The sequence below is a fragment of the Ciconia boyciana genome, chromosome 4 (assembly GCF_034638445.1).
Source record: "Ciconia boyciana chromosome 4, ASM3463844v1, whole genome shotgun sequence".
Classification (NCBI taxonomy): Eukaryota; Metazoa; Chordata; class Aves; order Ciconiiformes; family Ciconiidae; genus Ciconia; species Ciconia boyciana.
Genome location: NC_132937.1, coordinates 1,587,543 through 1,731,721, shown reverse-complemented (window position 1 = coordinate 1,731,721; position 144,179 = coordinate 1,587,543). Strand labels below are relative to the sequence as shown.

The 144,179-nt window shown below is 42.6% G+C and overlaps 1 protein-coding gene across 3 annotated transcripts; it reads left to right on the top strand.

Moving 5' to 3' along the window:
• Positions 1-77,223: 77,223 nt before the first annotated feature.
• LOC140650888 (chromodomain-helicase-DNA-binding protein 1-like) lies at positions 77,224-137,939 on the top strand. 3 transcript variants are annotated; one of them, XM_072859716.1, is made up of 37 exons: positions 77,224-77,578; positions 79,130-79,330; positions 93,863-94,070; positions 96,203-96,304; positions 98,296-98,363; positions 100,563-100,712; positions 101,013-101,257; positions 106,548-106,773; positions 107,719-107,819; positions 108,075-108,253; positions 108,568-108,695; positions 108,778-108,994; positions 109,665-109,754; positions 110,605-110,795; positions 111,889-112,077; positions 112,249-112,411; positions 114,108-114,260; positions 114,559-114,630; positions 119,961-120,110; positions 120,776-120,924; positions 121,209-121,305; positions 121,396-121,491; positions 122,534-122,710; positions 122,912-123,072; positions 124,901-124,942; positions 125,688-125,818; positions 126,253-126,391; positions 127,109-127,259; positions 128,264-128,386; positions 128,738-128,872; positions 129,627-129,878; positions 130,310-130,450; positions 132,585-132,763; positions 135,240-135,336; positions 135,543-135,600; positions 136,576-136,786; positions 136,985-137,939. In XM_072859716.1, exons 2-37 carry the CDS (start codon positions 79,278-79,280, stop codon positions 137,346-137,348), a joined length of 5,388 nt encoding a protein of 1,795 aa, XP_072715817.1. In that variant the 5' UTR covers positions 77,224-77,578; positions 79,130-79,277; the 3' UTR covers positions 137,349-137,939. The 3 variants fall into 3 exon arrangements, with proteins under 3 accessions (XP_072715817.1, XP_072715818.1, XP_072715819.1); XM_072859717.1 differs by lacking the exon at positions 96,203-96,304; XM_072859718.1 differs by lacking the exons at positions 77,224-77,578; positions 79,130-79,330; positions 93,863-94,070; positions 96,203-96,304 and adding an exon at positions 96,682-96,939.
• The last annotated feature ends 6,240 nt before the right edge of the window (positions 137,940-144,179 follow it).

Below are 144,179 nucleotides of genomic sequence, written 5' to 3'. Positions count from 1 at the left end.
GGAGATCACTCACCATTACCATCACAGGCAAAACAGACTCGACTTGGGGAATTTAATTTATTGCTAATTAAAAACAGGGTAGGATAGTGAGAAATAAAACAAAACTAAAAACACCTTCCCCGCACCCCCACCTTCTTCCCAGGCTCAACTTCACTCCCGACTCTTCTGCCTCCTCCCTCCTGAGCGGTGCAGGGGCATGGGGAATGGGGGTTGCAGTCCATAATGCTTTGCCTCTGCCACTCCTTCCTCCTCACATTCTTCCCCTGCTCCAGCGTGGGGTCCCTCCTATGGGATGCAGTCTTTCATGAACTTCTCCAACGTGAGTCCTTCCCACAGGCTACAGTTCTTCAAGAACTGCTCCAGCATGGGTCCTTTCCATGGGTTACAGTCCTTCAGGAATGGAATGCTCCAGCGTGGGTCCTCCACGGGGTCACAGGTCCTGCCAGAAAACCTGCTCCAGCATGGGCTCCTCTCCACGAAAACAATTATTTATTTCAATTTAATAATTATTATTTATTTCAATTATTAAACTGTCTTTATCTCAACCCACGAGTTTTCTCACTTTTACTCTTCTGATTCTCTCCCCTATCCTGCTTGGGGGAGTGAGCGAGCGGCTGTGTGGTGCTTAGTTGCCAGCTGGGGTTAAACCACGACACCCAACTTTTGGCACCCAACGTGGGGCATGAAGGATTCGAGATGACGACAGATTTGATTGGAATGTGCTAGATCGAATATATAGCTGCTATTGCTGTTTAGCTATTAATTGGCAGGCTCCTGTGCTTGCCATGGGGCTTGCTTGCATTACTCTATATTAGAGTCTAGTGCTCGTTAGTGGCTGCTTTTTGCTTTTGCTGCTTGCTGTCCTGCTGTACTGCTTATCATCTGGCTCTGCTGTGCCTGGGAACATTTTGATAACAGCAATGGCCATGTGTCTGGGCTGGCAGATGGCCAGGGCATCGCTGCTGTTTCTGTGCTGCTGTACTGGACAGGCTGGAACTCCAGTGTGAACTCGAGTCGAAGGGACTGTGACCTGTGGATGAGTCCACATGGGAGCAGGACACCCTGAAGCCTCTGTGGCCATGGTTATGTCTGTGCCGCAGCAGGTATACCTCTGAAGGGATTGTGGCCCAAGGATAAGTCCATGCTAGAGAAGGTACACCTCGAAGCATCTGTGGCTGTGGATAAGTCCATGCTGCAGCAGGTACACCTTGAAGCATCAGTGGCTGTGCATGAGGTCATGCTGGAGCACCTCAAAGCGTGTGGCCACGGATAAGCCCATGACAGAGCACGTACAGCCCTGGAGGGACTGCAGCCACGGGTAAGGCCATGTTGGAGCAGGTTTACTTCTGAAGGGACTGTGGCTGTGGGTAAGGCCATGCTGGAGCAGGTCTATCTCTGAAGGCATTGAGGCCCATGGAGAAGGCCACACTGGAACAGGTGCACCTCAAAGCAACTGCGGCTGTGGATAAGTCTATGCCGCAGCAGGTATACCCCTGAAGAGACTGTGGCTCATAGATAAGGCTCCACTTGGAGCAGGTACTCCCCAAAGGGACTGTGGTCTGTGGATAAGTCCAAGCCAGAGCAGGGGCAAGGGGAGGAGTTCATTGCAGTGTTAAACCCTATGGTCTGGTCCGAAGGGACCAAGGGTGGAGACTGTAATGGATATACCTTTAAATTGTTGTAACCCGTGATTTGAGTTGCATGTTATAGGAATTACTATAGCTGGAACCACCCAAACCAATGGAGGACGAGCCTTACAAGAAGCAGTGCAAGAGCAGCAGTGACCCGACCTGAGCTGGCTTTGGTGCCCAGTAACTCCATGCAACACACCACCTCTCCTGTCCTGAGTGACCACCATAACAGATGGAGCCCAAAGTCATGGACTAAATGAACTCAGTGGACATTTTGTGGACATTTCTGGACATTTTACGGACATTTCACAGGGGTGGTCCATAGACTAAGGGAATTATATCTGTGTATTATATCAAAGGATGGGAAGGGGCATGGTGGGTAATGAGGATGTATTGGACAGCGTGAGACCTGAGCATGACGTAAATGGTATGAAATAAGGGGTGGAGAATGTGCTGGTTTTGGCTGGGATAGAGTTAACGTTCTTCCTAGTAGCTGGTATAGTGCTGTGTTTTGGATTTAGCATGAGAATAATGTTGATAACACACTGATGTTTTAGTTGTTGCTAAGTAGTGTTTACACTAGTCAAGGACTTCTCAGCTTCCCCTGCTCTGCCAGGTGCACAAGAAGCTGGGAGGGGACACAGCTGGGACAGCTGACCCCAACTGACCAAAGGGATATTCCATACCATATGGTGTCATGCTCAGCATATAAAGCTGGGGGGAAGAAGAAGGAAGGGGGGACGTTCGGAGTGATGGCGCTTGTCCTCCCAAGTAACCGTTATGCGTGACGGAGCCCTGCTTTCCTGGAGATGGCTGAACACCTGCCTGCCAATGGGAAGTAGTGAATGAATTCCTTGTTTTGCTTTGCTTGCGTGCGCAGCTTTTCCTTTACCTATTAAACTGTCTTTATCTCAACCACAACAATCTGGAAAAATCCTCCTGCTATACTGCTGTTTATTGTAGTCATTTTACTTGTACTACTGTTGATTGTTCCATGCAAGCCCCAATTTTGAATATGGTCTGGATGCTGTTCTTAGGGACAGTCCACCAGGGCCTTGCTGGTTGGGATTCCAACTTGTTACTTCGCACATCTCAGGCACTGGTGAATGTCAGAAAGGGAACCGATTGTGGGATTTGTACACAACATCCTGCATCTGGGCACCAAGGGGTTCCCGTGGTGGGAATGCTGGTATTGGTGGAATTATGGGGCCATGCACCTAAAACTTTTGTCAGATATTACTCTATTCAGGCTAATCTCTCAACCACCATCTACCCACTGCCACCTTGGTGAAGAACAGATCAGAATTCTATGTCCTCCAGAACTTTATGGGCTATGATCTGTCCCCTGATCAACTACAAACCATGCGGTGGGGTTCATCCTACACCATGCAAACCTGCCATGTTAATATCGACAATTGCCTGAAAGACACCACTTGCTGCCATGACCTTAGCACAGTAGGTGCCCCCAGCCTATACTGGCTGCGTGGCAACTGTGCCATGAAAACCCTCCCATGGAAGTGAGAGGGGACCTGCACACCTGGAGGAATAGCGCCTGGGATGCATGTTGAAGAAAGCCTCTTCATGACCCATGTCTGCAATTACCCTAACGCCTTGCAACACTGGTGTGGTATTAACTCTTTGGTAAAACAAGGATCCGGATTTCGCCAGTTTTTCCGGATCCTCCTTCCTTGGCTAGGGGTCTCCAAGTTGGAGAAAGCGATCGTCAATCTCTCTGCTATGCTGGAAAATATAGAAAACGCAACAAGTGATGCCATCCAAGCGCTGCAACAAGAAGTCACTCAAGTATCACAGACTATCGTTCAAAACTGTCTAGCCTTAGACTACTTACTGACCACACAAGGTGGCATTTGCGCATTAGACACGGCAGGTAGTATTTACTATGTCAACCAAGATCTACGCATTGAGATCGACCTTAAGAAAACCTGGGAACGACTAAAGCCCTTGCATCAGGTGACAACCAAAAATACCGATTGGGGAACTGGCAAATTGTAGTCATGACTTACCTCTTGGTTCCCAGATCTCAGGGTAGCTGACAAAAGATTTTGGCTGTACCTTTTCTAATTATCTTATTTATTGTCATTGTTTATGTTTTGTTTTGTATCACGGGGTTGTAGATTGTGTTGTAAAGCATTTTCCCAGTTATGGTCAAGCCACTCCCCAACCCAGGTCAGGGGCCACTAGATATAAGCCGATGCTAACCCTGAATTCTAATCTCTTTCTCAGCCTCTCTCATAGTGATTGGGAAGATGCTGTAGTAATCACCTCCCAAATGCCAGCACAACTGATACTTGATAGAGGTGATTCTACAGTACCCATCTCGTGATGCACCAGTTTTTGACTTCTGACTATGTAACTTATACTCTGCAGGTGTCAGAATACCAACCTCACCTAGCTTATTATATAGCTAACAACCTGCCAAATAACACCCTAGCCTATAACTGACACCCTGCCTCCTAAACACCCTGGCCCTTGACTGACATCGTCGGCACAGACAGACTGCCGACACCCTGCCCTTGACCAGTATCGGCAGCGTAGACAGAGTGCTAACACTCTGCCCCATGACCAACATCAGCAGCGTAGGCAGGATGCCACCCACGTTATCCATGTAAGGTATGATTCTCTCAAATCACACTGCCATTGGTAGAGTCAAGGGGCGGCACGACTCTTACGCACATTCAAAAGGCATATGCACGATTGGTTGTTGCAGCCAGATGACCCGGATGCCAAGTGTCCCTGGCAGTCCACCGGAGCTGTGGCATCGCTTATGATCCTGTGCTTGCTATCAGTGATTGGGTGAGTTGCCATACGGGTGTGTTATTGCTCATCTTTCTTACTGCCTCATTAAGGCTTTGTTTTATAACATGTTGCCAGGCTCCATTACTGTTCAGACCACAGCCTCCAACAGAGCAAGCTGATCCCTCTGTAACTCTAGAAATACAGATGGGTCCTGCCCCTTTGTAGAATCATAGAATCATAGAATATCTCAAGTTGGAAGGGATCCATAAGGATCATTGAGTCCAACTCCCTGGTCCTTGCAGGACTACCTAAAACTAAACCATATTACTAAGAGCATCATCCAGACACTCCTTGAACTCTGACAGGCTTGGTGCCGTGACCACTTCCCTGGGGAGCCTGTTCCAGTGACCAACCACCCTCTCAGTGAAGAACCTTTTCCTAATGTCCAATCTGAACTTCCCCTCACGCAGCTTCATTCCATTTCCTCATGTCCTATCACTGGTCACCAGAGAGAGGAGATCAGCACCTCCCCCTCAAAGGAGAGCACATGAGAATGATCAAGAGAGGGCTAGTGTGCAAGGCAAGGCGAGAGTACAAGAGCAAGCACAAGGCAAGGCAAAGTGGGAGAATAAGTGCTTGAGTTCAAGGCAAGGCAAGAGCATGAAAGTGAGCAAGGGAGAGCTAGAGGGCAGGACAAGGTGAGAGTGTGAGAGCAAGCAAGAGAGGGCAAGAGCACAAGGCAAGGAAAGAGCAAGAGAGCAAGTGCAGGGAAAGGCAAGAGCAAGGGTTAGTTAAGGTGAGAGCACGAGAGTGAGCAAGGACAGGCAAGATTCCAACACAATGTGAGAGCATGCATGGGGGGAGAGAGAACTAGAGGACAAAGCAAGAGCAAGACAATGCATGTAAGGCAAGGCGAGAGCAGGAGAGAGAGTGCAAGGCAAAGTGATAACATGAAAGCCGGCAAGAGAGGGCTAGAGACAAAAGAAAGGTGAGAGCACGAGTGAGTGAGAGGACCAGAGTGCACAACAATGCAAGAGTATAAGAGCAAGCACAAGACAAAGTGAGAGCACGATAGCGAGTGAGGGAGAGCTAGAGGGCAAGGCAAGACGTGGGCAAGGCAAGGCAAGCACAAGAGAACAAGTGAGAGAGGGTTTGCTCGCAAGGCAAGGCAAGAGCATGAGAGTGAGTGAGAGAGGTCTAGAGACAAAAAAGCAGAGAGCTTGAGATTGAAAGAGATGGTGCGTGCACAAGCCAAGGCATGAGAGTGAATGATAGAGTACAAGGCAAGGTGAGAGCACAAGAATGAGGGAGGGAGGGTGAGAGGGCAAGGCAAAGCTAGAACATGATAGCAAGCACAAGGAAAGGGAAGAGCAAGGGCAGTGTAAGGCAAGAGCATGACAGTGAACAAGGAAGGGCTAGATTTCAAAGCAAAACAAGAGCACCAGATGGACCACAAGGAAGGGCGAGCGTGCTAGAGCGAGCACCAAGTTTAGAGCAAGGGGGGTGGGGGTGGGGTGGGATTGAGGTCAGGGCAAGTTAAGGGCATGAGAGGGAGCACAAGGAAAGAAGAGCACAAGACCAGGTGAGAAAGGACTTGATTGCAAGTCAAGATGAGAGCACGAGAGGGAGTGAAAGTGGGCTAGAGCACAAGGCAATGTGAGAGCACTAGAGCAAGAGAGAGGTCTAGAGAGCAAATCACGACGACAGCATGAGAGTGAGTGACAGAGGGTTAGAGGGCAAAGCAAGGTGATGACATGGGAGTGAGCAAGATGACTAAATTACAAGGCAAGTCAAGAGCATGAGAGCAAGCACAAGGCAAGGCAAGAGTGTGAGAGTGAGTACAAAGTTTAGAGCATGAAAGTGAGTGAAAGAAAGTGCTAGAGCACAAGGCAAGATCACAAGAGCGAGCAAAATAGGGCTAGAGCACAAGGCAAGGAGAGAGCACAATAGGGAGGTACAAGCCAAGGCAAAAGCACGAGAGAGTGAAAGGCAAGGCAAGAGCACTAGAGGGAGCAAATGAGGGAACAAGTGCAAGGCAAGGCGCGAGCATGAAAGTGAGCAGGAGAGGACTAGAGCACAAAGTAAGGCAAGAGCACAAGAGCAAAGCAAAGTGATAATACAAGAGCAAGCAAGAGAGGGCTAAAGACAATGGAAAGGAGAAATGGGTTAGAGTCCCACTATAGGACGTGGGTTAGAGTCCCACTAAAGCCTGCTCGTAAGGCGCAGCGAAAGCTACGCAGGGTTGGGCTAAAGAGGTACCTCGGTTGGTAAGTCTCTGCTAGGCGAAAGCCTGTGGAGCGGGGCCCAAGGGGGTGTCTTCAACGGGGGGTTGAAGTCTCCAAGGTTGGGATTTCCAGCAGGGGGCTGGAATCCCAGAGGGAGCTCCAACAAGGGTTGGGGTCCCTCTGACTAGTGCCTGTGATAGTGCACAATCACAACCACTAGTCGTTTGGGAGATGGGTACATTTCCGAGTAAGAAACCCATCCCACAAAGAACACCTTTGGGATGTATTTTAAAACATTGGAAAGATCTGGGGGATGATCCTTTGACTCGGAAACAATTAATTGAATATTGCAATCATTGGTGGCCAATGTATACTTTGGAAGGTGGGGAGAAATGGCCAAAGAATAGTCCATCACAATATAATACCATTAATGCTGTTTTGTAGGCGGGAAGGTAAATGGGATGAAATACCTTATGAGGTATTTATTTTTCGCTTTGATAATCATCTGGAGTGGCAAAACCAGTGTGGGATTATCCAGTAAGATTTTATGGTATTGACTTTGGAAAAAACAGGGAAGGAATAAGAGTTTAAGATGATGTTGCTCTGCCTGTAGCATTGGGAAAAGGGGTTTGAAATGTGGAAAGGAGGAGGGGGGAAAGCAGGAATACGTAGGGGAGGGGGAAGAGGAGGACCACCAGGAGGAGCAGCACCTCCGTTTAGACCTCCCCGGCTGGCAGAAGATCTGTCAGATCCGGCAGAAGTGTGCTGTCTGTAAGGATAGGGGACATTGGAAAAGGGAATGTCCCAAAGTGAGAGAACTTCATCCTTCACTACAGGCAATTAAGTTGATGACTCTGAATGATGAGGACTGAAGGAGACCAGGGGAGTCAACCCCAGCTGAACACCTGGGTACATTAAAGCTGGGGAATGATGAAGTAGAATTTTTAGTTGATACAGGGGTAACATATTCGGTATTAAATATATGCAAAGGGGGGTTTAGTCATAAAACTGTAAGTGTTGTTGGGGCAGCAGGGCGGAAGGAAAATCGGCCGTTTTTACAATCTTTGAAATTCAAATTGGGAAAGCAATGGGTAAGTCATCAATTTTTGTATATGCCAGAATGCCCATCATCTTTGTTAGGAAGAGATATATTGAGTAAATTGAATGGACAAAATAATTTTTTAAAAAAATGGGGAGACTCAGCTGTTAATACCTGAATCAAAAGCTGTGGAAGTGAGAATTTTTATGTTACAGAACACACCGAGACCGAAGGAAGAAATTCCTGCAGAAGTAGAGGATGCAGTAACACCCTTGGTGTGGGCTAGTGGAATTACAGGTCAGTCTAAATTGGCGGAACCAGTAAAGGTTGTTCTAAAATCTGGAACTAAACCGGTAAGACAAAACAGTATCCTATCAAGGGGGAAGCTAGAAAGGGGTTGGAAGAATTAATAACAAAATTTTTGAATGATGGATTATTGATAGACTGTGAATCAGAATATAACACCCCGATACTGGCAGTGAAAAAGCAGAATGGCAAGGAATATAGGTTAGTTCAAGATTTAAGAGCCGTGAATCAGATTGTTCAAGACATTCACCCAGTAGTAGCTAACCCATATACCTTGCTGACATCCTTGAAGGAAAAACATAAGTGGTTTACTGTACTTGATCTCAAGGATGCTTTCTTCTGCATGCCTCTAGACAAAGATAGCCAGGCATATTTGCCTTTGAATGGGAAAGCCCCACCACTGGATGCAAGACACAACTCACCTGGACGGTGCTACCTCAAGGGTTCAAAAATAGTCCTACAATGTTTGGTAATCAGCTGGCAAAGGAATTGGAAGTGTGGAAAAAAGAAAATTCAGAAGGAATAATATTGCAGTATGTAGATGACATCCTGATAGCAGCAGAGACTCGAGAGGATTGTTTACCAGTGACCATCAGCTTGTTGAATTTTTGGGACAAGCAGGATACCAAGTATCAAAAAGCAAGGCCCAGATTGGGAAAGAGACTGTGATATATTTAGGCTTTGAAATTTCACAAGGACAAAGAAGATTGGGAGCAGGCAGAAAGGAAGCAATTTGTCAAATTCCAGAACCCAGAACGATATGGGAATTGCGGACATTTTTGGGTATGGTTGGGTGGTGTCGATTGTGGATCCTCAATTATGCAGCTTTGAAAGGATCCCAGGAGAATCACCTGTTGTGGACACCTGAGTGTTGGACAGCTTTTAAAAATCTGAAGGCGGCTTTGATGTCCGCACCTGTGTTAGGACTCTCAGATTTAGCAAAGCCTTTTGAATTGTTTGTACATGAGCAATAACATCTTGCTTTGGGTGTGTTGACTCAAAAATTAGGAACCTGGAAATGGGCCATTGGGTATTTTTCTAAGCAATTGGATAATGTCAGCAAGGGATGGCCTGGATGTTTGTGAGCTGTGGCAGCAACTGTACTCTTAATCCAAGAAGCAAGGAAATTAACCATGGGGCAGAAGATTATGGTTTATGTCCCACATATGGTAATTTCTGTCTTGGAGCAAAAAGGGGGGCAATGGCAGTCCCCGAGCCGCATGCTCAAATACCAGGTCACTCTCTTGGAACAGGATGATGTGGAACTTAAAACTACAACAGCAGGGAACCCAGCAATGTTTTTGAGCTCAGAAATGGGTGAGTCTTTACACCAGGATTGTTTGCAAACTATTGAACAGGTGTATTCTAGCAGACTGGGCCTGAAGGACGAACCGTTGCCTAATCCTGATTTGGAGCTGTTTATGGATGGAAGCAGCTTTGTCCGAGATGGAAAACGGATGGCGGGGTATGCAGTGGTCACCACCACCCAAGTGATGAAAGCTGAAGCTCTCCCTGTGAATACATCAGCACAGAAAGCAGATTCACACACATGGAGCTATCTGGAAGGAAAGAGGACTGTTGTCAGCTCAAGGATCGCCCATTAAATAAAAGGAAGAAATTCTTCAACTCCTCCAGGACATCCAGCAGCCCAAGGAAGTAGTGGTAATGCATTGTAAAGCACATCAATTTGGACAAACCGTGGTAAATGTGGGCAACCGATTGGCTGATAAAACTGCTAGAGAGGCAGCGGAGCAAAGCATCCTTGCCCTGGTACCAGTAAAACAGGTAAAACTTCCAACCCCAAAACCAAATTATGGTAAATTGGATAGATTATTGGCAGAACAGTTGAAAGCAGTAGAAAATGAGGATGGATGGTGGGTAACATCCACCCGACAAGTCATAGTTACCCCACAAATAATGATAAAAATAGTAGAGGAAAAACAGAGAGAAACACATGGGGGAATTGAAGTGATGATTGTGGATTTACAGAAATCAAGATTGCTGTGTGCACATCCCAAATGTTACAGCTGCTTTGAATGAACAAATAGATGATATGAAGAGGGTGGTTCAGCAGACTCAAGGTTTAAGGAGTGAAATGCAAACAAATTGGTTAGGCCAAATTTTGGGACATTTTGGATTTCCTCTTAAAAGATGGATAACTGAGTTGTTACAGACACTAATCATTTTGATTACAGTTGTTTTGGTGATTTGTTTGGTTTATCAATGTTTAAAGAAAATGTTGTCACAGACAATGACTAGGAATTCTGTAGCAATTTTTAAATCAGCGATGAAGCATTGTACACCAATGCCAGGAGAGAAGCCACCTGCTTATGTTGAGATATGAAAGATTAAGAGTGGAAGTATTGAAAAGATGATTATTTCAAAACTTCCAAAGGGGGGAAATGTAACCAGATGTAACCAAAATGATTAGTTCGTTCTTTGTAACTAAGCAACATAGAGATAGGAGCAGGTTAGACAATGCTTTAATATTGTGTTTGTACACCTATGGCTATGGATATGCTACTATGCCCAAAGACAATGGGACGAGGAGTAGTACGGACATGCTGCTATGCTCCCAGTACAGACCCAGCCCATCTTGACAAAGAGTCGAGGGTGGTTAGAATAATTGGTTTGTGTTAAGGGTGCCAAATCATTGTTAGGGACCAGGCACCATGAAGAAGGGAAACAAGTTACATAAGCAAGGTGGGATTGCGCATGGCCAGAAGAAGGGGTCGACTAAAGGACACACCTGTACGACCACCAAGGACCACCAGAGACCCCCACAGAAGCCCCTCGGAGCTCAAGGATGCATGCGTAATGACCACGCGAATATGATAATTAGTTCCAGGAAATAGAATGAATATGCATGATCATTCCAGGAAATTTGATGCATATGTATGTAACTGGACAATATAAGTTTTGGTTGATGCAACCTGCGGTATGCACGCTAGGTGGAACGATCCCCCGTGCATCTGGCGCCGTAATAAAGAATGCCTGCTTCTTAATACTACATTGGTGTTAAGGAGTTTGATTCCCGATTTCGGTGACAACACCAGGAAGCACAAAAGCCTCAGACATCTGGCTGCCATTGGATCCGCTTCAAAAACTTTTTGAAAAAGCTGATGGATTTATACCTTTCGGCTTGGAAATTTGGTCTATATCATTTCCATAAGTTAATGGAGTCTGAAGAAAATGCCAGACAATTAATATGCAAGGATGATGGCTGCAGGAGACAACAAGCTGCAGGTGGTAATGTCTGCATAATGACCTTTATTCTTTCCTGTCCATTGTGTCCTGCCTAGGTGTTGCTCTCCCTCTGACCTAATGGCACTGCTCCCAGCATACATCAGGCTTAAGCATGAGCTGTGTGTTAGCGAGAACCTGAGCAGGAATTGAGTGAACAGTCACACACATGTACAGCATTAATCTGTCCTCATGCCAGCATCTACATCATGTTTTTAAACTGGGATTATTTGTATAAATTTTAAGAAGTCAACTGGAAAGAGTTCCATTACAGACCAAGAGAGAAAGAGAAAGTTTCCTGCAAGCAGTTCAGTGTTGTCACTCAACAGCAGTTCATCTATGTATTGTTAAATAGCAAAGGTCTGTTGAATCATAAGAAGCACCATGAGTTATTTCAGGCACGAAGAAAGTTGTATCTGTATCAGGGAGACAAAGCAATGCACCACTGCCAGTTCTTACACATAAATGTTTTGGAATTCCTGGTGTAGCAGTAAAGACATGCACAGCAAAGATACATGAGATCTGTTCTTTGTTTCTTTCCCATATTATCTCATTTGCGAGACTTTGTTCCTTCTTCAAAGTCACCATCTCTAGAATATGAAAGGAAATTGTAGGAAAATTATGATTTTCCATCAGTTAAAGAAATTCTTCCCCATTAAGATGGTCAAACACTGGAACAAGTACCCAGAGAGGTTATGGACTCCAGCCCTGGACATTTTCACAACTTTATTGGGCAAGGTCCTGAGCAGCATGATCAAACTTTGAAGTTAGACCTGCTTTGAGCAGGTTGCGACCAGATGACTTCCATAGTGTTAGATTATGTGTTAAAAGTTAATTTATGTGATAGAAGCTCATCTGCACACCCACAAAGAAGCACAGAGAAACAATGGCAGGGGAGGAGCTCAAATAATACCCTGCCCCAGCTGCTCCCAGGTCATCACAGGAGAGCGATCAGTCCCATTGGGTGGGAATGACACCCATCAAGATGAGTCAATAGAGAGGCTCTCTGGAGCACCTTACAGACCGAGGGGGATTACTGCCTAGGCGGTATAGGACATATTATAGCACGCAGGGGAAAAACATTTTGAACAAGACTTATTGTGGGATGTTTAGGGGAGGAACCAAAAGCAGAGGAAAGGGAGGAAATCAAGGTTATTGAGGAACAAGTGTGGGAAAATAGAGGCATAAGAGGATAAAAGGGGCTGGTCATGTGTAAACAGTTTGCTTGTCTGTATGCTTGTTTGGTCACGCCCTGCACCTGATCAGCACAGTCTGTCCTGTCTTCTCATTAATCTCCATTTCCAACTATTTTCCTGGATTAGGGATTCTGTGTGCCCATGTGCATATGGAGGTTGTATTTGGTTTGCATGGTAAGGTTTTGGTAGCAGGGGCCTACAGGAGTGGCTTCCGTGAGAAGCTGCTAGAAGCTTCCTCTATGTCTGATAGAGCCAATACCAGCCGGCTCCACTGGCCAAGGCCGAGCCAATCAGCAACAGTGGTAGGGCCTTTGTGATAACACATTTAAGAAGGGAAGAAAAAAACCTGCTGCACAATAACAGCAGCCGGAAGAGAGGAGTGAGAATATGTGAGAGAAACAACCCTGCAGAAAACCAAGGTCAGTGAAGAAGGAGGGGGAGGAGGTGATCCAGGCACCAGAGCAGAGATTCCCCTGCAGCCTGTGGTGAAGACCATGGTGAGGCACTGTCCCCCTGCAGCCCATGGAGGTCCACAGTGGAGCAGATATCCACCTGCAGCCCCTGGAGGGCCCCATGCCGGAGCAGGTGGATGTGTCCTGAAGGAGGCTGGGACCCTGTGGAGATCCCATGCTGGAGCAGGCTCCTGACAGGACCTGTGGCCCCGTGGAGAGAGGAGCCGACGCTGGAGCAGGTTTTCTGGCAGGACTTGTGACCCCATGGGGGACTCACGCTGGAGCACTTCTTGAAGAACTGTAGCCCGTGGGAAGGACTTATGTTGGAGAAGTTCGTGGAGGACTGTCTCTTGTGGGAGGGACCCCACGCTGGAGCAGGGGAAGAGAGTGAGGAGTCTTCCCCCTGAGGAGGAAGGAGTGGCAGAGACAATGTGTAATGAACTAACCGCAACCCCCATTCCTCATCCCCCTGTGCTGCTGGGGGGGAGGACGTAGAGAAAATTGGGAGTGAAGTTGAGCCCGGGAAGAAGGGAGGGGTGGGGGGAAGGTGTTTTAAGATTTAGTTTTTATTTCTCATTATCCTACTCTGATTTTATTGGCAATAAATTAAAGTAATTTCCCCGAGTCGAGTCTGTTTTGCCCGTGACAGTAATTGGTGAATAATCTCTCCCTGTCCTTATCTTGACCCACAAGCCTTTCATTATATTTTCTCTTCCCTGTCCAGCTGAGGAGGGGAGTGATAGAGTGGCTTTGGTGGGCACCTGGCGTCCAGCCAGGGTCAACCCACCACAGAGGTCTAAGTGCCAGCAACTGCAGTCAGACCATGGGTCATGGGGCCTGTGTGTCTGCCAGCAAATGGAGAGAGACTGGAGTGAGTAAAAATCAGGTGTAAGCAAGTAGAGTCAGACAATGGGTAATAGGGGCCCATGGGTCTGTGGTGCCAGCAACCGGAGCATGTGAGGATACATATGTCAGTGTGTGATCGCTAGAGAACATCAGGCTGAACTATGCCAAGAAGTAGGATTAGTGGCTTGGGAGGCAGCAATATGTGTGTGACTCTAAGTGAGACAACTGGAGGAGTTGGCTACTGGAGGGACCAGGAGGTCCAGGCCAACTACTGGCAAGACAGTAGGGTCGGGAGGTTGTCTAAGACTCATTTTTATGTGTGTGTGTGTCTCTGTGCATGAGAAAACTGGAGCCAAGAGGATCCAAGGGCCAGTTACTGGGTAGACTGTGTCTAAGGCCAGTTACTGGAGGAATACATTCTGTGTGTATCTGTGCATGTGTCGGTGTGTGTAAGGGGAGTCTGTACCAGCAGCTGGAGTAGGGCTGCAGCCTTGGGGGCTCACATGCCCAGGCAGCAGCACTTGGGGAGAGCAGGGATCCAGGGCCGGCTACTGGGCAGTCTGAGTCAGTTACTGGAGGATCCACATTGTACATATGTACATTTCCCATTAAGAGACCTTCATCCTGATCTGCCAGAGAGAACAGGATGAGGCAGTTGATGCTGTTTGTGCTTCTACAAGTGCACTTCTGTCTGTGTTGATCTATGTGTCCTGTTGTGTGTATGCGTATATGTAGATTATATACATGTGTTTGCATGTGCCTATTGGGAATACATACTAGCCTCGGTATTGATTGGACCTGTGAGCATGGAGCTGCGGCAGCAGTTGATGGTTAATGCATGAATCTTTTCCATGAGCCCCCTTTCCCTGAGCTTTCATTGCTGAGCATGATGTCGTACGGTATGGAATATCCCTTTGGTCAATTTTGGTCAGCTGTCCCAGCTTTGTCCCCTCTCAATCTCTTGCCTACCCCCAGCCTACTCACACCGGGCAGGGGGGGAGACAAAGCCTTGATACTGCTGTGCAAGCACTGTTCAGCAATAGCCAAAATATTGGAGTGTGTGGTGGGTTGACCTTGGCTGGCTGCCAGGTGCTCACCAAGCTGCTCTCTCACTCCCCCTCCTCAGCAGGACAGGGGGAGAAAACATGATGAAAAAGCTCATGGGTCACGATAAGAACAGGGAGATCTCTCACCGATTACTGTCACAGGCAAAACACACTCGAATCAGGGAAGATTAATTTAATTTATTGCCAATTACAAATAGAGTAGGATAGTGAGAAACGAAGACAAATCTAAAAACACCTTCCCGCCACCCTCTCCCTTCTTCGAGGCTCAGCTTCACTCCTTCATTCCAGACTCTTCTGCCTCCTCCTTTCCCCCCCCGAGTGGTGCAGGGTGGATAGGGAATGGGGATTGCAGTCAGTTCATAACGCTTTGTTTCTGCTGCTCCTTCCTCACGCTTTTACCCTGCTCCATTGTGGGGTCCCTCCCATGGGATACAGTTCTTCACGATCTTCTCCAACATGGTCCTTCCCATGGGCTGCAGTTCTTCAGGAACTGCTCCTTCATGGGTCCGTTCCATGGGGTATAGTCTTTCAGGAACAGACTGCTCCAGCATGGGTCCCCCATGAGCTGCAGTTCCTGACAGAAAACCTGCTCCTGTGTGGGCTCTCCAGGGGCTGCAGGGTGGATAGCTGCTCCACCTTGGACCTCCATGGGCTCCAGGGGGACAGCCTGCCTCACCATGGTCTTCACCATGGTCTTCACCACGGGCTGCAGGGGAATCTCTGCTCTGGCACCTGGATCACCTCCTCCCCCTCCTTCTTCACTGACCTTGGTTTTCTGCAAGGTCGTTTTGTCACCTTGAATAGTATATATATGAGTATGTATTTTAGAATATTTTAGAACAAAATAGAAATAGTATAAGAGTTAGTAGTAGTTAAAAAGGGATCACAGTTAGAAATAGAAACTAGCATATGAGAGTGTGAGAATTGTAGAATCTTCAAGGTAATAGATAATGCCTAAGTTAGATAAGAGGATATGGGCACTGCATATTTTACTAACAAGCATATGTTTGTCCTAAAAGAATGCAAAGCTGTAACCCTTCAAAGACCGATAACGGGAACATCCTCTTACCAGGAGAGCCGTAAAGATAAAGGGACGCCACAACAACCATGAAAACAGGAATCACAGTAACTAGGGGAAAGGTAAAGGCAGCAGGGGGAGATTGCGACCACCGACCCAATTGGGGGACAAAAGGACTACCCCCCACACTCCTTGTGAGCATGCGCAGTGAATTAAAATCACACTGTGGCTTTAAATTGAAGCGGAGAAAATACAGACCAATGGAAGAAGACGATGATTAGTTAGTCTGATGATTATGTATTAGGTAGGCGTGGTGTGTTAACTTTCATGTATAAATACTGAAAAAGAATTGCAATAGGTGTGCTCGATTTGTGGAAATTTTCCACCTTGCACCCTGCGCAGAATAAAGCAATGTCTCCTCTCTAAACATACTCTGTGTGTTTCGGGAGCTATTTTACAGTGAGGCAACAGTTTTTCTCACATTTTTCTCACTCTCCTCTCTCACAGCTGCTGTGTAGCATTTTTTCCCCTTTCTTATATATGTTATCACAGAGGTGCCACCAGCTTTGCTGACTGGCTCAGCTTTGGCCAGCAGTGGGTCCATTTTGGAGCCAGCTGGAACCTGCTCTGTGCAGGTTCAGGCAGGACTTGCCCTTGGTAAAGCCATGCTGGCTGTCTCAAATCACCTCCATGTGCTTTAGCATAGCTTCTAGGAGGATCTGTTCCATGATCTTCCTAGGCACAGAGGTGAGGCTGACAGGTCTGTAGTTCCAAGGTCATCCTTTCTACTCTTTTTAAAAATGGGCACAATGTTTCCCTTCTTCCAGTCACCAGGGACTTCACCTGATGGTGAACTACAATTGGCAACTACATCAGCCAATTCCCTCAGGACTCTGGGATGCATCTCATCAGGCCCCATAGACTTATGTATGCTCAGGTTCCTCAGGTGGTCACGAACCTGATCTTCCCTTACAGCGTGAGGGGCTTTACCCCCCTGGTCCCCAACATGTTTTCCATGAAACCTGCATTTATCCTTGCACTGCTCCCACAATGGCCAGAAGGAAGCCTGCAGTGAAGCCCCAATCGGATGGGGTAGAGGTGCGAGACTGTGTGATACCGCAACTGTCTTATTGTACTGGGTCTGGCTGGGATGGTGTTAATTTTCTTCATAGCAGCCTGTATGGTGTTGTGCTTTGTATTTGTGTCTAAAATGGTGCTGATAACACACTGTATTGGGTTTATATGGCAAGGTTTTGGCAGCGAGGGGCTGCAGCAGTGGCTTCTGTGAGAAGAAATCAGAAGCTGCCCCCACGTCAGGCAGAGCAGGTTCCAGCTGTCCAGAAGGATGCTGTGAGGGACAGTATCAAAAGCCTTACTAAAATCCAGAAAGACTACATTCACCGCCTTCCCTTCATCCACTAGGCAGGTGACCTGATCATAGAAGGAGATCAAATTGGTTAAACAGGACTTTCCCTTTGGGAACCCATGTTGACTGTGCCTGATGATTGCATTGTCCTTTAAATGCCTTTCAATAGCACCCAGTATGATCTTCTCCATAATTTTTCCAGAAACTGAGCTTAGACTCACAGGTCTGTAGTTCCCTGGGTCTTCCCTCACGCCCTTTTTGTAAATTGGAATAACGTTGGCTACCTTCCAGTCAGCAGGCACCTCCCCAGACTCCCAAGACCTTTGGTAGATGATCGAGAGGGATCTTGCCATAACATCCGCTAGCTCCTTCAGTACTCTGGGGTGAATGCCATCAGGCCCCATGGACTTGTGAACATTCAGCTGATACAGCTGGTCCCTTACAATTTCAGTGCCCACAAATGGAAAGGCACTGTTCCCACACTCGTGGTCCTCTGACTCAGGGGACCGGGCAGCCCAAGGTCTGTCAGTATTATTAAAGACTGAGGCAAAAAAAGCATTGAATGCCTCCGCTTTGTCTTCATCCCTATTAGTCAGGTGACCATCTTCAACAAGTATCAGTCCAATATTTTCCTTAGACCTCCTCTTGCTATTAACGTTCTTAAAAAAGCCTTTTTTTGTTGTCTGACACAACACTGGCCAGTTTCAACTCTGAGCTTTGGCCTTTCATGTCTTCTCCCTGCATATATGAACCATGGCTCTGTAATCTTCCTGAGAAGCCTGACCTCGCTTCCAGAGATCATACAATTTCTTTTTCCTCTTGAGCTCCACAAGGAGTTTAGCCAAGCTGGTCTTCTGCCCCGCTTGCTTGACTTTTGACACAGTGGAATTGCCTGCTCCTGTGCTTCTAAAACATGGTTCTTAAAGAGTGACCAGCACTTGTGGACTCCTAAGCCCTCAAAAGCAGAATTTCAGAATTACTGAAACCTGTTTCGATGATAACAAAGCCGTAATTCCATTTCCAAGGGGAAACCAGTTCTTAGATGAAAAATAAACTGCTTTTCTAAGGAAGTTAAAAATTATGTTTGGGCTCAATAGCTCACATAAATATACAAAAATTAGCATGATCTCTACACAAGCCCACATTAAAACAAGACACATCTATAATAAAAGATATTGAAAGCACCTCTGAATTAAAAAAAAAAAAAATTCACAACCTTCAAATATTTCCAAAGAATAAGAATGTGGTAAAAGGAACACCAATTTGAACAACAAACAGTATCACTGTATCGGGTCTGGCTGAGATGGAGTTTATTTTCCCCATAGCAGCCCTCATAGTGCTGTGCTTTGTATTGGTAGCTAGAAAGGTGTTGATAACACACCAATGTTTTGGCTACTGCTGAGCAGTGCTCCCACAGCATGGAGGCTGTCTCTCCAACCCCCCCACCCCCAAAGGCCAGTAGGCTGGGGGTGGGCAAGAGGTTGGGAGGGGACAGAGCCAGGACAGCTGACCCAAAGTGACCAAAGGGATATTCCATACCATATGACATCTGCTCAGCAATAAAAGCTAAGAGAAAGGAGGAGTGGGCGGGGGGCATTCAGTATTACGATGTTTGTCTTCCGGAGCAACTGCTACACGTACTGAAGCCCTGCTTCCTGGGAAGTGGCTGGACATCTCCTGCTGATCGGAAGTAGAGAATAAATCTTTTGTTTTCCTTTGCTTCCATGCACAGTCTTTGCTTTTGCTTTATTAAACTGCCTTTATCTTGACCCATGAGGCTTTTTCCATCTTATTTTCTCCCCCCTGTCCTGCTGAGGAGGGGAGTGATAGAGCAGCTTGGTGGGCACCTGGTGGCCAGCCAAGGTCAACCCACCACAGTGCTTTTTGGCGCCCAATGTGGGGCCTGAGACAACGGCTGTTTTGTATTAAGCGTGCTATAGCTGTAGTAGCTATTAAGTGGCAAGCTCCTGTGCGGGTCACAGAGTTTGCTGGCTGCACTGCTTATCTCTTTCTTTTGCTGAGCTTGGGAACATGTTAATACAATCAATGGCTATGCGCTTTGCCATGGCACTGATGCCCTTACTGTGCTGGGGGAGCTATTTTGGGGGGAGGATGAGGGAACATGGGAACATGCTAGTACAAACAATGACTATGTGCTTTTCCCCTGGCATTGATGGCCTTGCTGTGTTGGGGGAGCTATCTTGTGGAGAGGATGAGGGAATACATCTCCCTCTTCTTACCCGGGACTGATGTGGGTGGTTTTATTATGCAGGCTCCTGAGGCCCTTGTTCACCCTTACGTGAGCTTTTTAATACCACTAATTAACACTGTTAGCATACTAAGGGGTTTGTGGAATCTGGTGTCGTCCTGGCATAAGAGGAGACAACTTTTGGGTGAGACGATACTGAAATGTGCCCTGAGGCGGACGGTCCCTGGGTACCAGGGTGTGTGGAAGGATTTGGGCAGGTGCCTAGGGCGGTCATCACCTCCCATAGCCTGGGATTTTACACCTGAACAGGCAAGTAATTCGGGTAAACCGATGTGCCACCTGATAGAAGGGTGCCTTGCCTACCCCAATGAAAACCAGCAGCTTCTAGCACTGCACTGGGGCCTGGCCTATGCCTATTGAGCCACAGTTCAGTACTCTCAGAGGACTGTGGTTGAGGCAGGGACCCAAACAACAACTACAGTAATTCTCCCAGTAGTGAAAAAGAAACAGTGGACAAGGAAAACAACTGGTTCATATAATTGATTAGTAAGGGAGGAGGAAGAAAAGGAAAGGTTTGATCAAGAAGCTGGTCATTTGACAAAGAAATTGGAGGAAGGAGTGAGAGAAATCAGACAGGAAGCGGAAACTACCCAGTCCCTGACCTCATCATAACTTCGAGACATGTGGAAAGATTACAGACGCCAGCCAGGTGAGCGGACTGCTGCCTGTCTGCTCCGATGCTGGGATAACGGGGCCAACAGTCAGCAAATGGAAGGTAAGGAAGCCCAACAGCTGGGATCCCTTGCTAGGAACCAGGGAATTGAGAGAGGAATTGGAAAAGAGGCAGCAATTTGCAGCATCTGGAGAAGGCTCCTCTCAAGTGTGAGGGCAAGATATCCGTTCAAGGAAGATCTTGCAAATTACCAAGGAAAGTGGACTACCACTGAGGAAGGCATCTAGTACCTGAGAGAATTAGCAGTGCTGGAAGTCATCTGCGGTGACCTAGACAATGATGAGGTCTCCAAAGATCCGGATGATGTCCTTTGTATATAGGCCATGTGGAGGAAGGTGATTCAAAGTGCCCCAGCATCATATTCTAACAGCTTGGCAAAAATGTATTGCCTAGATACGGATACACCAACTGTGGAGAGAGCATCTTCCCGGGTCCAAAATTTTGAAGAAAATCTCTCTCCATCCTCGTCCTCAAGGGCCAGTGCCTTGGCTGTCAGGGGCGCCCCATGAAGTCAGTCCCCTCCCACCCTGGTCAGAGGGAAAGGGAGACCCAGGCACATGCTGCATGGCACTCTGGTTCTTCCTGCACTGTCTACCATGACAGTGCGCCAGCAGCAATATTGCACCACCTGAGACTCTCTGGTTCCCATCCATGAGCTGATTCATCAATTGGAGAGCCAAGGAGTGATCAGTAAGACTCACTCACCCTTTAAGAGTCCCATATGGCCAGTGCAAAAGTCTGATGGAGGGTGGAGGTTATCAGTAGACTATCGTGGCCTGAACGAAGTCACTCCACCACTGAGTGCTGCCGTGCCAGACATGCTAGAACTTCAATACGAACTGGAGTCAAAGGCAGCCAAGTGGTATGCTACAATTGACATTGCCAATGCATTTTTCTCAATCCCTTTGGCAGCAGAGTGCAGGCCACAGTTTGCTTTCACTTGGAGGGGCGTCCAGTACACCTGGAATCGACTGCCCCAGGGGTGGAAACACAGCCCCACCATTTGCCATGGACTGATCCAGACTGCACTGGAACAGGGTGAAGCCCCTGAACATCTGCAATACATTGATGACATCATTGTGTGGGGCAACAAGGCAGAAGTGTTTGGGAAGGGAAAAAGAGTGAGTCAAATTCTTCTGAAAGCTGGTTTCACCATAAAAAAAAGCAAGATCAAGGGACCTGCACAAGACATCCAGTTCTTGGGAATAAAATGGCAGGATGGACATCGTCATGTCCCTATGGATGTGGTCAACAAGATAACAGCTATGTCCCCACCAGCTAACGGGAAGGAAACACAAGCTTTCCTAGGCCTTGTGGGATTCTGGAGAATGCATATTCCAGGTTATAGGCAGCTTGTGAACCCTCTCTATCGAGTAACCTGAAAGAAGAACTATTTTGAGTGGGACCCTGAGCAACAGCAAGCCTTTGAGCAGATCAAACAGGAAATAGCTTGTGCGGTAGCTCTTGGGCCTGTCCAGACAGGACCAGCTGTGCAAAATGTACTCTACATTGTAGCCGGGGAGCATGGCCTCACGTGGAGCCTCTGGCAGAAAACATCAGGAGAAACCTGAGGTCAACCTCTAGGGTTTTGGAGCCTGGGACATTGAGGATCAGAAGCCCACTACACCTCGACTTAAAAAGAGATACTAGCAGCATATGAGGGGGTTCGAGCCGCTTCAGAAGTTGTTGGTACAGAAGCATATCTCCTCTTGGCACCGCAATTGCTTGTGCTACACTGGATGTTCAAAGGAAACAGCCCCTCTACACATCATGCAATCATGGAGTAAGTGGGTAGCGTTGATCATGCAACGAGCTCGACTGGGGAAACCCAACCACCCAGGAATCCTGGAAAAGATCATGGAGTGGCCAGAAGGCAGAGATTTTGGAGCATTGCCTGAGGAGGTGGCTCGTGCCCAAGAGGCACCACCATATAATGAGTTATCAGAAGATGAAAGACATTATGCTCTGTTTACTGATGGATCCTGTCATGTTGTAGGAAACCACCAGAAGTGGAAAGCTGCTGTGTGGAGTCCCGCTCAACAAGTCGTTGAAGCCACTGAAGGAGAAGGAGAGTCAAGTCAGTTTGCAGAAGTGAAAGCCATCCAACTGGCCCTAGAGATTGCTGAACAAGAAAAGTGACCAGTACTCTAGCTCTATACTGACTCCTGGATGGTGGCTAATGCCCTTTGGGGGTGGCTACAGCAGTGGAAGAAGACCAATTGGCAGTGCAGAGGTCAACCCATCTGAGCTGCTGCATTGTGGCAGGACATCGCTGCCCAGGGAGAAAACATGGCTCTAAAGGTACATCATGTAGATGCTCACGTGCCTAAAAGCCGTGCCACTGAAGAACATCAAAACAATGAACAGGTAGGCAAGGCTGTCAAAATTGAAGTAGCTCAGGTGGACCTGGACTGGGAGCATAAGGGTGAGCTATTTGTAGCTCGATGGGCCCACAAAACATCGGGACATCTAGGGAAAGATGCAACATACAGATGGGCTTGTGATCGAGGGGTGGACTTGACCATGGAGGCCATCACACAGGTCACCCATGAATGTGAAACATGTGCTGCAATCAAGCGAGCCACACGAGTAAAGTCTCCCTGGAATAGAGGGCGGTGGCTGGGTTTTCGATATGGCGAGGACTGGCATATTGACTATATTGGACCACTGAATAGATTTTCTCTCAGTTTGCTCTTTGTGAATTTGACATTGCTACATACCACTCTGTTTTACTAGCCAAATACATCTGCCTAGATAATATATATTATTACACCTATACAAATATAAGAAAGACCACAAAATTTTCTTGGGCTTTCTAGATCCAGTACTACTGGAAACTCAGTTGATCTTATATAAAAGATTTATCAGATCCTTTAATAAGCCTGAAGTATTTAAATGAAGATAACAGTTAAGTTCAACAAAAAGGCAACTCGACAAAAAAAAAATCTTTGCCCCCAAATTGTACCAAATACATATTCTTATCCTTCCCCATAAACTCTATGAAACAATCAGCCTTTGCCATATTCTGGAAAGCTCATTAAATCTGACTGATATCAGACTAAGAGCTAGTAAACCCCAGGGACTGCACAGAAAACACCCTTCCTTGAGCACTTCTACAGGCCACCATTGTGCAATGTATCACAGAGAAAAAATATCTCTGAGCATATACAGAGTACCTTTAAGCAGAAGAGACACACATAACACACACCTGCATTACTTCCTTCTGCTTCTTGTCAAGGAAACAACTTTTTTTTCTCACCAATCTTTCTTTGACCGTAGCATCAATGTTATTCTTTAAACAGAATGGTTCTAGATTATAAACACCACTATAAAGAATCACTTAGTCCTCATGAGTATTTCTACAATGTATTAAATGAGATGACAACTACTTGTCTATGCATTTGAAGTTTTGTTCAAATAATGGTCTTCTCCAAACAGGGGTCTCTAGCTTAGATAAGCAATGGCAAGTCTTTCTGTAAAAGCACCACCTGAATTTTGTGACCAAAGTTCTGGTGATTTATTAACATCTGTCTTAGCTGGCCACAGATTCATTACATTACCTACCTTCAGTTCTGTTAATCAGCTAATACCATAACACTCAGGTTCAAGATACCCGACATAATTTTTGAATGGCTGCTTGAATAATACCTGATTTATTATGAATCTGTCTTAAAACTTGTATCCCTCATTCCTGCAATTTGCCTCCACTGCCTCTTAATGATAATTATCTTTAGGTCTGGATTTTTCCAAAGCCTTCAGCACTAACCCATATGCAATAAGAAGATAATTAGAATGTAATTTTCAATTATTTTTCAGTATTTAAACAATGTATACAGCCTTTATCTTTATTGACAAGAAAAAATATCCTTAACCAAGATAATAAAGGGCAAAGTAATACTTTCCTGAAGAGCGACTTGCTCTTAGAAAGAGCATAAGTATTTTCTGGTTGACACTTACTCTTCCTAAGCAGCTGCACATTGTTTTCAGTTGCACAATGGCTTCACCTATATTACTAATAATATCACATCATTATTTAATGAATGCAACTTACTGAACATGCACATCTTTTCTAGCAGTCAATCTCAATCCAAATCATTACTTCTTTTTTCCTTGTGCTTGGCCTATTACAGACAGCATTAACTTCTGAGCAACAACAATAAAACATATAAAATAATGAAAAATCCATGTGGAAATATTCACTTGATGCCATCCTCCTTCCATTTCTTATCTCAGAGAAGTTAAAGTTTGTAAAGAACCTCACAGATGAATAGAGAAAGATACATGCTTTGAGAGCTTGGAATTGTGATGTGTTGCACGAGCTATATAGGAATAAGTCAGAAATTATACAGAAATCTCAATTTTTTAAGATATAATAAAAGATTTTTTTAAAAAATCTGCTTTAGAATTGGTAGAGCTTATCATACTATCATTTTTAAAGGACTGATTAAGCACAGTTTGTAGTTTGATGGAGAATTTAGTGGGAATAAAAATTGCAGGCTTAGGTGAATAAAACATAGGAGATAGTAAATTCCCTTTTCACATATATCGTGATTTTTCTTTAAAATAGCAGCAAAACTAATATCTATGTAATGTATCACACTGATGTATGAAGTATTTGTATAGACAGACACTTTCTTTGAATTCTTACAGTGTGCAAAGCCAATAATAATAAAAGGATTATCTTGGAGACACACTTGCTCAGGATTGATGTTTAAGAACTTAAACACTTGAATTAAATAAAAGCATACCCCATGCAATGTTTTCTTTTTCATAGTTAAGCAGGTACTTCTGAAAAGTAACTCTTGCAGTATGCTAACTATTTTTAAACCTACCATTATGTAGGTAGGTACCACTATGAAGGAGGGCTTTTATCATGAAGTTCTTCAGGTGAATGTTTTGCATCCACATGTGCACTAGAGCAATATGGAAAACTTGTAGTCCTTGGACCTACGTTTCAATAAAATCCATGTGTTGTATTCTTGATTTGTTAAGCAACTAACTTACACATTACAGCAGGCCCTGACAGAATAGCCAGTGAAGTTTCAAACCATGTATTAAGTGGTACCAGGAGATTCTGTTTGTGGTAGAAGGATGGTCTTTTGCTTGTTTATTTAAGAATTTCCACTTTCCCCCCCCTTATACTCACTTCACTTACTCTCTTTTCAAAATGAAAAATAAGGAGAAAAAAAACCAAACTAACCATGGTATCTTAACAGGTTTGAGATTTGTTTTCTGCAGCAGCATGTCTCATCTCCTGGTTTGACTCTATCAACCCTTCCTGACATACCTGAGTATAATTTTTTGGGCATATGTTAATTCCATCATGTTTCTTTGTGAAATAAGAAAGTATCCTCTGCTAGCCAGAGCTGGCTACTTCAATTACAATCAGTTGGTTGAAGGAACTAAACAGACATGGGAGTCTGTACTGGATTACAGCGAACAGTTGGTATGCAGTAACCTGGATAAAGCATGGAACTGAGGACATCTGCTGATGACTGGACAGAATTAGTCTTCTGATGATGGGAAAGCAGAGAGTCAATTCCTTTTCTGTTTGTTAATATTTCAACTTCCTAAAAAGCCTCTTTTAACTCCTGTACTGTAGTTCTTAGGTTTAGGATCTCCAAATCCACCTCTGAGTATGAAGTTATGAAAATGAATTCTCTTTTTCTCAGTGATTTGACTGGGTTTTGGAGAGGGGGCTGTTTCTTCCCCATCCCGACATTGTAAAAGTAGATAATATCTAAACTGGATGGATGGGAATATACTGTCTGAAGGTGTACTTTGTAAGTAGTTTGGACTTTTTTCACAAAGAATAGTTGTAATATAAAACAATCAGTATTGTTCTGTCTGCTTTACAGTTCCAAATTTGCAACATGCTAGTCACACTAAATATCAAAGTCTCAAAGACAAAGTGTGTTCTGAAGAAGACCTCAGTTATAATTCAGGAAAAAAAATCCAGATCCTATTCATTTGGATATAAGATAGTATTCTTGATTTTAATAAAATGCTGTGGTGGGTTGACCTTGGCCAGCTGCCAGCCACCTGCTAAGCTGCTCTGTCATTCCCCCTCCTCAACAGGACAGGGGGAGAAAATAAGATGAAAAGGCTTGTGGGTCAGGATAAAGAAAGGGAGATTCACTTACCAATTACCATCAAGGGCAAAACAGACTTGACTTGGGGAAAATTCATTTATTTTATTGCCATTTAAAATAGATTTGAGTAGTGAGAAACAAAACCAACTATTAGTACAACACCTCCCCCCCTTTCCCTTTTTCCCAGGCTAAACTTCTTCATTCCTGACTCCTCTACCCCCCTGCCCCCGGGGCAGCACGGGGGGGGGGGGAATGGGGGATTGTGGTCAGTACATAACAGTTCCTCTCTGCCACTCCTTCCTCACACTTTTTCCCTGTTCCAGTGTGGGTCCTCTCCATGGGCTGCAATCCATCAGGAAAAAAAATCTGTTTCAGCATGGGTTCTCCACAGTGTCACGTCCCACCTGTGGGGAGGGGGAAGTAAAATTGTGACGCCGAATATGTCACGTTAAGGACGTGAGTCTGGCGTGTGGCTAAGGGAGAAGAGGTGGCCCTTCTGAACCTGTTGAGTCACGAGGTTCAGAAAGGATCCCCTTGCTTTCTAAACTCCTTCTCAGGGAGGAGTCTAGGGGCGGCTGGATTCAGTCTTAGTCTCAGACTCAGTCAACGGTTTATGTCTAAGGGTTATGAGGATGGTAAGGGTAGCCACACAGCAGAGTCAGCATCTGCCTGCCAGATCCCTCTCAACTCCACTTGGGAGTGACTCAGATTCGCAAATCTCCTTGGTATGGATTAAGGTGAAACAACGCTCAAGGTCCATAAACAAACATCAACTCTACTAAGAACGAGAAACTCTTATATGAACACTATTCTATAACTGTTGGTTATCACACGATTATATTGGCCTGAGCTGTGCGGCTTTGCAGAAAATAAGGTAGGCCTTTTGTTAACAAACCCTGAGAGAAAGATAAAGAGGGAAGGAGAGAAAAAGATTTAGGTAGAAATATCACCAGTCCTGGATCCAGCATTGGTCCTGACAATGGGGGTGTTTGGTGTAGAAGAAGCCCCCTGACACCCTGTGCATGCCCCTATTTATTCTTCTCTCTTTCCGACCTCAGGAGTGGTTGAGACACCTCTTTTTAGTAGCGTTGCACCATTGTGACGATTACCACCCAACTGCAGGACAGGAGATGAAGGAGTCTTCTCCCTGTCAGATGCAGCAAGATGAACCAGGCAAGGCTGTCAGCGCAGTCCCGTCTGGGTCACCAAAACTGTTATCCCACAAGCGTGAGGTCATTTATTCGGTGTGCAAGACACCAATATACACACAGGGCAGAGGCATTTCATTTCATGTCTGCGCAGAGGTGGGTGCTAGGTGGTCATTCCACAAAGCTAGCACAAAGTTCGGTACAATGTTTATACAGTCTAGTTATACATATGCATAAGTAACCACACAAAGCAGTTTTCCATTGGTCTACACCTCTCCCATTTCAACTTAAAGCTACAGTGCTACTTTAATATTCTGTGCATACTTGCAGGAAGTGGGGGGGTAGCTTTCTTTGGTCTTTAATTGAGTCGGTGGTTGTGATCTCCCCCCACCGCCTTTACCTTTCCCCTAGTTACTGCATTTTTTTCTGACTTCATATTTCTTCAGTGCTCCCCCAGTATTCAGTGCCTTCTAGGGCAGGATGTTCCACTTTTGTCAGTTACTTGTTGCAGTTTCTTCTTTGAAGGTTAGTGATTAACGAGGCCTGCATGTTCCCCTTTGACTGATTAGCAAGTATGCAAGTTAGTTAAGCCTATACAAGACAACTATTCAACCCATAAATCCATCAGTTCCCCCTTTTTAGACTATCTAAGAATAAGTCTCATTTTCTCCCTAGATTGTTTAGCTAATGCTAAGCAACACTTGCAGGTAATAACACATATAAACATACAAAGATACTTAAAGAAATCAGTATATCTATAAAGATATGTTAGTAATACTATTGTTCCCAATAATGTAAGAAGATACAAGAATAATTCCCCTTGAATACAATCTATATGTGCTCTAGATTCTATTCGAGTCCAAGTACAGTTCATTTAATTCTGAGTCAGCCTGTCAAGCCAAGAGAAGTGACACTGGGCCACTCCTTGTGGCTTCCATTTTGTCTCTCGGGATGTTGTCCATTATGTCTCTCGGGGCTCACAGTACAGCCATTTGGGGCTCGTCCCTTACACACGGTCTACAGTTCCTTCAGGAAATATCCATCTGCTCACACAGCATGGGGTCCTCCATGGGCTGCAGGGTGGCAACCTGCTTCACCATGGTCTTCTCCACGGGCTGCAGGGGAATCTCTGCTCTGGCACCTGGAGCACCTTCTCCCCCTCCTTCACTGACCTTGCACACATGCAGGGTTGTTTCTCTCACATTTTTCTCACTCCCCTCTCTCATAGCTGCTGTGCAACATTTTTTAACCTTTTTTAAATACGTTATCACAGAGGTGCCACCAGCTTCGTTGATTGGCTCAGCTTTGGCCAGTGGTGGGTCTGGTTTAGATCTGGCTGGAACTGGCTCTGTCTGACATGGGGGCAGCTCCTGGCATCTTCTCACAGAAGCCACCCCTGCAGCTGCCCCCCCGCTACAAAAACCTTGCCACATAAACCCAATACACAGGTTCAACTGGTAGTGAAGCTGAGCACATAGCCCAGAAACACACACACTCAGACACACATGGACACACAGAGGACACTGACACGCCTGTGGCCAGTCACACAGACTGCCACAGACTAGGTGCTGCCTTCAACAGAACCTGCATACAGGATTCACATAAAATATAATTAGAGGCAGTCAAGTCCCCTTCCTCCTCTTTGGCTGGTAGAGAGTTCACTAGTGAAAGTACATGCACAACACTGGTTTCATAAGCACACACACACACATTTGCAGATCCCCCTGAGTACTGGCACGGCCCGCTGCTGGTACCACTGCCTGGATCCTGGGTCCTCTTACCCGCTTCGCAGGTCCCCTACGCACCAGCTAGTCCAGCCTGATGCTCGCTAGCAAACACGCATGCACTCACATGCTCATCCCACAGGCACTCCACACTCACAAGTCCCCCTGGGCATACCAGCACGGACCCTTGCCTGCCTGATATCCCCTGCCTGGACCAAGGGCCTCCTACTTGCTAGCTAGTCCAGCTTGAGGTTTGCTAGTGAATTATACATGAACACCCCCATGCACCAGGTCTGGAGATGATAAAGACACTTGGCCTGCCCCCCCGCAGCAGCACCAGGCACACAGGTTCTAACCCATGGTCCTGCTCCAGCCACTGGTGCTGAACCCCTCACTCGCCTCACTCACACCAGTCCCTGCCAGTAGCTGTTTTTTCAGACATGGACCATTTCTACCCCAGTGGCTGGAAACTGAGATGCTCATCTGCCTGCTCCAGTAGCTGGCACTGAGACCCCACTCGCTCCAATTACTGACACCACAGGCAAGGAACACCTCCACCTGCACTTTGACTCCAGGAGCTGGCACCAAATCCACTCACTCTGGTCTCACCAGAAGCTGGCACTTAGTCCTTGCAGCACCCGTGCACACTGTATAGACTAAGATTACACAGAGAGAGTTAAGAAAAGATTTAATAAGAAGATAGGACAGACTACGGTGACCAGGTGCAGGGTTCACTCAGACAAATGGACTGACTGCCCCCATTTTACATGCAACCGGACCCTTTTATACCCTTTTCTGTCTACCCCCCTCTTTGTTCCTCCTTGCTTCCCCTTCCCCTGCACATTCCCTCATCATCTGGCATAGTTCCACTAACAGACTCCCCTCCAACATCCTGGATGCTCAGGTTTGCATCCTTATCAGTTGCAAAGTCCTGGTTTGCCTGCAGTTTCCTGATAGCCCATCAATTACTGTGACTGATCAGGTTTGACAGGGTCCAATTTGACAAGGTCCTTAGTCAGACAGGTAAGAATCGGGGAAGGCCAACAAGGCAGATATCATGGTGGGAGTCTGTTATAGACCACCCAACCAGGATGAAGAGGCAGATGAAATATTCTATAAGCAGCTGGGAGAAGTCTCACGATCGCTAGCCCTTGTTCTCGTGGGGGACTTCAACTTACCAGATGTCTGCTGGAAATACAACACAGCAGAGAGGAAACAGTCTAGGAGGTTCCTGGAGTGTGTGGCAGATAACTTCCTGACACAGCTGGTGAGGGAGCCAACTAGGGAAGGTGCCCCGCTGGACCTCTTGTTCACAAACAGAGAAGGACTTGTGAGCCATGTGATGGTTGGAGGCCGTCTTGGGCACAGCGGTCATAGAGGTTTTGAATCTTGGAGGAGTAAGGAAGATGGCTAGCAGAACTGCTCCCTTGGACTTCCGGAGGGCAGACTTTGGCCTGTTTAGGGGCCTGGTTGACAGAGTCCCTTGGGAAGCAGTCCTGAAAGGCAAAGGAGTACAGGAAGGCTGGACATGATTCTATGATTCTATGACATTCTTCAAGAAGGAAATCTTAAAGGTGCAGGAGCAGGCCGTCCCTATGTGCCGAAAGACGAGATGGTGGGGAAGAAGACCAGCCTGGCTGAAAAGAGGGCTTTGGCTGGAACTCAGGAAAAAAAGGAGAGTTTATGATCTTTGGAAGAAGGGGCAGGCAACTCAGGAGGACTACAAAGATGTCGTGAGGTTATGCAGGGAGAAAATTAGAAGGGCCAAAGCCCAACTAGAACTTAATCTGGCTACTGCCGTAAAAGACAATAAAAAATGTTTCTATAAATACATTAGCAACAAAAGGAGGGCTAAGGAGAATCTCCATCCTTTATTGGATGCAGGGGGAAACATATTGACAAAGGCTGAGGAGAAGGATGAGGTACTTAATGCCTTCTTTGCCTCACTCTTTAACAGTAAGGCCAGTTGTTCTCAGGGTACCCAGCCCCCTGAGCTGGAAGACAGGGACAGGGAGCAGAATGAAGCCCCCATAATGCAAGGGGAAATGGTTAGCGACCTGCTACACCACTTAGACACACACACAAGTCTATGGGGCCGGATGGGATCCACCCAAGGGTACTGAGGGAGCTGGAAGAAGTGCTCACCAAGCCACTTTCACTCCTTTATCAGCAGTCCTGGCTAACCAGGGAGGTCCCAGTTGACTGGAGATTAGCAAATGTGATGCCCATCTACAAGAAGGGACGGAAGGAGGATCTGGAGAACTACAGGCCTGTCAGCCTGACCTCGGTGCCGGGGAAGCTGATGGAGCAGATCATATTGAGTGCCATCACATGGCACGTACAGGACAACCAGGGGATCAGGCCCAGCCAGCATGGGTTTAGGAAAGGCAGGTCCTGCTTGACCAACCTGATCTCCTTCTATGACAAGGTGACCTGCCTAGTGGATGAGGGAAAGGCTGTGGATGTTGTCTATCTAGACTTCAGTAAAGCCTTTGACACCGTTTCCCACAGCATTCTCCTGGAGAAACTGGCTGCTCATGGCTTGGAAGGATGTGCTCTTCGCTGGGTAAAAAACTGGCTGGATGGCCGGGCCCAAAGACTGGTGGTGAACGGAGTTTACTCCAGTTGGCGGCCGGTCACAAGTGGTGTTCCCCAGGGCTCTGTTTTGAGGCCAGTTCTGTTTAATATCTTTATTAATGATCTGGACGAAGGGATCGAGTGCACCCTCAGTAAGTTTGCAGATGACACCAAGTTGTGCGGGAGTGTTGATCTGCTTGAGGGGAGGAAGGCTCTACAGAGGGACCTGGACAGGCTGGATCGATGGGCCGAGGCCAATTGTATGAGGTTCAACAAGGCTCAGTGCCGGGTCCTGCACTAAGGCCACAAAAACCCCATGCAACACTACAGGCTTGGGGAAGAGTGGCTGGAAAGCTGCCTGGCAGAGAAGAACCTGGGCGTGTTGGTTGACAGCTGGCTGAATATGAGCCAGCAGTGTGCCCAGGTGGCCAAGAAAGCCAATGACATCCTGGCTTGTATCAAAAATAGTGTGGCCAGCAGGACTAGGGAAGTGATCATGCTCCTGTGTAACCAGATGTAACCAAAATGATTAGTTCGTTCTTTTGTAACTAAGCAACATAGAGATAGGAGCAGGTTAGACAATGCTTTAATATTGTGTTTGTACACCTATGGCTATGGATATGCTACTATGCCCAAAGACAATTGGACAAGGAGTAGTACGGACATGCTGCTATGCTCCCAGTACAGCCCCAGCCCATCTTGACAAAGAGTCGAGGGTGGTTAGAATAATTGGTTTGTGTTAAGGGTGACAAATCATTGTTAGGGACCAGGCACCATGAAGAAGGAAAACGGGTTAAATAAGCAAGGTGGGATTGCGCATGCCCAGAAGAAGGGGTCAACTAAAGGACACACCTGTACGATCACCAAGGACCACCAGAGACCCCCACAGAAGCCCCTCAGAGCTCAAGGATGCATGCGTAATGACCACGCAAATATGATAATTAGTTCCAGGAAATAGAATGAATATGCATGATCATTCTGGGAAATTTGATGCATATGTAGGTAATTGGACAATATAAGCTTTGGTTGATGCAACCTGCGGTATGCATGCTAGGTGGAATGATCCCCCGTGCATCCGGCGCCATAATAAAGAATGCCTGCTTCTTAATACTACATTGGTGTTAAGGAGTTTGATTCCCGATTTTGGTGACACCTGTACTCGGCACTGGTGAGGCTGCACCTCAAATACTGTGTTCAGTTTTGGGCCCCTCACTACAAGAGAGACATTGAGGTGCTGGAGCGTGTCCAAAGAAGAGCAGTGAAGTTGGTGGAGGGTCTAGGGCACAAGTCTTATGAGGAGCAGCTGAGGGAACTGGGGTTGTTTAGCCTGGAGAAAAGGAGGCTCAGGGGAGACCTTATCGCTCTCTGCAACTACCTGAAAGGAGGTTGTAGTGAGGTGGGGGTCGGTCTCTTCTCCCAAGTAACAAGTGATAGGACAAGAGGAGATGGCCTCAAGTTGCGCCAGGGGAGGTTTAGACTGGATATTAGGAAAAATTTCTTTACTGAAAGGGTTATCAAGCATTGGAACAGGCTGCCCAGGGAAGTGGTTGAGTCGCCATCCCTGGAGGTATTTAAAAGACTGTTAGACGTGGCGCTTAGGGACATGGTTTAGTGGTGGACTTGGCAGTGTTAGGTTAATGGTTGGACTCGATGATCTTAAGGGTCTTTTCCAGCCTAAATGATTCTACGATTCTGTAATCTTACTGGAAGATAAACATTCTCACACTCCACATATCCTTACCAATTATTGCGACTGACCAGGTTTGTTCTTATCACTACTGCCCTTATCATTTGTCTATAAGGTTTGTCTCTGTATGTTCTTGTTTATGGCTTTGAAAGGGTTAAATACCTGACAATCCCTGACTAAGACCTTACTGTGATACATAGACTTGCTTTTTTTTTTTTAGTATCACTTGCATCCTTGTTCTCTTTTGTTCTCTTCCCCTGCAAAGATAGTTTTGGTTACCTGCTGAGCAGAGTTGATGATAGGACATTTCCTGTGACTTCTTACCTGATAAGACTAAACAGGCCTTGAGCAAGCTCTTAGGCTTCCTAATTAATACACTGATAACAGGAACTCAGGACGTTTGTGCCAAAGATAAGCACCAAAGAACTAGTTTAAATCGACCCCCTTGTGACATTCCCAGGCTGAAGGACTGATGAGCTAATTCTATGACTATATATGGACAAAGGAAGCCCAAAGTTCAACTAGCGGACAACATGAGGAAGACTATGGAAGACCACCGGGAGGGTGAAAAGACCCTAACCCTAATTTTACTGCGCATGCTTGGACTATGTAAATGAATTCCGGGAACTCATCACCATAAGACTGCCCTTTTCAGGAAATCTGATGAATATGTATGATTTTTCTGTATATGAACTGATGTGTTGTGCTAACCTGGGGGAGCACTTGTGGTGGAGCAATCCCCAGTGCTGCCCAGTGCTGCAATAAAGAATACCTGCTTAATAGTCATCCCGACTATTGAGTCCTGATTTCGGCTTTTCATGGCAACAGCTTCCTCCTTTACTTCTTATCCCTTTTTGCATTGAAAAGGCCTTTTACAAGATAGCCTTAAAGGAGCAGACACTCTCTTTCCACATACCGTTACATCTTCCAAGGGCTGCAGAGGACTCTCTGCTGTGGCACCTGGAGCACCTCCTCCCCCTCGTTCTTCTCTGTCCTTGGTGTTCACACTGCTGTTTCTCACACTTTTTCCCCTCTCTCCTTTCCTGTCCAGCATTTGTTCCCTTTCTTAAATGTCTTCACAGAGGTACCACCAGCTTCACTGATTGGCTCAGCTTTGGCCTGAGGTTCATCTGTTTCCGTCTGACACAGGGCAGCCCCAACCTCTTCTCACAGATGCCACTCCTGCAGCCCCCCCCACTACCAAAACCTTGCCATATACGCCCATTACAAAATGCCAAGAAAAACTAGGGACAAAATGCATGCTATCATGGATAGGGAAGAAAATCTAATTATGGCTGTCTATACTTAATCTGAGATGGCAGCATTGACAAAGATGACAATTTTGAGTAGATAATAGAACCAAAGCATATATAATAAAGCTCATGACAGTTAAGGATTTATAGGGTCCTGAGTGAGTAGGGGTGCAGCTGCCAGTAGGAGTGTCTCAACCATCAGCAGCAGAGAAGGCAGCTGACAGAATCTATCAAGTTGTAGCACAGCTGTAGAAGCAGATGCAACATCCTCCTGATATCAGCAGGGCAGCACAACCTTTTAAAAGCATGACAGGGAAAACAATATTTTTTGTCACATTTATTTCACTTTGAGACAAAATAAATCTCCACCTGTGGCCCAGAACAGTACCTATTGTCAAAAATCAGGGATGCCCCAAACTAAACTGATACACCAGCAACATGCAATTACAATCAAAGTAAATCAGCAACCCAAAATTCAATGAAACAAACCTCCAGGCTGACCAGAGAAGATCTGCATGGGAGTTTGAGCACAGCCAGGGCAGTGAAATGGGAAACAAATCTCATCAATACAGACAGGATATAGGTTATAAAAACAAATGTGTTTGAATTTGGATATGCCATAAGGGAGTCTAATAGCTAAATATACTAGCATCATCACCAGGGAATCATCCTTGCACTTAGAAAGCTCCATGAATAGAAGTACAGCTAGAAGTAGAGGGAAAGAGAGGTGTAATTGAGAAGATGTGATTAACCCCAACTTTAGATCATGTTTAAGGAAAGATACCCTTATTATTAAAAACAGACAAAAAAGAGTGATATTTGAAAGATCAGGGTTCTAAACTTGTTTCCAACGTGGACTCCATTACTTTTTAGAATCATTTTATCTATATGTTTCAATCTGTCACTTTCCCCTTTGATAGTCTGACACTAATACTTAGCTATAGATCCTGACAAGCAGGATGAAAGGTTAAGCAATGTTATTAAAACACTTGAAGATCTTTCTGACAAAAAAGAAAGGGGGGTTACAGAAAGGGGCAAAACTATGTTTCATTCCAGCTATTTAGCAAGTGTACCACCTAGTTTGTTCATCTCCACAGGTTTCACCTGTCATTTCAATTTCAAAATAAGTAGATATATAGAGAGGTTGACATAAATCAAGTGAAAGGCTGCATAAGACTGTAGAGGGGTTTGAGGGGCTATTTTTTCTTTTCTTTTAAATTAAAATAGTATCTAGCATATCAGCCCAACCTTTAGAAAACACCTGGATACTCAGTGAATAATAATAAATGGGGACCATGCACCTAAGTTAATGTATTTCTTTCAGGTACAGTTTAGAAATACTTTTGAATTATCATTTTAATGTTTTAGAATGCAATTTCCAAACTGAACCACCTGGAAGGACCTTGCAACATCTTATTCATATAATGTTTAAAAGCTTAGGAGCAAATGTTAGACTAAAGTTTTAAAAATATATGTATTTTAGCATACTACAACAGGCTATTAGAGTGAGTACACAATTTCATTTTAAATACCAGTTTTACACAGCTGTGTAGAGTGGTTATTAATCAAATGTATATGAAAAGTTATGGTTTATACTTCTGTTTTATGCATTTCATAGTCCTAAGGAAGTTAAACCTAGAGTTATAAAACTGATGTGTGTAAGTTATAATACCTGCCTCCAAACAGATTATTAGTGTTCTTCAGAAATATGAGCTACACCTGAAAAGTGTAAGTTGGTATGCCCTGTGAGCCTATTAGATTTACTTAATAAATTCTTATGCAACATTAATACAGTTTTTATAACTATACTAACAGGCTCACAGAGTGCAATGGAAATATATTTAAAAGTAGTTTCCCGAAGCTTTATGAGCTCTATATGTGAACTCAAATGCCACCTACTGACCAAATTGACAGAGAGCTATTGGTTTTTTTTTTAAATGAAGGGTATCGCTGTTCTATTGTATCACACACAGTAACTCAGAAAATTTTCACAAATTCTTCAGGCAGTATTCCCCCAGGTGAAAAGTACTAGATTTCACTTTCAGTCATTTCGCCATTAACCAAACTCCAAAGTTGGGGGAGTGTGGTGTGAAGGAGAGCAGGAAACAAACCTATTTCACAGTCTTAATACCAGTTTTGAAGATATAATAAACTAATTGTACTGAACTCTAATGTTTAAGTAAGTACCATTAAATTAAACAACTATAAATGAAAGCACTGAGGAAATGGGCTCACAAGCTTATCCACTCAAATTACATATTCATTTTAGGTAATTCCTACTAATCTGAAGGGTTTCTGTCTTTTTACAGGCTCTTAAGATGCTAATAGCAAGTTCTTGTGAATCTTGCTGCAGTGATTTAAAACATGAGCTATTAAATCCTGAGATATTTAAACTACCTTTCTGCCAGGCCTTACACTTTTGTAATAGAAAAGATAGAAATGTCTGCCTGCACTTCAACCATCCTAATTCACAGTTCAGGAATTTCACTAAAACATGTCAATGCTGTCCTCAAATGAATGTATGCTGACACACATTGGGGAACATTAGCTATATAGTCCTGAAGCTCAGCCCACTGAAGTCAGGTGTCATTTTTATGGAAATAATTGTGTTCATGCCATGTTGCATTCAGAATTGTAAAGGACCACAAAGAGTTAAATGAACACTTCCCACTGAATTTTAACATGCTTTGCCATCCAACTCCTTTTAAATTCTCAGCCTTAACCTATTTTAGTCTCCTGGAAAAAGAAAACACACACATTAAAGGCAAATTATCACACAGTCTAGATAAAGGTGAAGGAATCAAATTTATTTGTGAGGGAAGGGAAATAACTTTCACTAACTGTACATGAAGACATAGCGTTACTCTTTCTGTTACTTGAGAAATTTAAGCTACACAAAATTTACTTAATGAACACATTTTACTCTTGCAACCGAGGAAAAAGAAACTTTAGTAACTGAAGAAGTCCATGACGTTATTGTTTTCTGTCCAGGACTTGAAGAGAAGAATGCAACCCAGTCTCTGAAGAGTTAGAAACAGGCTTGAAGAAGCCTATATTGGTATTCTGGGATTATTTCAGACTTGACTTGCTGCTGGTGTTCATTTCAGATAAAAAGACTATGACTGCTCTGAATAAGAGTGAACAAGAGATGGTTTGTGAAGACCCACAAATAAGAAGATATATTAATAACCAGGCACACTGGATCTGGCTGGGATGGAGTTAACTTTCTTCAGAGCAGCCCATATGGTGCTGTGTTTTGAATTTGTGGCTAAAACAGTTTCTTGACTATCTCTACACAATTGGAACATTCATACTGGTGTGTGCCATGAGCCTGATTTTAATTTTGACTATTGTTCATAAGGGTTACAATAGTGCCCACGTGGCCCTCACCACCATTGCTGCCCCACACCTGCTGCCACCACATCGGACTCTGAATCCAGCAATCCAAGTTCAGGTCACGGTGGAACCTCCAGTAATCAACCAGTTGGGGATGACACACAGAAATGTGCCCTGAGGCATCCAGTTCCTGGGTGGCAAGGTGTGGGAGAGAATTTGGCAGGTGCCTAGAGTGGTTTTCACCTCTGATAGCCCTCTGGGAGTTTATGCTTGAACAGACGTGGAATCCTGTTGAAATGGCAGACCACTTGAAGGAAGTGCCTATACCAAAAAGAGACAGAGACTTCTAGAGTTGTGTTGGGGCCTGGTCTACATCTGCTGGGCCTGTGTCAAGCACCCTCAAAGGAGCAAGAGGGTCTCTGGATCTGAGGATATATAAATGGACATTGTGGCTAAACCTGAGACCCAACCCTTGACTATAACGGTCACTTCTGTAGTCAAGAAGAAACAATGGAAGCAGAGGTCAACCTAGTTAATAAAGGAAGAAGCAGCTCTTCCTGAGAGGGAGCAGAAGGAATAATCAAAAGAGGCAGCCTGTTCTGCAGCAGATCAGCCACAAGAACAGGAGAAGGAAGAGACAGAAATCATAAACAAGTCAAAAACCACCAGGTCCCTATCCCTGAGCAAGCTGTGAGCTATGTGGAAAGATTACAGCCACCAGCCAGGAGACTGGATTGCTGTCTGGTTGCTCCAATGCTGGGATACTGGGGCCCACAGTCAGGAATTAGAGGGCAAGGAAGCCCAGCAGCTGGGATCCCTCACTAGGGACCAGAGAATCAATAAAGGGATCGGAAGAGGAGCAACAGTTCATAGCCTCTGGAGGCAGCTCCTGTCAAGCATGAAGGCAAGGTATCCCCTCAAGAAAGATCTTAAAAACTACCAGGGCAAGTGGACCACCATTGAGGAAGGTATCTAGTATGTGAGGGAATTAGTAATGGTGGAGGTGGTCTACAGTGACCTGGACAAAAAACAGGTCTCCAAAGATCCAGATGCACGTGGTCCATGTAACAGAAGTTTGCACAGAATGCACCCACATCATACGCCAACACCCTGGCAATGATGGACTAGCCAGACATTGAGGCATCAGCTGTGGAGAAAATGTCCCACCACCTCGGGCAATTCAAAGAGAATCTCCATTCCTCCGTGCCCCTACAGGCCTGTGTCTCAGCTATCAACGGTGCCACGCAGAGTCGGCTCAGAGTCTGTTCAAGGGAAAAGGAACCAAGGGCACATGATGCATGACACCCTGTGGTTCCATCTGCACAACCACGGGAAGGACATGAGGAAGTTGTCACTGAAATCGGGAATCAAACTCCTTAACACCAATGTAGTATTAAGAAGCAGGCATTCTTTATTACGGCACCGGATGCATGGGGGATCGTTCCACCTAGCGTGCATACCACAGTTCGCATCAACCAAAGCTTATATTATCCGATTACATACATATGCATCAAATTTCCCAGAATGATCATGCATATTCATTCTATTTCCCGGAACTAATTATCATATTCACGTGGTCATTACGCATGCATCCTTGAGCTCTGAGGGGCTTCTGTGGGGGTCTCTGGTGGTCCTTGGTGGTCGTACAGGTGTGTCCTTTGGTCGACCCCTTCCTATGGGCATGCGCAATCCCACCTTGCTTATGTAACCCGTTTTCCTTCTTCATGGTGCATGGTCTCTAACAATGATTTGGCACCCTTAACACAAACCAATTATTCTAACCACCCTCGACTCTTTGTCAGGATGGGCTGGGGCTGTACTGGGAGCATAGCAGCATGTCCGTACTACTCCTTGTCCAATTGTCTTTGGGCATAGTAGCATATCCATAGCCATAGGTGTACAAACACAATATTAAAGCGTTGCCTACCCCGCTCCTATCTCTATGCTGCTTAGTTACAAAAGAACGAACTAATCATTTTGGTTACATCTGGTTACAAAGTGGGACAGCACACCTTCCTCCAACCTGGAAGCCTGTGGACTAACAGGGAACTTGTGGCAAAGGCATCCTATTGTGACCAGCCCAGAGGCTCTCTGTATCCTTGGCATACCTCAGGAGAAGGTACTTCATGGACCCAAGAGGGTACCAGTGGGCCTTTGGTGTACTAACCATGGATACAGAGAAAATTAAACAGCTGTCTACCTTGCCCGGCCTCTTAGACGATCTACCTGTTGTTTTATCTTGGGAATAAAATGGCAAGGTGGACCTCATCACATCCCTATGGATATGATCATTAAGTTAACAACTATATGCCCACCAACTAACAAAAAAAGGAAAAAGCTTTTCTAGGTGGTGTGGGATTCTAGAGAATGCATATTCTGGGTTGCAGTCAGATTGTAAGCCCTCGCTACCGAGTGACCTGAAAGAAGCACCGTTTTGACTGGGGCCCTAAGCAGCAACAAGCATTTGAACAGATCAAACAGGGGATAGTTTGTGCGGTAGCCCTGGGGCCAGTCTGGTGTGACTGTTCACTCAACCCCGCTTAGATTTTAGCTAACCCAGCTCATGCTCAGGCCTGATGTATGCTGGGAGCAGCACCATTAGGTCAAAGCACCACATAGGCAGGACAGGTGGCCAGAAAGAGTTAAAGGGCCATTATGCAGCCATTATGTCCTGCAAATTGCTGTCTCCTGCAGCCATTATCTTTTGTCTGGCAGTTTCCTCAGAATCTGCTAATTTATGGAAATGATATAGACCAAACCTCCAAGCTGGAAAGTATAAAACATCAGCTTACCCAAAAAGCTTTTGAAGCAGATCCAACAGCAGCTGGACTGCTGAGGCTTTCGTGCTTCCTGGTGTGATACAAGGGACACCCGCACCAGGACAGAGGAGGAGGAGGAGGAGGAGGAGGAGGAAGGAGGAGCACTCTCACTGTCAGCTAGGTAACTAATTCTTTATTTTTCTCATAGATGCACGATACGATAATGAGTTAGGGGTTATACGTTATGAAACCTTATGACTTGAATGGTGAATAAGTGAATTCACGGGATAGACTAGTCTGGACAGAAGAGGTTTGAGCCCCTGTTTGTCCTGTTTGTTTATTGTATTTCTTAATGAGCTCATGAAATAAAGTTTAAATCACAGAGTATGTTGTCCTGTAAATTTGAAAGATCCGAACAGATCGAGACAGTCTGGACAGGACAAGATGTGGGAAACATGCTCTACACTACAGCTGGGGAGCATGGCCTCACCTGGAGCCTCTGGCAGAAAGCACCCAGAAAGACCCGAGGTCAACCTCTGTGCCCAGGTGGCCAAGAAAGCCAATGGCATCCTGGCTTGTATCAAAAATAGCGTGGCCAGCAGGACTAGGGAAGTGATCGTGCCCCTGTACTCGGCACTAGTGAGGCCACACCTCAAATACTGTGTTGAGTTTTGGGCCCCTCACTACAATAGAGACATTGAGGTGCTGGAGCGTGTCCAGAGAAGGGCAATGAAGCTGGTGAAGGGTCTAGAGCAGAAGTGTGATGGGGAGCGGCTGAGGGAACTGGGGTTGTTTAGCCTGGAGAAAGGAGGCTCAGGGAAGACCTTATCGCTCTCTACATCTACCTGAAAGGAGGCTGTAGAGGGCAATAAGGTCCTCTCGTCCTATCACTTGTTACCTGGGAGAAGAGACCGACCCTCACCTCTCTACAACTACCTGAAAGGAGGTTGTAGAGAGGTGGGGGTCGGTCTCTTCTCCCAGGTAACAAGTGATAGGACGAGAGGAAATGGCCTCAAGTTGCACCAGGGGAGGTTGTCCTGGTTTCAGCTGAGATAGAGTTAATTTTCTTTATAGTGGCTGGTATGGGGCTATGTTTTGGATTTGTGCTGAAAACAGTGTTGATAATACAGAGATTATTTAGTTGTTGCTGCACTGGTCAAGGACTTTTCAGCTTCCCCTGCTCTGCCAGGTACAGAAGAAGCTGGGAGGGGACACAGCCAGGATAGTTGATCCAAACTGACCAAAGGGCTATTCCATACCATATGACGTCATGCTCAGTATATAAAGCTGGGGAAGAAGAAGGAAGGGGGAACATTCGGAGTGATGGCGTTTGTCTTCCCAAGTAACCATTACGCGTGATGGAGCCCTGCTTTCCTGGAGATGGCTGAACACCTGCCTGCCCACGGGAAGGAGTGAATGAATTCCTTGCTTTGCTTCGCTTGCGTGCGCGGCTTTTGCTTTCCCTATTATACTGTTTTTATCTCAACCCTCGAGTTTTCTTACTTTTACTCTTCCGATTCTCTCCCCCATCCCACTGTAGGGGGAGTGAGCGAGCGGCTGCGTGGTGCTTAGTTGCCGGCTGGGGCTAAACCACGACAGAGGTTTAGACTGGATATTAGGAAATTTTACTTCACTGAAAGGGTTGTCAAGCATTGGAACAGGCTGCCCAGGGAAGTGGTTGAGTCGCCATCCCTGGAAGTATTTAAAAGACGTTTGGATGAGGTGCTTATGGACATGGTTTAGTGGTGGTCTTGGTAGTGTTAGGTTTACGGTTGGACTCGATGATCTTAAAGGTCTTTTCCAACCTATACGATTCTGTGATTCTGTTTTGGAGTCAGGGGTATTGAGGATCTGAGGACTGCTACACCCTGACTGAAAAGGAGATACTAGCAGTGTACGAAGGAATTTGAGCTGCTTCAGAACTAGTCGGTAAAGAAGCACAGCTCCTCTTGGCACCATGATCTCCTGTGCTGCACTGGATGTCTGTGCTGCATGGGAGTCTGAGAAAGAGATGGGAGTCTGAGAAAGAGGTAGACTGGTGGAACCATGCTCTGCCCTCCCTGAGACAGAAACAGGAACAGCCACCAGAAAAAAAACAAGATCAAGGGGATCCTGTATCCTCCCCCTGCCAGGCTGAAGGCAGTAGTGTTATCCCACAAGCGTGGGGTTGTTTACCCTGTGTGCAAGACGCCAATATACACACAGGGCAGAGGTATTTTATTTCATGTCTGCGCAGAGATGGGTGCTAGGTGGTTATTCCACAAAGCTGGCACAAAGTTCGGTCATGCAGGTACAATATTTATATGGTCTAGTGTGGGATAATGGCTGAGGTGACTTAAAAAATCAGAACTTATATTCACACTTTTAGGTAAGGCACAGCACTGAAGAAGCTCCCTAGGTGGAATCCGGCTGACATGTAAGGAATCCATTCCTTGGGAGTTCCCTAGGCCTGCAACCTTAGATGTTGGTAACGCCAGGGGAACTTGGTGTGCTGACTCTAAGAGGCGCTGCCCGGAGGGTGGAGCGCTGTGGAGATGCCGCGGCCAGGCTCTGCAATAATAGGGGAACTTAAAGGTGTCATGGAACTGATAAGCTGCATATTTACTACCCTGGGCCAACAGCCTGTCACGTTTTTGACAAAATGCTGTCCTTTTGGTGAACTTTGCTTATTATAACATCATTATAATACCAAAACACACCTCCATCCCAAAAGCTACCCGCCTCCAAGGTGCGACCACCCCTCACTGAGCTTGCGCTCTGAATTTTTTCTAGCTTATACCTTTAAAAGCAAAGCGAGAAAACTTTACACCAATCCTAAACAAAGGTATGTATGACTAGAGTCACTCAAGCTCCACCTGAAAGGTGAAAGATAGTATAAAATGGTTTAAGAGAAAGAGAATGTTAGGGAAGACACCATCATGTACCACTCTGACGTTTGGGATCAGTCGATGGGCTGAGCCTCTCTTCCCCCCCATCGGGACGCCTTTGGGTAAGAGTCGAACCCTTGGTTATACCAAGTGCCTCCGCGGAAAACTTAGAAATCTCTATAGAGTCGCTTTCTTGTTCTTTTAATGCGTTTGTGTCCGGCCGTGTTACTTATATTCTTGTCCGGCCGTGTTATATACTTGTTCGTGTCCGGCCATGTTATTCATACTCATATTCTTGGTATTTGCACGTGCTTTGCAGCCAGTGAATTTATCACCGGTAATCCAAAGAATCTGTGTGTCTGTTGCTCCAATAAACTGCACTCTTCACTGCTCTGGCCGTGATAGTTCCTTCAACACGACCAGACTGGGGGGTGTAAAACTGATGCTGTCGCCTTAACGATGCTATACACACAGTCCTTAGAAAATAAACCGTTGACCAAGTCTGAGACTAAGACTGGACCTAGCCACACCTAGACTCCTCTCTGAGAAGGAGTTTAGAAAGCAAGGGGGTCCTGTCTGAACCTCATGACTCAACGGGAGGGTTCCTCCCCCCAGCCACTCCTCAGACTCCTATTTGTACGCGACAGTAACTCTTAACGCAACATCTAGTTATACATATGCATAAGTAATTACACAAAGCAGTTTTCTATTGGTCTACATTTCTCTTGTTTCAACTTAAAGCTACAGTGCTACTTTAATATTCTGTGCATGCTTGCAGGAAGTGGAGGGGTAGCTTGCTTTGGTCCTTAATTCAGTCGGTGGTTGTGATCTCCCCCTGCTGTCTTTACCTTTCCCCTAGTTACCACAGGTTTTTTTTCTGAATTCATGTTTCTTCTGCACTTCCCCAGTCTTCGGTGTCTTCGAGGGCAGGGTGTTCCCCTTTTATCAGTCTTTTAGTTCTTCTTCAAGGGCACAGTCGTTGGCAAGGCATGCGTTGGTTATACAAAAAGTGTCTTGTTTCACAAGTCCTTTATGGCCCTTACATCAGTAGCTTAAAGGAAAGGAGTGAATGGAGGCAAGTCCACGCTCTGGGCGGCAGGCAAACCCCCTCCTTGCCCACCTCGCCTTCCCAGGTGCCTCTGTACAACAGGTATGAGGCTCTGGATGTGGAAGGCCAGTCAATGGATGATGTGGATGACGGTCCATCTACACCAGAGGTGTTGCCAAGGTCAGAAAGGCCTCCCCTCCATATCACAACCACCTTGACGAGGAAGAAAAGACAGGTTATAGTTGTAGGTGACTCCCTTCTGAGGGGAACAGAGGGTCCAATATGTTGGACAGACCCCCCCTCTTTGGGAAGTCTGCTGCCTCCATGGGGCCTGGGTTAGGGACATCACTAGGAAACTTCCTAGCCTGGTACGGCCCTCGGACTATTACCCATTACTGCTCTTCCATGTGGGTGGTGATGAAGCCACAACGCGTAGTCCAAGGGCAATCAAAAGAGACTTCAGGGCCTTGGGACAGTTGGTAAGGGAATCTGGAGCACAGGTTATTTTTTCCTCTGTCCTTCTAGTTGTGGGCAGTGACGTTGGAAGAAACAGACAGAACCAGTCTATTAATACATGGCTCCGTGGCTGGTGTCACTGCCACAATTTTGGATTTTTCAGTAATGGGATGGCCTACACAGCACCAGGCCTGCTGGCATCAGATGGGATTCACCTTCCTCAAAGAGGGAAGAGGGTCTTTGCTCACGAGCTAGCAAGGCTTATTGACAGAGCTTTAAACTAGACTTGAAGGGGGAGGGGGATAATATCAGGCTTGCCCATGACAAACTGTGGGATGACATGCCAAGGTTAGAGGGGCGGGGTGCTAGCGAGGGCCCTCAGCCTGTTGCTCTGAGATGTGCTGGGTACACTGGAGCACACTTGAAGTCTTAAGGAGATGAGCCAGGGCCTCCTGAGGTAATGGGAGCCAACAGGGAAACACCAGGGAAATACCTCAAAGGAATTAAGGTGTGTTCCTCTGAGAAGGTGACATGGCCAACAGCCCAGCTGAAGTGCCTCTACACCAATGCACACAGCATGGGCAACAAACAGGAGGAGTTGGAAGCCACCGTGCTGCTAGAAAGCTATGACCTGGTTGCCATTACTGAAACCTGGTGGGATGAATCCCATGACTGGAGTGCAGCTATCGATGGCTACAGGCTGTTCAGAAGGGACAGGCAGGGAAGGAGGGGCGGAGGTGTTGCCCTCTACATCAAGAAATGGATAGATTGTGAAGAGCTGTCTCTGAAGAATAGCCATGAGCAGGTCAAAAGCTTATGGGTAAGAATTAGAGACCGAGGCAACAAAGGGAACCTTGTGGTTGGTGTCTACTACAGGCCGCCCGATCAAGGGGAGCCTACCGATGAAGCCTTCTTCCTCCAGCTACAGGAGGCTTCACGCTCGCAAGCTCTCGTCCTGCTGGGGGACTTCAACCACCCCGACATCTGCTGGAAAAGTAGCACAGCGAGCTGCAGGCAATCCAGGAGACTCCTGGAGTGCATTGAGGATAACTTCTTAAGCCAGGTGATAGACACCCCTACCCGAGGGGATGCGACACTGGACCTGCTGGTCACCAACGCAAGTGAGCTCATCAGTGACATTAAGATTGGAGGCAGCCTGGGCTGCAGTGATCATGCACTGGTGGAGTTTGCAGTCCTGAGGGATATGGGACAGGTGAAGAGTAGAGTCAGGAGCCTGAATTTTAGGAAAGCAAACTCCCTGCTGTTCAAGGAGCTAGTCAATAGGACCCCCTGGGAAACTGTCCTCAGGGACAGGGGAGCAGAACAGAGCTGGCAGATCTTTAAGGACACTTTCCATAGAGCGCAAGAGCTCTCGAGCCCCAGGTGTAAGAAATCAGGAAAGGAAGGCAAGAGACCAGCATGGATGAGTCAAGACCTGCTGGTCAAACTAAAGGGCAAGAAGGAAATGCACGGGTAGTGGAAGCAGGGACAGGTAACCTGGGAAGAGTATAGGGACGCTGCCTGGTTGTGTAGGGATGGGGTCAGGAAGGCCAAGGCGCAGCTGGAGCTGAACTTGGCAAGGGATGCAAGGAATAATAAGAAGGGCTTCTACAGGTAGGTCAGCCAGAAAAGGAAGGTCAAAGAAAGCGTATCCCCCTGATGAACATGACTGGCAAACTGGTAACAACAGACAAGGAGAAGGCTGAGGTACTCAACAACCTCTTTGCCTCAGTCTTCACTGGCAACCTCTCTTCCCACACCTCTTGAGTGGATGGACCTCAAGGCAGGGACTGGGGGAGCAAAGTCCCTCCCACTGCAAGAGAAGATCAGATTCGTGACCACCTGAGGAACCTGAACATACATAGGTCTATGGGACCTGATGAGATGCATCCCAAAGTCCTGAGGGAATTGGCTGATGTAGCTGCCAAGCCACTCTCCATGATATTTGAAAAGTCATGGCACTCAGGTGACTGTAAAAAGGGAAACATTGTGCCCATTTTTAAAAAGGGTAGAAAGGAGGACCCTGGGAACTACCGACCTGTCAGCCTCACCTCTGCCTGGGAGGATCATGGAACAGATCCTCCTAGAAGCTATGCTAAGGCATATGGAGGATAGGGAGGGGATTTGAGACAGCCAGCATGGCTTTACCAAGGGCAAGTCTTGCCTGACCAACCTAGTGGCCTTCTATGATGGAGTGACTACACCAGTAGACAAGTGAAGAGCTACGGATGTCATCTATCTGGACTTCTGTAAGGCCTTTGACATGGTCCTCCACAACATCCTTCTCTCTAAATTGTAGAGATATGGATTTGATGGATGGACTGTTCAGTGGCTGAGGAATTGCTTGGATGGTCGCATCCAGAGGGTAGCGGTCAACGGCTCAATGTCCAGATGGAGATCGGTGACGAGTGGTGTCCCTCAGGGGTCTGTATTGGGACCAATCCTGTTTAATATCTTCATCAGTGACATAGACAGTGGGATCGAGTGCACCCTCAGCAAGTTTGCAGATGACGCCAAGCTGAGTGGTGCAGTTGACATGCCTGAGGGATGGGATGTCATCCAGAGGGACCTTGACAAGCTGGAGAAGTGGGCCCAGGTGAACCTCATGAGGTTCAACAAGGCCAAGTGCAGGGTCCTACACCTGGGTCAGGGCAATCCTCAGTTTCAATACAGGCTGGGAGATGATGTGATCGAGAGCAGTCCTGCAGAGAAGGACTTGGGGATACTGGTGGACGAAAAGCTGGACATGAGCCAACAATGTGCGCTCGCAGCCCAGAAGGCCAACCATATCCTGGGCTGCATCAAAAGAAGCGTGGCCAGCAGGTCGAGGGAGGTGATTCTGCCCCTCTACTCTGCTCTGGTGAGACCCCACCTGGAGTACTGCATCCATCTCTGGGGTCCTCAGCACAGGAAAGACATGGACCTGTTGGAGCAGGTCCAGAGGAGGGCCACAAAAATGATCAGAGGGCTGGAACACCTCCTGTGAAGAAAGGCTGAGAGAGTTGGGGTTGTTCAGCCTGGAGAAGAGAAGGCTGCGGGGAGACCTTATTGCAGCCTTTCAGTACTTAAAGGCTTATAAGATGGGGACAGACTTTTTAGCAGGGCCTGTTGCGATAGGACAAGGGGTAATGGTTTTAAACTAAAAGAAGGTAGATTCAGACTAGATATAAGGAAGAAATTTTTTACAATGAGGGTGGTGAAACACTGGAATAGGTTGTTGTCTCACAAACGGAGTTCGTTACCTGGTGTGCAACACCCAATACACACACAGAGCTGAGATATCAGTTTATTTCACGTTTTGCGCAAGACCGGGTGCTAGGTGGTAGCTCCACAAAGCTAGCACAAAGTCCGGTCATGCAGGTACAATATTTATACAGTCTAGTTATGCTTATGCATAAGTAATTACACAAAGCGGTTTTCTATTGGTCTACATTTTCTTGTCTCAATCTTAAAGCTACAGTACTACTTTAATATTCTGCGCATGCTCGAAGGTGAGGGGTCTCTGCTTGGGCCGGGGTCTCCAGCTCAAGGGGTGTGACTTTTAGTATTATAATGAGGATAGTTCACGTGAGGGTGCTTCTTATCACACTTCTGCTAGCAGCTTCAGATTGTTCCCAAAACATCTTAATTAGCTTACATATTTCTCCAGGATGTGTTTCACTCCCAAGGACAATAATTTTGATTAGACGTTCCACATCCCGGTCTGAATCCCCCTTATCAACTTTACGTAAGTCCCGGCCTTCCACCAGCTCCCGATTGACTACAATTCCCCCCTTTGAGACTATCTAAGAATATATTTTTTTTAGATAAGTCTCACTTTTTCCTCAGGTTGTTTAGCGAATGCTAAGCAACATCTGCAGGTGCATTGTAGTAACACATATAGACATGGAAAGATGCTTAGTGCAATCAGTATTATGCCCAACAACTTCTTTACCCACCGTCTTAAATCAGGGAACTAAGAGGTCAGCCTTCTCCAGGTCTCTTCAAATCCTAAGGAAGTATCATCCTTTTGAATTCCATGTAAAATTTTAGTTTGTTGCCAAATTTCTTTTTGATTAGTTGAGATTCGTCCACTCTGGTCAACGTAAACACAACAACTAGTGTTTAACATTGTACAGACTCCTCCTTGTGAAGTCAGGAGCACATCTAAGGCCATTCTATTTTGCGTAGAAATATCATTAGGCAGAAGAGGGATATCATTCCCTCTATTTCCTTCACTGTCTACCTTAAGGAATTCAGTATATTTACAAAGATATGTTAATAATATTATTGTTCCCAATATTATAAGAAAATACAGAAGTAATTCCCTTTGAACACAATCTATATGGGCTATGGATTCTATCTGAGTCCAAGTGCAGTTCATTTAATTCCGAGTCAGCTTCAATTTCAACGGTGCTGTTTCTCTCGATGTCTGCTTTTCCAGAGGGGAGGTTTTCACCCACGTGTAGGGAATCCAAGAATCTATTCCTTTTACTTTAATAGCTGTGGGGGTAATTAGTAACACCAAATATGGTCCCTTCCAGCATTCTTTCAATGGTTCATCTTTCCAGGTTCGGATGTAGACTTGGTCTCCCGGTTGAAAGGTATGCACTGGAGTGTCTAGAGGAACAGGTGCTCTCTCATTCAGGTACCCATGAAGGGAAGACAAAGTACACCCCAACGACAGCAGATATTCAGTCAGTATTTGGTCTCCACTGACATGCATTTGATCACTCTTTCCTGTTAATTTATTTACAGGATACGGTTTACCATACAGAATTTCAAAAGGACTAACCCCTTCCCTAGCTCTAGGAGTAATCCTGATTCTTAGCAATGCTATAGGTAGAATTTCTATCCATTTCATTTGAGTTTCCTGGCATAATTTCGAAATTTGTCTCTTTAAAGTTTGGTTCATCTGCTCTACTTTCCCACTGGATTGCGGTCTCCAAGGGGTATGTAAATTCCAAATTGTAAAAACTTAGCAACCTCTTGTACAATTTTAGCAATAAAATGGGGCCCGTTATCTGAAGCTATTCCTTCAGGGATACCGAATCTAGGGATTATTTCTTTCAACAGTACTCTAACTACCTCTCTAGCTTTGTTGGTTCAGCATGGGAAAGCTTCTGGCCATCCAGAAAAGGTATCTACTAATACCAATAAGTATTTAAATTTATTACACCTAGGTAACTCAGAGAAATCTATTTGCCATTACGCCCCTGGCGTTTGTCCCCTTTCAGCCTGTCCCGGGGGAGGTCTTTTCTGTATCTTTGGATTGTTCTTGGAACATATCGAGCACTGCTTTACAATAGCATTAGCTAGTTTTTGCACTCTTGGTCCTATGGCATATCGTCTGATGTCTGCTATTACTGCATCTGCTCCCATATGGGTTTCTTGATGGGTCCTTTTTATTAATTCCCTCATTAGTGGGGCTGTGACTATTATTTGTCCAGTATCAGTCGTCCACCATCCATCCTGGGTTTTGGTACAGTTTAGAAGTTTTGCTAATTGATTGTCCTTGTCCTTTTCCAAATATATTGGAGGATCCAGTAAAATTCTTCCGGTCGGAATTAAAGCCCCCACCTTAGAATCTGTCAAAGCTGCCCTTTTTGCTGTCTCATCAGCTTTTCAATTTCCACTAATAATATCTTTTTGTCCTTTCTGATGGGCTTTACAGTGTATTACTGACACCTCCTTTGGCTTGAGAACAGCCTGTAATAATTTTAAAATTGTCTCTCCATGTTTGATTGGAGTTCCTTGGGAAGATAACAGTCCTCTTTCTTTCCATATGGCTCCATGGGCATGTATCACTCCAAAGGCATATTTTGAGTCTGTATATATGTTTACTGTCATGTTTTCAGACAATTCCAGTGCTCTGGTTAGTGCAGCGATCTCAGCCTTTTGTGCTGATGTATTGACAGGTCTTTTGCCCTGTGAAACTTCAAAACCCAGGTATTCCACAGTTGTTTGCACAATCTGGGCTTTCTTTTGTGATACCCTGTATCCAGCAAGTCCCAAGAAGTTTAATAGATTGATGGTGGCTCTTTTGCATTCTTGTGCTGAAGCGGTCCCTATTAGTATATCATCTACCTACTACAATAAAGTAACAGAAGGATGCTCACCTTGTCAGTCTTCCAGTTCTTTAGCTAGTACATTACTGAACAAGGTAGGGCTGTTCTTAAATCCCTGGGGTAGCACGGTCCAGCAGAGTTGGACTTTTCTTCCGGTGGTTGGATTTTCCCATTCGAACGTGAACAATTTCTGACTTTCTTCTTCCAGAGGTATACAAAAGAAAGCATCCTTCAAATCCAGTACTGTAAAATAAACATTATTCTCAGGTATTGATGATAACAGAGTGTACAGATTTGGAACTACTGGATGCACATCAACTGTAATCCGGTTAATTTCTCTTAAATCCTGTACCAACCAATACTCCTGTGTTCGGGGCTTCCTGACCGGCAAAATTGGAGTATTATATTCAGATTGGCATTCTCTTAATAGTCCATACTGAATAAAGTTGTTTATCAATGGTTCCAAACCTATTCTGGCTTCCAACTTAATAGGATATTGTCTTTTTCTTACCAGTTGTGCTCCGGGTTTCAATTCAATTTTTACCGGTACAGCATTTTTTGCTGTTCCCAGTCTCTTGGTTGCCCATACTGTAGGTATCACAGCATCCAGGATCTCCTCTGGGATGTTGACATTCTCCCATTGCTTCGCAGTCAATAAACAAATTGTGCTTTCCAGGCAGTTTCTTTTGGTAGATGTAACTGTATTGATCTATCAGAAAAGGTTATTTGTGCTCTTAATTTACAAAGTAAATCTCACCCTAGAAGAGGAATGGGGCACTCTGGCATATAGAGGAACTCATGAGATGCCACTTTACCTCCAATTTTACATTCCATCGGTTTCAGAAATGGTTTCAAAGCTCGCTTTCCCATGACCCCAACAATAGGCATATAAATATTACTTAAAGGTCCCTTACGGCTAGTCACTACAGAATGGATGGCCCCCATGTCTATCAGAAAATCTATAATTTCATTCCCCAGGTGAACTGGAACCAGGGGGTCGGCTGGGGAAACTTCAATGTTCTCCCCCGGTCCCCATCAATCCAAGTCTGAAGTTCCCAACATGATTAGATCAGCCTCCCGTGTAGAACCCACCCCCCTTGGGTAATTGGTTTCCTCTTCGGGCATTCATTTTTCCAATGCCCGTCCTCCTTACAGTATGCACACTGATTCGATCCTAACAGATGACTTGCAACAGGGATAGACCCAGGGTTCCTACCCTGGCTCCTACCTCTGCCTCTGTCATTTCCTTGATAATATCCTCTACCCCTTCCTCTGCTTTTTGCCGAATTCCCTGCAATTGCTGCAGCCAGTAATGTAGCCTGCAGCTTCCTGTCCTTTAATTTTTCCTTTAGTTTTTCCCCTTTCTCTGTTTCGTCCCGATTCTTATACACCTTATAAGCTATTTCTATCAGTTGGGATATAGACATTCCTCCTGCTCCATCCACCTTTTGTAGCTTTTTCCTTATATCCGGGGCAGATTGTCCAATAAACAACATATTAAACATTCTCTGATTAGTCTCTTCCTCTGGATTCAAGTCAGTCCACTTTCTAGCTGTTTCACACAATCTCTCATAGAATGCTGAGGGGCTTTCATTATTTTCTTGTTTAATATCATACAATTTTGCTAGATTTTTAGGTCTCAGAACCCCATGTTGTATCCCATATAAAATCAATTGTTGATATTGTTTAATCATAGCCCTTCCGACACTGGTATTGGGATCCCATTCAGGATCATTTTTAGGCATAAACCTAGCAGGATCATCGTTGGCATTCCGCCTTTGATTTTCCTGTTCAGCTTTTTCCATTACTAATTGCCTTTCTTCTGGAGTAAAAAGAGTGCCTAACAGTGTCTGCATGTTTCCCCACATAGGGTTATGATTGCATATAATTGCATCCCCTAACTGATACCTTTTGTCCAGGTTTTCCCAATACAATCCAACTGATTGCTTCCAGTTTAAAAGACCTGAAGTAGTAAATGGTACATGCACAAACACTGGTAAGCCTTCTACTCCAATTGCCTGTCGGAGTGGTGCCTGTATTACAGGTGCACGAGCTCGAGTCCTTCCGGAGACTGGCGAAGAGTCCATCTGAGTGGACTGTTCCCCTACTCCATCAGACTCAGTTTCATTATTTAGCAATTTACATTTCTTTCTGATGTCATGATTATTTTGCAATGCAAAGAACAGATCAACACATGGTGCTTCATCCCATTTATCCATCCTTCTACAGAAAAGCATCAATTGCAATACAGTATTATAATTTAGAGTTCTATTTTCAGGCCATTTTTCATCATCACCTAATTTGTACATTGGCCACCAATGATTACAATATTTACAGTTTTTTTCTTTAGTTAGGGGATCCCCTCCAAATTTTTGCCAATTCTTCAGGATGCATCCTAAAGGAGTGCAGGAAGGTATCTCGGTAGAGGGATTTAAACCCATATTATTTCCTAGGAAAAACTTTGTTAACCAGGACTTCATGTACTCAGCAACCAAAGCATCTACGTACAGAAGTCTAAATAAGCTCCTGCTGCGGTCCTTTATGGGCATCTTACGCAGAGCGATTTCAAAACAGAAACTGATACTGAAACAGAAACCAGAACGAGGGATGTCTCCCTTCGTTAAACAGATCGGTACTGAAAAACATAAACCAGATGCTACTGCCGTGTAGCTTTCCTGATGCGTCTTATGCAGAGCCCAGAACCAGATTTCCCACTCACCGAGATTTCCTCCTCTGCGGTCCCCTGAAGATATCTTGTTAAATTCGCATTGCGCCATTGTGTTGCTTACCGCCTGACCGCAGAAGGGAGACCAAAGGGACTCCCCGAACAACAGGTCAGTGTGCGCTGGAATCCGTTTGGACCGCCACTTCCCATCAGGACAGCAAGACGATCCAGGCAAGGCCTTACAGTGGTCCCATCTGGGTTGCCAAAATGTTGTCTCACAAACGGAGTTCATTACCCGCTGTGCAACACCCAATACGCACACAGAGCTGAGATATCAGTTTATTTCACGTTTTGCGCAAGACCGGGTGCTAGGTGGTAGCTCCACAAAGCTAGCACAAAGTCCGGTCATGCAGGTACAATATTTATACAGTCTAGTTATGCTTATGCATAAGTAATTACACAAAGTGGTTTTCTATTGGTCTACATGTTATTGTCTCAATCTTAAAGCTATAGTACTACTTTAATATTCTACGCATGCCCAGAGGTGAGGGGTCTCTGCTTGGGCCGGGGTCTCCAGCTAAAGGGGTGTGATTTTTAGTATTATAATGAGGATAGTTCACGTGAGGGTGCTTCTTATCACACTTCTGCTAGCAGCTTCAGATTGTTCCCAAAACATCTTAATTAGCTTACATATTTCTCCAGGATGTGTTTCACTCCGAAGGACAATAGTTTTGATTAGACGTTCCACATCCCGGTCTGAATCCCCCTTATCAACTTTACGTAAGTCCCGGCCTTCCACCAGCTCCCGACTGACTACAAGGTTGCCCAGATGGTAGATGCCCCATCCCTGGAAACATTCAAGGTCAGGTTGGACGGGGCTCTGAGCAACCTGACCCTAGTTGAATATATCCCTGCTCATTGCAGGGGGGTTTAGACTACATGACCTTTAAAGATCCCTTCCAACCCAAACTATTCTATGATTCTATGATTCTATGTCCAAAGGAAGGGTCCTCTCTACACATTATGCAACTGACACTACATGGAGTAAGTGGGTAGCACTGATCTTGCTCAAATTGGGAATCCCAACCGCCCAGGAATCCTGGAAGAAATCATGGACTGGCCAGAAGGCGGAGACTTTGGAGCATCGCTGAAGGAGTTGACTCATGCCCAAGAAGCCCCAGTGTATAATAAATTACCAGAAAATGAGAAGCAATACAATCTGTTTACTAATGGGTTGTCCTGGTTTCAGCTGGGATAGAGTTAATTTTCTTCCTAGTAGCTGGTATAGTGCTGTGTTTTGGATTTTAGTATGAGAATAATATCGATAATACACTGATGTTTTAGTTGTTGCTAAGTGGTGTTTACACTGGTCAAGGACTTTTCAGCTTCCCCTGCTCTGCCAGGTGCACAAGAAGCTGGGAGGGGGCACAGCCAGGATAGTTGATCCAAACTGGCCAAAGGGCTATTCCATACCATATGATGTCATGCTCACTACAGAAACTGGGGGCAGTTGGCCGGGGGGTAGTGATCGCTGCTCGGGGACTGGCTGGGCGTCGGTCGGCAGGTGGTGAGCGGTTGTATCACTGTTTTTTTTTTCCCTTGTGTATTGTTCCTCTCTCACTCTCTTCTTGTTTTCCTTCTCATTACAATTTATTGTTTTTGTTGTTGTTGTTGTTCCAATTATTAAACTGTTCTTATCCCAACCCACGAGTTTTCTTACTTTTGCTCTTCTGATTCTCTCCCCCATCCCACCAGGGGGGAGGGTGAGCGAGCGGCTGTGTGGTACTTAATTGCTGACTGGGGCTAAACCAAAACAGTCCTTTTTGGCGCCCAACGTGGGGCTCGAAGGGTTTGAGATAATAACAGATTAACCAGAGCATATTAAGGAATTTAGATCTGTTAGTAGTTGCGGGCCACGATATTGATTGATCTGTTCTCAGCATTGGTTTACCTGATCTGCACCATGCTCATTTTTTTGCTGTACATGTTAAAGATCGGCATTGGTTTTTGCAGTTTGCTGTGCTCTGCAATGATTGATGATGTTTTGCCTGCAAGATTTGTTATTAAAACAGTGACCTTGGGGTTATTTTGGTATCTAAGTGCAGTACTGAAGCCATTACTGTACATTGGGTACCACCTTATGGAGACAATTAGCAATTATACCTCTTCCTCTGAGAGGCTTTTTATGGAGGAAATACAGAATGGCACCTTCGCTACTTTCTTCTACAAAGTTTCCTCCTTCATTACAATAACTTTTCAGTATCTTGAACATCCTTGGGTAGTTAAGATACTTCTATTGGTATTGCTTGGGAATACTGTTTCAGTTTTGTCCAAGATTAGTAAGCAATTTAAGAATATCATCCAGAGATCTGCCCCAAGGCCGGATAGTTATGAGTGGCAGGGTGTGTGGGATAGCATGGGCAAATGCCTAAGTTATTGGGCACCTCCAGTGTTTTGGAACTTCACCCCTGAACAAGTGCAGAACCCTGAAAAATTAGTAGAATATTTGGAAAAAGTATGTCATCACCCTGGCAATTCTAGGGAGACACAAATCCCTGCAATGTGCTGGGGCCTGGCCCATGCCTAGCGAGCCCTGTTCAACACTATTCAGAACCCTCAAGGATCTGGTGACAAAACGATGGGCACTGCAGCTACTCCAGCCCCCCCTGCGACAGGCACTGCGGCTATTCCAGACCACTCTGCAACAGGCACTGTGGTCACTCCAGTCCCCCCTGGAACAGATAATGCAGTTCAATCAGGGAACCAAGCCGTGTCAGTATCAGTCGCCCCTATACACAAGAAGAAAACCTGGAAGCGAAAGTCAGCTCGTTTAGAAAGGGAAGATGAAAGAGCAGGGACATCACAGGGAGAGGAGGAGGAAGAACTTGTGAATGAGACAGAAACCACCCAATCCCTGTCCCTGAGTGAGCTGCAAGATATGCGAAAAGATTTCAGCCGTCGCCCAGGCGTTCACGTTGTCACCTGGCTGCGCCGATGCTGGGATAACGGGGCCAGTAGCCTGGAACTAGAGGGTAAGGAAGCCAAGCAGCTGGGATCCCTTTCTAGGGAAGGGGGCATTGACAAAGCGATTGGAAAAGGGGCACCAGCCCGCAGCCTCTGGAGGCAACTCCTGTCAGCTATGAAGGAAAGAGATCCCTTCAAGGAAGATGTTATATATCACCCAGGAAAATGGACCACCATGGAGAAAGGTATCCAGTACCTGAGGGAATTAGCTGTGCTGGAGGTGATTTATGGTGACCTGGACGACGAGCGGTTATCCACAGATCCAGATGAGGTCCAGTGCACATGACTCATGTGGCAGAAGTTGGTACGGAGCACACCATCGTCGTGTGCCAACTCATTGGCAATACTGACCTGGAAAGACGGAGAGGGTCCAACAGTGGATGAAGCGGCTAGCCAACTCCAGGAATACGAAGAAAGTCTCTCTTCCTCCCTTGTCTTGGCTGTGGAGAAACTGTCCCAGAAGGTCCAGCAACTCAAAGAGGATAGGTCCTACTCCCCACGTGTACAGACCAGTATCTCAGCCATTAGGAGTCAGCGTTCCTCTGCTCAAGAGAGAGGATATAGAGGGTACACACCACGAGGCACCCAGTTTGCAGAAGTGAAAGCCATCTAGTTGTGCCTAGATATTGCTGAACGAGAAAAGTGGCCAGTCTACTGACTCATGGATGGTGGCAAATGCCCTGTGGGGGTGGCTACAGCAATGGAAGCAGACCAACTGGCAGCACAGAGGCAAACCCATCAAGGCTGCTGCACTGTGGCAAGACATCGCTGCCCAGGTAGAAAACATTGCTGTAAAGATATGTCATGTACATGCTCACATGCCCAAGAGCTATGCCGCCTAAGAACATTGAAACAATGAGCAGGTCAACCAGGCTGCTACAATTGAAATGGCTCAGGTGGATCTGAACTCGGAATGTAAATGTGAGCTATTCATAGCTCAGTGGGCCCATGCAACGTTGGGACATCTAGGGAGAGATGCAACGTACAGATGGGCTTGAGATTGAGGGGTGGACCTGACTACCAAAGCCACTGCATAGGTAATTCATGAATGCAAAACATGCACCATAATCAGGAGAGCCAAGCGATTAAAGCCTCTCTGGCATATAGGATGGTATCCAGGATATCAATATGTGAGGCCTGGCAGATCAAGAATATTGGACTGTAACCAAAATGATTAATTTGTAACTTTTGTAACCAAGGTGAGGGAATTAACATAGAATAGAGCACAACGAATCATGGTGATGAACAATGCTGCTATGTTCCCAGTACAGCCCCAGCCCATCTTGGCAATAGGTCGAGGACTAGTTGACCCATTAGAACAGTTGGTTTGTACTAGAATAGGAATAGGGGTGGCCAATTATCAATCATATTGTTAGAAACCATGGACCATGGAGAGGGAAAACGGGTTACATCAGCAAGGTGGGATTGCGCATGCCCATAGGAAGGGGTCAACTAAAGGACACACCTGCACGACCACCAGAGACCACCAGAGACCCCCACAGAAGCCCCTCAGAGTTCAAGGGCACATGCATAACGACTATGTACATATGATAATTAGTTCCAGGAAATATAATGAATATGTATGGTCATTCCAGGAAATTTGATGCGTATGTATGTAACTGAAGAATATAAGTTTTGGTTGATGCAACCTGTGGTATGCACGCTAGGAGGAGCGATCCCCCGTGCATCCAGCGCTGCAATAAAGAATGCCTGCCTTTTAACACTATATTGGTATTACGAGGTTTATTCCCAGTTTCGGTGACAGGACCACAGCCACGAACCTGCCAAGGGAAGTGTCCTGTGGTTACCATGGTGGAAGTGACTACCAGGTGGCTGGAAACATAACCTTTAAACCATACCACCACCCAGAATACCATCCTGGGCCTTGAAAAAGTAGTTCTGTGGTGACACAGGACCCCGGAAAGAATTGAGTCAGATGACAGGACTCATTTCCAAACCAATCTCTTAGACACCTGGGGCAAGGAACAGGGCATTGATTGGGTGTACCACATTCCCCATCACCCACATGCCTCTGGGAAGACTAAATGATACAATGGACTGTTAAAGACTATACTGAGAGCAATGGATGCTGGCACATTCAAGCATTGGGATGCAAATTTAGCAGAAGCCACTTGGCTGGTTAACACTAGAGGATCTGCTAACTGACCTGGTCCTGCCCAAACAAAGCCCCTACATACTGTGCAAGGAGATAAGGTCCCCATGGTGCATGTAGGGAACTGGCTTGGAAAGACAGCATGGGTTACTCCTTCCTCAGCAAAAGGCAAACCCATTCATGGGATTGCTTTTGCTCAAGGACCTGGGTACACTTAGTGGGTAATGCGAGAGAATGGGGAAATCCCATGTGCACCTCAAGGAGTTTTAACCTTGGGGGAAAATAACCCATGATTTGAGTTGTATGATGCCATAGTTGTCTGTAAAAAGTACCACAGTGGAAGTCACCTGAACCAGTGGAGAATGAGCCTCATAAGGAACCAGGCAAGTGCAGCAGTGATCCAACCTGAGCTGGTTTCGGTGTCCAACAATCCAATGCAACACACCATCTCACACACCACCTGAATGACCATCACAACAGATGAAGCTCATGTTATGGACTAAACGAACTGAATGGACCTTTGAATGGGGATGGCCCATAGACTAAGGGAATGATATCTGTGTATATGTCAAAGGATGGGGAAGAGGGTGGTGATGGTTGATGACAATGTATTGAATACTGTAGGACCTGAGCATGATGCAAAAAGTATGGAAAGAAGGGTAGAGACTGGGTGGGGGCTTAGCTGCCAGCCACAGTCAACCCACCACAGTGGGTAATGCAGGAGGATGGGGAAACCCAGTCTGTACCTCAAGGAGATATAACCTTGGGGGGAAATAACCTATGATTTGAATTGCATGTTATAGGAAGTAATGCAGCAGGAACCACCTGAACCAATGGAGGATGCACCTTGCAGGAAACTGGGCATGTGCAGCAGTAACCTAACCTGAGCTGTCTTTGGCAACTGTTGCCGTGAAAAGCCGAAATCAGGACTCAATAGTCAGGATGACTATTAAGCAGGTATTCTTTATTGCAGCACTGGGCAGCACTGGGGATTGCTCCACCACAAGTGCTCCCCCAGGTTAGCACAACACATCAGTTCATATACAGAAAAATCATACATATTCATCAGATTTCCTGAAAAGGGCAGTCTTATGGTGATGAGTTTCAGTAATTCATTTACATAGTCCAAGCATGCGCAGTAAAATTAGGGTTAGGGTCTTTTCACCCTCCCAGTGGTCTTCCATAGTCTTCCTCACATTGTCCGTTAGTTGAACTTTGGGCTTCCTTTGTCCATATATAGTCATAGAATTAGCTCATCAGTCCTTCAGCCTGGGAATGTCACAAGGGGGTCGATTTAAACTAGTTCTTTGGTGCTTATCTTTGGCACAAACGTCCTGAGTTCCTGTTATCAGTGTATTAATTAGGAAGCCTAACGAGCTTGCTCAAGGCCTGTTTAGTCTTATCAGGTAAGAAGTTACAGGAAATGTCCTATCATCAACTCTGCTCAGCAGGTAACCAAAACTATCTTTGCAGGGGAAGAGAACAAAAGAGAACAAGGATGCAAGTGATACTAAAAAAAAAAAAGCAAGTCTATGTATCACAGTAAGGTCTTAGTCAGGGATTGTCAGGGATTTAACCCTTTCACAACCAATAACCCAACACAACACTCCACCTCTGCTGTCCTGAACATTCACCATAGAGATGGAACCCAAGTCATGGACTAAACAAACTCAGTGGACATTTGCTGAGGGTGACCTGTAGACTAAGGGAATGATATCTGTGTATATATTAAAGGACAGTGTGGTGGCTTGACCCTGGCTGGACGCCAGGTGCCCACCAAGACACTCTATCACTCCCCCTCCTCAGCTGGACAGGGGAGAGAAAATATAATGAAAGGCTCATGGGTCTGTAACCAGATGTAACCAAAATGATTAGTTCGTTCTTTTGTAACTAAGCAACATAGAGATAGGAGCAGGTTAGACAATGCTTTAATATTGTGTTTGTACACCTATGGCTATGGATATGCTACTATGCCCAAAGACAATTGGACAAGGAGTAGTATGGACATGCTGCTATGCTCCCAGTACAGCCCCAGCCCATCCTGACAAAGAGTCGAGGGTGGTTAGAATAATTGGTTTGTGTTAAGGGTGCCAAATCATTGTTAGGGACCATGCACCATGAAGAAGGGAAGCAAGTTACATAAGCAAGGTGGGATTGCGCATGGCCAGAAGAAGGGGTCAACTAAAGGACACACCTGTACGACCACCAAGGACCACCAGAGACCCCCACAGAAGCCCCTCGGAGCTCAAGGACGCATGCGTAATGACCACGCAAATATGATAATTAGTTCCAGGAAATAGAATGAATATGCATGATCATTCTGGGAAATTTGATGCATATGTATGTAACTGGACAATATAAGTTTCGGCTGATGTAACCTGCGGTATGCACGCTAGGTGGAATGATCCCCCGTGCATCTGGCGCCATAATAAAGAATGCCTGCTTCTTAATACTACATTGGTGTTAAGGAGTTTGATTCCCGATTTCGGTGACAGTTTTGGCGACCCAGATGGGACCCTGCTTCTGATTTTCAACGGATCCGAGGGATCGCAGGACCTCCAGCCGGCACCGAGGGATTCTCGGGGAGAACCTCTGATCCCCGGACTGAAGAATTCTGAGCAAGATCCCCTGGAACAAGGTAATAAGGCATTCTTTTAACGGGTAACAGAACTTTAGGTAGGACATGGGTTAGAGTCCCACTCTGGGCAGTACATGGGGTTAGAGTCCCACTTTAGGTAGGACGTGGGTTAGAGTCCCACCAAAGGTAGGATGTGGGTTAGAGTCCCACTAAAGCCTGCTCGTAAGGCACGGCGAAAGCTACGCAGGGTTGGGCTAAGAGGTACCTCGGTTGGTAAGTCTCTGCTAGGCGAAAGCCTGTGGAGCGGGGCCCAAGGGGGTGTCTTCAACGGGGGGTTGAAGTCTCCAAGGTTGGGATTTCCGGCAGGGGGCTGGAATCCCAGAGGGAGCTCCAACAAGGGTTGGGGTCCCTCTGACTAGTGCTTGTGATGATAGTGCACAATCACAACCACTAGTCGTTTGGGAGATGGGTACATTTCCGAGTAAGAAACCCATCCCACAAAGAACACCTTTGGGATGTATTTTAAAGCATTGGAAAGATCTGGGGGGTGATCCTTTGACTCGGAAACAATTAATTGAATATTGCAATCATTGGTGGCCAATGTATACTTTGGAAGGTGGGGAGAAATGGCCAAAGAATAGTCCATCGCAATATAATACCATCTTGCAATTAATGTTATTTTGCAAAAGGGAAGGTAAATGAGATGACATAGCTTATGAGGTATTTATTTTTGCTTTGAGAAATCATCTGGAGTGGCAAAAACAGTGTGGGATTATCCAGTAAGATTTTATGGTATTGACTTTGGAAAAAACAGGGAAGGAATAAGAGTTTAAGATGATGTTGCTCTGCCTGTAACATTGGAAAAGGGAATGGCCCAAAGTGAGAGAATTGGATCCTTCACTACAGGCAATTAAGTTGATGACTCTGAATGATGAGGACTGAAGGAGACCAGGGGAGTCAACCCCAGCTGAACACCTGGGTACATTAAAGCTGAGGAATGATGAAGTAGAATTTTTAGTTGATACAGGGGTAACATATTTGGTATTAAATATATGCAAAGGGGGCTTTAGTCATAAAACTGTAAGTGTTGTTGGGGGAGCAGGGTGGAAGAAAATCGGCCGTTTTTACAACCTTTGAAATTCAAATTGGGAAAGCAATGGGTAACTCATCAATTTTTGTATATGCCAGAATGTCCATCATCTTTGTTAGGAAGAGATATATTGAGTAAATTGAATGCACAAAATAATTTTTAAAAATGGGGAGACTCAGCTGTTAATACCTGAATCAAAAGCTGTGGAAGCGAGAATTTTTATGTTACAGAACACACCAAGACCGAAGGAAGAAATTCCTGCAGAAGTAGAGGATGCAGTAACACCCTTGCTATGGGCTAGTGGAATTCCAGGTCGGTCTAAATTGGCGGAACCAGTAAAGGTTGTTCTAAAATCTGGAACTAAACCGGTAAGACAAAACAGTATCCTATCAAGGGGGAAGCTAGAAAGGAGTTGGAGGAATTAATAACAAAATTTTTGAATTATGCATTATTGATAGAATGTGAATCAGAATATAACACCCTGATATTGCTAGTGAAAAAGCAGAATGGCAAGGAATATGGGTTAGCTCAAGATTTAAGAGCCATGAACCACATTAAGACATTCACCCAGTAGTAGCTAACCCATATACCTTGCCGACATCCTTAAAAGAAAAACATAAGTGGTTTACTGTACTTGATCTCAAGGATGCTTTCTTCTGCATGCCTCTAGACAAAGATAGCCAGGCATATTTGCCTTTGAATGGAAAGCCCCACCACTGGATGCAAGACACAACTCACCTGGACGGTGCTACCTCAAGGGTTCAAAAATAGTCCTACAATATTTGGTAATCAGTTGGCAAAGGAATTGGAAGTGGGGAAAAAATAATAATATTGCAGTATGTAGATGACATTTTGATAGCAGCAGAGACTCGAGAGGATTGTTTACAAGTGACCATCAGCTTGTTGAATTTTTGGGACAAGCAGGATACCGAGTATCAAAAAGCAAGGCCCAGATTGGGAAAGAGACTGTGATATATTTAGGCTTTGAAATTTCGCAAGGACAAAGAAGATTGGGAGCAGGCAGAAAGGAAGCAATTTGTCAAATTCCAGAACCCAGAACGATACGGGAATTGCGGACATTTTTGGGTATGGTCGGGTGGTGTCCATTATGGATCCTCAATTATGCAGCTTTGAAAGGATCCCAGGAGAATCACCTGTTGTGGACACCTGAGTGTTGGACAGCTTTTAAAAATCTGAAGGCGGCTTTGATGTCTGCACCTGTGTTAGGACTCCCAGATTTAGCAAAGCCTTTTGAATGTTTGTACATGAGCGATAACATCTTGCTTTGGGTGTGTTGACTCAAAAATTAGGAACCTGGAAATGGGCCATTGGGTATTTTTCTAAGCAATTGGATAATGTCAGCAAGGGATGGCCTGGATGTTTGTGAGCTGTGGCAGCAACTGTACTCTTAATCCAAGAAGCAAGGAAATTAACCATGGGGCAGAAGATTACGGTTTAGGTCCCACATATGGTAATTTCTGTCTCGGAGCAAAAAGAGGGGCAATGGCTGTCCCCGAGCCGCATGCTCAAATACCAGGTCACTCTCTTGGAACAGGATGATGTGGAACTTAAAACTACAACAGCAGGGAACCCAGCAATGTTTTTGAGCTCAGAAATGGGTGAGTCTTTACACCAGGATTGTTTGCAAACTACTGAACAGGTATATTCTAGCAGACTGGGCCTGAAGGACGAACCGCTGCCTAATCCTGATTTGGAGCTGTTTATGGATGGAAGCAGCTTCGTCCGAGATGGAAAACGGATGGCGGGGTATGCAGTGGTCACCACCACCCAAGTGATGAAAGCTGAAGCTCTCCCTGTGAATACATCAGCACAGAAAGCAGATTCACACACATGGAGCTATCTGGAAGGAAAGAGGACTGTTGTCAGCTCAGGAAGAAATTCTTCAACTCCTCCAGGACATCCAGCGGCCCAAGGAAGTAGTGGTAATGCATTGTAAAGCACATCAATTTGGACAAACCGTGGTAAATGTGGGCAACCGATTGGCTGATAAAACTGCTAGAGAGGCAGCGGAGCAAAGCATCCTTGCCCTGGTACCAGTAAAACAGGTAAAACTTCCAACCCCAAAACCAAATTATGGTAAGTTGGATAGATTATTGGCAGAACAGTTGAAAGCAGTAGAAAATGAGGTGGGTAACACCCACCCGACAAGTCATAGTTACCCCACAAATAATGATAAAAATAGCAGAGGAAAAACAGAGAGAAACACATGGGGGAATTGAAGTGATGATTGTGGATTTACAGAAATCAAGATTGCTGTGTGCACATCCCAAATGTTACAGCTGCTTTGAATGAACAAATAGATGATATGAAGAGGGTGGTTCAGCAGACTCAAGGTTTAAGGAGTGAAATGCAAACAAATTGGTTAGGCCAAATTTTGGGACATTTTGGATTTCCTCTTAAAAGATGGATAACTGAGTTGTTACAGACACTAATCATTTTGATTACAGTTGTTTTGGTGATTTGTTTGGTTTATCAATGTTTAAAGAAAATGTTGACACAGAAATCAGCGATGAAGCATTGTACACCAATGCCAGGAGAGAAGCCACCTGCTTATGTTGAGATATGAAAGATTAAGAGTGGAAGTATTGAAAAGATGATTATTTCAAAACTTCCAAAGGGGGGAAATGTAACCAGATGTAACCAAAATGATTAGTTCGTTCTTTGTAACTAAGCAACATAGAGATAGGAGCAGGTTAGACAATGCTTTAATATTGTGTTTGTACACCTATGGCTATGGATATGCTACTATGCCCAAAGACAATTGGACAAGGAGTAGTATGGACATGCTGCTATGCTCCCAGTACAGACCCAGCCCATCCTGACAAAGAGTCGAGGGTGGTTAGAATAATTGGTTTGTGTTAAGGGTGCCAAATCATTGTTAGGGACCAGGCACCATGAAGAAGGGAAGCAAGTTACATAAGCAAGGTGGGATTGCGCATGGCCAGAAGAAGGGGTCAACTAAAGGACACACCTGTACGACCACCAAGGACCACCAGAGACCCCCACAGAAGCCCCTCGGAGCTCAAGGACGCATGCGTAATGACCACACGAATATGATAATTAGTTCCAGGAAATAGAATGAATATGCATGATCATTCCAGGAAATTTGATGCATATGTATGTAACTGGACAATATAAGCTTTGGTTGATGCAACCTGCGGTATGCACGCTAGGTGGAACGATCCCCCGTGCATCCGGCGCCGTAATAAAGAATGCCTGCTTCTTAATACTACATTGGTGTTAAGGAGTTTGATTCCCAATTTCAGTGACAGGTCGAGATAAGGACAGGGAGATCACTCAGCAATTACTGTCACGGGCAAAACAGACTCGACTTGGGGAAATTAATTTAATTTATTGCCAATCAAATCAGAGTAGGGTAATGAGAAATAAAAACTAAATCTTAAAACACCTTCCCCCCACCCTTCCCTTCTTCCCGGGCTCAACTTCACTCCCAATTTTCTCTACGTTCTCCCCCCAAGCAGCACAGGGGGATGAGGATTGGGGGTTGCAGTCAGTTCATCACACATTGTTTCTGCCACTCCTTCCTCCTCAGCTGGAAGACTCCTCACACTCTTCCCCTGCTCCAGCGTGGGGTCCCTCCCACAGGAGACAGTCCTCCACGAACTTCTCCAATGTAGTTCCTTCCCACGGGCTACAGTTCTTCACGAACTGCTCCAGCGTGGGTCCTTTCCACGGGGTGCAGTCCTTTCGGAACAGACTGCTCCAGCGTGGTTCCCCCCATGGGGTCACAAGTCCTGCCAGAAAACCTGCTCCAGCATGGGCTCCTCTCTTCATGGGTCCACAGGTCCTGCCAGGAGCTTGCTCCAGCACAGGCTTCCCACAGGGTCCCAGCCTCCTTCGGGTGCATCCACCTGCTCCAGCGTGGGGTCCTCCACAGGCTGCAGGGTGGATATCTGCTCCACTGTTAACCTCCATGGGCTGCAGGGGGACAGCCTGCCTCACCACGGTCTTCAGCACAGGCTGCAGGGGGAATCTCTGCTCCGGCACCTGGAGCACCTCCTACCCCTCCTTCTTCACTGACCTTGGTGTCTGCAGAGTTGTTTCTCTCACATATTCTCACTCCTCTCTTCTGGCTGCTGCTGTGCGGTTGGTTTTTTTTTCCCCTTCTTAAATGTGTTATCACAGAGGTGCTACGACCGTTGCTGATGATTGGCTCAGCCTTGGCCAGCCGCAGGTCCATCTTTGAGCCGGCTGGCATTGGCTTTATTAGACATAGGGGAAGCTTCTAGCAGCTTTTCACAGAAGCCACCCCTGTAGCCCCCCCGCTATGAGAACCTTGCCATGCAAACCCAATACAGACTGGAAGGGAATGGTGGTTTTGAGGACGCATTGGATAGTGTAGGACCTGAGCATGATGCAAATGGTATGGAAGAAGTGGTGGAGATTATACTGGGTGTAGCTGGGATGGAGTTAATTTTCTTTGTAGAAGCCCGCGTGGCACTGTGTTTTGGATTTGTGGCTAAAAGTGTTGATAGCACACCAGTATTTTGGGTATTGCTGAACAGTGCTTGCACAGCATCAAGGCTTTCTCTTTTTCCCACTCTGCCCCCCCATGAAGTAGGCTGGGGGTGGGCATGAAGCTGGGAAGGGATACAGCCAGGATAGCTGGCTCAAATTGACCAAAGGGATATTCCATACCATACGATCTCATGCTCAGTAATAAAAACTGAGAGGAGGGGGTTTTGGGGGAGGTAGCCATTGCTCAGACTGGCTGGGCATCTGCTTGTGGGAGGTGGAAAGTGATTACTTTTGCATCACTTGTTTTATTTGGGGTTTGGTTTTTTTCTTCTTCTTCTTTCCTTTACTTACTGAACTTTTTAACCTTAACACTTTTGCCCTTCCAATTCTCTCCCTGGTCCGACTGGGGGGGCAGGAAGTGAGCAAGCAGCTGTGTGGTGCTTAGCTGCTGGCCAGGGTCAACCCACCACAGTATCTTATGCATTAGGTCACATAATGTCAATGCTTATCAGATGAGGAACATTTTCCCAGAAACACTGTGTCACAACAGAGGAGGGCCCGCAGCTATGAAAATGCCTCCTGTTTAAGTAAAGGTGCATGCTACCCAACAGCTGCCCAGTTCTACACCTTTTGCTGTGGTACTCTATCTGCCAGATGCATCTGACCAACACTCCACCAATCAGGTCAGCTAGCTGAATCTAGGAGGAGTGATCAGGAAAGAGACTACTACAGGTTCATGAAACACCAGCATGTAAACAAGGAAAGCAATAAAGGGGCCAGGTGAACAAGCCCTGTATGACATTAGCATTGCATATCCTGAAGAAGGAAACATATCCCAGAAATCCCCTAACAACTCTCTAAAACAGACTTATGATGGCTTAAGTCTACATGTCAGAGTTGACAATTTTTGACTGTTCAATAGATGTTTTAAATAAGTTTAAACCTAAATGTTGAGGAGTGTTTTGCAGTCAGCCATAAGAGAGTCCTTAAAAGAGGTAGTTTCTTTCCTACCCATTACTGTTCTTCCAGTAGAGCTTCCTAAAGAAAAAAAAAAAGTACATGGTTGTATTGTGTCTATTTATTTTTTAATTCTCCATCTTCTTCCTCAATAACTTTTCATCAGCTATCAAGTTCAACCAAGTCTATCAAAATGGCAGGGGCTCTAAAAATATAATGCCTGTTGTTGTCAAAAGAGGCCTAAGTGAATGCCCTACTTAAGAAAAAGGCTCTAGCTTGAGCTCAACTGGTATCTGACAAAGCCAAATCAGCCTCCTCCTGCCTTCCTCCCCTTATCACAGCACATGATACTTTTTGTCCAGCCAGCAGTTAATGGACATGAAAAGCAACTTGAGATGTTGAAGCATGAGGAAAGTCATAGGGAACATAACAGAGATAGAGATGGTGGTATACAGAATACAAAATTGTAGGAAGAAAGACCCTCTTAGTTGTTCCCAGAACACCTATTTGTTTTCCTACTTTTAAGTATCTGGAGACTGCCAGACACAGCCTGAACCCACAACAAAGCTAACTAATCTCACCCTGTAAACAAAAGAAAGATCTGTATAGCTGGACCTGTCCTTTGGTGATTTTTTTTCTAAAAATAACTTTTTCTAAACAACATTCAAAGCCTGATTGATTTTAAAACCAAAGTGCTGTTTTGAAATAAGATACTGATTTGCAAAGGTGTAGGTAAGAATCAAAATAAGCTGTATCTTGTCTTGGATGCTGTTACTGAACCCATATACTTTTTTTTGGATAACTTACTTCTGGATAAAGTACTCAATAAACATCACAAGAAAGCACAACCTGTCCTGAAGGAGAAAAGGTTTTACTCAATTTCCAAATTAAAAGAGCAAGAACTCTCTCTGCTGTTATGTCTACCCTCTTGGCTTTTTTAGATATAAAAGTCATAGACCTTAAATTATCAGGTTCCTAATACAGACACGGATTAAGAATACATTTTTTACTAATTATAGTAACAGCTGTAATTGCTCCTTTACGAGCTGTCGTGGTTTAACTCCAGCTGGCAACTAAGCACCACACAGCCGCTCGCTCACTTCCCCCAGTGGGATGGGGGAGAGAATCGGAAGAGTCAAAAGTGAAGTGAAAAAAGAAGTGAAAAGCCCAGAAGTGAAAGCCATCTAGTTGTCCCTAGAGACTGCCAGTGGCCAGTACTCTATCTCTATACTGACTCATGGTGGCAAATGCCCTGTGGGGGTCGCTACAGCAATGGAAATGGACCAATTGGCAGCACAGCAGTAAACCCATCTGGGCAAGTGTCATGGTTTAGCCTCAGTCAGCAACCAAGCACCACACAGCCACTCGATCACCCTCCCCACTCCCGGTAGGATGGGGGAGAGAATCGTAAGAGCAAAAGTAGGAAAAATCATGGGTTGAGATAAGAACAGTCTAATAATTGGAACAAAATAAAATAATAATAATTAGAAATTGTAAGGAAAAGGAAAACAACAAGAGAGAGAGAGAGAGAGAGAGGGAGAGGAACAAATCCCAAGGAAAAAAACAAGTGATGCAACCGCTCACCACCCACCGACCAACACCCAGCCAGTCCCCAAGCAGCGACCGCTACCCTCTGGCCAGCTCCCCCCAGTTTCTATACTGAGCATGACGCCATATGGTATGGAATAGCCCTTTGGGCAGTTTGGGACAGCTGTCCTGGCTGTGCCCCCTCCCAGCTTCTTGTGCACCTGGCAGAGCAGGGGAAGCTGAAAAGTCCTTGACCAGTGTAAACACCACTTAGCAACAGCCAAAATATCAGTGTGTTATCAACATTATTCTCATCCTAAATCCAAAACACAGCACTATACCAGCTACTAGGAAGAAAATTAACTCTATCCCAGCCGAAACCAGGACAGTATCCACCCCTTATTCTATACCATCTACATCATGCCCAGGTCCCACACTTTCCAATACATTCCAATTAATCACCACCACTTTTCCTGCCTTTTAATACATACACACAGATATAATTCCCTTAGTCTATGGGCCATCCCTCTAAAATGTCCGTTGGGTTCATTTAGTCCATGAATTTGGGTTCCATCTGTCATAACAGTCCTTCAGGGCAGGAGAGATGGTGTGTGGTGTTGGATTGTTGCATGCTGAAGCCAGTTCTGGTTCCATTATCGCTGTGCTTGTCTGGTTCTATCATCACTGCACTTTGCTTGGTTTCATCAAAGTTCATTCTTCATTAATCTGGGTGATCCTTACTGAAATACCGTTGATATGGCATATACCAACCATAGAAGTGATGACATTCAGTATTATATAGCAATTAACATCATACAATTTAATTCATTGGCTATTCTCACCCAAAATCACATCCCCTTGAGGTACACATTGGACTTCCCCATCGTTCCGCATCATCCACCAAGTGCACCCAGGTCCTTGAGCAAAAGCAATCCCACGAATGGGCTTGCCTTTGCCCAAGGCAGGAGTAACCCAGACTGTCTGCCCCAGCATATTTTTTACCTGCACTACAGGGACTTTATCCCCTTCTACAGGACGTAAAAGTTTTGATTGGGCAGGGCCAGCTTGATTGGCAGATCCCCTAGTGTTGACTAACCAGGTGGCCTTTGCTAAATGTGTATCCCAGTGTTTGAATGTCCCACCACCCATTGCTCTCAGTGTAGTCTTTAACAGCCCATTGTATCCTTCGATTTTCCTGGAGGCTGGTGCGTGATCGGGGATGTGATACACCCACTCAGTGCCATGCTCTTTGGCCCAGGCGTCTATGAGGTTGTTTTGGAAATGAGTCCTGTTGTCTGACTCAATTCTTTCTGGGGTTCCATGTCGCCATAGGACTTGCTTTTCAAGGCCCAGGATAGTGTTCTGGGTGGTGGCATGGAGCACGGGATATGGGATATGTTTCCAGCCATCCGGTGGTTGCTTCCACCATTGTAAGCACATGGCGCTTGCCTTGGTGGGTTTGTGGGAGTGGGATATAATCGATCTGCCAGGCCTCCCCATATTTATATTTCAGCCATCGCCCTCCATACCACAGAGGCTTTAACCGCTTGGCTTGCTTGATTGCAGCGCATGTTTCACATTCATGGATAACCTGTGCAATAGTGTCCATGGTCAAGTCCACCCCTCGATCACGAGCCCATCTATATGTTGCATCTCTCCCTTGATGGCCTGAGGTGTCATGGGCCCATTGAGCTATAAATAATTCACCCTTATGTTGCCAGTCCAGATCCACCTGAGCCTCTTCAATCTCAGCAGCCTGATCCACCTGCTAGTTGTTTTGATGTTCTTCAGTGGCACAAGTCTTGGGTACATGAGCATCTACGTGATGCACTTTTACAACCAGGTTCTCTACCCGGGCAGCAATAACTTGCCACAATGCTGCAGCCCAGATGGGTTTGCCTCTGCGCTGCCAGTTGCTCTGCTTCCATTGCTGCAACCACCCCCACAGGGCATTGGCCACCATCCATGAGTCAGTATAGAGATAGAGCACTGGCCACTTTTCTCATTCAGCAATCTCTAAAGCCAGCTGGATGGCCTTTACTTCTGCAAATTGGCTCGATTCACCTTCTCCTTCAGCAGATTCTGCGAGTTGTTGTATAGGACTCCATACAGCAGCCTTCCATCTCCGATGTTTTCCAACAATACGACAGGACCCATCAGTGAACAGGGCATATTGCTTCTCATTTTCTGGCAGTTTATTGTACAGTGGGGCCTGTTCAGCACGCGTCACCTCCTCCTCTGGTGATATTCCAAAATTTTTGCCTTCTGGCCAGTCCATGACCACTTCCAAGATTCCTGGGCGATTTGGGTTTCCTATTCGAGCCCGTTGTGTGATCAGTGCAACCCACTTACTCCACGTAGCATCAGTTGCATGATGTGTACAGGGGACCCTCCCTTTGAACATCCAGCCCAGCACCGGCAGCCGGGGTGCCAGGAGGAGCTGTGCTTCAGTACCAACCACTTCCGAAGCAGCTCGAACCCCTTCATATACTGCCAATATCTCTTTTTCAGTTGGTATATAGCAGGCCTCGGATCCTCTGTATCCCCAACTCCAAAACCCTAGGGGTCGACCTCGAGTCTCCCCTGGTGCTTTCTGCCAGAGGCTCCAGGTAGGGCCATTCTCCCCGGCTGCAGTGTACAGCACATTTTTGACATATCTTGCCCTGCCAGGACTGGCCCAAGGGCTACTGCATGCACTATCTCCCGTTTAATTTGTTCAAAGGCTTGTTGTTGCTCAGGGCCCCATTTGAAATAGTTCTTCTTCCGAGTCACTTGATAGAGAGGGCTTACGATCAGACTGTAATTTGGAATATGCATCCTCCAAAATCCCACAACACCGAAGAAAGCTTGTGTTTCCTTTTTGCTAGTTGGTGGAGACATGGCTGTTATTTTGTTAATCACATCCATTGGGACCTGATGACGTCCATCTTGCCATTTTATTCCTAAAAACTGGATCTCCTGTGCAGGTCCCTTGACCTTACTTTGTTTTATGGCAAAACCAGCTTTCAGCAGGATTTGGACTATTTTCTTCCCTTTCTCAAAAACGTCTTCTGCTGTACTGCCCCACACAATGATGTCATCAATGCATTGCAGATGTTCTGGAGCTTCAACCTGTTCCAGTGCCGTCTGGATCAGTCCATGGCAAATGGTGGGGCTGTGTTTCCACCCCTGGGGCAGTCGATTCCAAGTGTACTGGACGCCCCTCCAAGTGAAAGCAAACTGTGGCCTGCACTCTGCTGCCAAAGGGATTGAGAAGAACGCGTTAGCAACATCACTTGTGGCATACCATTTGGCTGCCTTTGACTCCAGTTCATACTGAAGTTCTGGCATGTCCGGTACGGCAGCACTCAGGGGCGGCGTGACTTCATTCAGGCCACGATAGTCTACTGTCAGTCTCCACTCTCCATTAGACTTTCGCGCTGGCCATATGGGACTGTTAAAAGGTGAACGAGTCTTACTGATCACTCCTTGGCTCTCCAGTCGATGAATCAGCTTATGGATGGGAATCAGGGAGTCTCGGTTGGTGCGATATTGCCTCCAGTGCACTGTTGTGGTAGCGATTGGCACCTGTTGTTCTTCAACCCTCAGCAACCCCACAACAGAAGGGTCCTTCGAGATACTGGGCAGGGTGGACAGCTGTTTAATATTCTCCGTCTCCAAGGCAGCTATACCAAAAGCCCACTGATACCCTTTTGGGTCCTTGAAATACCCTCTCCTGAGGTAGTCTATGCCAAGGATGCATGGAGCCTCTGGGCCAGTCACAATGGGGTGCTTTTGCCACTCATTCCCAGTTAGGCTCACTTCAGCCTCCAATACAGTCAGCTGTTGGGATCCCCCTGTCACCCCAGAAATACAGATGCGTTCTGCCCCTGTATAGCTTGATGGCATTAGGGTACACTGTGCACCGGTGTCTCCTAGAGCCTTATACTTCTGTGGGTCTGATGTGCCAGGCCATCAAATCCACACAGTCCAGTAAACCCGGTTGTCCCTTGCCTCCACCTGGCTGGAGGCAGGGCCCCTCTAGTCCTGGTCATAGTATTCGTTACCTGTTTCTTGTAAATATGAGTCAGGAGATCCTTCATTAAAATCAGGAGTAAGATCAGCCCTTCTACTCTGTCTGGGGAACTGCCCACTGGAAACCAGAGCAGCAATTTTCCTGGAAGAACCCCCTTTGGTGATTGTTTTTCCTTGCAACTCACGTACCCGTGCCTCTAGGGTCGAGGTAGGTTTTCCATCCCACTTCCTCATGTCCTCTCCGTGGTCACACAGGTAAAACCATAGGGTGCCCCGTGGTGTGTATCCACTATATCCTCTCTGTTGAGCAGAAGAACACTGACTCCTAATAGCTGAGATACTGGTCTGTACAGGTGGGGAGCAGGACATATCCTGTTTGAGTTGCTGGACCTTCCAGGACAGTTTCTCCACAGCTGAGATGAGGGAGGAAGAGATACTTTCTTCGTATTCCCGGAGTTGGCTAGCCGCTTCATCCACTGTTGGTCCCTCTCCATCTTTCCAGTTCAGTATTGCCACTGAATTGGCATACGACGCTGGTGCGCTCCGTACCAACTTCCGCCACATGGGTCACGTGCACCGGACTTCATCTGGATCTTTGGATAACTGCTCGTTGTCCAGGTCACCATAAACCACCTCCAGCACGGCTAATTCCCTAAGCCCCACCCAGCCGCTCACTCACTCCCCCCACAGAGGGGTGGGGGAGAGAATCAGAAGGGTAAAAGTGAGAAAACTCATGGGTTGAGATAAAGACAGTTTAATAGGGAAAGCAAAAGCCCCGCATGCAAGCAAAGCAAAACAAGGAATTCCTTCACTCCTTCCCATCGGCAGGCAGATGTTCAGCTATCTCCAGGAAAGCAGGGCTCCATCATGCGTAACGGTTACTTGGGAAGACAAACGCCATTACTGCGAACATCCCCCCTTCCTTCTTCTTCCCCCCAGCTTTTTACTGCTGACCACGATGTCATATGGTGTGGAATATCCCTTTGGTCAGTTGGCATCAGCTGTCCCGGCTGTGTCCCCTCCCAAATTCTTGTACACCCCCAGTCTACTCGCTGGTGGGGTGGTATGAGAAGCAGAAAAGGCCTTGACATGTGTAAGCACTGCTCAGCAGTAACCAAAACATCCCTGTGTTACCAACACCGTTTTCAGCACAAATCCAAAACATAGCCCCATACCAGCTACTGTGAAGAAAACAAACTCTATCCCAGCCAAAACCAGCACACCCCCATAGATTGGTTCTCCGAGGAGAAGAGGTAAAAAGTGTAATTATTAATATTTTCTGAGAGATGGCTTCTGAAGTATGGGGATGACGGCAGTGCTGAGTACAATCTCATGACCAATAATTTTATCATACCATAAGCCAGTGTTAGACAGTACAGAAAAACGATAACTTTAATCTAACTCCCAGAGGTGATAAACAGCACCATAGGGAGTGTATACGGCAAATAAGGTGTTACATAACACAACTGAGAACAAGCACAACAACTCTGAAAGCAAATGAATCAACATCGTGACCAGCGACTATTAAACTAATATAATGAATGCTTATCACGAATTTGTTTTAACACGCTCCGTTCAGGTCTGTCGTTATCTCAACCCTTCGAGTCCCACTCTGGATCAAGATAAAGATAGTTTAATAAGTAAAGGAAAGAAGAAAATTAAAGAAAACAAAAACACAAAACAAGTGATGCAAAGACACTCACCACCTCCCACAAACGGATTGATGCCCAGCCAGTCTCTGAGCAATGGCTACCTCCCCCAAAACCCCCTCCTCTCAGTTTTTATTGCTGAGCATGAGATCGTATGGCATGGAATATTCCTTTGGCCAATTCAGATCAGCTGACCAGGTTGTGTCCCCTCCCAGCTTCATGCCCACCCCCAGCCTACTTGCTGCGAGGGCAGAGTGGGAAAAAGAGAAAGCCTTGATGCTGTGCAAGCACTGTTCAGCAATACCCAAAATACTGGTGTGTTATCAACACTTTTAGCCACAAATCCAAAACACAGTGCCACGTGGGCTGCTATGAAGAAAATTAACTCCATCCCAGCTACACCCAGTACACCTTGGTAAAGTGTTTCAGTGTTAATTACCTTAATTTAAATTAAAATTTTCAATTTTAATTTAATTTAAAGCAGTTATTTTCATTGTGACATTCTTGAGTTTAAAGTCTATTGATCTTGTGGCATCTTTGTCTATCACAATGAAGTATTCTCCCTTAAGCTGACTTAGGCAAACTTAAGTGCTTCAGGAAGGAACATAGTCTAATACAGCTTTTTTGTAGGCTTTGAAGCTGTTTTCTTGTCTGAACACCTTCTTATGCATTTTTTTTAACTCTAAGGGGAAAAAAACATTTATTCTCTCTGTCTTTAACTCCTGAGATTTTGAGGTATTATCCTACGGTGCTTGAGAGATGGACTAGTGGAAGTGCCTCACCTAGCCTCTGCTGCTTCAGTTTGGTTCCAAAATGGAGATGGAGTTGCTGTGTGTAACAGCTGATCCCAACACTTGATGGGCTGAAGGAGCAGCCGCAGGAAACTCCTGCAGCCCTGCTGAGGGGGTGGCAGGTGCCTTGGCTGCCCAGCTTGGCTGCCCCCCTCCCTGGGGGGGGGCAGCCATGAGATAAACTCTAGGCCAACATCTCTAGCTGACTGACTGTGGCTCAGATGCTGGCTCCTGGCCAACACAACTCTTCAAGTATGAACTGATTTGACAGCTACTGTAGCCACCTTGCTCTGGTATACCCACACAATGACTCTCTTCTTTCAAGCCTTTCCTTCCTTCATGAGCAAACTGTGTTTTCATGTTAATCTCAACCTCTTTTACTCTTGCAGGGTGCTGAAGAAAATTCCAAGTCTGGTACCACATCCTGGTCAGTAATGACCCCACAATCCTCCTTAGCATGATGGAGTGTAATTGCATATGTGGGAATCCAAAGAGGAGAAAGCAGGTAAATCACTTCCTCTTTCCAACACATTTGGCTGTGTTATTGTGTTGCTCAGAGTGCAGTCACTCAGTCACTCAGCAGCCACTACTTTCTTTTGCCACTCTGGGAACATGTAGACTCCAGCAGTAGCATGATTTACATGATTTTTTTTTTCTGAACATGAGCCACCTTAAACAAACAGCTTTCTCATTAATCACTTCAAAACAACTCGAGTTAGATATCAAGAGGAAGAAAGGAGTGCTCTGCCTCCAGCTGGGGGATGCCTTCCTCATGGAGGCAAGTGTCCTCTGTGCAGCCCTAAATATGCCCTAATGCCACTTGTAACCACATAGGAAGACTAAGAAACGCATACGTGCTTGTTAGGAGGCTCTGATTTTAGACAGGAAAATCTGAAACAAAAAAATCCCACACCACACTAAACAGTAACGTGTGGTCTAGGCCAGGTTCCCTGCCACGCTGCGCGGGTCATGGGTGCCCCTCAGGCCAGGCCGCGCCCTGCCCCCTCACACAGGAGCTGCAGCGGGCACCAGGAGCGGCACCAGCACCGGCCCCAGCGCCCGTTCGCTGCTGCGGCGGGCGGGCGCCTGCTGCCCCCGGTCCCCTCAGTATCCGGCGCGGCAAGGAGGCCGCTTTGGTTCCGCCACCCCCTCCAAGCGGCCCTTCCTGCCGCCATGGCCCGGCGGCGCTGTCCCCTCCCGGCTGTTGCTCCTCCTCCTCCCCGCTCTGTCCCAGGGCGCAGGACTGACATCACGCCCAGGGTTTCCATCCGACTAAGGGAGGAGGTTGAGCAGAGTGGCAGCGTGATGGCGGTGGTCGGGAGGACTTAAGAAACGGCGGCGGAGCAACACAGCACCTACTCCCCAGGCTTCTCCCTGCCCGGTTTGGGGCCCTATTGTTCAAGCCGGTGGGGGCTGCAGGCGAGCCCGCCGCGTGGGGCTGGTAAGGAGCCGGCGGCCCAGGCCCTGTGGCGGCCGCAGGAGCAGCCTCCGACTCTAGGTTGCAGCACAGACTTCTTCGTGGGGTGTAGCGCCGCCTCGGACCAGGGCAGCCCTAGAGAGGCCGGGCCGGGCGCACGCACGCACGCAGGTAGGCAGAGGCCCGCCATGGCTCCTTTCCCTGGTCCGGAGTTGTGCGGTGGCTGTCGCTTTCGAAGATGGATGGGGAGGCGACTGGCGTTGAGAAGAAGGGGTTGGATGCCCAGCATGGGGCTGGGCTCCTGGGCCCGCTCGCTGTTTTCCGAAGAGGGAGGGAGGGAACTGTGAGAGCTGAGGCGGGCAGCCGGGGTTGAGCCTCTTTCGCTGGCTCCTGCGGGGGGAGCCTGTGACGAACCGGCTGGGAGGCAGGAGTGCGGCCTTCGCTCTTCTCTGGCCATGGGGGGGCGCTGGGAGAAGCGAGCACGGAGGACAGCGGCCGCCTTGGCAATACTGCCAGGGAGCCTTGGCCAGGAGCGGCGCCTGTGCGGGTCGCGACACCAGCAGAGGGCCGTCTCCGGAGGCGGGAGGTGAACCCGCGGGAGGTAGGGAGGCAGCCCTAGCCTGGGCTCTCCCCGGGAACGCCTTGGGAGCGGTCGGTCACGGGAGGCCGCGAGAGCGCGATGCGGGTGGTCGGGGAGGATCGTCGCGGAGCAGGGAGTGGGCGACAAGGAGCGAGTTTCGTGGCCGCTAAAGATGTTTCCTGGGGCCCGGGGAGTGCCGGTCCTGGAGGCGGCAGGGTGTTCGCACCCTGGGCGCGGGAGGGCAGACAGAGCGGAGCTTGGCCTCGTTGGGCAGCAGCGGCCGATCCGCGAGGAACCTCCAAGCCGCCCGGCTCGCCGCCGCCGCGGGGGCCCCAGCCTCGCTTCGCGGCTTCTCTGGGGTTACAGGGCTCTTTCCTATCACTTTTCTTCCGTCATCGCCTTTGTTTGCTGGCTGGAGTGGCCCTGGTGTCTGAGATGGTGCCTGAGCGCAGGGCTTTTTCCACCCCGGAACGATGTGGCCCCCGCCTCCATCATGAGCTGTAGGTCGGGCTGTATTAGAGGAGAGCACCTCGAGGCAGGCAACCTGCAGGCGAGCCCCTAATCGCTTTCACACTACTAAATCTGTGAGAGGCGCTGCTCTTTAGCTGATTATCAGTGAGTTCATACTTGCACTCCATTTAAAGTGAGACTAAACTTTTTCTAGGTGCATCTGACACGGCAGAGATCTGATTGAAGATGTTCATGTATATGAAATAACGATCACTCCATCTGTGGGATCTTGTTAGCTTGATGTAATTGAGCCAATTTCTTAAAATGGGACAGTCTTTATTTTCCTGCCTCTACCCCCAACTGGATGTAAACATTGTGCCTGTGTCTGGAAATGCTTCTGATATGTTTCTTTTGTGCATTAAATAATTTTGCTAATCAGATCTTGGAGCATTAATATCCATAATATTTATATTTATGTGTTTGGGGAGGCTGTTTTCCTTTAAAAGTTAGATCTGGTTGTTCTTAAGACAGTACTATGGCATACCAAAAGCTATTTTTCAGTTAAAAAGATGTCAGATGTCATAGATACTCCCTTTCAGTGTTGTTGTGACAGGACAGGTTATTTTCAGTATCTTTCAGTTGCAACCATCAAATATTTCAAATTATGTCAACGTTTTCCTTTACTACTTTAGGTAATTTGGGAAAAATCTTCAATACCTGTAGAGAACAGTTGAGTAAACAAGTCACCTGGAAAACAGAGTACCAAGAAGTAGATTCTTGACATCTGCCTTCTAACCTGAGTGGACTTCTATTTATCTTTTAAACTTCTTAATATTTACAATGAATGGGCACAGTGATGAAGACATTATAAGAAACAGTAGTGGAGAGTCAAGGTAAGCACTTTCAGTCCTTGGCTACGTATTCTCCTGTATTTTGTTTATTAGAACCGGTTTATGGTTTAACTTTGTGCCAAAGCTTCCTGGTGAGCAAGTAGACCATTATTTAGGAGGACCAGCCATGCTTTTTTACAGATGCTTAATCTGCTTGTTACAATCTGTTAGCTTCATTTAATAACTGTAACAATCATGTGTATATACCTTACATAATACAGTTTTAATACTATTTAAGCTCTATCAGCATCCATTACTCTTTTTCCTCAAAAGTTATCTGAAGTGTCAAAAGCTGAAACAGATTAGATTGAAATGTTAAAGTAAAACTCGTGTCTATGAAGTGCAGGGCATGCATGCATAATATGTGCTGTATAAACCCCAAACTAGGCTATCTCTGAAGTTGAAACAGTGGACTGTTAATTCTAGTGAGGCTTCCTTTTTTTGTTGAGTTGTCAAAGCAGTATAATGGAAAGCATTAACTTCATGTTTGTTTTGCAAAGTGAAAGTCCAGTTTTCCCTTAATTAAAAAAAATATATAATCCACCCCTCTAACGTTGATTGCTGGTGTTCTAGGATGTGTAGATGGTTCACTTGGTTGGAAAAGCCTGGTTAGAACTTCCCTGCTGCAAGATGAGGATAACAGTGAACTTGTAGGGGTGGAATTAAATTCTTATTCTAGAACATTGCTAAGTTCAACAAGTATCTACTGCACTAGGAAGTTAATATTTCTAAAACTGGGAATATGATGAATGCTGTAGATTTAAGAAGGCAAGGCAAACTTACAAATAGAAGTGGTTGTGATCATGTTGTCTGTCTCCTCTTTCTGATCACAGCCTGTTGAACCTGTTAGTTAATTCCATCAGTCAGAGGTCATAAAGAAAATGGAGTTCTGTGGGCTTTATGGAAACAGCCAGTTGGGTAGAGGGGATAGATCTAAATTATTGCCCCAAGTGAAGAAATCCAATAACAACATAATGGACAGCTGATCATTCAGCACGTGCTGGCCATTAAGCTTGCATGTAGCATAGCGAGTAATGAGGTGGGAAGAAGTGGGAAGAGAGAAGTGTTTAGGTGATATTAGGTGCAAATCTCTAGGAAACCTATGAGCAGTAAAACTAAAGAAACTTTAACAACTTTTGTGTATTTTTTTTTATGTCAAGCTTCCATATTATACCTAGAAATATTCTAGAAAGTCAGTAAACTTTGAATCTTGTGAATAATTTGTAAGCTTTTTTTGTTTGTTTTTGTTAGATTTCTGCTTCCAGTAAAGATGCTACTTGTCTAGTTAGCAAACAAATTTTGGGTTTTTTCTAGTAAGTGGCAAAATATTCCTGATTACTTATATTAAAAAAAATAAAAAACAACATAAAACCAAACCAAACAAAAAACCAACCAAACCCAAAACAAGCCTTGTCAGTTGAGTAGAGGAACATGAACAAAATAAACCAGTGTGAACAAAGCTGGTCTTCTGAACTTTTAGAGAGTTATAAATAAGACCTCCAGTAAACATTAACTTATCGGGGACAACTCTGATGACTTTGTATTTATGAAGTTTTTTACTACTTGAAAAGAGTCACCTAGCTAAAGATAATGTAGGAATAATACTGCGTATCAAACTATGACCACTTGTAAATACCAGTATATCAAAGTTATTCAAAAGCTGTAGCAATTCTCATAAGACTAAACCAACTAAATATCAAAAAAGCTTCCAGACAACTTTATTATAAGTAAATATCAGGAAGATGCAAATTACTTAAAACATGATAGTTGCCTGTGAAGTGGGACTTTGTTCTGCATCTTAAATGTGCTGCTGAGCACATTTTAAAGCTTTAAAAAAGTTTTAAAATGTTAAACTTTTTTTCCCCTAGGCTTGTATCAGTCATTAACCCTGTAGCCTAATTCACAGACAGATCTCGGAAAACCTATTTGTATGCTTGCCATTTGCTATCGGGAAACTCTGTTTTTGTAAATGAAGGGTGAAGGCTTCCAATATTAAAGAATTGAGCCCTTTTTCTGTCCAGCCTATTTTAATTATCAAAATAATTATTGTGAAAGGTGTTTGATGCTTATGGGGTACCTTAGTATGACTTGCCCCTGTTGTTTTTGTGGTTTGTTTTTGTTTGCTGGTGTCGTGTCATCGTTCCCCTCCCTTCTTCAAGTTTTCCAGAACTCTAAATGATTTTCACTAGGAGGAAAATTCCTTAAGCTAGTTGTGACTGCAGACAGATATCTAACTGTAACCAGGGAAGTGAAGCTACATTTAGTCTTCAAATGGTCTGGAAATATGAATTCTACAGAATGTAAATAAAATCAGTAACAAAATAGTTACTATTGATGGCAAATTATCATTACTAGGCTTTTAGTGATCCTGTTCCATTCAGAATGCTAGGAAGAGAAGCAAAACAAGTTGAGAAAGTAATTGAGAATTGCTGCTGGGAAGAAACTGCAGAGAAAGTCAGACTTTCAAAAGTAGGTAGAAAAGGAGAGATGAAGGCAGATACAGTGACAAATCTAGGCAGCAGCATTGGTGATACAGTTGATAATAACAACAATGAATCTTTGAAAAGTATGTCACTAAAAATATGACACTTTACAAATGTAGCAAGGCCATTTTTCCCTCTTTGATGTCTGTGTAAGCTTCCATGGTTGTTGCTCTGGGGTGACAGTCCTGATCACAAGTAAATATAGCCAGATCTAGGGGAGCCACCATCACTACTTTGGAAAGTAAAGAGAAGCAGTGGATCAGGGCTGGCTTTACAGAAATACACGGCCTCATGCATACTGCTTTATATTGTTTTAAAGAAACTCTTACCGTGAATTGCAGAAGTTATGGAAAGCCTGTAGTATTCTCAGCAATAGGAGGGCTGGAGAAGGGGCTAACTGGAAACCTTAGATTGTATACGCTGGCTAGCACTATGGTAAGGAATTGTATCTGTCTTCTATTCCCTGTGACTGGCTGTGAAGAAGCATTTCTTAAGCATGTGGGAAAGAAATGGCCAATTTGCCATGCTCCTGTGTTCCTTTCCACTGTTGAGTCTCTTCATCAGGCTGGTAGATGACCAGAAATCTTTCCATTGCTGCAGGTGCTGAGCCTGAAGTTCTGTTTGGCCACAAGTAGAAGTGAATCTCTTGTATTTTCATGGTTTAATAACTTGTTGTTGCACTATTTGGACTTTCCTTGGCCATGTTAGCAACCTCTGAAGCTATAAATCTGTGCTAGTGCCAAGCATGATGAAGGTTGTAGACTGACATAAACACTATAATCTAATCTTGCTGCTTGATGTTAGAATTTCTGTGTAATAATTACAGTGGAGTCTACTCTCCAGTTTTTTATTTACTTGAAATCACTGGTCTGGAATGTTTTCAGTAGTTCTAGGTGAAATATCACAGATAAACATTATCTGGATAGCAAGTAAGTATAAGCACAAAAACTATAGCAATGCTCTGAGAAACTGACTCATTTAAGAAAAGCATTTTTGTGTAGTGTTCTTGAAAGCATTCTGTTGCAAACTTGAATAGGAGTAAATACATATTAGTCAGCTAGCATTAAGAAAGCTTAATGAGCAAGGAAGGGCAGTTATAGCTGAACTGCAACACAAGCTCCAGGTAGAACAGGGAATGCAGAAGTGAAACATTGGTGCCAATTGAATAGCAATCTGGTTTCCCATCTCTCTGCTCTTCCTGTGTTTCCTGTAGAACAAGACATGGGGCACTTCAGCAGACCTTATTTCTCTGTAGGTAAAAAAGGGTGTGCTCAGTAAAGCTTATCTGGAAAGTAGCTGGCTGGGGTGCATTGTACTTCCTTTTTCCAGTAAGCAGAAAGTGGCTTCTTGCACCAAGGTCCCTTACCATTGTTTATGTTCTTGAAAGCTGATGTTAATACAAGACTGTAATTTCTGTGAATTTAATTTGCTTTGTTGATTTAATAGTCTCTGGACCACAAAAGATAGTTAAGTAAAGCCAGCTCTTTGTCAGCATGTCAGCAGGCTTGAATTTGCTGTATAAACTCATACCTTGCACAGAAGATTAAAAAGATAAATTGAAAGCCACTATTCTAAGTTCCTGCTTTCAAGAAACCGAAGTGGGAGTTAAAACAAAGATTCCCCAAGCATAATTACAGAAGTATTCTCATCTATTGGTTTCTTTTTGGTAGAAGTGGGTAATACAAATTAGGGAAAAAAAAGAAAAAAATGTGTATGTATAGAGAGAGTTGTATTGGGTTTATGTGGCAAGGTTTTGGTAGTGAGGAGACTGCAAGGGCGGCCTCCATCAGAAGAGACCAGGGACTGCCCCTGTGCTGGACAAAGCCAGTTCCAGCTGGCTCCAAAATGGGCCTGCCACTGGCCAAACATGAGCCAATCAGTGAAGCTGGTGGCACCTCTGTGATAACATTTAAGAAAGGGTAAAACGCTGTGCAGCAGAGTGTTATGTGAGACAGAGGGAGGAATGAGGGGGAAAAATGTGAGAGAAACAGCTCTGCAGACACCAAGGTCAGGGAAGAAGGAGGGGGAGGAGGTGCTCCAGGCGCCGGAGCAGAGATTCCCCTACAGCCTGTGGAGAAGACCACAGTGGAGCAGCTATTCACCCTGCAGCCTGTGGAGGGCCCCACGCCAGATCAGGTGGATGTGTCCTGAAGGAAGATGCAGCCTGTAGAGAGCACATGCTGGAGCAGGCTCCTGGCAGGAACTGCGGCGTTTGGAGAGGAGCCCACGCAGGAGTAGGTTTTCTGTCAGGAACTGCAGCCCCTGGGGGACCCACACTAGAGCAGTCTATTCCTGAAGGACTGTACCCCGTGGAGAGGACCCATGCTGGAGCAGTTCTTGAAGGACTATCCTGTGGGAGGGACCCCACGTTGGAGCAGGGGAAAAGTGTGAGGAGGAAGGAGCAGCAGATGAGCTGTTATGAACTGACTGCAACCCCCCATTCCACATTCTCTGCCCCCCCGGGGGTGGGGGGAGGAGGTAGAAAGTTGAGAATGAAGGAGTGAAAGTGAGCCTGAGAAGAAGGGGGTTGGGGGAAGGAAGGTGTTTTAGTTTTGTCTTTGTGTCTCACCATCCTACTTTATTTTTAATTGGCAAGAAATGAATTTGAGTTTTCAGCCTAAGTCAGGAAAAGGGAATCGAGTTCGTGCTTCAGAATAGATGAGGATGGGAAATAACACTTCTTGGTAGCCTGAACTTTATACTCTTTGTTCCCTTTGCTTTATATTAGTGGTGATGAATAAGATGAATCTCTTTTACACATCTAAATCAGATTGAGTAGTTCAGTTTAATTAAAAAAAAAAAAGAAAAAAGCCCACTTGCATTGTATTTGCCTAAATAAACTTACCTATGAACTTTCAGTTTTAAGAGTTTGGCATTTAGTGTTAATTTCTGGACAATTTCTAGTTCATTCTGGAAGGGGCTTTTCATATTCAAATGCATGACCTTCCTTGGACTTCTGGTTTATTAAAATAATGGTGAACTGTCATCTCAGATGCTTTTCAAAGACCTTGCAGAAGTTAATCTTTTCTGTTTTTAATGGGTTAAACTTTTATTTTGCTCAAATTGATATTCTGTTTCCTGTTGTTTTTAAATTGGAGGATTGATAAGGCAGTTTAATGTAACGAATGCCCTCTAAATCAGCAGTGATAAATTGTCCTCTCTTGAGTCCTTTATCAACCTAGACCTTATACAGGAGTCTAAATGCTCTAACAGTGCTTTTGCAGCATGGCTTGTGTGGCTTTCTGTCTTGAAGTTTCTCTTCCTAGTGCCTTGTATAAATTAGCTGACTGTTCCTAGTTTGTGTGTTCTGATCAGGGGGGCCTTGTTTTAAGAGGTAAGCTAGTGAAGCTAAACCTAAGACTACTGAAAAGAACTAGTGACTCTGTGACAGAATGCTTGCTTTTAATGTTTGTCAGTGATGTTTTTCTTTAAGTCTGTCTTCTCCTGTCATCTCCCTAAAGCATACTCTTATTTTACTCCATAGATATTTATTGGGGTTTGAAAAATTAACAGGTGCAAACATGCAACAGTTATCTCTTGATACTCTCAGTAAGCTATCTTGCTTTTCTTGCAAAATAGTTTGAAAATAAATATTGCTTTTGTGGATCTCTCTTAAATTGCTCTTGAATATATTGAGAATATCCAGAGACAGTGTCTATAAAATGTAATACAGACTAACTTCTTAGTTGTGTCAAACTTTCATACCAAATCAGATTTGACATATGCTGCTGTACAAATGCAACTATTTGACTCAAGGGCTAGGGGTGTGAGAAGCTTCTTTACTACATATCCTGGAAGATGCTCTCTGTAGACTTTACATTGGTTTGCCAACATACATGAAGCTATACTTCTTCATGTAGAAATCCCATCCTGAGAGCGTGCTATTCATTCTTAGTATATATTCCTGCATGCCTACTACTGCAGGTTAGCATTGTCAGTTAACTTTGTCATCACTGCAGTGATTTGTTTGCATGGTAGAGAAGTAGTCTCACTTCAACAGGACTGAAGAGGTCATCATTATTGCTTTATCCATAACTTTCGCTTCTTTTTTTCCATGGTCCTGTGATGCTCCTATAACTGTTTTGTGCAGTCTCATGCATTCCTGTCTTTGTTTAGTGTTGTTGGTTTGGGATTTGGTTGTTTGTTTGTTTTTTCAATTGAACAAAGTACAGTGTATGTAACGTATGGTTTCTTATTCAAGAATACCTTTTATCAAATAATACTGTTTTAATTTTATTGGGTTTTTTATATATAATATATATAAACAAAAAATTGCTTGAAGCAGGGGGAGGAAGGCTTATATGACACATTTTTGAAAGAGGGACTTACAAAAGCAGGAATTCTGTTTTGAGTAACAGAATTAAGTATCTAAAAGAGCACAAATGCTCTTCAACAGCAAATACTGAATATTCCCTTTCTGTATACATCATATTAACAGCATCTTTATTCTGTAGCTTAATTTGCCTTGCCCTATTGTTTTAGATCTAGAGTTCTTCCAATTCTAGTCTTGATAGTATTTATAATTTCTGTTGATGTTTGGTCTCTTCTTGGAAGCACGTTCATCAGTGAAGAAGGGAGGGGGGAAAAAAAAAAAGCAAATTACACCACAGGATAGAGTTGGTTGGAAGAGGACAGCAATGCAAGAGCAGAGTAAAGGGAGGACATAATGTGACAAGGTAGGATAGGGTAAATTGACAAACGCAGGTGAATAGTTAACTGAAAATTAAGTTCTGTACACTGTCTCTTTCTCTCGTTATATGTAAGGTATGTATGGTTTTTCTACCAGTCTCTTGAGTATATTCAGAAAGGGTGAGGGAAAGACAGGAAGGTTCTAATTTAGGCTTAGGTGCCTGAAGATTGCCTCCTACCTTCCAGTTTCAAGCAGGCTTTTTTGAAAGAGGGGAAAAAAGGCTGGTTGTGTTGTACCCAAACCCTCTCTTTTAGGCTACTTCAGGTGTCCACAACAGGATGAGTATGGTGTCCTCTTTCACCTTTTGCTGAACTGTTTCAAATAAAAGCATCTAAAGAAAAGGCACTGACCCTGGACTGTACAGGAAGAGAAGGGGGCAAGAAATAAAGCACTTTGCCTGTCCTCTTATGTAAGAGGAACTCTGGAGAGCAGAGGATCAGAATTGCTGTTCCTGAGATGATATTTATGTAACAACATTAGGTAGCAGGTAATTATGACAGTATTCTGAGTCTTTGGTCAAAGAAATGTTTGAGTTTTAATGTTCCTTGCATCCTAACGCTAGGAATACAATACCAGAATCTCAGTAATTAGTAGTGCCAGTTCAAGTGATTAATCTTGTAGAGTTCAGTGGTGCTATTTTGTGTTAATAGGCATTACTCATTTTGAGGAAAGTTAGACAAATTATGGACCCTAGCTGGACAGCATCAGATAATATTTAAAGCTCTTTAGCTAGAGGAGGAATTGCTTGTATACTACACCACAGATAATGCAGGGAAAAATCAAAGAAGCACATAGGCAAAGGAGGAAAAGAAAACATTACAAGGATGTTAAAATATGGCTACCTCAGCTATTATTTCCATGAATTTACATTTTAAATGCCTTTATTATAGAACTTAGGTTCTGCTCCTTTTAATAAAAGGATAAAAGGAAACAGTCTTGCTGTCATGGAAGTGTGTTGTGTTTTGGGGAGGGGTTGTTTTGGTGGGGGGTGTGTTTTCTCTTTCCCCTAATGGAACAACTATTTTAAAAGTCAAATTTTGGTATAGTCTGAAATGCTCTCACTTGTAGATTGGTTAGCAATGATAGCTTGTAATGATTATTTCTAGAAAATGTACATGTTGTCTTAAACTGTATCTCCTTTCCTTTTCAACCTCAAGAAAGATTAAACCACTTCTGGCATGCTGCTGATAGAAGTTGTTGAAGTGAGAGATTGCTTGTCTTTCAAGTTCTCAAAAGAATGTGAACTTTTCTCAAGCTGATTATGATTGGTTTTGCCCTATAATAGCTGTTACAGTATTCATTTTAGCAGATCAAGAAAATGTCATCTGAGCTGCTAGAAATGTGTATGAAACTTCTATATCTTGTATGTCTTCCTGCATAGCATTTTAAGCACTTGGAAAAGCAACTGCAGTCTGTCATGATGCATTGTGGAATGTGTGTGCATGTACTAAAATTGAAAACAACAACAAAAAAAACCCTTTTCATTTGAAATGTATTTAGTTAGTTTTCCTAAATTCTGTATTGATTTGCACCATTTTATACTTTGGTTTCAGGACAGCAGTCTTAAGAAATATTGCCCTGTTCAGTTGTGCTCACTTGTTACACTGCTTTGTGGGGTCTGTAAGTTGGTAGGATGTTTTTTAAAAGCTGAATCTGTTCCTTCTACAGACTGCACTGACACCACTAAGGGGGTGCTGTGTTGGGGGAAGGTTGGAGAGGGCATTAATAGCAATGTCAAAATAAGTTATTCTCATGGAGCATCACTCACCAGCAGGCAAATATATTGTTTGAGGACCAAGACTCTGTTTTCAAGGTGTTTGGCTTCAGCTGTGATAGCTCATACTGCTGCTTTGTACCATTTTTCAAATTGTGTGAAAATTGCTGAAATTCAGAGTAAATGTAGGAGCATTTAAAGTGAAATTTTGAAGTTGCTTCTTCCTTAGTTCCCCCTCTATTTGCAAGGAGATGATAGATGTAATTTTTTTTTTTTTAACACATGCATGTGTGTAACTGTGTACCTTTTCTTAAATACTTCCATCCTTCCTCCTAGGGTTAGCATCTGAACTACTAGGGTTTAATCTGAATTACTGCTCATGTGGTAGAGGGTCATAGGTAATCCCATGACAGGGATTAGAGATTTATGTTCATTTTTAATAACTAAGGGTTATTTAATGTGTCCATGTTAGGGAGAAAGGAAGGCTGCTCTCCATTACTGTTTTTTACCCCTTAGTGTGCCAGTAGTTTTGTGTTTGCAGTAAAATGTGGGGAGGCTGGGGGAGGAGAGTTCTGTTTTTCTTTCATGAATACATTAGCTAAAATACTGTAGCAAAAAAATTTGCTACAATTAAGTCCTGAGGCAGGGTGAATCTGGGTCCTGCTTAGGTGATACTGAGAAGTAATGACTGTTAAATTTTGACTAGGTCAGCACTAGACAAGCGAAACAAAAATAAAAAGCCAAGTACATATATATCCCAGTGAAGTTACATTTGCAAAAGCAAAGTGCTAAAAAGGGATGCTCTCTGGTGGTAAATTGACATGGTGTAGCAAACTGCTAGTAGCTGTGTTGAAAAGAAGTTGAAATTGAAAACTATTACTATGGTAGCTTACTACAGTAGTTTTTCAGTAAGATGTAATTTTCAAAATACTTAATTTTCAATACCCCAGTTTTTATTATGGGCACTGTTTAAGAGACGTGGCTAGAATGCTGCAGACATTTTGGTGTGAGGGAAGAAGTAGGTTTTTAGTCTCCTCTTTAGATAACGCTTCCTTTGTTCCAAGCAAGTCTTGGCATATTTTGGAGACTTTCTTGAATTTTTTTTTTTAGAAAGTTAAATAGGTCTGTCATCTTTATTGTTGCTGCTTTCTTACAAGTATTACTTCAAAAACAAGTAAGGCATTTCTTTATCTTGGAAGTTGATCATGCAAGTTGGTAGTCTGGCTGATGCTGATCTGTTTCTTATACTACCTACATATTCTAATATACTGATATATACTAATAAAAGAATATATATGTAGGTAGTATAAGAATTCTAATACCTACATATTCTAATATGTAGGTAGTTACCTTTTAAAGATAACTGAGAGAGAAATCTTAGGCTGAAAATTTCCGTTCAACTTCTGTTTGAATAGGTAAGTAGTCCTGTTAGGCAAGAGACTTTTTTTTGTGGTATTGATACAAAGATGTTTTCTTTCAACTGCTGCAATCCGTAAATAGCTTGGTTAGGGAATGAGTTTTCAATTTTATTTGTGTGTGTGTGTGTGTGTATGTATATGTGTGTATATAAATATATATATTTTTCCCCTAGGTTTAAGAAAAAAATGATTTCTGTGAGAGAGCAGAGGCAGTGAGTTTGATAGAGAGAATGGCTAAACTGAGTTCCTTGTTCTTAAGCCTTTTCATGACACCTATGTTAGTGTAAAATTGAATTTGAAAGATGCTAGTATTAAGTTCTTTTTTTTTAAAAAAGTCAGTTGAACGTAATAGTTTGAAATACTGACATATCAGTTTTACACTTTGTGAAAGAAGGAATGTTTTAAAAAAATATATATATTTTTTTTTAAGGTTTGGCCGAAGTACAGGAAAAACAAGGACACAGTCTGCACCTGGAAATATGTGACAGCTAGTGATTTGCCTTGGCATAAACTTGTTCTCTTCTGGCTCTTAGACTACAGTGATCTCAGTGGTAGAAATAAAAATATGAATTTTCTCTCTGATTTTTGGAAAAGTTGGGTTTTGGGGGTGTTTTGGGGGGGGTTGGTGGTGTGGTTTGTTTTTTTTTTTTAATGCTGAAAATTGAGCATTTATCCTGTAGCATTTACTGTATAGTGTGTGTTTTGCCTAGGGTTCCTCATCACTGTTACTGTTGGTTTAAATCCCTTATATTTCTCAGAGGAAAGTCCTTTGATATACAGACTATTGCAGCTATTGGAGTTTTAAAAGTATTGTGTCGTGCAGTGCTGCTTGTTACGGTCTCAGCAATCTATAGTGTATCTTCATTGCAGAATGTACTCATATATTGCCCTGCTTCCTACCTCCTTTGCAGATACAAACTTTTGGGTTATAATACTGCCCTTGTAGGGGTTGTGTCTCCAAGTCAAAGTTCTACTGAAGCTTAGCGTAGAAATGGACCTCCCCCCCAGTGAGAACACATGATAAATTAAATGATAAATTAAATGTGTGCTGCTAGTCCTCAGAGCCTTCCACAGCTGGTCATCCTGTGGCCAGTGAATAGGCAAGTTCTCCACACTTCAGTAAAAATGAAGTCACAGCTATTCATCTTGTCTTTTTTGTGTGTGCTGTAGTTACATCAAGATCTCTGTGAATATGTGGTACATATAAGAGGGTGTGCAGACAGAAACTAGTGTAGTTTCACACATCTGCATTAATTTGGATGACTAGAGTTGAAGTAAACTCTACTCAGTATGCACTAGTCCTCTGTGCTTGAACTCCCATAGGTACTTTTTACCAGTGAATTTGAAACTTTTTAAAGCATGTATGAGCACTGCCATAGCATCTCAAGATTTGATAAATGTTTTAGCAAGGTCTTGTTTTCAAAAAAACTTGCTGATGCTCAGTTTGCCTTTTCCCATTTTCTTGTTGTGCTGATTTAACACTGTGGGATAAGATGGCTTAGTAAGACCTTGTGGATGGTAGGGCCTTTAAACTTTATCTTTCTGTTTTTTCTTTATTCTAAGTACAAATTAGCTGTTAGTCTACGGTAGTGATCATGCATTCTTCCTCGTAGAGGGTTTCATTAGTGTAGCCCTGAAACAATTGTGGTGAACCTTATTATTTGATTTTTTTTTTAATTGTTTCTTGTATTTTCCTTTCTTCATCTCCCAATCCCTCTTACTTCTAGCTACAGATTTGTATTATAATCTTGCATTTATTAATAAGTCAGTTGAATACTGACTTTGAAACTTTTACTCTTTTTCAGGCGTTACTATTAGTTGATATGCAGTCTGGTCATATTACCCTCCTCATGTCCAAATTGGGTCAATTTATTGTGAGAAGCAGGGATGATGAGATAGGTCTTATTTTGCTGATCCTGCTAAGCCCAGTGGGGAATCCATTCCCAGGCAACCATTGTTAAGAGGCAGTGTTGCCAAGATAAGGAGTCTATGTATTTTGTCTGAACACTGAATATTGTATGATCCACATCTGTTGACGGATTGGTATTACTTAATGGAGAGCATAGATGATAGCTAGTTGATCTCTTCATAAAGAAAATGATTTGGAATTAGTCGAGTTCTTTACATCTAGCTCCTGAGCAAATGCTTGCAATATCTATTAGACTTTTACTTTCTATCTCACAATCCTTTTGTTTTTGAACTTGCCACTTCCTATGTTGAAAAACATTAAACTGTTAAAATTTCCCATCAACTGTGAATCTTACTGACATGATTTTTGCTTATTTATCTAAATGTAGGATTTAGGCATTTTTGGTGGCATTTTGTCACAGGGACTTGTCTGGCAGGTATTTACTTGTGTCTCGAGGTTTCTCCTTGCTGAATTTTCTTCTCTTCATGTACCATCTTCCACAGTCCCTGTGACATTTACCTATGGCACTGTGCTATGCTGAGAAATGCTATTGTTTTATAATGCTCTAATTTACCCAACGCTAGAGGTAAGGTAACAGTTGTGTACAATAATACTATTGTATTTAAAATATCTTTGGTGAATCATGGTGGATGTTGCCCTTAATTTCTGGTGAATAGTTTAAACTCCAGTCATATTCTACAGTGGGTGCCTTGCTTTTATTTTTCAAGTCAGGTTAATATGTTAGTGTTATAGCATCGTGCCTCAAGTAGGCCCTTGATGACAGGAATGGGAAGTTTGGAAGCAGCCTTGTTGCTACCCGGTTTTCTCCTCAGCAAGTGTAAGTAAACCCAGCAGTCATATTTCTTCATATCCCCCACTTCAAAATAAGGAAGCTTTTTCATGCTTTGTTTCTTTCTTTCAAAGTCAACAGATGCAGATGGTTGGTTGAGGTGCTGTCTACAGGAATCAGTTTGTGAATAGCTTCATGCATTTTTTTCCCCTCAGTAGTACAATTTAATTGGTGTTAGCAACAGGGAGAGTAGTGGTTCTGTTTTGTGGCTTTAAATGTCAGTTAAGTGTGTTCTAGTGCAGATGATCAACCTACCACCACCCACACACACACATATACCCCCCCCTTGCTGGCTGACAGCCAGATGAATTGTGCTGGCAGTGATAGGCTTAGACTTTGATATCAGCTTTTGGGTTTTTATTGTTTTGGATTTTGGTCTTATCTTTACTGGGGGTTTGTTTCTTTTTAGATGCTTGCAACCCAAGTGTACATAATTTAAAATTATTTTGCTTGTGTGGTGTTGTAATTCCAATGTTTTCCCTCATGATATCTCTAAAGTATGGTAGTATTTAACCTAATGAGGAATTTGATTAAAGTTTTAAATCTGTTCCTTTGTAAAATTGTTTTAGAAAACCAAATGTTTCTATGTTTTTTGAATAGTCATGAAATAAATGTTTAACTTAACATATTTAAATAGAATAATATTTAAAATCTAGTGTGAAATGAATGTACAGGTGGAATAATCCAGTGGCTCAAGAATATGCTACGGTCACTGATTATATGACTTGGCACAAGTCATATAATCAGTGACAAATTCAGAGTTTGTGTGGGGAATTTTACTGCTGTTATTTTAACTGTATAAGATGGTCTGCATGGATTTATATTATGTGTGACAATACACTTGTGGTTTTCCAGTTACTTTTTATAAACACTTTATTTAATCAAGTGTTTGGTAGTATTTTGTATATAGTTGGTCCAAATCACAACATGAAATGTAGTTTGCAAGTACTTCCTTAAAGATACTTTTTTCCCCTATTGTTTTTATGAAAAAAGTAAAACTAGGGAAACAAAACGGAGTTTATATTTGCTTTGAAGAAATGCATGCTCAAAAAAAAAAAAAATGGGGGGGACACACTGCTGATCTAAAAAGACTTAAAACAGTTGTGTGTGTGTATACACAAAAATATGTGGGGTTTGATAGAGCTAAGTAAGGGTTTGGGTGGATGAGAAATACCCTTGTTTGACTCCTCTACATTAATGATTAATGTTCTCCCTTCTTTCTTGCCTCTCTCTTTTTTTTTTTTATTTCTTTTTTTTTTTCTTTTAAGGTTTAGTGAAAAGTATCTGATTAAACTCTGAAATTTCATTCCTGATTTATTTAATCCAGTGCATTCATTTGTATGCTATCCATGTGTCTGAGCTAACCTAACAATTTATTTATAGGTGAAGCTAAAGTCTTTTTAATGTGACTTTTAAAAAAAATTCTGTTTAATTAGCCATTGTGTAATATCCTGTTAACTTCTAATTGCAGCCAATCAGATGATGATTCTGGGTCAGCATCAGCTTCCGGATCTGGTTCAAGCTCTGGAAGCAGTAGTGATGGAAGTAGCAGTCAATCAGGTAGCAGTGACTCTGAGTCTGGTTCAGAGTCAGGCAGTCAATCAGAATCAGAGTCTGACACATCTAGAGAGAAGAAACAAGTTCAAGCTAAACCACCACCAAAAGTTGATGGATCTGAGGTAAAAAAAAAAAAAAAAACCCATAAATTAACCCTTTGTGGGGAAAAAAACACTCTGTGCAGAGTAGTTACAAGAGCAGTTTTAATTTAAACAAACAAAACCCCCATAATTTTTACTTAGAATTTTAACTTGATTGGGTTAGTGAATGCACATGCTTAGCTCTCATAACAAACATTGGGCTCTTAAATTCTCATCTCTGTAAATACCTACAGTTAGATACTTACCTAAATTTTATCACGCAGAAGCACCTATTAACTTATTGCATATTTTTGAAGGCAAAGCCACACATAATGTTGTTATTTCTAAAATTTTATTAAGTTGTCTCTCTGATGCTTAGTTTCTTCATATCAATAAATGATTGTACGACAATTTCAGGCTTAGATACGGCTTGTCTTCTGTATGGGGAAAAAGTCTGCCAAATTTAGAAAAATAAAAAGTGCTGTTTAGAAATCTCTTAAATGCAATGGATGAAAGTTACCTGAACTCTCCTCTGTTTCTCTGTGTAATATGGCCTTAATTTGGATGATATATGATATATATGAAAGGTAATAAAATATTTCCTACCGTAAGATTCAAAGGCTGTTAAGGATTCTGTTTTTGTGGGGCTTTTTGTTGTTGTTCATGTTCATGCTTTTGATACTGTCTCTCACAGTATCCTTCTGGACAAAATGTCCAGCACACAGCTAGACAAGTCCATAATATGATGGATGAATAATTGGCTGATGGGTCGGGCTCAAAGAGTTATAGAAAATGGGGTTACATCAGGCTGGTGGCCAGTCAGCAGTGGGGTTCCCCAGGGCTCAATTTTAGGGCCAGTGCTCTTCAATGTTTTTATAAATGATCTGGGCGCAGGAATCAAATGTACATTAAGTAAGTTTGCCAATGATACTAAACTAGGAGGAGCTGCGGACTCCCTCGAGGGTAGAGACGCCTTACAGAGAGATCTGGATAGACTAGAGAGCTGGGCAATCACCAACCGTATGAAATTTAACAAGAGCAAGTGCCAGATTCTGCACCTGGGACGGGGTAATCCTGGGTATACATACAAATTGGGGGACGAGAGGCTGGAGAGCAGCCCTGTGGAAAGAGATCTGGGGGTTTGGGTTGATGGCAAGTTGAATACGAGTCAACAGTGTGCCCTGGCAGCCAAAAGGGCCAACTGTGTCCTGGGGTGCATCAAGCATGGCATAGCTGGCCAGTCGAGGGAGGTGATTGTCCCAATCTACACTGCACTGGTGCAGCCCCACCTCGAGTACTGTGTGCAGTTTTGGGCGCCTCAATAGAAGGACATCAAACTATTAGAGTGTGTCCAGAGGAGGGCGACCAAGATGGTGAAAGGTCTTGAGGGCAAGACTTAGGAGGAGCGGCTGAGGTCACTTGGCTTGTTCAGCTTGGAGAAGGCTGAGGGGTGACCTCATCACAGCCTACAGCTTCCTCAAGGGGGGCAGGGGAGGGGGAGGTGCTGATCTCCTCTCTGTGGTGACCAGCAATAGGACATGAGGAAATGGAATGAAGCTGCCTCAGGGGAAGTTCAGATTGGACATTAGGAAAAGGTTCTTCACTGAGAGGGTGGTTGGTCACTGGAACAGGCTCCCCAGGGAAGTGGTCATGGCTCCAAGCCTGTCAGAGTTCAAGGAGTGTCTGGAGGATGCTCTTAGTCATATGGTTTAGTGTTAGGTAGCCCTGCGAGGACCAGGGAGTTGGACTCGATGATCCTTATGGGTCCTTCCAACTCGAGATATTCTATGATTCTGTGTACTTCGGTATTCCCATATGAAGCAAAAATATATCAGCTAAGTGGCCTGAAAGGACTTATCTAGATCAGTTTAAAAATTTACTTTCAAAAAAAAGTTATCTTAATAATACAGAGGCCTGCACAACTATTGTTATACTTAATGTAAAAATTGTGCCGGCAATTCTCATATAACATTCCTTTCTGCAGAAGTCTCACTACTTTAAAATGCTATCCAATATTATTAATGCATGTGGTATTTTATAGTGAGTTTTTTATTATTAATAAAAGTGAGATCCATCTTAATAGTGATGCTGCTCATCTTAAGACAAGTAAGTATGTGGTAAACATTAAAGTTTCAATAGGTTTAAATGACTCTTGTATCTGAATTCCAATTCAGTTTTGGAAGTCCAGTCCAAGTATACTTGCTGTGCAGAGATCAGCAGTGCTCAAGAAGCAACAACAGCAGAAGGCAGCTTCATCAGACAGTGGTTCAGAAGAGGTAAATAACATATAAGTTAGTAAATAAAATGTAAACATGCATGTCTCATTACCCCATATGTTAGAATAAAATTATGTAGAGCCAAGTTCTGTTCTCTTAAGAGTGTGTGTGTTTCAAAAGTCTGGGTTTAGTCTATAAAAGTAATGTTCAAATAACTGACATGTTTATAAAGAAACATGGGGGGGGAAATTTAGTTGCATGTTTTCAGGTCAGTTGTGCCAAAATGATAGCAGTTTAGATTGATATTTTTAGCTAGATATTCTGTGATGTATGAACAAAATTTTCAAGTCACGTAGTATTAACTTTCATTGTATTTCATAGAATCATAGAATCATTAAGGTTGGAAAAGACCTCTAGGATCATCTAGTCCAACTGTCAACCCAACACCTCCATGCCTACTAAACCATGTCCTGAAGTGTCACGTCTACACGTTTTTTGAACTCCTCCAGGGATGGTGACTCCACCACCTCTCTGGGCAGCCTGTTCCAATGCTTGACCACCCTTTCAGTAAAGAAATTTTTCCTGATATCCAATCTAAACCTCCCCTGGTGCAACTTGAGGCCATTTCCTCTCGTCCTATCGCTAGTTACTTGGGAGAAGAGACTGACACCCACCTCGCTACAACCTCATTTCAGGTAGTTGTAGAGAGCAATAAGGTCTCCCCTGAACCTCCTTTTCTCCAGGCTAAACAACCCCAGTTCCCTCAGCTGCTCCTCATCACACTTCTGCTCTAGACCCTTCCCCAGCTTCATTGGCCTTCTCTGGACACGCTCCAGCACCTCAATGTCTCTCTTGTAGTGAGGGGCCCAAAACTGAACACAGCATTCGAGGTGTGGCCTCACCAGTGCCGAGTACAGGGGGATGATGATCACTTCCCTAGTCCTGCTGGCCACACTATTTCTGATACAAACCAGGATGCTGTTGGCTTTCTTGGCCAACAAGAAAGCCTTCTGAGTTCCATAAAGCATTTCTGCCTTCTGAGTTCCATAAAGACAGTTAAAAATACTAAAAGACTTTTCCACTATAATTTCTATATAAAGGTAGCTGCTGCAGTTTTCAAAAACACTATATGGAGTAGAAAGCTAGATTTTTGCAACTTTTGTAACAGTTATAAAAGAATTCTTGTATTTTGAGAACCATACTTCAGTTTTAGAGATTTTTAAAACCTAAACTATAGGCTAAACAAAAGTTAACTTTGTGCAGTAGGAATATCTTTTAAGGACACTAGTGACTGTGAATTAGAATTTATTTAAAAGCAGACTTTCATATTTCCTTAATTATAAAAAAAAAGTAAGCATTGTGATCACAAGTCTTTAATCATTACTCTGGGCGTCTATTTTTTTTGGTCAGATTTAGCTGCTCATCATTAAAACTAAACAAAGGAGTTAATCATATATAGTTAAAATATTAATTTATAGCTGTTGCTAAGTACTCTTTTCCTGAAGACTCTTTCAGGATAAAAATGATCTGAATTTAATCTCTATGAGATTGGTTTTAGGAAAATAATTTTAAGAGGGTTCATCAATTTATTTATTATTTTTTGTTTAGGAGTGGAGAGAGAAGAAACATACATGCTATTCTCAAAATTTTCTTAGTGGTTAAATGTGAGAGGATATGAAAGGTGAGAGAGCTCTCAAAGGGCAGGAGATTTTATTAGGCTTTTGATAGAACCTTCATCTTGATTTATTAACTTGCAGCAGTCTAAACTATGTCTATATGCAGGCACAATGATTATATTTTAAGACGGGTTCTTTTTGTAGTGTTTTCTAGAGTTCTGCTGACATGGTATATTCATAGATGAAGAAATATGAAATCAATAGCAATCCTGATCTTATTCAATATCAGTGGACACATTGAGGGGGATGAAGAGGATAAGACATTACGAATATGATTTCAGTCTGAAAGTGGGAGCTGAATTATCTTTTTAATTCTAAAAATACTTAATTCTTTTTGTGGTAATGAATCATATATATTCTTTTCTTCATCTGCAGGATTCATTGAGCAGTGAAGATTCTGCAGATGACTCTTCCAGTGAAACCAAGAAGAAAAAACATAGAGAGTAAGATGTTTTTCATAAATAATATAATTTTTTGTTATGGTGACATAATGCTTATAATTACCCAGGCTTCACTTCTCTGCACTTGAAATACATAATCTTGTGCTTCTCAATTTTGATTAATGTTTTGGAATATTTTAAAATAAATACTCTCAAAGGAACACATATATCACTATTCATTTCTGAGTAAAAGAGACTGTATTACCTACAGTGTTATTGAAAAACATTCATCAGCACTTTTTATTTTTTAAAGTAGTCTTATTTGCAGCATATTTTTGAGCTGAAGGTCCTCCCTGAAAATTATTGAAGAAATAGGAAACTACTTAAGTAGGTTGTCTCAGATAAAATTTAAGTTGGAATCCTGTAGTTCATGCCAAATTTCTAAACACTTTAGAGGCAAACCCCCCCCAAAATTATTGCAGGTTTGACAGTAATAAACTGTCTGGGCTAGTCAATAAAGCTAAGTTGAAATTGAGCTGGTTTTAAGCTGTAGATCAAAAAGTTTGTGAAAAAGGTTATAACTTCTCATTAGTAGTGACCTGGGGGGAATGTTTTTGTTTGGGTTTTGTTTGGGTTTTTTTTAATGAACGGTGTATATTGAATCGTTCTCTTATTCCTCTTCTCCAGTTAATTTGAATCATCTCAATATTCAGGGTTGCCAATATAATATCTTCAAGAAATGGTATTGGGGGGTAGGGGGAGGCAAAAAAGCTTGCTATGCAAAATAGTACTTCTCTAGTGATGAATTGTTATTAACAGTCTTCTGCTACTTAAGAATGTGATTACACCTAATAACATACTCTGTTACAGGAAAGATATTTAAGTTTAGAAACTAGTAACCAAATAACCTCATCTATCCAGTGTTTCAATTTTGATTTATACCTATTTTGAATAATATGTTTGCAGTTGTTATCTGACATACAGATCAGATTTCTCTATATATAACTTAGTACAGGATCCAAGCCCTAGAATATGGTGTTTTATATGTTTATATCTCCAAATAAATACAGGTTGTGGATTTGCCATAGGGTGGGGCAGTTGGTTGGTTTGGGGTGGGGTTTTTTTGTTTTTATTTTGGGGGGGTTGTTGTTTGGGTGTGTTTTAATTTACTGCTTGCAGAAAAAAAACCTTTTAAGGAGACAGATGATTCTGTAGTATTTCCAAGACACACAGATATATTGACCACAATGAAAATGTAACTTCTAGGACCAATGCATATTTAAGTGAAAGAAGTGTCAAAGCACTGATTCTTAGGCTTCCTGGTCTGAAATTTAATGAAAAGGTCTTTGAGTAATATTCCACCTTTGAAGGCCATTAGTACTGTTTGAGCATCTTGGTCAAAGACCCCTAAACCTGATAATAGATGGTAGTATAAAGATTTAGCAACCTTTCAAGAATGCACACCAGACTTTTCTCCCTCCCCCAAGCTATTAAGATTAAATTTGTCTGTACAAACAGTGTCTGAGGTAAGATACTGTTCATCAGTGGGTACATCTTTCCTGTTGCAAAGTAGAAGATCTCAGCTAAGCAGGAGCACAGAGATACTGCTACTGGGAGTCACAAGTGGCTTACTCATACTATCTTGCATGGGTGTGAAGCACTGATTTGGAAGCTCAGTGGGGGCTTTTGGGAGCCAATGCCTCTCAGATTGCCATGGTTCAAGTCTTTCTGTGTGTTTCTCAAATCTGATTCTGCATTATTTTTGGTACCTGTGCTGAAGTTGCTAATTATTCACATGAGGCACAGGGAACATAGCTATTAGAGAATTTTGGATTCTGCAAAATATAATGTTATAGAGTTTTATGACTTGAGCATAGGTAAGTTCCAGTAAATATGTATCTTTCCAGCTAAAGTCTTGTTAAGGACTTCAGGTTTATTGATGTCAAATTAACTCAATTATTAAAGCTGTAATTTATACAGAAATCCAGATTTTTGGTTTGATTTGTTTTTTACATCTACCTCTTGATAATAGAAAACTTAATTCAGCTCCCTTTGAAGCCATTTGGGCATTTTTACCTGTTATCCATTCATGATAAGTTTCTGTCCTTCCAGCTGAAATGACTATTATAACATTTTTATTTCTGTGAAGAATGTTGAAATTAAAGCATCAAACCTGTGGTGAATACCTGATTTAAAAACAAAACAAACAAAAAACCCCAAAAAACTAATGTGAGTTACTGTTTTGTCTCTGAATATGTACAGTGAAGACTGGCAAATGTCTGGGTCAGGGTCAGTATCAGGAACTGGTTCTGATTCTGAATCAGAGGAAGATAGAGAGAAAAGCAGTTGTGAAGATAGTGAATCTGACTATGAGCCAAAAAACAAGGTCAAAAGCCAGAAACCTCCAAGCAGGTAAGAAGTCTTGCATTTTTAGATACTCTGGTACTATTTCTAATTCGTAATCAAGTATTGTACTACTATACAGGCAAATGAAAACATTCATATTTATTACAGAACTTGAAGACTTTTTTTAAACTACAAAAGATGTTATCATAGCAGTGGTTTGTGTTGAATACCTCTTTCCTGTCTGCTCCAACTGAAAGTGGTGTAACTGAGCAGTCATTAAATATATGTTTTCAGAAACAAATACAGAAGGCTTGTAGTTGTCTGTGTTGAAACCCCACTGTTGTGTTGTATCTTATTGTCTTCAAGAATTGAGCCAAAAAGCGGCAAAAAGATTGCAGGACAGAAAAAGAGGCAGCTTGATTCATCAGATGATGACAAGAGAGGATCTCGTCGCCAGGCAACAGTCAATGTTAGTTACAAAGAAGCTGAAGAAACCAAGACAGATTCTGATGACTTGTTGGAAGTTTGTGGAGAAGATGTCCCGCAGCCTGAAGAAGATGAATTTGAAACTATAGAGAAGTTTATGGATAGTCGAATTGGCCGAAAAGGAGGTATCTTTCTTATCGGTGTTCTTAAGATGCTGCAGTGCATTGTGGTGCAATGTAAACAGCAACTGTTCTCAGCTGTAGGTAACCCGTGATGTTTGTAAATAATAAGTTTAAAAATACCAGAAAGTAATCTTATTTTGTTTTTCATACTCATAAGGATGTTTCTTTTGTAAACCTTATAAAGTAAAACATAGAAGAACTTAAGTAACTAATTAATGCAAAAAGAAAAAATGAAGTGGAATATAGCTCCATATTGCATAAATGTGTACCATACTGTTATACCACTATTTGTACAGTTTATTGATCCCTGATAGGTATAAACTGTATACAGGGGGATGGAGAAAAAGTGGACTGGATAGGATAGCTAACCAGTAGCCTGAATGCTGAAGGATGATGTTGGGAAGGCTGAACCATTGAGATTGTGATTTCAGTTATTCCTGTACAAATAGTCCCAATACAATGCAATGGATGGTGGAATCTAAAATTTCAGTGGTGTGCTTGCATGTGGACTTCTAAAAGTAATTCTATGAATGATGGTAGGGGTGTCGTATTTCCAGCAGCTGATGGGATGCAGTGTCCTGCTTATGTGTTTGGTTGTTTGTTTTTTTTTTAGCCTGCAAATTAGGGTTCTGATTATAGAAAACTTGGGCCTACTCACACTTCAGAACTGCCTTTCTCCATTAGTTATACCTGATCTTTAGAGTTTCTGACCTATCTCAGAGCTTGCACTCTCTTTCCTCTCAACTTTCTTTTCCCATACTGTCCTAAATTCCCGTGTATTCTTACTCTAGCACCTTACTCCAATGTACAGAGTCACCACTGTGTTAAAAGCCTTTTGGACTAGGCTTCTTATATTCTGCATGCCCAGATGTTGTTACTGCTTGTGCTGTCCTCTGCTATTGCCATGCTCTGTTGCTATATCTGTCCCCTGCATCTGGTTGGGTCCACTTCCTTATTTGGCTCTCCTCACAGAAATAAGCCTGTTTCCTGCTGCTAGTGTGCTTCAGCTGTAATACTGACTGTATTTAATTAAAAATTACCCCACATAAGATTCCAAAGATGGGGGGGGGAGTAGTAAAACAAGATTAGGAAGAAATAGTTCAAGAGCAGCCCATCTCTACGAGCAGGAAGTCAGGCAAAAATGCCAGTAGGCCTGCATGGATAAACAAGGAGCTCCTGGCAAAACTCAGAAACAAAAAGGAGGTATACGGAAGGTGGAAGCAGGGACCGGTAACCTGGAAGGAATACAGAGACACTTTCCAAGCATGCAGAGACGCAGTTAGGAAAGCAAAGCCCACTTGGAATTGAATCTGGCGAGGGTTGTCAAAGGCAACAAGAAGGGCCTCCATAAGTATATAGGTGACAAAAGGAAGACTAGGGAACATGTGGGCATGCTGCTGAATGGGGCAGGGTCCTGGTAACACAGGACATGGAAAAGGCTGAGGTACTGAATGCCTTCTTCATCTCAGTCTTTACTAGTAAGACCAGCCTTCAGGAATCCCTGGCCCCAGAGACCAGAGGAAAGTCTGGAGCAAGGAAGATGTACCCTTGGTGGAAGAGGATCAGGTCAGGGAATACTTAGGCAAATTGGACATATGTAAATCCATGGGTCCTGATGGGATGCACCCACAAGTGCTGAGGGAGCTGGCAGATGTCATTGCGAGGCTTCTCTTGATAATCTTTGATTGATCATGGCAACTGGGAGAGGTGCCCGAGGACTGGAGGCAAGCAAATATCATAGAATCATAGAATGGTTTGGGTTGGAAGGGACCTTTAAAGGTCATCTAGTCCAACCTCCCCTGCAATGGGCAGGGGCATCTTCAACTAGATCAGGTTGCTCAGAGCCCCGTCCAACCTGACCTTGAATGTTTCCAGGGATGGGGAATCTACCACCTCTCTGGGCAACCTGTTCCAGTGTTTCACCACCCTCATTGTAAAAAATTTCTTCCTTATATCTAGTCTGAATCTACCTTCTTTTAGTTTAAAACCACTACCCCTTGTCCTATTGCTACAGGCCCTACTAAAAAGTCTGTCCCCATCTTATAAGCCCCCTTTAAGTATTGAAAGGCCACAATAAGGTCTCCCCGCAGCCTTCTCTTCTCCAGGCTGAACAACCCCAACTCTCTCAGCCTTTCTTCACAGGAGAGGTGTTCCAGCCCTCTGATCATTTTCATGGCCCTCCTCTGGACCCGCTCCAACAGGTCCATGTCTTTCTTGTACTGGGGACCCCAGAGCTGGATGCAGTACTCCAGGTGGGGGGGTCTCACCAGAGCAGAGTAGAGGGGCAGAATCACCTCCCTCGACCTGCTGGCCACGCTGCTTTTGATGCAGCCCAGGTTACGGTTGGCCTTCTGGGCTGCGAGCGCACATTGTTGGCTCATGTCCAGCTTTTCGTCCACCAGTATCCCCAAGTCCTTCTCTGCAGGGCTGCTCTCGATCACATCATCCCCCAGCCTGTATGGATACCAGGGGTTGCCCTGACCCAGGTGTAGGACCCTGCACTTGGCCTTGTTGAACCTCATGAGGTTCACCTGGGCCCACTTCTCCAGCTTGTCCAGGTCCCTCTGGATGGCATCCCATCCCTCAGGCATGTCAACTGCACCACTCAGCTTGGTGTCATCTGCAAACTTGCTGAGGGTGCACCCGATCCCACTGTCTATGTCATTGATGAAGATATTAAACAGGATTGGTCCCAATACAGACCCCTGAGGGACACCACTTGTCACCGATCTCCATCTGGACATTGAGCCGTTGACCACTACCCTCTGGATGTGACCATCCAAGCAATTCCTCAGCCACTGAACAGTCCACCCATCAAATCCATATCTCTCCAATTTAGAGAGAAGGATGTTGTAGGGGACCATGTCAAAGGCTTTACAGAAGTCCAGATAGATGACATCTGTATCTCTTCACTTGTCTACTGGTGTAGTCACTCCATCATAGAAGGCCACTAGGTTGGTCAGGCAAGACTTGCCCTTGGTAAAGCCATGTTGGCTGTCTCGAATCCCCTCCCTGTCCTCCATGTGCCTTAGCATAGCTTCTAGGAGGATCTGTTCCATGCTCTTCCCAGGCACAGAGGTGAGGCTGACAGGTCGGTAGTTCCCAGGGGCCTCCTTTCTACCCTTTTTAAAAATGGGTGCAATGTTTCCCTTTTTACAGTCACCTGAGTGCCATGACTTTTCAAATATCATGGAGAGTGGCTTGGCAGCTACATCAGCCAATTCCCTCAGGACTTTGGGATGCATCTCATCAGGTCCCATAGACCTATGTATGTTCAGGTTCCTCAGGTGGTCACGAATCTGATCTTCTCTTGCAGTGGGAGGGACTTTGCTCCCCCAGTCCCTGCCTTGAGGTCCATCCACTCAAGAGGTGTGGGAAGAGAGGTTGCCAGTGAAGACTGAGGCAAAGAGGTTGTTGAGTACCTCAGCCTTCTTGTCTGTTGTTACCAGTTTGCACGTCTCTCCTGTCTGCAAGAAGGGAGGACCCACGGAATTTCAGGCTGGTCAGCCTCACCTCAGTCCCTGGGAAGGTGATGGAGCAGCTAATCCTAGAAACCATTTCCAGGCACATGAAAGACAAGAAGGTCATCAGGAGTAGTCAATATGGCTTCATCAAGGGGAAGTCATGCTTGACCAACTTAATAACCTTCTGCAATAAAGTGACTGGCTTGGTAGATGAGGGGAGAGCAGTGGATATTGTCTAACTGGATTTAAGGAAGGCCTTTGACACTCTCCCATAAGACCCTCATGGACAAGCTGTTGATGTATGGGCTGGATGAGCAGACAGTGAGGTGGATTGAAAACTGGCTGAATGGCCGGGCCCAGAGGGTGGTGATCAGTGGCACGAAGTCTAGCTGGAGGCCAGTAACTAGCAGTGTACCCCAGGGGTCAATAATGGGTCCAGTCCTGTTGAACATCTTCATTAATGATCTGGATGATGGGGCAGAGTGTACCCTCAGCATGTTTGCACATGACACCAAAGTGGGAGGAGTGGCTGATAGGCCAGAGGGATGTGCTGCCATCCAGAGGGACCTTGACAGGCTGGAGAAATGGGCTGACAGGAAACTCATGGAGTTCAACAAGGGGAAGTGCCAAGTCCTGCACCTGGGGAGGATCAACCCCATGCAGTACATGCTGGGGGGCTGCCCAGCTGGAAAGCAGCTTTACAGAAAAGGCCCTGGGGGTCCTGGTGGACTCCAAGTTGAACATGAGCCAGCAACGTGCCCTTGCTGCAAAGAAGGTTAATGGTATCCTGGGCTGCATTAGGCAAAGTACTGCCAGCAAGGTCGAGGGAGGTGATCCTTCCCCTCTGTTCAGCATTGGTGAGGCCGCATCTGGAGTATTGTGTCCAGTATTGGGCTCCCCCGTACAAGAGACTGATGGCACTACTGGAGAAAGTCCAACAAAGGGCCACTTAAGATGATGAAGGAACTGGAGCATGTATCCTATGAGGAAAAGCTGAGTGAGCCTGGACAGAGAAGAGAAGGCTCAGTGGGGATCTCATTAATGTATATAAATACCTGAAGGGAGGGTGCAAAGAGGACGGAGCCAGGCTTTTTTCAGTGGTGCTCAGTGACAGGACAAGAGGCAATGGGCACAAACTGAAACATGAGAGGTTCCATCTGAACATCAGGAAACACTTTTTTTGACCGTGAGGGTGACTGAACACTGGAACAGGTTGTTCAGAGAGGTGGTGGAGTTTCCCTCCTTGGAGATATTCAAAAGCCATCTGGATGTGGTCTTGGGCAACTGGCTCTAGGTGACCTTGTTTGAGCATGGGGGTTGGACCAGATGACTTGCAGGGGTCCCGTCCAACCTCAACCATTCTTTGATTTTGTGAATTGGATTTATAGCATCCATAGTAATAACTGAATAGTAGACTATTCAAGTCTCAAGGCCGATTAAGCACAGTGTCAAATATCTGTTATATTCTCAGAGGTAAGAATGATATAGCAAAGATGACAGCAAGCAGTGTTAGTGGAGCATTCTCTGGGGATCACTAGAAAAACTAGGAATGCTAAGAAAATTCTTATGAGATGAGATACTATAGGTTTGATGCAAAGTTTTTTGGTTGCTTTTTTGAATCTTGTTGGTATACTTGTGTGTGTGTTAATATAGCTACATCACAATTCTTCAAATAAGAGGAGTGACATAAGAGGTGTAGATATAATTATTCAAGTTACATGCTCATATAAGAGCATCGCAAATTGCTTTCTGCAGTATGTTTTTTACTGGTTAATTTATGGCAGTAAATTAAGCCTTAATCAAGCCTTATGGTGTGGTTTCTTTATCAGCCACTGGTGCTGCAACCACCATCTATGCAGTTGAGGCAGATGGTGACCCAAATACTGGGTTTGAAAAATCAAAGGAGCTAGGAGAAATACAGTATCTTATTAAATGGAAAGGCTGGTCACACATCCATAATACTTGGGAAACTGAGGAAACACTGAAGCAACAAAATGTTAAAGGAATGAAGAAACTGGACAACTATAAGAAAAAGGATCAGGAAACAAAACGCTGGTGAGTATTTTTATAACTACTTCCACGTTACATTTTTTTTGTAACAATATAGATGTTTTATTGTGTTTCTGTGAGTTCTATTGCCTCTTTGTGAAAGCATAGTTTCAAGTACATATACAACAGGAAGACAAAAGCTTTAAAGTTGAAGTTTCCCTAACACCTTATGATCTTGTAAGATTCTGAGCATACCAACTTTACTTGAGCAAGTGAGAATACTCACACATCTTGTAAAATCAGGCCTTTAAGGAAGCAGCTTCTGCACCTAGATTTTAATGTCTTATAAATGAAGTTTTAACAAGATGGGTGGTGGGTTTTCTGTTTTTGTTTTAAATCTTACCATTTACTAATTTTGTTATTGATTGATTGTATTTTGATCAGAGTTCTTCGGGAATTGCTGCAGAGATTAAAAAAAAATCAGAAATGGCTAAAGCACTCAAAACATTACAGCATTTAGTTTTCTTGGCTCAAACTTCTGTTAAAGCCTCAGAACCAAGAAGTGAAAAAAATCCTTATGTTTTAGTGCTATGTTTTGGTATTCCATTTTATTAGTATGTTTAATATAATCTATGAATAGTGGTGGGATTTTTAGTGACACCTACTCATAAGATAGGTTCTTATAGTGAGCCATCGGTGCTGTTCCGTGAAAATACCATGTGAAATACACTACTCAGTGTTGAGAACAGATATTGTAAATGATCTGCATGACTAGTACAAGCTGTAGCTGATAGTAATGTCTCTTGATAAGCTTTCTCAGTCATCAATGATGAGGTACCTAGGCCAGATGCAACACTTTTATAGCAGGAATTTCAGAGTTGTAGCTTCTTCAAAGCAGCTCTCTAAGCAGCATTCCTATGGTGCTTATGTTCAGAGCTTTGAAATTGCCAGCTTTTCTTAGTTTTAGAACTACATGATGTAATAAGTGCTGCAAATAATTTCCCATTTCAGGCTGAAAAATGCTTCTCCGGAAGACGTGGAATATTATAACTGCCAGCAGGAACTTACAGATGATCTACATAAACAGTATCAAATAGTGGAAAGGATAATTGGTACGTGACAAACTTCCAGATGGAGAACAGTGTTGAGAATATTACAAGTTTATTGCTTGCATGTTGAATTTATAGTTAAGAAATTTAGGTTATTAATATCCCTAACAACTTAAGGCAAAACAAAATCTCTGATGAAAAGTTGTCATACTGTCTTTGCTGTGAAACTAGTTCATGTTGTCTTATCACCTACAATGAGTGCTTTCTTAAAATGCAGAAGGAAAATATTGATCTGGTATCTCTGATGCATTTCTGCAGCTCATTCAAATCAGAAATCAGCAGCTGGTTATCCAGATTATTATTGCAAATGGCAGGGTCTACCTTACTCAGAATGTAGCTGGGAAGACGGTGCTCTCATTGCCAAAAAATTTCAGGCGTGTATTGATGAGTATTTTAGCAGAAATCAATCCAAGACCACTCCATTTAAGGACTGCAAGGTGAGTGTGTAATTTCAATGGATTTATACAGTTGCGATAATTTAAAAAAAAAGTTGACGTATTTTATGCATCCAGAAATAAGATGCATATTATAAAATATTTTTGAATGTTATCCAGTGGAATTTAGATCAGCAGTCAAACTAATTTTAGCTTGCAAATGGGTTGATATTGTTATATGGCCTAGTTGTCTGTGATGAATAAAGAGTAGACTTGGTGACCAAACAGATTCCTATTGCTCCTTTTTTTTTTCTATAAGATGACATTTTGGTAACTTCACTTAGTAGTAGGACTGATGCTCAATTTGCTTTTGACAGATTCTAAAACAGAGGCCGAGGTTTGTTGCACTAAAGAAGCAACCATCTTATATTGGAGGACATGAGAGTTTAGAGTTAAGAGATTATCAGTTAAATGGACTGAACTGGCTTGCTCACTCGTGGTGCAAGTAAGTATAGTCTTAAATTAGTCTTGCTGTTTTTAATTTGAAAGCATTTATAATTTTTGTTTGTTTGTTTTTTGTTTTTTAGAGGGAATAGTTGTATTCTTGCAGATGAAATGGGTCTGGGTAAAACAATACAAACAATTTCTTTTCTGAACTACCTGTTTCACGAACATCAACTGTATGGGCCTTTCTTGCTAGTCGTGCCACTTTCTACCTTGACATCTTGGCAGAGAGAGATTCAAACTTGGGCTCCTCAGATGAATGCTGTGGTTTACTTAGGAGATATAACTAGCAGAAATATGGTGAGTATTTCTTTGTATCATTGAAAAAGATTAGTGGTAAATAAGACTCATTTCATGTTCCTGTCTTATGCTAATCTCCAATATTTTGATTAGGAATGAGCAAATACTTATTTGAAACATTGTATGTGTTTAAAATGCAAATTAAAAGCATAAATTTTGACCTGATATAAATGTATGTGAAAGATTTAATTCCTGCTTAATAATAAAAAGGATTTAAAATGCAACCTTGAATTTGAAAATAAATTGTCTTTTGTCATGTGATTATTTAGGTGCATAAAATAAATATTTAAGCCAGACAGACATAATCTTAATTTGTTTTCTGAAAGGAGGAATGTAAGTAACCTTATCCATTAAAGTTTTAAAAACAAAAACAAACAAACAAACAAAACCAAAAAAGAAACCAAACCAAAAAAAACAACACAAAAAACCAAAAACCCCCCCCACACACAAATCCACAAAAAAACCCCCAACCAAACAAAAAACAACAAACACCCACCACCACCACTGTTTAATAACTTTAAAAAAAAAAAAAGCTTCACGTGTTATGTTCCTTTTTCGTGATCAGATTCTTGTATGTCACTTAACATCTGTATTGCTGTAGTACCTGAAGTCATCCTGATCAATAAGACCATTTTTCTCTAGCTTATAGTTCACTTGATTCTTCTTGTAGATAAGAACTCATGAATGGATGCATCCACAGACCAAGCGATTAAAATTTAATATACTTCTAACAACTTATGAAATTTTGCTGAAGGATAAGGTAATCACACTTACTTCTTCAGGGAGATATAATCATTTGTAGGATGTAAAACTCCTTTAGAGTTGGCACATATTTGGGTTCTGGGCCATTAAATGGATGGGGGAGTATGACAGCTTTACTCTTGGAAGTATGACAGTGAAATTTTCTTTAAGCACTTTTAGATTTTATGTATGTGTGGTGAGGCTTTCTGTTCCCTCCCTCTCCCCTCCCCCCCATATCGAGTGGGTAAAACTTCTTTTTCTTCAGTTTGCTTGAGCTTCACATTACTGTAGTAATTTCTTCGCATCTCAAAATCTCTACTTTCCTGTAGACCATCATCCAGGAACTGAAAAAACAAACCAACCCCTAGCCCCAAACACCTATGATTCGCAACTCTGAAATCCCATGTTTTATCTTTGTATTTGTGTGTGCGGTATTATGTATATTACTACTCTTTTCATGATGGTAGCACATAAGAGTTATTGTTAATCCTAGCAGCATATGAAAATTTTAATTAAAAGTTCTGCTTGTTGTCTATTTGATTTGTTTGTACATGCTGGAAAGAAGAGTCAATAGTGGATTTTTTTTTATTTTTTTTTCAATTGAAAATTTATAGATCAGCTTTTTGCCTTCCTCCTCCCCCCCAAGTATAAACTTGGTTTATACTTTCCTTTTAAACTTGGGATGCCTGCGTAGCCTTTTGTTGAATCCAGCAAACATAAAAAACATAATTAATACTGAAAACATATAGGCGTCCATTTGTTATTAAAATAAAATGAGTGATGGTGTGTATATATAACCTCATGTAAAATGTCAGAAATTGCATAATATATTAATTTGTATAATGTCTTCCCCCCCCAATTTCTTTAAGTCATTCCTTGGTGGTCTGAATTGGGTATTTATAGGAGTTGATGAAGCTCATCGTTTAAAAAATGATGATTCCCTTCTGTACAAGACTTTAATAGACTTTAAGTCTAATCATCGTCTTCTTATTACTGGAACCCCTCTGCAAAACTCCCTAAAAGAGCTTTGGTCTTTGCTGCACTTCATCATGCCAGAAAAGTAAGGAACGTGATTTTTTTTTTTTTTTTTTTGTGGTCAAGTTTCTTACAGTGGAATATTGTAGTGATTGGAGAATCAATAGAGATAAAGAATTGCATTGTGAAATAGTTTAAATATTTTATATAAAATAGATGCATGTATTTTTCATGCTGCTCTTGATAAATTGTTTTGGTAGCAGTCATCACTTTCTGTTTTAGCAGTCCACAAAAAAGATGGATTGATGTATGGCTCAGAATCCTGAAAAGACACTTCATCTTAATCTAAAAGGAAAATCACATGGATTTACTCTAGGGAAATAGAATGGGGCTGAGGATGTCTTCTTTTCTGTGTTAGTACCATGAATGAAAACAAGATTGTGCCACAATGCCCGATATCCAGTAGTTCAGTCAGGCAGCCAATTTGCCCTTATGGTTTGCATGGAATAGGTTTACTGTATTGATGTTATTCTATACTGACCTCTCTTTATATCTGGGATAAATAAGAGCACATATCTTGTAAATACAAAGCACTGTAGCTCCGATTAGTTTCGGAGCTATGCATTGCATTGACTTCTTCAGAACCTTACAAGCAAAGCCACTAAGGTTGTTGTCTGGCACCTATTCTTCATTTGATCACAAAGTCCATTCTCTTAGTCTGTTAGCACATACCAGAGGATAATCACATTTCAGCTAGTCCATACAAGCTGCAAAAAGTATGTGAAGTGGTCTGTTCTTCTGTTCTCTTGCACTTCCTCCAGCTATACAACTATTTTTTCATGCTGCTCTTGAGAAATATAATGGAATTTCTGCAACCTTCTACCTGGGTTTCCATGCAGAAAAGTAAAATGTTGGGTTTTCACTGGAGAAATTAAAATTCAGTAGTTTGTTTTGAATTTTAATTCTGCAAAAGTGTTTGGAAATTTCCATTCTCCTAGTTGCAGACAAAATATTTGGAATTTCTTGTGAGATGCAAATTCAGAAACTTATTAAATAAAACAGAGGGGAGTGGGGAAGAAGTCCATATGTGTTTGTGCGCATGTGGTATATTTAAGGTCTTTGTGTGTCTGTGTTCATGGTGTGTCACTATTTTACCTTTATTCTTTCTTATGTTGAAGGTTTTCTTCCTGGGAAGATTTTGAAGAGGAGCATGGCAAAGGGAGAGAGTTTGGTTATGCAAGTCTTCACAAAGAACTTGAACCATTTCTACTCAGAAGAGTTAAAAAAGATGTAGAAAAGTCTTTACCTGCTAAGGTTGAACAAATTTTGAGGATGGAAATGAGTGCATTGCAGAAGCAATATTACAAGTAAGTAATGACACTTTTTAATTCCTGCTATTTTAATGATATGTCTATATGAAAATTACTGAAGTGTAATAGTTCTCATAATGCAATTTGAACTGATATTTTGAGAGCTTACATCCTTCGTATTTCCACAAGTGGTTAGAAATTACTTCCATTGCACATTCTATATCATAGGTGGATTTTAACCAGGAATTATAAAGCCCTGAGTAAAGGTTCAAAAGGCAGTACCTCAGGCTTTTTGAACATCATGATGGAACTCAAGAAGTGTTGTAACCATTGCTACCTCATTAAACCACCGGATGATAATGAATTCTATAATAAACAGGAGGCCTTACAGGTAATACTTTTTTTTTTTTCTTTTAAAGTGTTTTTACATCTCTAATATGCACGCGGTAATTTTATAGTGTTCTGGCAATTTATTAGTTCTTATTAAAGTATATTAAGAAAGAACAAGTTCTCTATTAAATGTGCATCCTGGGTTTTACAGGTAAGTGAATTGATTTTTTTTTGTTTGTTTGTTTCTTAACTAGAACTGAATAATAGAGAGATCAATACTAAATAAAATATCCCTGGCTTGAATTATGATCAAAATAAAAAGGAAATAGTTTGAAATAGTCTGTGTATTTTCAGACTAAATAAACTTAAGACCTATTTTAAACCCAGATTAAAATAAAGCAGTTAAATAAACATGTAAATTGAATATAAATGCAAATGCATGTGACTGGCAGTGGTACACCAACAATCCATGTGATAGCAGAAAGTAATCTGCAGAATCTCTTTAAGCTTTTTTGTAATTAAACACTGTTCTCTGCATGCCTTCAAACAACCAAAGTGAAAGGAAATAAAAGTAATAAACATCCAAAGCTTAGTCTGGTTTTGTTGTTGTTATAAATGAAAGCAACTATAGCATCACTACCAAAGATGGTCTGTGATTGTGTTGTGGGTTTATAGTTTGTTTTTTTTGTAAAGGTTAACTAATATTTGTACTAAAACTGTTGAGAACCACAGCAACAAATAAAAGGACTGTTATAATTGATGCAGTTTATAACAACATAAATGTTTTTAAAGATATGGGTTTTTTTTCTGTAAGCTTTGAAATTCATAATTTAAATACTTTCCCAAAACTACTAGATTGAAATCACAAGCTGTCACTGCACAAGCTATTTTATATTATAAAGTGCTTATCAAAGCTAAAGGATATTTAATTTGCAACTTGGCACACTCTAACTACTTATATTTATAATAAAACTCATCAGAACTGTTCAGCCATTATTGCTAATAATTGCATACTTGTAACAGTGATTTCCTTGGCTCATCTGAATAAGCTTTGTTAGCTCTAATTATGAATGATACATCCTTCTCATTTCTGGCATAAAGAATAAAAGCACCTAACTCCAAATTTTTTTATTCCCCAAAATTCTATCCTGAGCCTCTTCAGCTAGAGGCCTAATGTTTTCAATATTAAATTCAGCATGCACCTGAGTTTCTGTTCTAGTTGTTCCCACTGGAGCTGAGAAGGCTCAACACTGTAACCTAGCTAAAGCCTGTTGACCTCTACAAACAAGATTCCTCTCACTTTTATCTTGCCTGAGAAACTTGACTGATTAGACATTGTTTAAAAATTCTTAGAGGATCAAGTAGCAATGCTTATTTCTGTTCAAAAGAAAGTGAGGAGCAAGTAGTACTAAGGTAGTCAGGTAGTCTCTTTGTTGTTGTTGTTTATTTGGTAGAAAAGAACTTATGTCTACACTGTAACCGCTCTAACTCATAGCACAGTATATTTACTTAATATTTTAATGAAATGTTAAGATGCTGTTTTATGAGCCAGAGCTGAGAAATGCATTTATTTGAAAAACATGCTAGTCAGTACTCCTGTTGATTTCAGTTAGAGTACTTAATGCTTTTATAATGAGTTTTTACAACTGGACTGACTAAATACTTTCATGTTCAGTTAATGAATGTCTAACCATCCTGCAGTGTATATTAGTGTTCCGGTGAACTTATTTTGCAATACATGTTTTCTTGTCTTGTAGCATTTAATACGTAGCAGTGGGAAACTAATCCTTCTTGACAAGCTACTGATTCGTCTACGAGAACGTGGCAACAGAGTACTGATTTTCTCTCAGATGGTGAGAATGCTAGACATCCTAGCAGAGTATTTGAAGTATCGTCAGTTTCCCTTTCAGGTAAGAATTTTGCTGGTAGTAGCCAAGAAACCTTGATCTTTACCACTTTATCTTAAGAAAAGTGTCCTTTTTGTAGAAAGATTTATGGAAGTTTAATTTTATGTACAGGAAAAGACTGGCAATTACTATATGCCAAACAGTATTTTGAAATTAAACTTATGAATTAGAAAGATGAAGTGTTACATTACTCTTATCCCCCCCCCCCCCCCCCCAATTGTTTTGGCAATTGAGAATTCAAGTTGCTCCGATTAGAATATAGTAGGAGTTCCTTTTTAACTGTATTATTCAATCTCTTTAGAGACTTGACGGATCAATAAAAGGGGAATTGAGGAAACAAGCCCTGGATCATTTTAATGCAGAAGGATCAGAGGTATGGTATTAGTGGGTGGTTGTTTTTTTAATCTACTCAGCTTTATTTTTTTTTCCCCCAAGAAATATAACAAATATTACACAGAAATTGAAGATAGAATAAAGTGAGAGATGTATTATGTTGAAATTCCGTTGTTATTGCCTAGACTATAAGGTTTACAACTATTAACAAACAAAAAACCCCCACAAATCCACAACCAAAAAAAAACCCCCAAACCCAAACAAACAAAAAAAACCCTAAAAAAACTAGGAGGAGGTTAAATAAGAAACACAGAATTTATGAAAATGGTGTTTAACTAATATAACTACATAGTTATATTTTTAGATTTTTGTCAGTGCTCTTTATCAAAGTAATTTTAAGTACTGTATAAAAACTGAAGAATTTAATTTATTTCGTTGTGTAGGACTTAATCCTTCCATTTTTACAGGAGCACTGAACTTTTACACAAGCTTTTGACATTGAAAACCTACTTAGGCAATGGGCAGAACTGAGTTGTGTATATCCTTGCATGAAGAAAAACTATCTTTAATAGCTTTAAATCTGGCTTGTTATCTTCATGTTTTGCCTCTTATTTCCTTGCCCTGGAAGAAACTGAAGAACTGATTTCTAGTTTGTGTACCACTTAAGATTCCTAGTTTATTTAGGTTTCTTACTATGGAAGCCATTCCATACCTTTGATAATCTTAGGTCTTTTGTCCTACACTGACAGGGTTTTTCAGTAATAGAAGCATAGCATTTGTCAGTTGCTGCTGAGTTTATGTTTCTGCTATGGTTGAGGAGGAAGGACTTAATTTCATAACATAAACTTCAGATATTTGTTAAATACAGAAGTTAGTTCTGTTTTAAATTTCTAGTATAGACATCATTGTCTTTTTCTGGAATCCTTGTAGTTGTACTGTACAGTTTTTAAGATGAAGAGAGATCCAAACTTCACACAGTATTCAAGAATGGAGGCAAACTATGGAGTTGTGTAGCAATAAAATTGTTTCCTGTTTTATTCTCTATTTCTTTCCTAATAATCAATAAAACTTCATACTTTTTTTTTTTTTTTTTTTTTGCTATTACTGAGCTAAGGTATTCATAGAAATATCTACAACAACTCCAAGGACTCATTCCTGAGCAGTAATGTCTTGCTATTACCTTTCGCTGTATTTAAAACTCAAATTTATTTCCTATTTCACTTTATCTTTAATTTCATATGCTTTTTTATTGCCTGTCTCATAAGATCCTTCTGTAGTCCTTTGTACTTGTCCCTGAATAACTCCATATCATCTGCAAGCTTTGTCACGTCATTGCTCATCTCATTTTAATATTGTTTATGAATACGTTGAAGAGCATTGACCCCGGCAGAACACTTCAGTTTCCTTAACAAAAACACCAGAGGGACTTGGGCACACATGAGGCTTTAACAAGGGGGTTTGTACTTTTGGCCAGTGTTTTGCTTGGTTTTTTTCTCCCCAAGTGGCTTTTGCTCATCTTCTAGGATGCTGCTTCCTTTAAACCACGGAGAAGTCAATAACTGTTCACAAGAGAAACTGATATCAGTTTGCTTTATACTTACACTGGGTCTGGCTGGGCTGGAGTTAATTGTCTTCACAGCAGCTTGTATGATGCTGAGTTTTAGATTTGTGATAAAAACAATGCTAATAACACACCAGTGTGTTACCTGTTGCTGAACAGTGTTTGCATAGTGTCAAGGCCTTCTCTGTTTCTTACTCTGCCCCCCCAGTGAATAGATTGGGGGTGCGCAAGAGGTTGTGAGGGGACATAACCAGGCAGATGACCCGAATTAACCAAAGAGATATTCCTTGCCATATAACATCATGTTCAGCAATAAAAAGGGAGAGGAGGAGGGTTAGGGAGGTTAGCCATCTTTTGCTTGGGAACTGGCTGGGCATCGGTCCTACCCATGGGAGGTGGTGAGTGATTGCCTTTGCATTGCTTGTTTTGTTTTCTTTATCTCTTCTTCCACTTCTCCTTTGCTCATTAAACAATTTTTATCTCGATCCCCAAGTTTCCTTGCTTTTAGTCTTCCTTTCCTCTTCCCTTGTCCCACTGAGGGTGTGGGGGAGAAGTGATCGAGTGGCTGTGTGGTGCTTAGCTGCCTACAGGGGTTAACCCACAACATACTGATCGAGAGCTTTAAACTAGGATTGATGGGGGAAGGGGATACCAACAGGAGAGCTGATGGTAAGCCAAGGGTTGGCATGGCACCGCCTGAGGGTGGCAATGCTAGTGGGAACATTTACGCTGCTCCTGGGAGCATGGAGGGCTCGGGAGCGTATCTGAAATGCTTGTACACCAATGCACGCAGTATGAGAAACAAACAGGATGAACTGGAAGCGTTGCTCATCTCCCAGGGCTATGATGTCATTGGTATTAGTGAGACCTGGTGGAATGAGTCCCACAACTGGAGTGCTGGGATGGAGGGCTACAGGCTGTTCAGGAGGGATTCGCAGGGCAGGCGAGGTGGAGGTGTCGCACTGTATGTAAGGGAGAGGTTTGATTGTACAGCCCTTACAGTTAGCGATGATGTGGTTGAGAGCCTCTGGGTGGGGATTAGGGGGATGGAAAACAAAGGAGATGTTGTAGTGGGTGCCTACTACCGATCGCCCAGCCAGGATGTAAGCACCAGTGAGTTATTCCATAGGCAATTAGGAGTAATCCCTGGATCGGTAGCCCTTGTCCTTATGGGAGTTTTCAACTTCCCAGACATCAACTGGGAAAGCCATACTGCTGTGACAAGCAGGTCTTGGAAATTCTTGGAGTTTGTGGAAGATAACTTCTTGTCACAAGTACTCGGTGAGCCAACTAGGAAAGATGCCCTCCTAGACTTGCTATTTGTGAATGGAGAAGGACTTGTGGGGGATGTGATGGTAGGTGGCTGTCTTGGCCACAGTGATCATGAAATGGTTGAGTTTAAAATTCTCAGTGTAATGAGAAAAAAGGACAGCAGAGTTGCTACCCTGGACTTCAGGAGAGCAAACTTTAAGCTACTCGGGGAGCTACTTAGCAGAGTCCCCTGGGAATCTGCTTTTGAGGGCTTAGGAGTCCACGAGTGCTGGTCAGCCTTTAAGAGCCACCTTTTAGAAGCACAGGAGCAGGCAATTCCACTGTGTCAAAAGTCAAGCAAGTGGGGCAGAAGACCAGCTTGGCTGAAGAGGGAACTCCTCGTGGAGCTCAAGAGGAAAAAGAAATTGTATGATCTCTGGAAGCGAGGTCAGGCTTCGCAGGAAGATTACAGAGCCGTGGTTCGTATATGCAGGGAGAAGACATGAAAGGCCAAAGCTCAATTAGAGTTGAAACTGGCCAGTGTTGTGTCAGACAACAAGAAGGGCTTTTTTTAAGTACATTAATAGCAAGAGGAGGTCTAAGGAAAACACTGGACGGATACTTGTTGAAGATGGTCATCTGACTAATAGGGATGAAGACAAAGCGGAGGCATTCAATGCTTTTTTTGCCTCAGTCTTTAATAATACTGACAGACCTTGGGCTGCCCGATCCCCTGAGTCGGAGGACCACGAATGTGGGAACAGTGCCTTTCCATTTGTGGGCACTGAAATTGTAAGGGACCAGCTGTATCAGCTGAATGTTCACAAGTCCATGGGGCCTGATGGGATTCACCCCAGAGTACTGAAGGAGCTAGCGGATGTTATGGCAGGGCTCCTCTTGATCATCTACCAAAGGACTTGGGAGTCTGGGGAGGTCCCTGCTGACTGGAAGCTAGCCAACGTTATTCCAATTTACAAGAAGGGTGTGAGGGAAGACCCAGGGAACTACAGACCTGTGAGTCTAACCTCAGTTTCTGGAAAAATTATGGAGAAGATCATACTGGGTGCTATTGAAAGGTATTTAAAGGGCAATGCAATCCTCGGGCACAGTCAACATGGGTTCCCAAAGGGAAAGTCCTGTTTAACCAGTTTGATCTCCTTCTATGATCAGGTCACCCACGTAGTGGATGAAGGGAAGGCGATGGATGTAGTCTTTCTGGATTTTAGTAAGGCTTTTTTTGATACTGTCCCTCACAGCATCCTTCTGGACAAGTTGTCCAACTGTGGGATGAGCAGGTTCACAGTGCGCTGGGTGAAGAACTGGCTGGAGGGCAGACCTCAAAGGGTTGTAGTGAATGGGGCTACATCTGGCTGGCGGTCAGTCACCAGCGGTGTTCCTCAGGGCTCAGTTCTAGGGCCAGTTCTGTTCAATATATTTATCAATGATCTGGATGCAGGAGTTGAATGCACCATTAGCAAGTTTGCTGATGATACCAAACTGGGAGGTGCTGTTGACTCTCTCAAGGGACAAGAGGCCTTGCAGAGGGATCTGGATAGATTGGAGCATTGAGCAATCATCAGTGGCATGAAATTTAACAAGAACAAATGCCAGATGGACTAATGCTGGACACAAGTATAGATTGGGAGAGGAGGGGCTGGAGAGCAGCCCTGCAGAAAGGGATCTGGGGGTGCTGGGTGACAGCAGGCTCAAGAGGAGTTAGCAGTGTCCCCTGGCAGCCAAGAGGGCAAACCGCAGCCTGGGGTGCATCAAACACAGCATAACCAGCCGGCCAAAAGAGGTGATGATCCCACTGTGTTCAGCGTTGGTGTGGCCTCACCTTGAGTACTGTGTGCAGTTCTGGGCCCCACAATTTAAGAACGTTGCTAAGGTCCTTGAATGCGTCCAGGGGAGGGCAACAAAGCCGGTGGAAGGGCTGGAAGGCATGTCCTATGAGGAGCGGCTGAGGACTCTGGGTTTCTCTAGTTTGGAGAAAAGGAGGCTGAGGGGCGACCTCATTGCTCTCTACAGCTTCCTGAGGAGGGGACGTGGAGAGGGAGGTGCTGATCTCTTCTCCCTGGGATCCAGTGACAGGACACGTGGGAATGGTTCAAAGCTGCATCAGGGGAGGTTCAGACTGGACATTAGGAAGCATTTCTTTAGAGAGAGAGTGGTCAAACCCTGGAACAGGCTTCCTAGAGAGGTGGTCGATGCCCCCAGCCTGTCAGTGTTTAAGAGGCCTTTGGACAATGCCCTTAAGAACAAGCTTTAGCTTTTGGTCAGCCCTGAAGTGGTCAGGCAGTTAGATTAGATGATCGTTGTAGGTCCCTTCCAACTGAAATAGTCTAGTCTGTTCCATTCTATTCTAATAGAGACCTACTGCCTCTAGCCATGACAAGCACCTTATTGCATTACAAGTCTTACATATGTATATGATATCCTTAAAGAAGTGTATGAATTCATGGTCTGCTCCACAGAGCATATAAAGAAGTGTCATATTGGTTCCTTGAAAAATATTATAGCTAATATATATAAAGGTATTTCTTATTTTATAATTTCAGGACTTCTGCTTTTTGCTGTCTACCAGAGCTGGAGGATTAGGTATAAACTTGGCATCTGCTGACACTGTAGTTATATTTGATTCTGACTGGAATCCCCAGAATGATCTGCAAGCACAGGCTAGAGCTCATAGGATTGGACAGAAGAAACAGGTACACAAACTTTTAAGCTGCAAACCTGAAGGAGGGTTTCATATGGTACCCATAATCTGTTTGTCTGGGCCATCGCAGTCCTCATGTATTTTGAGAATAACTGATACCTGCCAAGAATGTCTAAAAATGTTAATAATGCTAATTTGCCTTTTAAAAAAAAATTAATATCTCCCTATATGGAGAAATTGCACGGCAGCCGTAGTATATGGATGGGTAGGGAGAAGAGTTGTGGACTTGTCCCACATTCATTGGCATCATGTCATTCTAGAAAGTAACTGCTATACTTCAGGCGCATCCATTTTACTTAAAGTTAAATACTTTGTAGTTCTCCTTGGGTTTCTTTCTTGCAGAAGACTTCAAGTAGTAATCAGATATAACACTTTTCCTTGTGGCCATGCTTGTGCCTAATCATGGAAGTTTAAAGAGGAGAGGTCTAAGAATTTCTTTTTTTTAGTTTTTTTAAATAGTTTACATAGAGACTATGGTAACACGATTGACTGGTTTCATATATGAAATATTAGTTCAGTAAGATTTAGAAGATTTGTAATAACGACTAACATTTTTCCCTGTTGTTGCTCAAGGGTTTTTTGTTAACTTCATCTGAATATTGTTTTCATGTGTAATTTGTGAGCATGTAAATAAAGCCTTTTTTATAATATGCATAGGTTAATATTTATCGGCTAGTCACAAAAGGATCAGTAGAAGAAGATATTCTTGAAAGAGCCAAGAAAAAGATGGTGTTAGATCACTTAGTAATTCAGAGAATGGACACTACAGGGAAAACTGTACTACATACAGGCTCTACTCCTTCCAGGTATATTTGTTTATTCTTTCATATTAACTTATGCTTAAGTATACCTGACTATTTGAGTAAAAATGCAAGTCATTTCACTTGGTTAATAATAAAAGGCAAAAAGTATGTGGTAAGGAGTTATGTAAGTAAAGACTGCAAAGTATATTGTCTTTGTACTTTTTTTTATTAATATATTAAAGATAGCTTTTATTTAAGTCAAAAGGAAGTTTGATTGACTCATGGTTATAGGAATTTGAAAAAAATAATTAAGATAAAGTGTTTATCTGAAACTTTCTGTATTTCAGCTCAACACCTTTTAATAAGGAAGAGTTATCAGCAATTTTGAAGTTCGGTGCTGAGGAACTTTTTAAAGAACCTGAAGGGGAAGAAGAGGAGCCTCAGGTAAATGGAACAGTGCATCTACACTTGATGGACAGAGAAACTAAAAATACATATGAATTATTTTGTTGTAAAGATAAACTTCTGTTTCAGGAAATGGATATAGATGAAATCCTGAAGAGGGCTGAAACTCGAGAAAATGAGCCAGGCCCACTAACTGTAGGAGATGAGTTGCTTTCACAGTTCAAGGTATTGCTCTGTTCCCTCCCTCTTCCCTTAATTATATTTTCCTTTGTAAATGCTACTTTTTCTTCTTCTTTTGTGCACCTATTCATATTTTCTTCATTCTTATGAAACAGGTGCAACAATAAGTCGACTCTTTGGTATAGAATGTCTTTTCACCTATACAGGGTAATTACTGCCAGTGCAAACATTTAAAAATACATAATGTATTTTGCTAACAAAATAAGAAAGAGATTTACAAATACATTAGTCTTTGATTTAATTATTAGAATACTGGGGAGGGCTGTTTTTCATGTAATGCTTTATGCTGTTAAGCACCTGTGGTACTTCTGAAAACAGAGAATGAAGGTTGGATTTCTTAGTTGATGACTTTTAGAAATTCCTTTCAGCCCCCATGTAAACGTGAATGCCAGATATGCTTAACTGGATAACACTTAAAATATTAAGTGGGTCCAAATTGTGTGTGGTGGTTTTGTGTTTTTGGGGGGGGGGTTTGTGGATCTTGTTGTTGTTGTTGTGTAGGTTTGGTGTGTGTGGTGTGTTTTTGCTTGTTTTTTGTTTAAAGCAGGGCAGGACTTTTTTAGATCAGTAGAGTACTAAATCACTTTCCTGCTAATCATTCATTTGCAACATATTGTGATTTCTACAGTTTATTAATGTTTGATTAGTTCTACATTGTTATAGTTTCATATTAACTCGGGCATTCAGTTAGACTTGCTTTCTGCTTTGAAGGAAATTAAACAACAATCACAGCTATTGGGGAGGCATTTCATAGTGTTTCTATATTACTCAACTTGTAAAAGAAGAAAAAGATTCTCATCTTTTTATTCAGCCATGTTGCATGGAGTGTGTATGTTTCATATATGAAAATACTTTCATTGGAGACAGTGCTTCATGAAGCATTTTATATGTGTACATTTTGTGTATATATAAATAAATAAGATATGCCATTCTGAACTAAGTTTTCCTAAAATATTAATTACTGGCTCTTTGTTTAAATAAAATCATGTATTGATTTGGTGAAAATACTTATGTTCCAATACATAAGGTGGCTAACTTTTCCAATATGGATGAAGATGACATTGAGTTGGAACCAGAACAAAATTTAAGAAACTGGGAAGAAATCATTCCAGAAGTCCAGCGGCGACGAATAGAAGAGGAGGAAAGACAAAAAGAGCTTGAAGAAATATATATGCTCCCAAGGATGAGAAACTGTGCAAAACAGGTATCTCTGGGTTTTGACCAACTAACTTCAATTTTGTTGTTCTTGTTGTTTGTTTGTTTTTTCGTTGCTGTTGTTTTGGCTTGTACTTTTGGGTTGTGTGGTTTTCGCGCGTGGCGCCCCCCCCATTTTTGACAGGCTAGATAACACATTAATAAAATGTTTTAGTCACATAGCTTTGAACTACTTAATCTGAAATTCCAGATCAGCTTTAATGGAAGCGAAGGGAAACGCAGTAGGAGCAGAAGATATTCTGGATCTGATAGTGACTCCATCTCAGAAAGAAAACGACCAAAAAAACGTGGACGACCACGAACTATTCCTCGAGAAAATATTAAAGGATTTAGCGATGCAGACATTAGGCGGTAAGATGTGGGGGGACATGCATGTTTAAAGGGACAAAACATTTTTTTTTTAAATCATTTTAGAGTTTGAAAATATGGAAAACAGTCTATTTTTCCTGAATTTAGTTGAAAATTTTTATTCTAGGCATTTAAGGCTTTGCTCTGTGTAGTTTGGGGTGCTGACATAAGGAACTGTTATGTCCAGAATTTGATCCTATTTTGGTGAGGGATAACGTTCGGTTCGACAAATGTTCTCAGTTGTTTTACAATCTTTTAATATGTATTGTTCTTCCTGCATCCCCTGAAGACAGTGATTTAAAAAAACAGTTTCTAAAATGGGTGAGCTTTTTTTTTTAACCCCACAAACAAAATATTCTACTTCCCATCATTTAACCTAAAAACTGTAGTTGAAGAAACGATACGCACATTTTTGTGGAAATACCTACAAAAAGTTCAATGAGTTTTGTTTTGTTTTAAATTTCTTACCATTGTAATTGAATTAATATTATATGGTGCTTTTTAAAACTAAAAAACAAAACAAAACAAAAACAAAATCCATTTTGATAAGTTGTGGTTTAACCTTGGTAGGCAGCTAAGCCCCACACAGCTGCTCGCTCACTCTCCCCCAGTGGGATGGGGGAGAGAATCAGAAGGGTAAAAGTGAGAAAACTCGTGGGTTGAGATAAAGACAGTTTCATAGGTAAAGCAAAAGCCGTGCACGCAAGCAAAGCAAAACAAGGAATTCCTTCACTCCTTCCCATCGGCAGGCAGGTGTTCAGCCATCTCCAGGAAAGCAGAGCTTCATCATGCATAACAGTTACTTGGGAAGACAGATGCCATAACACCGAATGTCCCCTCTCCCTCCTTCTTCCCCGCAGTTTTTATTGCTGAGCATGATGCCATATGGTATGGAATAGCCCTTTGGTCAGTTGGGGTCAGCTGTCCTGGCTGTGTCCCCTCCCAGCTTCTTGTGCACCCCCAGCCTCCTCGCTGGTGGGGTGGTGCGAGAAGCAGAAAAGGCCTTGACTCTGTAAGCACTGCTCAGCAATAGCTAAAACATCCCTGTGTTATCAACACCATTTTGGTCACAAATCCAAAACGTACTAGCAGGTATGGTGGTCTGAAGAAAATTAACTTTATCTCAGTGAAAACCAGTACATAAGTGAATCTGTACAGCTGGTCCCATCAATATTTGGTGCTAAAAATACTTCTTTGGTAGAAGGAGGAGAAATTGTTTTGCTTTACTTTGATTGGTTTGTGAAATGCTACTTTGCTTCTGTAATTTAAGTATTCGTGTTTCTCTAAAATACTGTAAAGCTTATAAAATATTTTTGATTATATAAATAACCTCAAAGAGCCTTGTTTCCTTTTCATTTCATCTAACACATAATGGTTTGCTGCTTTTGTCAGGGGTATTCTTGGGCTTGCATTCCTTTATCATGTTATGTTTTCCTAAGTCTCAAAATCACCTTAAAATTGCAGCTAGCTCCTCTTTATTATGAGAGGCTTAACATAATGTCTGAATTCTCTATTTACTATAAATCCACATTTGTTTTTTATGATTAGACACATCACATTGCTGAATCCTTTGTCTTGTGAAACTAATTAGTAAAGTAATTTTTGAAATGAATTATATCTTCTATTGTTTTATTTACTTCAGTTATTAAACCAAATAGAACTCTGGCTTTAAATGGGGGTTATCTTGATATACTAACCTGTCCTAGTCTCTCTAGTTCTTATTTTCTTTGCATTGTCCACATAGCCTTGTACTAAGACTTTACAAATACATTTTTAAAACCAGTGTAGTTAAGCATATGTTTTAAACTGCAAAATTATTTTCTGTTACTAGGTTTATCAAGAGTTACAAGAAATTTGGTGGCCCACTTGAAAGGTAAACTTATTTGATTATATTTGTATAGCAACTTGGAACCTTGTTTTCATTAAAATTAGAACAATACACCAAGAAACCTTAGGTTGAAGAGAAAATAGTGTGCCTAATCTTTTGCCTTGACTATAACATGAATTTTAAATTCATTTTTTTTCCTTTCTTCATATGTGGTATGTATGTAGACAGCCAGTACAAAAAATCTTTCAATTTTGCAAGACTGCTTGTTTTTATTTATACTTTACCTACTGTCTTGTTTAATCTGCATTAGTGACAATCATTCAGTTTTCTTGTTTGATAGAGTGGATAAAGCCATAGGCTTTCAACAGACTAACTGCCAGTTTTGCATTTTTCTCATTGTCAGTTCTTTTTTTAAGCTTTCTGTATTACTCTGTATTTTGAGAATAATTTCCCACCTTCATTTTCTTTAATAGTAATTCTAGTCTATATGATATTATATATAATAGTTCCTTTTCTATTTAAAAGAATGTGTAGTAACGTAACTCAAAACTGTATAGTTAGGGTCCTTTATAGTTCATGTTGTATTGTCCTCTATGTGAAACATCCTTTTTTATAGTTTCTGTATTCTTTTCTATAGCTGTTTTTAACTGCATGGATCAAAATTGTACACAGCATAGCAAGTGTGGGTGAATGATAACTTACATGATCGCTTCTCTAGTTTCAAAATCTGAAGGAGTCATTCATAATACTAAAGTTTTAGAGCTGTAAAAACATATTTGTTTTCTTACAGGTTAGATGCTATAGCTAGAGATGCTGAGCTAGTTGATAAATCTGAGACGGACCTTAGATGTCTGGGAGAACTTGTACATAATGGATGCATTAAGGCTTTAAAGGACAATTCCTTTGGACAAGAAAGAGCAGGTAAAGTGTGTTTGGGGGTGGGGGAGAGGAATAAAAAGTGTCAAGAGGTCTGAATAATTCTTGCACTCTGATTATAACAAAACAATTGTGTTAGGGGAAAACATTAACAAAATGTTAGCATGCTAGGTGATTTAGAAAAAAGGATTATAGTAAGAAGACTTTTTGGGTTTGGGATTTTTCCCCCTTTCCCTGAATGAGTTGTTGCAGTAGAACACAGCATGTTTTTGCTTTACTGTGAAATTTAAAATTAATCTGCCATTATTATCTGGGAGACCTTGAGATTCTGGAGTTTAATTAAAGCATTTGGTTAAGAAAAAGTCATTTGCTATAATTGAATGTCTGCTGCTATAGCATCAAACTTTCTTTTTTCTTTGTTTGTCTATAAGATACACATAAAGGCTAAATATTTTAATAATTTGGTCCTTTATTTTAAGGAGGTAGACTTGGGAAAGTTAAAGGCCCAACATTCCGAATATCAGGAGTGCAGGTGAATGCAAAGCTAGTCATCTCTCATGAAGAAGAGTTGGCACCATTGCACAAATCCATTCCTTCAGATCCAGAAGAAAGGAAAAGGTATTTTTTTCTTTTCCTAAAGGAAGCCATAATGTAGAAAGTTATTCAAGGCTTTTATGCATATATTTAAGCAATCCAGACTCTAAGCACACTGGTACACCAGTGTTGCTCCATTCCCCCTAAGAACTAGCAGCAGCAATCTGCTCCACATCCTTTCTTTGTTCTTTCTTCCCTCTCCTTAGAAGCCGGTATTTGCTTTGGCTTCCAAACTGTATTCACTAGGGACTGGGTTCAGTTACTCTTAATTATTCCAGACTAGAAATTAGGCTTGTTGAGGAGCTGTTTTGTGTCACCTCCGCCTGAGAGAAAGAAATATTTGACAAAGTGGAGCAGATGGTAATTGTTGGTAGTTGTTTATCCCTCTGAACTTTTTAGCTTGTTACCTTGTGTATCATAGTCTCTAGACTATCTGCTTATTCAGTTAGCAGTTACACTTGAGTAATATTTTAAGCTTATCTTCATGGTTAGCCAGTTCTGACTCAGTCCATGGCCACAGATAGATGTCTGTTGTTCTTTATATCTTAATCTTGATCTGCTTTAAAACATGTTTCGGTACTGATTTCAATAAATATTTTATAGAAATTGTAAGAAAACCTGATAGATATCTGGATTACTTACCTAAATATACCAGGATCTTAGTGATGTGTGTCATGTTCCCCTCTCCCTTGCTAAGTTTGAGAAGATCCCTTATTTATGTTTCTAATTTATTTCTACTAGATATGTCATCCCATGCCACACCAAGGCAGCTCATTTTGATATAGATTGGGGTAAGGAAGATGATTCCAATCTGTTAATAGGTATCTATGAATATGGCTATGGCAGCTGGGAAATGATAAAAATGGATCCTGATCTCAGTTTGACACAGAAGGTATGTAATTACAAAATTTCATCGAGGACTTTTTTGTTTAGGTAATAATGCTAATAAGAACAGTTACTGAAAGAGCTTATTTTATGATAACTGAAATTGCACAGAAGTTAGGTCAGTTATACTCCTTTGTGTATCCTTCTGGTAAATTATTAGATTTCAAGATTTTGTGTATTCAGTTGAAGTATACCTTCTTAGAGTCTGTTATGTTTCTGTATTTCTATGTATTTGGATCTCTGTCACTTGAATTCTTTCTCTTCCATCTTTTGCTTCCCTAGTTTAAATATTCTAGTTGTGTTAATTTTATTCTTGATCTTTTGGAGGGAAGGAGGTTTTGGTTTGGTTTTCCTATCCCTGGTTTCAATGCTTGAAACTGTCTTTCATTCACAACGTGATAATAGCTATACTTATCAGATTAGAAGTAGTGCAATGGCTGCTTAGAAGTAGTGAGAAACATTTAGGGAAAGACGAGTGAAGCAAACTCAATGACATTGCCAGCAACCTGTAGCTTTGGGATTTGAGGAGCCAGGGTTATATACAAATCTGTTTAATGATATCCTGCCCCTGCCTTCCATTAATTTGCTTGTTTTATGAAACCACTCATTTATATTTTTGGCTTCTGAAATATCCTGTGGTAATGAGTTAATGCATTTAGAAGCACAAGGCAGAACTAGGAGATCTGTGGATGACAGTGGTACAGGAGCTCTGAATTTTTTAGATAAACTATGAGTGGAAACAGAAATCTGAGGCTAGTTTCTTGAGTTTACTGTAAATTTTGTGAGACCATTTCCAAGACTACATTAGTTGTGTGTTTGGGGAAAAATAAAACACTTAAGAAATTCTCCATTCCTTGAAGCATGCTGGCATATTGGTCAGGTATAGTTGGAGTGGATTGGTTTTTTACCTTTTTTTTTAATTCAGCTTTTTCTGTTCCCAGTGCTCCAGACTAGCAGCTTCCTAATTTGATAATGTGTACTCATAGTTGATACTACCATTGCTCTCCTCAGATTTTACCTGATGATCCAGATAAGAAACCCCAGGCCAAGCAGTTACAGACTCGTGCAGATTACCTCATTAAATTACTGAATAAAGACCTTGCAAGAAAAGAAGCACAAAGAATTACTGGTGCAGTAAGTAAAGCTTGATATTCAGTAGTGAGATAACATAATATGTTTATGGGCATGTCAGCAGATACTTGTTTTATTTTTAGTTCCACTCTGCTTTGTGCAGTTTTTCTCTGTATTGCTAATCATATTATATGAGACTAACTCAAGGAATGAATTGCAGGTTTATTATTGTTTTATTCTCTCTTATTTGTATATATTCTCTACTGTTGCATTAGGCTCGGTGTCCTGTCCTAAGAAAAGTGGCAATAAAATACAATGAATGCTTTCTTTAACATAAAAAACAAATCTTTTTCTGCAACTGTGGTGCAAAGACACTTGTCAGTTGACATAATAAAGGTACTAATTTGCATTCAGGGCAATTCAAAGAGGAGGAAAACAAGATCTAAGAAGAATAGAGCAACAAAGGCTGCAAAAATTAAAGAAGAAATAAAAAGTGAGTCCTCATCACCACCCTCAGAAAAATCTGATGAAGATGATATGGATAATGAGGTAAACATCATTCATATGGTAAAGATGGCTATTCAATTGTTTCTATTAGTAACACTTTCTATTTGATCTTCTGTTTGACTTAATAAAATTGAAGCACTTGAATGGCATCCTCCTTCTGTGGCAGTTAATATTGTTGGGTCATTTATTTAAATTTATCACACAGCAGAAACCACTAGAGAGAAAAAAAAAACCACCACCAGATGAAGTTTAGGGGCCATGTTGCACCTAATTTTGTGACTTTGAAGGTAGCTGAAAGAACACCAGATTCTTCAGAACACCTCTGGAAAAGAGAAAGTTGGAACTCTGTTCCCTTCTCCTGTGACTATGAATGTTTAATTTGTGGTCAGTAAAAAGTTACTGGAACAAAGCTAACCAGAACAGAGGTCTTTTATCATCACCATGCCCTGAAAAATCAGCTCAGTCTTGTGATGCCTACTTCCTTATTGTTTTTAGCTCTTTGCAGCTTAACTACCTTTTACAGGGGCAGATTTCTTTGGGGATGTGAAAGTTAAATGGACTTTCTCACACCCCCCCATTACCCCTGCCCAATCAGTACTTGTTTTGTGTCACATCAAGGAAATGAGTGAGTAGTCCTCATTTTGTTTTGCAACTGCATCCAGCTCCATTTGATAGGTGTTAAACCTAAGTCTAAAGAAATCACACACAGATAAAAAGTAAATTTTAATCTGATGGTTACAAAACTTGTATAGTTAGGAACTCAGTTTGATGTGACATATATGCTTGTGTATTGCAGGATGAGATTGTTTCAGTTAAACATCCACATAAAAAAATAAAAGCAGAAAATGAAGAAAAGCCTGAGCCAGATATTGGTATAAAGAAGGAAGCTGAAGAAAAAAGAGAGACAAAAGAAAAAGAAAATAAGAGGGATTTGAAAAGGGAGAAAAAAGAAAAAGAGAATAAGAAAGAATTAAAAAATATTAAAGAAAAGAGAGAAAACAAAGTAAAAGAATCCACACAGAAAGAAAAAGAAGTAAAGGAAGAAAAGGTAACTAGGTTTATTTTTCTTATATAGCACTAGAAAAGGCCACCAGGTTTTTGTGAATGATTTTGAGTTGAAAAAGTATTTTGGATCATTTACTTTACAGTTGTCATTTCATTGAAATTTTTTGCATCATTTGAAGTTTTATTTTTACCACTTGTAACTACAAGGACAGGCAAATGAAATGGGAAATTACCTCTTTAAAGATGCATAGCTTAGTGGGACTGAGAGTGCAAGTGGTGCAAGAAACTTGTCCATTCTCCTTCTCCATCCCTCGGAGAGAGAAAATAAAAGGTACTGTCATTGAATGTCAGAATTTTTTTTTCTTGTTATTATTGAAGAGAATGCAGTAATTACAGTGATTTCCTAATTACAGTATAATTCCAGCCCAAAAATAAAGTTTGCTTATCAGATACATTTTCATATTTTGTTCTTAGGTAAATGAAATCAAATCTGAAAATAAAGAAAAAAATAAAAAAGTTTCATTGTTGGATATTCCAGTTCATATTACTGCAACTAGTGAACCAATTCCTATATCTGAAGAATCTGAAGAACTGGATCAGAAGACGTTCAGTGTGGTAAGTCCCTTGTTGATAACTTAGTGTTTACACTTGATATTCTAAATGAACACAATTTGATGTTCTTGATTCTGCTGTTAGGCATTATAACACAGATATCTATTGCCAGTAAAATCTTAGATCAGTGAAGGGTTATCGACACTATATTAAAGTCAGTTTTGTTTTCAGGCCAGCAGTTTTATTTTATTGCATTTATGCAGTATAGTGAAGAGTATTTGTCTAGTCGTCTGTGCGCTGAATACTTTTAAAATACAGACTGTGAAGATCCGTCCTCAAGAATAATTTGTGGATACTGCTTCTTAAAGGACAGAAACAAATGAATTTTAATGCAGCTGCTGTAGTCTCTGGCTTGGCCTTATCAAATACCCCTTTGTTCTCTGTAAGCTAACAAGAGAAATTAAATTTCAAAGTTGCTCTTGAAGTATTACAGACTTCCTGCGTTAGAGGAAGGAACAAATCCTAAAGTCCTTAGAAATATCTTGCCAGAGTAATATCTCTGATACCAAAAGAATTTCAGTTATATCACTACTTTTGACCACAACAGAATCAATATTGGAAGAAAAAAAGGTAGGTAAACTCAATCTATGTAAAGTTTTATAGGTCGATTGGGGCCTTTGGAAAGATGCTAAGGAGTTACTTTGAGCAGCTACTTTTCTGCTGTGGAAGTTCTGTCATTCAGGTCTCAACAGTTGTCTGTTACTGCCAGACAGGTTTACTGGGTCTACTGTGGTGCTGGCTGTGAGAGGCAAATTATCTTGTTTTCTCATCAGTATGGTACTGACCAGTTTATGTATGTGAGGTTTGTTTGTTATGTGTTTTGTTTTTTATCTAAATGTTATAAGTGACTCATCCATAATTTCCAGGATATCTTGTGTGTGGCTAGGTGACTGAAAATCACTTGATTACCATGTACAATTACGCTTCTCTGTTGACCTCTACACTTAAGCAGTGTACTTTGTAAACTGTCTTTTTAAAGGTTGCTTTAAGCTGTGGTTAGTGCAATATGTAATGTAGCTGCTTAATTACTTAATGGCATGGTAATGGAACAGCTTCACTGATTTTTGAGTTGTCCCTAGATGTTGACACAATGATGGTGATGTTCTCCAAAACCCCTCATATTTTTGATTCTGGATATACAGGCTTGCCTCTCTTCCTTAGTGCGAGCAATTCTAGGTTGGGGTTTGCGTATAGAACATCTTTTTGGCCAGGCCCTCTGTTCTGGAAGGTATATTCATCATTATGCCATGGTCAGATGCAATCTAATTAGCACATTTACCTTTTCAAATCAAAATTACTGCTGTGGGTTGTTGAGGCTAACTCATTTGACTTCTTGTCTACCTTGTGACAGGTAAAAATATGCATTTCATCTGTCTACCTTGCCGTTGTGATTGAATGGTATTTCCAAGCAAGTGTCTATAATTTAAAACATGCTAACTGGTTTATCTGCATTTACTATTAACACATTTGAATTAGTGTGAAAATTCAAGTATGCACATATGAAATATATCTATGGGTACATCTGTGTTGTCATCACTGTTACTAATTTAGGCACACCTAAACTAGCTTTATCCTAGATAGCTCAGTTTCTGTCAGTATCTGCATAGAACTCAGGCTTAAAAACTGCTCAGAGAAGGAATACTGATCCTCTGTTGAATGCCAAGTTTCATTGTTGCAGGAAATATCTACTTAAAATACATTAAACATTCTCATACTTAATCTTGACACTGAGTTTGTATAGCTTTCAAGGTCCTAAAAAGTAAAATAAGTCTTGTCCTATATACTTGTGCTGAAAGTTAAACCTATGATTGTAAAACCTAGTTATAATAATTCCTTTCCCTCAGAAAATCTTTTATATTAAATTAGTGCTTTCTTAAATCTTTAATATTTGTTACATACAATCTAATGCTTTCATATAGGAGTAAATTTTCAACTGGATTTCAAATACTACTTTTCCCAAATTAAACCTTGTGGTAAAACTAAAAGAGCTGTGAGCAAAGACTTGTTTTTCATTTTGCTTACAACAGTACTGTCTTTGCCTGTATAAATAGCACATTAAGGGTGGGTCATGTTTTACAATTTTTTAAATCTTTTTATTTTCCTTTGAATTAATGTATTCCTTTTTTACATTTTATAGTGCAAAGAAAGAATGAGGCCTGTCAAAGCAGCATTGAAACAACTGGATAGACCAGAGAAAGGCCTTTCTGAAAGGGAACAGCTGGAGCATACTAGACAGTGCCTAATCAAAATTGGGGACCACATTACTGAATGTCTAAAGGAGTACACAAATCCTGAACAAATTAAACAGTGGAGAAAGTAAGTTATTCTGCATGATTTTTCTTGAAAAAGGAAAATCCATAATAGCTTCTATTAAGCAGAACAGTTTTTAATTATTTCTCTCGTTTCTTATTCTCCCTTTCTTGTATTTTTCTGATGTATTAAAATAAGGACTTTGTTGTGGTATAGCCCCAGTCGGCAATTAAGTACTGCACGGCCGCTCGCTCACCCTCCCCCGGGTGGGATGGGGGAGAGAATCGGAAGAACAAAAGTAAGAAAACTCGTGGGTTGGCATAAGAACAGTTTAATAATTGGAACAAAATAATAACAATAATAATAAATTGTAATGAGAAGGAAAACAACAAGGGAGCGAGAGAGGAACAAAACCCAGGGAAAAACAAGTGATACAACCACTCACCACCCGCTGACCGACGCCCAGCCAGTCCCTGAGCAGCGACCGCTACCCCCCAGCCAACTCCCCCCAGTTTCTATACTGAGCATGATGCCATATGGTATGGAATAGCCCTTTGGCCAGTTTGGATCAACTATCCTGGCTGTGTCCCCTCCCAGCTTCTTGTGCACCTGGCAGAGCATGGGAAGCTGAAAAGTCCTTGACCAGTGTAAACACCACTTAGCAACAGCCAAAACATCAGTGTGTTATCAACATTATTCTCATCCTAAATCCAAAACACAGCACTATACCAGCTACTAGGAAGAAAATTAACTGTCCCAGCTGAAACCAGGACAGACTTATAAAAAGATAAATGGCTCCAGCTTTAATGGATTCACTTTTTCATACTTGCATGGCAATGCGTTTTGTCCAGTAAGTGGAGACATCTTACTTCTTAAACCAAAACCAAACAGAAAATAACTGTATTTAGAGTATATTTAATGTTTAGTGGAAAAGAATTCTTATCATTAAAGAATCTGGCTTTTTCAACTTTGAAGTTTGTTTGTTTGTTTGTTTTCATGCTAAAAATAGGTCATTATAAATTTGTGTGTTGAAGTTTGAATGATTTTGAGTTGCAGAATCCTTTATTCGTTTTAAAAATATACTCTAAAATGAAATTAGATATTAACTGTGACTTTATAAAAAACATTTATCATACTCAGAGATGTATTTCAAAATGAAAGAAGAGTTTTAAGTGTTCTTATGCATCTGTGAGGTGATAAGTTCGAAAAAAATAAGAAAAATGTTGGTTTATAAACTTGTTATATTTTGTTGTTAAGTTCTTAATACAATTTGAGTTAGTTTCATCATAATATGCACTTTATTCCTCTATGGTTGCAAATCTATCCTGCACTTCCATATACGACACTCAGTCAAGTGTTTAATTTCCTTGCAGACTGTTGTTAACATAGAATATTTCTGCTGTTTGTACTTGCTTTACTTCAAAATATTTGGGTGAACTGAAATACAAAAACAATATCCATGTCTTAAAGACACCTTGGTAAACATTATATTTCTTTAAGTGGAAATTCATAGTAGAGCTACTATAATATTAATTCATAATAATGCTACAGTACCATACATAGATTATTAAAATATGTATTTCATCTGTCTTTAATAAGGCATAGAACTTAGTAAAGGTATTAATTCTGTATTTCTTATACAGATGTCATTGGGCACACCATTGACTGGTTGCATCTACTTTTGCAAACCTCTAGGCCAAAACTATAATGTTTAAATCATCACAGTGAAAGAGCAGATAGATGCTTCTTGAGCCTACACACTTGAGATGTTTCTGAACTAAACACTAATTAGAACAGTAGTATTCTGTAGTCTTTTAAGCACTCCACCTGTAAACTTTGATAAAAGAATTCTAGACTTTAGATCTGGTATCTGTGATCATAGAAGCAAATGTTGTCTTTAGGGTTTTGGCTTCTTGACACCAAAAGAGTTGATTTGTTTCCCTTTCTTCTTTCATAGCATAGATTAGGATCAAAGTTTTTGCCATGCTACTTCCATTCTCTTTCAGATTTCTCATTTGGTTTCAAAAGCTTTGACCAGGCTTTGGAATTCTGTGGAAAAATCCTGTCCCTGATATCTGTAGGAAATGAGGCATGTAGGTCAAATTTCTTACACTGCAAGAGATTTCAAGTTTGGAAGAATCTTTACTGAGTAGTAAATACTCCAGTTTTCTGACATATTTCAAACAATCTTTCAGAAGACTTGCACAACAAATTGAAAATTACATTTTTATGCAATTGCACAAATCATTCTATTAACAGAATTGCCATTAATACTACTTTTCATGCACTTTGCATTCTGCAGTCATTGTGATAAATATTACAAAATGACAAATTATTAAAGGAATTAATTTCTCAAATGTTTGAAATACAGCTAAGTAATGTTTGCTGTGCAGCTAGGTAATATTCTGTGTAACAGACTTTACAATGATTTCAGTTTACTGAAGTACTGTTGAAATAATTTCATTTAAGTCCATGTTCTGTTGTATGATACAATAAAAACTAATATATGACAGAATTATAACCTCTCTTTCTTTTTCCTCAGAAACTTGTGGATTTTTGTCTCTAAGTTTACAGAATTTGATGCCAGAAAGCTGCACAAGCTGTATAAACATGCAATCAAAAAACGCCAAGAATCTCAGGTAATGCTTTCAGAGTCTCTAAATATACAAATATATATTCTAAGTTTTATAACTGTTTTATTAAGTATCAATTGAGTACACTCAATACATTTGAAGTGTATTTTACTGTTCATAGTAAACTAGTCTGTTTTCTTAGGATATTTTCTGAAGGATTCAGATGCAACTTTGGGATTTATCAATGACAATTTTTTACTTGTCTCTTTTAGCAACACAGTGACCAGAATATTAGCAGCAATGTGAATACACATGTAATTAGAAATCCAGGTAAGAAATCTTGAGCATATTATTGTGCTGGATATCTTAAATGACGGTATGTAAAATGAAATAAGCTTAAAACTGTCTCCTAGAACTCCCATACTGCAGGATATCATAGGGAAAGGCTGACTTAGCATAACTTCACTAGTTTGCTGATGAAATTCAACTGAGCATGGACTGAACTTGGTACTTACTGATTTTAGTAGCAAGTTATTTGGCCATTCTTTTAAAGTAAATAAATTAATTTAAAAAAAAAAAAAACCACAACACTTTTTTGTATTTAATTTTGAGGAGGGAGAGAGGCCAACTCAACACTTGTAAATTTCTTGGAGGCTCTATACCTGTTTGTAGCAGTTGTAATGTCACCATATCGTAAGAAAGATAATCCCTGAAGTCATGGTTAGCAATCAGTTATATGGGATGTCTTTTATTGTTGACAATAATATTGTTTTTCTATGCTCCCACACTTGCCTTCTTGTAACACTTGTTTTTATATCATGTTATGTAAAACCTTGAGTATGTTATCATGGGTTTAAAATTAGTATAGTGTATTTTAGGAATACCACTAAAAACCTTTCATTAACAAGGTATACCTCTAAAACTGATGTTCATGCTAGGGCTATCTCTCCTTAGAGAGGAACTTCCTACCATTCTGTCTAAAATTGCTCTACTAAAGGCACCTGGTCTCTACTCACTGCTCATTTGGACCACACTGATCCTCTCCATTCAGTCTGTAAGGTGGAAAATTTATTTTCTCAGCCCTACATATCTAAATTTCTATTTCTAATTATTTACTTCTGAGGTTTCTCTCAGTTCACTCACATTAGTGCATTTGTCTTTCAATGATTTAGATCTTGTTTCTGTCAAATTATAATGCTCTTTTAAATTGCTTTAAATCTGACAGGTAGAAGTGCTGTTTGAATTGGTGAAGAAAAAAATTTATAGTGTATGAGACTTCCTTATAACCTCTGCTTTATTAAACAGATGTTGAAAGACTGAAAGAGAATACAAACCATGATGACAGTAGCAGGGACAGTTATTCTTCTGATAGACATTTGTCACAATACCATGATCATCATAAGGACAGGCATCAGGGGGATGCTTATAAGAAAAGTGACTCTAGGAAAAGGTCCTATTCAGCCTTCAGCAATGGAAAAGACCACAGAGACTGGGATCACTATAAACAAGACAGCAGGTAAATTGCATCAGCAATTGTAAAATCTGTTAAGAATTCCCTTCCTGGTTTTGCAGTACGCTTGTAGTAAGCACCAAAGTATCTTTTCTGAGTAATGCAGAATTGCAAAGAAATTTCTCTAATGCAGTTCTGTTGAATTGACATAATTGTAGTTCTTACTATGCGTTCAGTAATACTAATATAAGTAAATCTTTTCAGATACTGTAGTGATAGTAAACATAGAAAGTTGGATGACCACAGGAGCAGAGATCACAGGTCAAACCTGGAAGGAAGTTTAAAAGACAGTCGGCCTCATTCAGATCACCGTTCCCATTCAGACCACAGGATACATTCAGATCACCGTTCCACTTCAGAGTACAGCCATCATAAATCCTCCAGAGATTATAGGTACCACTCAGACTGGCAAATGGACCACAGAGCTTCTGGTAGTGGTCCAAGGTCACCATTAGATCAGAGGTCTCCTTATGGTTCAAGATCTCCTTTAGGACACAGATCTCCATTTGAACACTCATCAGATCACAAAAGTACACCTGAACATACATGGAGTAGCCGGAAAACATAACAAAGACTGACATTTTCTGGACCTTCTTTTAGCCATATACAGTAAGCTAACACAGTAATTGCCTTATGTGACTTGAAAGATATGGACTGGATATTCTGTCAGTAGTATTGTTACTTTTTTCCAAGATGCAAGGTCTATTATCCCAACAATAGAAAAATATTTTTGTATTTAAAGTTTATGCTGCACTGTGCTGCAAATGTTGGTTGTGGCACTTTTTTTTTTTCTTCCCCTCGTTAAGAAATGGAAAATGTTTACTTTTACAGGGACCTCAACACTGCCCCATTCAGACTGGATCTCATAAAACTGTTTTTAGGCTGAACACAGTTTAAATTATGTTTGCAAATGAATTTTTAAACACTGACCTGTGATCACGTTTCGTGAAGGAATGAGGAGTTTGTTTTGTTTTCTTAGTAAAGAATTCTCAAGGACTTTGTTCACTTTCCAAAGCTATTTGTTTACATTGTACACTGCAACCACCTTGCCGCTTTTCATCACAAGCTTGAATATTTAAGTTCTGTACCTATAACTGTAAAATAGCCAGGATTTCTCCTGTTTGTGATCAGTTGTAATAATGCCTTTTTACAAAATAAAATAAATGGCTGAAAATTATTGCAAACTAATTTAATGAGCTTTCTTTTTCTTTTTTTTTTTTTTTTTCTTGTTCCTTCCCCCACCAACTCAGGCCTTCTTGTCACAAGTATGAAACAAAGTCAGTATACTAACACTTTTTAATAAAATATCTTTATGAAATCACTGTTCAGAATGCAAAAATGGGGAAAGGGAACATTTTTATTCCATTTAGTGCCCCCTTTTTATTGGATGCTTCAGATACATTTTTTTGTTTTTCTATTAAACTGTCAATATTGTGATTTGTTGTAACGAAATTGTGGGAAATATTCAGCTAAACTGTGATCTGGAAAGTTTTTTCCAGTCCATTGGTTTTAAAGGAGTGTTCAATATCTGAACACTTCTGAATCCAAATCAGCCAAAATTTATTGGAAATATATTTGTTTTCCCTCTTAAAATGGGCAATAATGTCAAATGTGCTATGCAGCCAGTTAATATTTTAGACTTGAATGGCTTTCTATTAATAGAATTATTACAATGCACACTGATTGTACATAGATAACTTCTGTCTGACAAATTAAATTTAAAAGGATATGTGGGCTCTTGTTTTCTGCTGGTGTTTTTCTACAGCATACCTTTCTCATTTACCCATAAAAATATTAAACTCTAAGTACTAAATTTTAATACACAACATAATTAGGGAAGATAAATGTCTACCCTGGCATCATGTGGTTGGAGCTCATATGTTGCTCCAATTTTTCTCATCTTGCAATGTTGAGCATTTTTTCTGATTAAGCAGGTTTATGTAAAGCATTAAAATTGAACCAAAACCTCTTCAGAGTACCTGTCTGTTATGATCTCACTGTAGGCACAGCTGCTGCATATTCTAAGTTAATATCATTTAGCCAAGTACATTTAAGCTAATTTTAATGTAGGCTGCAACTCAGATAATTAATGCTTCTTCATTTCTTAGCTCTTCATCTTCCCAGGGTTGGGAGGGTTTTGAACTCTGCTTTTGAGCTTAATTGCTGAAGCAGTGTTTAGCTAGTGGTGCCTAGTAAGGTTGTGCATGTGTGCTATGCATCTTCCTCTTCCAATGGTGAAAATCTAGAAGTTGGAGCATCTACAACCACTGCCTAGTTCTTACAGTTTGGATAGTGAGCTGGAATCTTGGATCCACTATGATAACACATCAATAGAGCAGTCCCACTAAGTCTGCTTCACCATCAGTGTAGCTATATTAGCATGGCATTGTGGTTGATCATGTCTATGTGACATGGTTAATCTGCATCCACTTTTGTCAAAGGCATCTTGGGTCTTTCAGAGATAGGCAAGACAGAACATACTTGGTGGCTTTGGTTAGAATCTTTGCTAATTAGTATATTTAGGTTGTGTTAGCTTTAATCATGTTATAGCTGTTTAAGACTTAACTGAATGCAGAGGGGAATGAAGTTTGATGGTAGAGGTGTTCTCCATGGCTTATGAGATTGACTGTTATGGGATTCTCCTAAATAGTAAGATATGCACCATATCCTCTGCAAATAAGCCATTTATAATTCATTTTCCATGCATGCAGATTTGATCTTTATTTTGTTCTTTTATAATGGTAAGTCATTGAGGAGTGTGTCCAGTTCTGAAGTATCCATTTGACAACAAGCTTCTTGTTTCAGATCTTAGTGTTGTTCTCTACAAGAGGTTTTAGAAAGTAAGAATTCTGGCAGCTCCAAGAGAAATTATGCTGCTGATAAAGATTCAGTTGTTTCATCTACCATGCATAGAATCGTAGAATCTTTTAGGTTGGAAAAGATCTTTAAGATCATCGAGTCCAACCATAAACCTAACACTGCCAAGACCACCACTAAACCATGTCCCTAAGCACCACATCTACATGTCTTTTAAATACTTCCAGGGATGGCGACTCAACCACTTCCCTGGGCAGCCTGTGCCAATGCTTGACAACCCTTTCAGTGAAGAAATTTTTCCTAATATCCAATCTAAACCTCCCCTGGTACAACTTGAGGCCATTTCCTCTTGTCCTATCACTTGTTACCTGGGAGAAGAGACCGACCCCCACCTCGCTACAACCTCCTTTCAGGTAGTTGTAGAGAGCGATAAGGTCTCCCCTCAGCCTCCTTTTCTCCAGGCTAAACAACCCCAGTTCCCTCAGCCACTCATCAGACTTGTTCTCCAGACCCTTCACCAGCTTCATTGCTCTTCTTTGGACATGGAAGTCTAAGACTTCCATCTTAATCCTGTTAAATATTTCTAATCTGCCATCCCCCGTACTACCTAAAAAGAGTAGGTTCGTGGTCTGTCTGCAAAAGCGCATTAAAAAAATGCATTGCTGCTATGAGTGTTTTAAGGAGAGATAAATGTATTCTCTGACTGGTTACCATTAGCTCATCTGCTCGTGTTGGCATCACCATTTACCTGTTCAGTCACTCAGTGTTTTCCCCATTTTGGTATCCACCCTGGTATCCAAGCTACACTTAAAGAGCACCAATGGCCTGCAATCAAGTGAGGAGGCCGTAGCCTGGCAAGCAAAAGGTGCAGGGTGATGTGGACAAAAGAGACCTTGACACCAACAAAACAGGGCAGAAGGGGGCTGACCTTAGGTGTACACGCACAAATAAGGACATGCTGAGAGGACAGCATGATGGGGGAAGCTCACACCCTTTCTGGGAAAATCAGCGTGAGTATAGGCCTCTCTGAAGTGTCTGTACACTAATGCACACAGCATAGGAAACAAGCAGGAAGAATGAGAGACCTGTATGCACTTGCAGGTATATAATCTCATTGGGATCACAGAGAGATGGTGGGATAGCTCACAGGACTGGAGTACTGCAATAGCTTGATAGTGGCTCTTCAGGAAGGATAGGCTGGGAAGACAAGGAGTGAGAGTTGTGAGGGAGGGGCAGGGTTGCCTGGAGCTCTGCCTAGGGATAGATGATAAGAGCTTTTGGATCGGGATTAGTGGGCAGACCAACATGTGTGACATTGGGGTGGGTATCGGCTACAGACTGCCTGATCAGGAAGTAGTAGATGAGGCCTTCTTCAGACAAAGGGAAGAAGCCTCATGTTTGCAAGCCTTTGATATCTGCTGGAAGGGCAACACAGCAGGTCACAAGCAATCCACATTTCTGGAGTGCGCTGATAATGACTTACTGGTCTTAGGAGTTATCATTATCTTCTAGCTATATTTAGTTAATTTTATTAGCATTACCCACTATGGAGTTAGGCACTTCAGAGCAGATACAAAGAAAGACCCATGCCTGTTTAAGATGCAAAATAAAAAAAATCTCTATTTTGATACATTGTTTTCTAGTGCTTTCCACAAAACAACTTGTCTCCTTTCATACTGTTGTTTTTATTAATACCAATGAAATTCAATGTTAAATAAATTAATAAACATCAAGGATGATTTTTTGCTTTTCAGTTTCTGTAGTGATCCTGGTGGGAAGACCTCAAGGAGTTAGTGATTCACATAACAGTTAACCTGAGTAGGCCCAGGTCTGTGCTGCACTGTGCTGCACATTACAGCGTGACCTTCAGGCCTGTGTTGTGCTGCACAAATCCCTTGGTCGCAGGATAAACTCAGCCAGCTCATTGCAACAGAGGAGCCTGCAGGCAGCTCCCACTTGGTACCAGGCCTTGCCTTTATCTAAAGCTGTAACAAGTTTTCATGTAAACATTCTTTTGTTGGACAGTAGAAATTATGAATAGAGCTGTTTTCTTGTAAGAAAACCCAATAAGAGCTGAGGAGTGTGAAGGTGTGCTTCCCCTGCCCCAGACCTTTATCTCCTTGCAACCCTGCTCAGGTGATAACCACCAGTGGTGATTGTAATGGATGCATCTGGTCATGATGGCTGCATCAGCTCAAAGTGGATTCAGGAGACAGATAACAACACAATAGCCTAGGGCTATTGTGCAATGCGCCCACCTAAGAAACTAAAATCTGTGGTCGGCATGCAAATATGACTATGGGTCAATCATCTTACCCCCATAAATAGTGAGCAGCCCAAGAGCCCTTGGAGCTCTCCTGCATGGCAGTGGGCTGCATGCCAGGATCTCCCCTTCAGCAGGGACGCCTCTCAAGGTTACTCCTCGAGGTTGAGAGATTCCTTGCTGCAACAGATCCTCGGTAAGTGACTAATAGCATGCTAAACTTTGAAATCTTAGCTAAGTGATATAAAGGATTGATTGTGCACATATCATCCTTTAGATATAAACCGTTGACCAAGTCTGGGACTAGGACTGGATCTAGCTGCACCTAGACTCCTCTCTGAGAAGGAGTTTAGGAAGCAAGGGGATCCTTTTCCGAACCTCATGACTCAATGGGAGGGTCTCCCTGACAGTTTTGTCTGACCCTGCTTCAGAAGTATGGTTTATAGTATTAGATTTGAAAGATGCATTCTTCTGCTTGCCTCTGGCCAAGGAGAGCCAAAACCTGTTTGCATTTGAATGGGAAAGTCCTACTACTGGTAGGAAAACCCAACTTACCTGGACAGTGTTACCCCAAGGTTTTAAGAACAGTCCAACCATCTTTGGGAATCAATTAGCACGAGAACTTGAGACAGGGGATCCTCCCTCCAGAGACGGAACTCTTCTACAGTATGTGGATGACTTATTAATAGCAACTGAAACAAAGTCTGATTGTATTCAATGGACTACTAATTTGTTGAACTTTTTGGGCCTGAATGGGTATCGAGTCTCTCAACAGAAAGCTCAGATGGTGCAACAGCAAGTAACCTGCCTTGGATATGAGCTATCTGGAGGACAACGAGAATTAGGAACGGAGTGAAAAGAAGCCATCTGCAGAACCCCCCTCAAACTGTAAAGGAACTGAGGACCTTCTTGGGAATGGCAGGTTGGTGTTGATTATGGATTTACAATTATGGAATAATAGTAAAACCTTTATATGAACTTTTGAAAAACAATCCCACTCAATTGATTTAGTCCAGGGAAGCTCAAAATGCATTCAAAATGCTTAAAAAGGAACTGATGAAGGCCCCGGCCCTGGGCCTACCTGACGTTACTAAACCCTTCTGGCTGTTTTCCCATGAAAAACAAGGTATAGCTCTGGGAGTCCTAGCTCAACGACTGGGACTCTACAAAAGAGCTGTGGCCTACTTTTCTAAGCAGCTTGACGAAGTAAGCAAAGGGTGGCCAGGGTGCCTACGAGCTGTGGCGGCTGTAGTACTAAATATCCAAGAGGCCTGGAAATTTACCTTAGGCCAAAAAATCACAGTGCTGGTTTCACACACAGTATCAGCCATACTAGAACAAAAAGGGAATCATTGGCTTTCTCCATCCCTATTTTTACAATACCAGGCTATTCTGGTATTCAGGCTATACCAGGCCATTTCAGCAAAGCCTCCGAGGCGAGCAGCTCTGAGACAGAGGACCGCGTCGAGGGACCGCTGCTGGATCGGCTAAACCGCGGCAAAACCGCGCAGGGAAGGGAGAAGAAAGGGCACGGAGAGAGAGGGTTACCGCAGCCACGGCCCGGCCCCTGAGCAGGAAGGCGGGAGCTCCTGACGAGGGCCCGGCTCTGACTCAGCGTGGGCGGGGACAAGAGTGACGGCGGCAATTCCCCTCCCGTACAAGAGCAGCCCCCAGGGAGCGCGAGCAACCAGGGCGCGGCGCGGCAGAGGGGAGTGGTGCGGCAGTGCGTGCAGTGAAGGCGAAGCCACCCGACCAGCTCAAGAGGTGCGTTCATTCGGTAGTCCCCATCCTTCCAGAAGAAACTCAGCTATGGTCTTCACTCGTCAGAAAGCGATGCCCTCTGTGCTCGCCAGAGTGGATGTGGCTACCCAGACAGAGCTCCCATGAAAACATGCAGCCGCCCAGGTCTCAGGCTGCAGGGAGTGCCAGGGCCTCTCACTGTTCACAGATGGCAGCCGTGAGGACAGCTGTGTGAGGTGCAACCAGGTAGATGATTTGATCTGCATGGTGGCAGAGCTATGGGAGGAGGTAGAAAGGTTAAGGAGCATCAGGGAGGCTGAGAAAGAGATTGACTGGTGGTGCCATGCTCTGCCACCGTCCCCCCCGTCCGTCCCCCCCTGTCGCGTCCCGTCCGCCCCCCCCCCCGAGACAGGAACAAGAGCAGCAGCAGCCACCAGTAAGAACCCACAATCAAGGGGATCCTGTATCCCCCCCCCGCACTGGGCTGAAGGCAGCAGCTCAAAGGAGGAGAGTGAATGGAGGCAAGTCCATGCTCGTGGTGGCAGGCAAAGGCCCTCCCTGCCCACCTCGCCCTCCCAG

Bases quoted from the DNA above. Each gene is read 5' to 3' on its own strand.
- LOC140650888 (XM_072859716.1), top strand. From the start codon at position 79,278: ATGAATGGGCACAGTGATGAAGACATTATAAGAAACAGTAGTGGAGAG. The intron at 132,764-135,239 runs GTAAGTTATTCT...CTTTTTCCTCAG, and splicing joins CAAATTAAACAGTGGAGAAA to AAACTTGTGGATTTTTGTCT. The intron at 135,337-135,542 runs GTAATGCTTTCA...TGTCTCTTTTAG, and splicing joins AAAAACGCCAAGAATCTCAG to CAACACAGTGACCAGAATAT.